Below are 140,058 nucleotides of genomic sequence, written 5' to 3' on the forward strand. Positions count from 1 at the left end.
CGAAGGGAATTAACAGCCAATCCCAATGTGACCATGTGTTCCAAGGTCTATCATCTATTGGTGGCCTTTAGCTTTTAAGAAATGCATGTTCACATATAAAGTGTAGAATAGGAAAAGCTATGCAAACTGCTTCAATCTCTGGAAATATGTTCTTTGTACTCTCCTTTTTTTTTTTTTTTTGCTTTGAAAATGATTCTCTTCTCATTCCCTTTAAAAGAAATCAGATTGCATCCTAATATCTGTCTTTGCTTTTCTTTGCCTCTTGTTGTTTTATGAACCACTCATTGAAACGCACCTCTGTCAGAAGACTTGGTAGGTCTTAGAACCGCTTATTAGTGCTGTGTGAAACGGCACCATTTTATCCACAGGCTATAATACATAATTCACCTCAGGCTGTTGACAGGCAAAACTCATGACATGGGTGGGTGACACTGTGTGTGAGTTAAGGTGTGCCCTTACTCAACTGACACCAAGGCAGAAAGCAGGTCAGTTCAAACAATGCTGCCTTTTATGCAGTTTCTCCACCCTCCCCCAGAGCACTGGGATTGGAAGGGACCTCGGGGAAGGATGACAGTCACTGGCCAGCTATACAGTCAATAATGAGAGGCCTCCTTCCCCACATCCCCCTCTCCCTCCTTGCTTTAGTTTCTGCTTCCCTGCAGGTAAGCCCAGCCTGAGCTTTGAAATTCAAAACCTTCCAGCTGCTCTATTTTTGTTTTGAGGCTGTTTTGAAGCTTTCTGTTTCATTTTGACGTTGCTGTTTCGAGCTCAAAATGAGTTGAAACAGCATCGAAATGAAACTGCCAGGGAAATTTCTCACAGCCCTACTACGTATGACCCACTGACCCATGGCAATGATGTAAGAACCAGGTCCTTGAACTGATCAATGGCATTGCAAAAAACCAGCACAAATAACCTCCCCCCTTTCATAACTTTCACCCATGGTATGCAGCAGGATTGCACTGGTAACTGATTGGACAAGAACCAGCAGTTGTTGACCAGGGGTTTGCATCAGTAGTCCAATGCTGATGTGTCAGGATCAGCGTGGTCTATACTGCTGAACAGTCCACATCTTGGCTATTGCAAACAACTAGAAAGAAGCTATCAGCCCAGACAGTCTACATCTACTATTCACTGGTATTAATACCTGGATATATAGGTGTCCAAAACAATTCCAGTTTTGGTGAAAATATCAACGTTTCAAATTTTTCCGCAGATTTTTTTTTTACATATATGTTTCCTCAATAAAAGGAAGCTCTGGGAAAAGACCTTTATATGTAGAAATTGTGTTTAGAAATTTGGGCTTTCTTTTTTTGAGCAGCTAAAGTTCCCATGGAGAAAGTAGAGGAAATCAACTTGGGTTCAGCAAAGGCAGGTCCTGTCAGAGCAATCTGATTGCCTTTTATGACCAGGTAACTAAATCCCTGGATTCACCTTGGGAGTTTCTCAACACAACCGTGCAATGCAGGAAGCTCTTAACTCTGCTGGAGGAGAGGTGATAATTGGTGTGTAGGAACTAATTCACTCTGCCAAAATCATCTGGTGAGTCAGGTTAAGGGACAAGAGTGCAGACACTCTTCATTGGCATTCCCATCTCTCATGGCAAGGATCAGAGCTTTGTTTTTGTGTGCTTTTTTAATTGCATGCGCTCAATCAGGAGATTCCATGATAATTAGGGTGTGGGAGGGCTGGGCTTGAAAGCAGTGCTCGCTGGCACCACTAGGGCTTTGAGGTAGGGGCCCCAAACAGGGCGGATTTATCCTCAGAATCTGCCCGAGTCCTGCAGGAAGGATTATGACTTCCTAGATTCAAAGGGGGAACTACGAACCAGCAGTCACTGGAAATATACCCAAGGATTTTGCAATCTGAGCTTTCTCATAAATCTGGCTTCAGCAGATATATTAAGGAAATGTTCTTGCCTCCAGCACCCTCTAATGTCCCAGTCTAGGGCCTTACCATGCCTATTGCTCACTTTCCACCAGACGGCCCTCCTTCGGTTGGCTCATTATGCTTGATGGCATCATTAGCCAGCTTTGAGTGTTATGTCTTCAATTAAGCACCTGGGAGAAAGGCAGCTATTCATGTAGATAGCATTTTACACCTCTCCCATCCTACCTATGGGTATTGCTTAAAAGAGTCTGTTGTATGCTTCAGGTGTTCTCAGATAACCTTGGATAACTACAGCATGGAGCAGGGTGTGGCAATGTACTAGTCTCCTTTAACAGCTTCAATCTCAGCACGCTGAACCATGCTCTGCAGCTTCAGAGTGTGGCACTGGTTTCTTAAGATTGTATCAGCAATGTTTGCTAATGAGTGAAAAACTAAACTTTGGCCAGTTCCTCATATAATGCCCCTTGTCACCATAACCTTTACTTCGAAGGAGCTATAGAGGTGGAGCTGGATGGAAAGCGTTCAGTTTATAACAACAAGTCTAGAGTTTCTGTCTTGGGTCCCACCCCTCTCTCATGTATTCTCTGATAGTATCCCCTAGATATCTGGGAGAAAAGTAGAAGGCCCTTGGAACATGTGCTCCTGGCAACATTGAGAGGCAGAGATGCATGTAGTCATGTAAAGGACATGCACATTTATTACATATATAATAACAAAGCAAAGCCACCTGTAGCCCCTTTGTGCCTTCAACAAATAAAGGGCCAAACAATTTGTCCTCAAATATATCTGTTGCAGGAATTCTGTCGTCGTCCTTGAATGATGTGTCTGAGCCCCCATGAACAAAATCTTAACGTGCCATGCATCCTTGATGCAAGACAGTTGCTAGAGCTGGAGACACCCTTTAGTGTAACCCATTGGCGATGCATGGGGGTGCACGTGCACCCCCTGAGAGCACCGATGTACCCCATGTCTGGCTGCATAGGCAATGGGTAGAGGGGGCAGGCGGGAGTGCCAGAGCCCCCCCTGCGAGTGCCGGCCGATCACTGCAGCTGCTCCCAGAAGCGGCCACAGTCAGTCCCGGAAGTGGCTGCAGTGATCATCCATCGCAGGACTGACTACGCGGTTCTCCCTGGGCAGCGAAATCTGCCTTGGGGGGATCCTCCCCCAGTCAGTGGGACTGTTCACAAGGGGAGCACATGCCCCCTCTCCCCCCGACTACAGCGGCACCTGTCACCAAGGGTCTAACTTCTGCTAGTCTAACATGGAGTGGAAGGCAGAGAGGAGGTAAATAGTGAATTGAAGGCCAATATGGTGGGCGTGGGGAGGCAAGCTCAGATTGCAATGGATCCATGCCGGAATTGGACCGTCAGGTGTGAAAGGTGACTGATAGGCCCTTTTATTTCAGGTATGGTGTTGCTGGAAGCATTTGTGAAATGAAATCCTGGTTGCCCCTCTAAGCACCGAAGCAAGCTGGGATTCTGAACGGACAAAATTCGGGGTTCAGCTGGCTCACAAGACGGACCTGAGGTAATAAACCCCTATTGTCTCATCTCTCATTGTAATGTGAAAATCATTAAGGGCAGTTGCCTCTTGGCAATGATTGAAAAAAAAATCTTCCACTCCCTCCTGTTGCAATGAGGGAGACTGGCACTTAGGTGAAGGTGTTCCAGTGCAACACTCACTCTGGCAGAAACTTCACTGAAACCGGCTTGAAACACATTCCAGAAACACTCTTAGTCCTAAAAGGATCAGATGTCTTGCTATTTCAGCACAATTTCTTCTGATACAGGTCTTTTCCCAGAGCTTACACTTTGTGAGGAAACATATATAAGTACATTTTGAAAATCTGGGGAAAAAAATGAAATGTTGATATTTTCCCCCAAAACAGGAAAAGATTTGACCACCCATTTATCCAGGGATTTCTACCAGGGAATAGGGGATGGCAACTGTCTGAACTGCTATCTTCTTTCCAGTGGTTTGCAATAGCCCAGATGTGGACTGTTCACCAGTACAGCCCACACTGATCATGAAACATCAGCATTGGACTATGGACGCGAACCCCTGGTCAACAACTGCTGGTTCTTGTCCAGTCAGTAACCGGTGCATTGCTGCTACATACCATGGGTGAAAGTTATGACTGGGGAAGGTTTTTTTTTACTGCTTGTTTGCAATGCCATTGATCAGATCAAAGACTTGGTTCTTACATCATTGCTATGGGTCACTGGGTCGTACGCAGTAGGGCTGCGTGCAATTTCACTGGCAGTTTCGTTTCGATGCTGTTTCAACTCATTTTGAGCTTGAAATAGCTACATCAACATGAAACAGAGAGCTTCAAAACAGCCACGAAACAAAAATAGAGCAGTTGAAAGGTTTTTCGTTTCGAAGCTCAGACCTGGCTTGCCTGCAGGGAAGCAGAAACTAAAGTAAGGAGAGAGAGGGAGAGGTGGGGATGGAGGGCTCTCATTATTGACTGTGTAGCTGGCCAATGACTGTCATCCTTCCCTGAGGTCCCTTCCAATCCCAGTGCTCTGGGGAAGGGTGGAAAAACTGCATAAAAGGCAGCATTGTTTAAATGGGCCTGCTTTCTGCCTTGGTGTCAGTTGAGTGAAGGCGCACCTTAACACACACACAGTGTCACCCACTCATGTCACGAGTTTTCTCTCTGAAGAAGCAGAGCTGCACGGACCCAGAACCCCTCTACACTGATCTCCTCGACAGCTGGCAGACTTCATGGCCCAGCAGGGACTAGCATGCCTGCAGGTCTGATCCCGCTGTGACTTAACACATACACATGATATGAGCTTTTTGCTTTCAGGATTTTGAGGTACAGTTTCCCTGAAACCCCTGCACCTATCACCCTGATGCTTGGCTAGCTTCCTGCCCTCAGAAAGGGCTACCACTCCTGCAAGTTTCATCGAAATCAGGCCACATGTTACAAAGTTATACGGTGTTTTGAGCTTCTGCATTATAGCCTATGGATGAAACATCAAAACAGCATGGAAACAGCAAAACTACCAATACTTCTCATGAAGGAGGTGCATTTCAATGAGTGGTTCATAAAACAACAAGAGACAAAGAAAACCTAACACTGATATTAGGATGCAATCTGATTTTTTTTAATGGGAATGAGACGAGAAACATACATTTTCAAAGCAAAAAAAAAAAAAAAAATTACAAAGAACATATTTCCAGAGATTGAAGCAGTTTGTGTAGCTTTTCCTTTTCTACACTTTACATGTTGACATGCATTTTCTTCAAAGCTAAAGGCCACAAACTAATGATAGACCTTGGCACACATGATGACATTGGGATTGGCTGTTAATTCCCTTCTACATGGTTTGAGTCATGCAAAGTAGATTTTGAATGATTGTGTACCTGGTCTGCTACATGAGTAGGGGCATAGCGATATCGTTCAGAAAGAGAGGGAGTATTACAGAAAAGAGAACTTCATGCACTGGAAAGATTTACAGAGCTCCTGAGCACCCTCGGCTCCCACAGCAAACACAAGCAGTGGGTTTTTTGTGCCTCTGAAAACAATGTGCCTCCACTCATTCCTGAATCTGAATCTTGTTCCCCATTTCTTGGCAATTATTTTCTGCCACAGATATTACTGCTGCTTTAGCATGGCCCACAGCCCCCATAGCGGTATCTGTTGATCTGGCGAGAATAAGAGGGGTAGGAGTACCCGGTGCCCACTGAGCCTCTGTACCCTAGGTAGCCGCCGGCAGTGTATGGGCCGCCAATGCACTGGGGTTCTGAGGTGCCCACGTAGCTCTCCTGGGGGCAGGAGGCGAGGATGGGTCCGGGGAAGGTGATGGCCACCGGGGGTGGGTAGACCACGGCTCTGGAGTCACCGCAGGATGTCACGCAGGGCTCGTTCCAGGCATCGGCATATGGCCTTGGGCAGGTCACTTCACAGGGGTTGTAGCAGCGGGAGCTGATCAGCTGTCCGTAGGAAGACATGTTCCTGCAGTGGAGGTTGGCCTGAAACACAGGAGGGAAAGAGGGGAACATAACGCACGTGACAAATCAGACTACAGCTCCTGCAGTCACGTGCTCTGCTCTAGGAGCCTGCAGCCTACAGGTATTAGGTGACTTTGTTGTTTGCTTCCATCTTGCTGTCTTCCTCATCTTCTTGTGTGAAAGACATCTTCCCTCCCTCCTAAGCAATGCCTCTCAAGCCTGTGTGCAATACCTCCCTTCTCCCCACATCAAACAGCACATCTTGCAGACACATGCAGAAGTCCAGGCTGTAGAGCCCACCTGCAAGGCCCGGGAAACACTTGGGCAGCTGGCCTGATCTGAGTGCTGCACTGCTCAGCTGTATGACCAGGAATCCCTGAGCATGAATCCCTGTGCAGCAATTTAAAACCAGCCCTGCTGTGAGTGGGCAGAGATATCTAAATGTCAGGAAGTGGAGACATAGCCTGATCCACCAACCCCTCCAGCCCAATAAACAGAAAAAGGCCCCAATAGGATTAATCCTCAGATTATTTTGGCAGAATTAATCTAAAGCAGTTGCTAAAGCTATATATTCGCAAGCAGAAGGAGATATTGAGAGATGTCCAACTTACTCGGTTCACTGGAGTGGAGAAGTGATGAGATGTGGATAGAGGAACCTTGAGTAGCGACTGCTTTTATACCATTTCCCATCCTGCCCGGAGGATGGGAGATGCCCTGGATGGGAGAGGTCTTGATTAGTAACAGGATGGAACTGATTGCACATGACACTGAAATACATGCAGATGCTTTTTTTACTCATTGCCAGTGTGTTGCCTGATAATTGCAGTTTCACTCTACACCCAAATTTTCTCCCTCAGACATTTTGGGCTCAATTCATTTTCTGTTTGACTTGACTGAACACACACAAACACTTTCTTACAACTATCATGTGTTTTCATGCTCAAAATCACATGTCTCCATTTGAGGATCTGCTTTTATGTGGAGATTTACATTTTTGTGCTTTAAAACCACGCTGGCGTTTAGTTGGGATATTGCAGATTTTTTTTCTTTTTTCACACCTCCAAGGGATGGTGTTAAAGTTTTAATCTGCTGGATTTAGACAGTCGAGCTATTCAGGATCTGTCAGGTACATGACTTACTGAAATGCATGGGCAAGCTTCCAGTGAACTTAATGAGTTCTGGTTCATTGTTAAGGAGCCAAGATCACTACAGAATGGAAGGTCATCATCACACCTATAGGTAAATAAAAATAAATCCTTTACGCTCTATTCCCATCATGACGGAGCTATCAGGCTGTTTATGTCCATCATGGCAACTTACACTTACTGCGAAGAGTTGGCACATGGTCTCAGAGGAGGTGCTTCCTTCACATTTACTGTAAAATCCTCTGCTCTTTTGCTCTCTCCATTCATGATATAGTTTATTGTAGTGGGTACCACAGTAAATACCTTACCCGTTATGTAAAGTACCTTGGTGCTCGTTACTTGGGTAGTGCTTGCTGGGCCTGCATAGATGTAAAGGAAGTATAAAGGAATTTCACCATCCTCATGTGGCACTTGAATAAAGCCCTTGACTAGAAAGTAAAAAAAGGTCCCCCAGGTTTAAGTGATGTTACTTGCATATACTTGTGGGGTCTTGCCAGTGAAGTCATGAATTCAGTACTTGGGAAGTGGGGTTTGTCTGATTTCTTTTGTTTTCTTTTCCTTGGCTTAAAAAATGACTTTTTTTCACTTAAAAATTACCAGATCTCTTGACCTCTGTCACCCTCTCACTCTGCCCCATGTCCTGAAGTAATTAAAGCATGAAACCTTGCTTCAGTCCTACCGAAAGAAAGGAAGTCCTTAGATGGGGTGATAACGATTTTAGAGTCCAGCCTCTCCTGAGGGTGTGACCAGTGTGTCATCATGTTATGAAGCGAAGAATGTAATAGTGATGAGGAACACTTGAAATCACAACACAATCTGGTTGTTAGGACTCATGCATAAATGTTGTTCCTTCTCTTCCGTCTTGCACCACAGTTCGTGGTTCCTGTTAATTTTGGTGGTGTAATTCCCAAAAACATCTGCCTAGTTGTGGTGATTGGTGGGTGTGCACTTCCCAATCATTAGTCCATGATGTTGCCACCTACAGAAGGGATTGGTGATCACATGAATTCATTAGGTGGCTTTGAGCCTAAAATTGCTTTGATGCCAAATATCACTTACTTTGCAACTTTAAGGCACATATGTATAGAGAACATAGACAAGGTCCATGTATATTTAGACCAGTTAGGGATCTTAATATAATGCTTCCTGCAATTCCAGAAATGGGCTTTTAACTGTAGTGATGGAGAGGTAGCTATAGCAGTTTTATATTTAGTTTATACATATGGCTGCAACACACAATTGGATCTGGCTTGCAGGAGGAGGGCTCCTATTTAATGCTTCTGTGCTCTAATGTGTGTTAAAAAGAAACCTCACATTAAGGTGCGTTTATGCTAAACTTCAGCATTTCTGGGATTTTATACCTGCTTCCAAAGTGCCTGGTGCTGGATCTCTTCAAATGTGTGTGCTATGGGTTCACTTGATGCTATAAGATGTTGTTCCCTTTCAGATGAGAGGAAGTATCTTGCTCCATAGTTATCTGGGGAGATAGTGAGCTCCTTTCTGAGATATCTGAGGTGAGGATAGAGTGGGATGAGGCTCTTGGGCACACCTCATGCTGAGGGAGCCCCAAAAGCCATGGGACTGGACCAGGCTGAGCCCCTCAGGCACCAGGGGAAGAGGGTGGTAGATCTTAACCCACAGTCAGTCCCGGAAGCGGTTGCAGTGATCGTCCATCACATGACTGACTATGGGGTTCTCCCTGGGAAGCAAAATCTGCCTCGGGTGGATCCTCCCCCAATTGGCGGGACTTTTCACATGGGGAGCTCGTGCCTCCCCCCCACCGACTAAGGCAGCACCAGTTACCCATGGTCTAACCTCTGCTAGTCTAACATGGAGTAGAAGGCAGAGGGGAGTTAAACAGTGAATTGAAAGCCAATGTGGTGGGTGTGGGGAGGCAAGCTCAGATTGCAATGGATCAATGGTGTGATAAAGGTTGAAGACTCCAGCCTCTCTTAAGGGTGCGACCAGTGTGTCATCATGTTATGAAGCTAAGCATATACTAGTGCTGATAAACACTTGCAAGGGCAACACAATTTCTTTGTAGGGACTCATGCATAAATGTTTTTCCTTCTCTTGCATCTTGCACCACAGTTTGTGATTCCTGTTAATGTCTGGTGGGGTAGTTTCCAAAAATGCCTTCCTACTTGTGCTGATTGGTGGGTGTGAACTTCCCAATCGTTAGTCCATGATGTTGGCACCTGCAGAAAGGATTGGTAATCAAACTCATTAATTCCTTAGGTCTCTTTCAGCCTAATATCACATCTCTATTGCAAAATCACTTACTTTGCAACTTTAAAACAGGCATGTAGACAGAACACAAGCAAGGTCCTTAGCTGGCTTTGTTGGAGCTGTGTATATTGAAACCAGTTAGTTATCTTAACACAATATTTCATGCAACTTCAGAAATGGGCTTTTAATTGTAGTGATGGAGAGGTAGTTTCATAGTTTCAAAGTAGTTAGGAGTCAGAAGGGACCTGAATAGACCATCTAGTCTAACCCCCCTGCCACTGGTTGGAGCACATGCTGGGATCACATGACCCCAGAAAGATATTCATCCAACCTCTTTTTGAATTTATCCAAGGGAAGAATGAGTACCACTTCCCTAGAAAGTTGGTTGCAGATCCTAGCTAACCTGACAGTGAAATTGTGCCTCCTAAACTCTAACCTAAACTGGTTCTCCAGCAGCTTCTGGCCATTGTGCCTCCTCAGCCCACGTGGTACTTGGGAGAATAGGGCTCTTCCCATTTCCTGCTGATATCCCCTAACGAGTTTGTAGGCAGCCACCAAATCCCCACTCAGCCTCCTCTTGCTGAGGCTGAACAGGTTCAGGTCCCTCAGCCTCTCCTCATAAGGCCTGCCCTGTTGCCCTCCAAGCAAGCGGGTGGCCCTCCTCTGAACCCTCTCCAGGCAGGCCACATCCTTCTTAAAGTGTGGTGCCCAGAACTGGATGCAGTAGTCCAGTTGAGGTCAGACCAATATCGCATAGAGGGGGAGTATCACCTCTCTAGACCGGCTTGAGATGCATCTTTGGATGCACAACAAAGTGTGGTTGAGTTTGCTGGCTGCAGTCTGGCACTGGTGGCTTATGCTCATCTTGAAGTCAATAATGACTCCAAGATCCCTTTCTGCCTCTGTGCTCACAAGGGGGGAGCTCCCCAGCTTGTAGGTATGCTGTGGATTCCTTCTCCCCAGGTTCAGCACCCTGCGTTTGTCTACATTGAAACCCACCATATTACCATCTGACCACCACTGTAGTCTGTCTAAGTCTAATTGTACCCTCTCTCTCCCTTCAAGCGTGCCTAACTCTCCCCACATCTTGGTGTCACAGGCAAGCTTGGACAAACTGTTTTCCACCCCCACGTCCTAGTGATGAAGATGTTGAACAGTGTAGGCCCCAAGACCGAGCCCTGGGGGACCCCACTCTTCACATCCCGCCAGGTTGAGCACGACCCATCCACCACCACTATCTGGGTGCGCCCCATCAGACAATTTTTGACCCATCCAACTGTGCAGGCGTCAATGACTCAGTTGCTCCGTTTATTAATGAGAATGGGGTGAAAGACAGTGCCAAAGGCCTTCTTAAAGTCCAGAAGGACTACATCCACAGCAACACCATCATCCAGGGATTTAGTTACCTGATCATAAAAGGCAATCAGGTTGCTCTGGCAGGGCCTGCCTTTGCTGAACCCATGTTGATTTCCTCTGATTTCTCCATGGGAACTTTAGAAGCTCAAAAAAAGAAAGCCCAAATTTCTAAACACAATTTCTTCATATAAAGGTCTTTTCCCAGAGCTTCCATTTTCTGAGGAAACATATATGTAAAAAAAAATCTGCGGAAAAAAATTGAAACGTTGATATTTTCCCCCAAAACAGGAATAGTTTTGGACACCTATGTATCCAGGTATTAATACCAGAGAATAGTGGATGTAGACTGTCTGAGCTGATAGCTTCTTTCTAGTGGTTTGCAATAGTCAAGATGTGGACTGTTCAACAGTACAGCCCACGCTGATCCTGACACATCAGCATTGGACTACGGACGCAAACCCCTGGTCAACAACTGCTGGTTCTTGTCCAGTCAGTAACCAGTGCAATCCTGCTGCATACCATGGGTGAAAGTTATGACGAGGGAAGGTTATTTGTGCTGATTGTTTGCAATGCCATTGATCAGTTCAAGGATTTGGTTCTTACATCATTGCCATAAGTCAGTGGGTCATACACAGCAGGGCTGTGCGAAATTTCACTGGCAGTTTCATTTCAATGCTATTTCAACTCATTTTGAGCTTGAAACAGCAACACCGAAATGAAACAGAAAGTTTCAAAACGGCATCCTTGATGCAAGACAGTTGCTAGAGCTGGAGAGACCCTTTAGTGTAATCCACTGGCAATGCATAGGGGTTGCACATGGGTGCACGTGCACTCCCTGAGAGCAGCGGTGTACCCCGTGTCCGGCCGCATAGGCGAAGGGTGGAGGGGGCAGGCGGGAGTGCCAGTACCGACCCTGCAAGTGGCGGGTGATCACAGCAGCTGCTCCCAGAAGCGGCCACAGTCAGTCCCGGAAGTGTCTGCAGTGATCATCCATCGCAGGTCTGACTGCAGGGATCCCCCTGGGCAGCAGAATCTGCCATGGGGGGATCCTCCCCCAGTCGGCAGGACTGTTCGACAGGGGAGCACATGCCCCCCCAAGTAAGGCAGCACCAGTTGCCCATGGTCTAACCTCTGCTAGTCTAACATGGAGTGGAAGGCAGAGGGGAGGTAAATAGTGAATTGAAAGCCAATCTGGTGGGTGTGGGGAGGCAAGCTCAGATTGCAATGGATCCATGGGGTGATAAGGGTTGAAGAGTCCATCCTCTCCTTAGGGTGTGACCAGTGTGTCATCATGTTAGGAAGCTAAGCATATAATAGTGATGAGGAACACTTGAAAGGGGAACACAATTTCTTTGTAGGGACTCATGCATAAATGTTTTTCCTTCTCTTGCGTCTTGCACCACAGTTTGTGATTCCTGTTAATGTCTGGTGGGGTAGTTTCCAAAAAAGCCTTCCTACTTGTGCTGATTGGTGGGTGTGAACTTCCCAATCGTTAGTCCATGATGTTGGCACCTGCAGAAAGGATTGGTATTCAAACTCATTAATTCCTTAGGTCTCTTTCATCCTAATATCACTTCTCTATTGCAAACATCACTTACTTTGCAACTTTAAAACAGACATGTAGACAGAACACAAGCAAGGTCCTTAGCTGGCTTTGTTGGAGCTGTGTATATTGAAACCAGTTAGTTATCTTAACACAATATTTCATGCAACTTCAGAAATGAGCTTTTAATTGTAGTGATGGAGAGGTAGTTTCATAGTTGCATAGTAGTTAGGGGTCAGAAGGGACCTGAATAGACCATCTAGTCTAACACCCCTGCCACTGGTTGGACCACATGCTGGGATCACATGACCCCAGAAAGATGTTCATCCAACCTCTTTTTGAATTTACCCAAGGTAAGAGTGAGTACCCAAGGAAGTTGGTTCCAAATCCTGGCTACCGTGACAGTAAAATAGCGCCTCCTAATCTCTAACCTGAACCTATTCTCCAGAAGCTTCTGGCCAATGTTCCTTGTCAGCCCAGGTGGTACTGGGGAGAATAGGGCTCTTGCTATTTGCTGCTGATCTCCCTTAACGAGTTTGTAGGCAGCCACCAAATCCCTGCTCAGCCTCCTCTTGCTGAGGCTGAACAGGTTCAGGTCCTTCAGTCTCTCCTCATAAGGCCTGCCCTGTTGCCCTCCAAGCAAGCGGGCGGCCCTGCTCTGAACCCTCTCCAGGCAAGCCACATCCTCCTTAAAGTGTGGTGCCCAGAACTGGATGCAGTACTCCAGTTCAGGCCGGACCAATATCGCGTAGAGGGGGAGTATCACCTCTCTAGATCGGCTTGAGATGAACCTTGGGATGCACAACAAAGTGTGGTTGACTTTGCTGGCTGCAGTCTGGCATTGGCGGCTCATATTCATCTTGAAGTCAATTTGAACTCCAAGATCCCCTTTGTGCCTCTCTGCTCCCAAGGGGGGAGCTCCCCAGCTTGTAAGTAGGCTGTGGATTCCTTCTCCCCAGGTGCAGCGCCCTGCATTTGTCTACATTGAACCCCGTCCTATTACCATCGGCCCAACTCTGTAGTCTGTCTAAGTCTAATTGTAGCTTCTCTCTCCCATAGAGCATTCCTACCTCTCCCCACATCTTGGTGTCTTCGGCAAACTTAGACAACGTGTTTTCCACCCCCTCGTCCGAGTCACTGATGAAGATGTTGAACAGTGTAGGCCCCAGAACCGAGCCCTGGGGGATGTCACTCTTCAAATCCCACCATGTCGAGCATAACCCGTCCACCACCACTCTCTGGGTGCGCCCCATCAGCCAATTTTGACCCATCCAACTGTGTAGGCATCAATGGCACAGTCGCTCCATTTATTAATGAGAATGAGGTGAGAGACAGTGTCAAAGGCCTTCTTAAAGTCCAGAAAGACTACATCCACGGTGACACCATCATCCAGGGATTTAGTTAACTGGTCATAAAAGACTATCAGGTTGGTCTGGCAGGACCTGCCTCTGCTGAACCCATGTTTATTTCCTAGCTTTCTCCATGGGAACTTTAGCAGCTCAAAAAAAGAAAGCCCAAATTTCTAAACACAGTTTCTTCATATAAAGGTCTTTTCCCAGAGCTTCCATTTTCTGAGGAAACATAAATACGTAAAAAAAAAAAAAAAAAAAAAAAAAAAAAACTGGAAAAATTTTGAAGCGTTGATATTTTCCTGCAAAACAGGAATAGTTTTGGACACCTATGTATCCAGGTATTAATAGCAGTGACTAGTGGATGTAGACTGTCTGAACTGCTATCTTCTTTCCAGTGGTTTGCAATAGCCAAGATGTGGACTGTTCAGCAGTATAGACCAAGCTGATCCTGACATATCAGCATTGGACTACGAACGCAAACCCCTGGTCAACAACCGCTGGTTCTTGTCCAATCAGTAACCGGTGCATTGCTGCTGCATACCATGGGTGAAAGTTATGACTGGGGAAGGCTATTTGAACTGGTTGTTTGCAATGCCATTGATCAGATCAAGGACTTGGTTCTTACATCATTGCAATGGGTCAGTGGGTCATACGCAGTAGGGCTGTGTGGAATTTCACTGGCAGTTTCATTTTGATGCTGTTTCCACTCATTTTGAGCTCAAAACAGCAACATCAAAATGAAACAGAAACCTTCAAAACAGCTTCGAAACAAAAATAGAGCAATTGAAAGGTTTTGTGTTTCAAAGCTCAGGCTGGGCTTGCCTGCAGGGAAGCAGAAACTAAAGCAAGGAGGGAGAGGGGGATGTGGGGAAGGAGGCCTTTCATTATCGACTGTGTAGCTGTCCAGTGACTGTCATCCTTCCCCGAGGTCCCTTCCAATCCCAGTGATCTGGGTAGGGTGGAGAAACTGCATAAAAGGCAGCATTGTTTGAACTGACCTGCTTTCTGCCTTTGTGTCAGTTGAGTGAGGGCACACCTTAACACAAACACAGTGTCACCCACCCATGTCACGAGTTTTGCCATGTCAGCAGCCTGAGGTGCAGGGCCCCAGAACCGCCCTGCAAGAATCTCCTTTACAGCTGGCATACTTCATAGTCCAGCAGGGGCTAGCATGCCTGCAGGTCTGATCCCGCTGTGGCTTAACACATACATGTGACATGAACTTTTTGCTTTCAGGAATTTGAGGTAAAGTTTCCCTGAAAGCCCTGCACCTATCACCCTGATGCTTGGCAGGCTTCCTGCCCTCAGAAAGGGCTACCATTCCAGCAAGTTTCATCCAAATCAGGCCAGATATTACAAAGTTATAGGCTGTTTCAAGCTTATGCATTATAGCCTATGGACGAAACGGTGCCGTTTCACACAGCCCTAATAAGGGGTGCTAAGACCTACCAAGACTTCTTATGACAGAGGTGCGTTTCAATGAGTGCTTCATAAAACAACAAGAGGCAAAGAAAACCAAAGACAGATATTAGGATGCAATCTGATTTCTTTTAAAGGGAATGAGAAGAGAAACATACATTTTCAAAGCAAAAAAAAAAAATGAAGAGTACAAAGAACATATTTCCAGAGATTGAAGCACTTTGCATAGCTTTTCCTATTCTACACTTTATATGTGAACATGCATTTCTTAAAAGCTAAAGGTCACAAATAGATGATAGACCTTGGCGCACACGGTCAAATTGGGATTGGCTGTTAATTCCCTTCTACATGGCTTTAGTCATAGAAAGTGTGTACTGAACGATTGAATACCTGGTATGCTACATGAGTAAGGGCATAGCGACATCATTCAGAAAGAGAGGGAGTATTACAGAAAAGAGAACTTCATGCACTAAAAAGATTTTCAGAGCTCCTGAGCGCACACAGCTCCCACAGCAAACACAAGCAGTGGGTGTTTTGTGCCTCTGAAAACAATGTGCTTCTCCTCATTCCTAAATCTGAATCTTGTTCCCCATTTCTTGGCTATTCCTTTCTGCCACAGATATTCCTGATGCTTTAGCATGGCCTGCAGGCTCCGTAGCGGTATCTGTTGAGCTGACGGTAATAAGAGGGGTAGGAGTACCCGGTGCTCGCTGAGCCTCTGTACCCCAGGTAGCCGCCGGCAGTGTATGCGCCGCCAATGCACTGGGGTTCTGAGGTGCCCACATAGCTCTCCTGGGGGCAGGAGGCGAGGATGGGTCCGGGGAAGGTGATGGCCACAGGGGGTGGGTAGACCACGGCCCTGGAGTCACCGCAGGATGTCACACAGGGCTCGTTCCAGGCATTGGCATATGGCCGTGGGCAGGTCACCTCACAGGGGTTGTAGCAGCGGGAGCTGATCAGCTGTCCGTAGGAAGACGTGTTCCTGCAGTGGAGGTTGGCCTGAAACACAGGATGGAAAGAGGGGAACATAAGGCACTTGAGGAATCACAGTATATCTCCTACAGTCGTGTGCTCTGCTCTAGGAGTCTGCGGTCTCCAGGGATTAGGTGACTTTGTTATTTGATTCCATCTTGCCATTCTCAACGTCTTCATCACTGCTGGGTTTTCATACCAGCTTCCAAAATGCCTGGTGCTGGATCTTTTCAAATGTGTATGATATTGGTTCACTTGATGCAATAAGATGTTTTTTCCTTTCAGATGAGAGGAAGTATCTTGCTACATAGTTATCTGGGGAGATAGTGAGCTCCTTCCTGAGATATCCGAGGTGAGGTTAGAGTGGGCTGAGGCTCTTGGGCACTCCTCATGCCGAGGGAGCCCCAAAAGCCATGGGACTGGGCCAGGCTGAGCCCCTCAGGTACCAGGGGAAGAGGGTGGTAGATTTTAACCCATGGTGTGGGCTGCAGGGTGGCAAGGGCTGCAAGCAAGAAAAATCCAAGCACCAAGTGAATTTTATGCAGTTTGTGTGAACGAGGTTATAGGAGGAAGGATGCTACAGAGTGGCTGATAACCCATGAGCAGGTAGGAAGCATATCAGGGAAGTAGTGAGGGGACGTGAGGCTCAATCCTTCACTGCATAATGCAGTACCCTTAGGTGCAGCTAGAGGAGACACAAAGCTGGGCTGCCCCATGCCCCCTCCCTGGGCAGGAAAGGAAGAGACGGCCCTGTGGTTAAGGGTCCAATTAATGCCATCCTGTAGCTATGGCCTGGACATGAATCCCAGGGGTGGGAGTGACTTTTCTGCCACCCCTTTGGTGGGATGAGCTCTCGACTGCCTAGGTAGGGCTACTCTTGTTCTGGGTTAAAGCCTTGGAGAGCGCCTTTCACCCCATACAGGAATGTAACGTGGCCAAGACTTCTCCCTCCCTCCCCGAGAAGGCAGCCAAGAATGTCCCTTATTCAATATTTTTTTTCCTGTGTAAAGTTTCACCTCTGGGAGGCCTTAGAGAAACTTTACAAATGATGCTCCAGAGCTCAGAACTGCCTAGTCTCTATGTGTCCACCTCACCTATTTACACGTCTGCTTTAGCAGCTCTAAGGCCTTCTTCAGCTCCAGGCACCATGAAAGCACCACCTTGCACTGCAGCAATGCCTTCTCTTTTTACTGCTTTCACCATGGGAGTTTCTCAACACAACCGTGCAATGCAGGAAGCTCTTAACTCTGCTGGAGGAGAGGTGATAATTGGTGTGTAGGATCTAATTCACTCTGCCAAAATCATCTGGTGAGTCAGGTTAAGGGACAAGAGTGCAGACACTCTTCATTGGCATTCCCATCTCTCATGGCAAGGATCAGAGCTTTGTTTTTGTGTGCTTTTTTAATTGCATGCGCTCAATCAGGAGATTCCATGATAATTAGGGTGTGGGAGGGCTGGGCTTGAAAGCAGTGCTCGCTGGCACCACTAGGGCTATGAGGTAGGGGCCCCCAACAGGGCGGATTTATCCTCAGAATCTGCCCGAGTCCTGCAGGAAGGATTATGACTTCCTAGATTCAAAGGGGGAACTACGAACCAGCAGTCACTGGAAATATACCCAAGGATTTTGCAATCTGAGCTTTCTCATAAATCTGGCTTCAGCAGATATATTAAGGAAATGTTCTTGCCTCCAGCACCCTCTAATGTCCCAGTCTAGGGCCTTACCATGCCTATTGCTCACTTTCCACCAGACGGCCCTCCTTCGGTTGGCTCATTATGCTTGATGGCATCATTAGCCAGCTTTGAGTGTTATGTCTTCAATTAAGCACCTGGGAGAAAGGCAGCTATTCATGTAGATAGCATTTTACACCTCTCCCATCGTACCTATGGGTATTGCTTAAAAGAGTCTGTTGTATGCTTCAGGTGTTCTCAGATAACCTTGGATAACTACATCATGGAGCAGGGTGTGGCAATGTACTAGTCTCCTTTAACAGCTTCAATCTCAGCACACTGAACCATTCTCTGCAGCTTCAGAGTGTGGCACTGGTTTCTTAAGATTGTATCAGCAATGTTTGCTAATGAGTGAAAAACTAAACTTTGGCCAGTTCCTCATATAATGCCCCTTGTCACCATAACCTTTACTTCGAAGGAGCTATAGAGGTGGAGCTGGATGGAAAGCATTCAGTTTATAACAACAAGTCTAGAGTTTCTGTCTTGGGTCCCACCCCTCTCTCATGTATTCTCTGATAGTATCCCCTAGATATCTGGGAGAAAAGTATAAGGCCCTTGGAACATGTGCTCCTGGCAACATTGAGAGGCAGAGATGCATGTAGTCATGTAAAGGACATGCACATTTATTACATATATAATAACAAAGCAAAGCCACCTGTAGCCCCTTTGTGCCTTCAACAAATAAAGGGCCAAACAATTTGTCCTCAAATATATCTGTTGCAGGAATTCTGTCGTCGTCCTTGAATGATGTGTTTGAGCCCCCATGAACAAAATCTTAATGTGCCATGCATCCTTGATGCAAGACAGTTGCTAGAGCTGGAGAGACCCTTTAGTGTAACCCATTGGCGATGCATGGGGGTGCACATGCACCCCCTGAGAGCACCGGTGTACCCCGTGTCTGGCTGCATAGGCAATGGGTAGAGGGGGCAGGCGGGAGTGCCAGTGCCCCCCCTGCGAGTGCCGGCCGATCACTGCAGCTGCTTCCAGAAGCGGCCACAGTCAGTCCCGGAAGTGGCTGCAGTGATCATCCATCGCAGGACTGACTACGCGGTTCTCCCTGGGCAGCGAAATATGCCTTGGGCGGATCCTCCCCCAGTCAGTGGGACTGTTCACAAGGGGAGCACATGCCCCCTCTGCCCCCCGACTACAGCGGCACCTGTCACCAAGGGTCTAACTTCTGCTAGTCTAACATGGAGTGGAAGGCAGAGAGGAGGTAAATAGTGAATTGAAGGCCAATATGGTGGGCGTGGGGAGGCAAGCTCAGATTGCAATGGATGCATGCTGGAATTGGACCGTCAGGTGTGAAAGGTGACTGATAGGCCCTTTTATTTCAGGTATGGTGTTGCTGGAAGCATTTGTGAAATGAAATCCTGGTTGCCCCTCTAAGCACCGAAGCAAGCTGGGATTCTGAACGGACAAAATTCGGGGTTCAGCTGGCTCACAAGACGGACCTGAGGTAATAAACCCCTATTGTCTCATCTCTCATTGTAATGTGAAAATCATTAAGGGCAGTTGCCTCTTGGCAATGATTGAAAAAAAAATCTTCCACTCCCTCCTGTTGCAATGAGGGAGACTGGCACTTAGGTGAAGGTGTTCCAGTGCAACACTCACTCTGGCAGAAACTTCACTGAAACCGGCTTGAAACACATTCCGGAAACTCTCTTAGTCCTAAAAGGATCAGATGTCTTGCTATTTCAGCACAATTTCTTCTGATACAGGTCTTTTCCCAGAGCTTACACTTTGTGAGGAAACATATATAAGTACATTTTGAAAATATGGGGAAAAAAATGAAATGTTGATATTTTCCCCCAAAACAGGAAAAGATTTGACCACCCATTTATCCAGGGATTTCTACCAGGGAATAGGGGATGGCAACTGTCTGAACTGCTATCTTCTTTCCAGTGGTTTGCAATAGCCCAGATGTGGACTGTTCACCAGTACAGCCCACACTGATCATGAAACATCAGCATTGGACTATGGACGCGAACCCCTGGTCAACAACTGCTGGTTCTTGTCCAGTCAGTAACCGGTGCATTGCTGCTACATACCATGGGTGAAAGTTATGACTGGGGAAGGTTTTTTTTTACTGCTTGTTTGCAATGCCATTGATCAGATCAAAGACTTGGTTCTTACATCATTGCTATGGGTCACTGGGTCATACGCAGTAGGGCTGCGTGCAATTTCACTGGCAGTTTCGTTTCGATGCTGTTTCAACTCATTTTGAGCTTGAAATAGCTACATCAACATGAAACAGAGAGCTTCAAAACAGCCACGAAACAAAAATAGAGCAGTTGAAAGGTTTTTCGTTTCGAAGCTCAGACCTGGCTTGCCTGCAGGGAAGCAGAAACTAAAGTAAGGAGAGAGAGGGAGAGGTGGGGATGGAGGGCTCTCATTATTGACTGTGTAGCTGGCCAATGACTGTCATCCTTCCCTGAGGTCCCTTCCAATCCCAGTGCTCTGGGGAAGGGTGGAAAAACTGCATAAAAGGCAGCATTGTTTAAATGGGCCTGCTTTCTGCCTTGGTGTCAGTTGAGTGAAGGCGCACCTTAACACACACACAGTGTCACCCACTCATGTCACGAGTTTTCTCTCTGAAGAAGCAGAGCTGCACGGACCCAGAACCCCTCTACACTGATCTCCTCGACAGCTGGCAGACTTCATGGCCCAGCAGGGACTAGCATGCCTGCAGGTCTGATCCCGCTGTGACTTAACACATACACATGATATGAGCTTTTTGCTTTCAGGATTTTGAGGTACAGTTTCCCTGAAACCCCTGCACCTATCACCCTGATGCTTGGCGAGCTTCCTGCCCTCAGAAAGGGCTACCACTCCTGCAAGTTTCATCGAAATCAGGCCACATGTTACAAAGTTATACGGTGTTTTGAGCTTCTGCATTATAGCCTATGGATGAAACGTCAAAACAGCATGGAAACAGCAAAACTACCAATACTTCTTATGAAGGAGGTGCATTTCAATGAGTGGTTCATAAAACAACAAGAGACAAAGAAAACCAAACACTGATATAAGGATGCAATCTGATTATTTTTAATGGGAATGAGACGAGAAACATACATTTTCACAGCAAAAAAAAAAAAAGAAAAGTACAAAGAACATATTTCCAGAGATTGAAGCAGTTTGCGTAGCTTTTCCTATTCTACACTTTACATGTTAAAATGCATATTCGTAAATGCTAAAGGCCACAAACTAATGATAGACCTTGGCACACATGGTCACATTGGGATTGGCTGTTAATTCCCTTCTACATGGCTTTAGTCATGCAAAGTAGATTTTGAATGATTGCGTACCTGGTCTGCTACATGAGTAAGGGCATAGCAACATCATTCAGAAAGAGAGGGAGTATTACAGAAAAGACAACTTCATGCACTGGAAAGATTTACAGAGCTCCTGAGCATCCTCGGCTCCCACAGCAAACACAAGCAGTGGGTTTTTTGTGCCTCTGAAAACAACGTGCCTCCACTCATTTCTTAATCTGAATCTTGTTCCCCATTTCTTGGCTATTATTTTCTGCCACAGATATTCCTGCTCCCTTAGCATGGCCCACAGCCCCCATAGCGGTATCTGTTGAGCTGGCGGGAATAAGAGGGGTAGCAGTACCCAGTGCTCGCTGAGCCTCTGTACCCCAGGTAGCCGCCGGCAGTGTATGGGCCGCCAATGCACTGGGGTTCTGAGGTGCCCACGTAGCTCTCCTGGGGGCAGGAGGCGAGACTGGGTCCGGGGAAGGTGATGGCCACCGGGGGTGGGTAGACCACGGCTCTGGAGTCACCGCAGGATGTCACGCAGGGCTCGTTCCAGGCATCGGCATATGGCCGTGGGCAGGTCACTTCACAGGGGTTGTAGCAGCGGGAGCTGATCAGCTGTCCATAGGAAGACATGTTCCTGCACTGGAGGTTGGCCTGAAACACAGGAGGGAAAGAGGGGAACATAACGCACATGAGGAATCAGAGTACAGCTCCTGCAGTCACACGCCCTGCTCTAAGAGCCCGCAGCCTACAGGTATTAGGTGACTTTGTTGTTTGCTTCCATCTTGCTGTCTTCCTCATCTTCTTGTGTGAAAGACATCTTCCCTCCCTCCTAAGCAATGCCTCTGAAGCCTTTGTGCACAACCTCCCTTCTCCCCACATCAAACAGCACATCTTGCAGACAGAAGCAGAAGCCCAGGCTGTAGAGCCCACCTGCAAAGGCAGGGAAACACTTGGGCAGCTGGCTTGAGCTGAGTGCTGCACTGCTCAGGTGTACGACCATGAACCCCTGAGCATGAATCCCTGTGCAGCAATTTAAAACCAGCCCCGCTGCACGTGGGCAGAGACAGCTACACCTCAGAAAGTGGAGACATAGCCTGATCCACCAAACCCTCCAGCCCAATAAACAGAAAAAAGGCCCCAATAGGATTAATCCTCAGAGTATTTTGGCAGAATTAATCTAAAGCAGTTACTAAAGCAATATATTTGCAAGCAGAAAGAGATATTGAGAGATGTCCACCTTACTCGGTTCACTGGAGTGGAGAAGTGATGAGATGTGGATAGAGGAGCCTTGAGTAGCGACTGCTTTTATACCATTTCCCATCTTGCCCGGAGGATGGGAGATGCCCTGGATGGGAGAGGTCTTGATTAGTAACAGGATGGAACTGATTGCACACGACACTGTAATACATGCAGATGCTTTTTTTACTCATTGCCAGTGTGTTGCCTGATAATTGCAGTTTCACTCTACACCCAAAGTTTCTTCCTCAGACATTTTGGGCTCAATTCATTTTCTGATTGACTTGACTGAACACACACAAAAATTTTCTTACAACTATCATGTGTTTTCATGCTCAAAATCACCTCTCCATGTGAGGATCTTCTTTTATGAGGAGTTTTCCATTTTTGTGCTTTAAAACCGTGCTGGTGTTTAGTTGGGACATTGCACCATTTTTCTTCACACCTCCAAGGGATGGTGTTAAGACTTTAATCTGCTGGATTTAGACACTCCAGCTATTCAGGATCTGTCTGGTACACGACCTACTGAAATGCACGGGCTAGCTTCCAGTGAACTTAATGAGTTCTGGATCTTTGTTAAGGGGCCAAGTTCACTATACAACGGAAGGTCATCATCACACCTATGGGTAAATCGAGCGAAATCCTTTATGCTCTATTCCCATCATGACAGAGCTATCAGGCTGTTTATGTCCATCTTGGTAACTTACAATTACGGTGAAGAGTTGGCACATGGTCTCAAAGGAGGTGTTTCCTTCACATTTACTCTAAAAACCTCTGCTATTTTGCTCTCTTCATTCATGATATAGTTTATTGTAGTGGGTACCACAGTAAATACCTTACCCGCAATGTAAAGTACCTTGGTGCACGTCACTTCGGTAGTGTTTGCTGGGCCTGCATAGAGGTACAGGAAGTATACAAGAGATAAAGGAAGTATAAAGGGGTTTCACCTTCCTTGTGTGTGACTTGCATAAAGCCCTTGACTAGAAAGTAGAAAAAAGTGCCTCAGTTTAAGTGATGTTACTTGCATATACTTGTGGGGTCTTGCCAGTGAAGTCATGAATTCAGTACTTGGGAAGTGGGATTTGCCGATTTCTTTTGTTTTCTTTTCCTTCACTTAAAAATGACAGATCTCTTGACCTCTGTTACCCTCTCCCTCTGCCCCATGTCCTGAAGTAGTTAAAGCATGAAACCTTGCTTCAGTCCTACCAAAAGAAAGGAAGTCATTAGATAGGGTGATAACGTTTTAAGAGTCCAGCCTCTTCTGAGTGTGTGACCAGTGTGTCATCATGTTATGAAGTTAAGAATGTAATAGTGATGAGGAACACTTGAACGCATATCACAATTTGGTTGTAAGGACTCATGCATAAATGTTGTTCCTTCTCTTCCGTCTTGCACCACCGTTCGTGGTTCCTGTTAATGGTTGGTGGGGTAATTTCCAAAAAGGTCTTCCTAGTTGTGGTGATTGGTGGGTGTGAACTTCCCAATCATTAGTCCATGATGTTGCCACCTACAGAAGGGATTGGTGATCATATCAATTCTTTAGGTGGCTTTGAGCCTAAAATTGCTTTGATGCCAAATATCACTTACTTTGCAAGTATAAAACAGATATGTATAGAGAACACAGACAAGGTCCATGCATATTTAGACCATTTAGAGATATTAATATAATGCTTCCTGCAACTCCAGAAATGGGCTTTTAACTGTAGTGATAAAGAGGTAGCTATAGCAGTTTTTTTTATTTAGTTTATACATATGGCTGCAACACCCTATTGGCTCTGGCTTGCAGAGGGAGGGTTTCTATTTAATGTTTCTGTGGTCTAAGGTGTGTTAAAAAGAAACCTCACATTAAGGTTTGTTTATGCTAAGCTTCATCACTTCTGGGTTTTCATACCTGCTTCCAAAATGCCTGGTGCTGGATCTCTTCAAATGTGTATGCTATGGGTTCAGTTGATGCTATAAGAAGTTGTTCCCTTTCAGATGAGAGGAAGTATCTTGCTCCATAGTTATCTGAGGAGACAGTGAGCTCATTCCTGAGCTATCTGAGGTGAGGATAGAGTGGGCTGAGTCTCTTGGGCACATCTCATGCCGAGGGAGCCCCAAAAACCATGGGACTTGGCCAGTCTGAGCCCCTCAGGCACCAGGGGAAGAGGGTGGTAGATTTTAGCCCATGGTCTGGGCTGCGGGGTGGCAAGGGCTGCAAGCGAGATAAATCCAAACACCAAGTGAGTAGTGTGCAACTTGTGTGAACGAGGCTATAGGAGGAAGGATGCTACAGAGAGGCTGATAACCCATGATCATGTAGTAAGCATATCAGGGAAGTGGTAAGAGGACGTGAGGCTCAATCCGTCACTGCATAATGCAGTACCCTTAGCTGCAGCTAGAGGAGACACAAAGCTGGGCTGCCCCATGCCCCCTCCCTGGGCAGGAAAGGAAGAGACGGCCATGCAGGTAAGGGTCCAATAAATGCCATCTTGTAGCTATGGCCTGGACATGTATCCCAGGGGTGGGAGTGACTTTCCTGTCACCCCTTTGATGGGAAAATCTCTCGACTGCCTAGGTAGTGCTACTCTTGCTCTGGGTTAAAGCCTTAGAGAGCACCTTTCACCCCATACAGGAATGTAATGTGACCAAGGCTTCCCCTCCCTCCCCGAGAAGGCACCCAGGAATGTCCCTTATTCAATATTTTATTTCCTGGGTAATATTTCACCTCTGGGAGGCCTTAGAGAAACTTTACAAATGATGCTCCAGAGCTCAGAACTGCCTAGTCTCTATGTGTCCACCTCACCTATTTACACATCTGCTTTAGCAGCTCTAAGGCCTTCATCAGCTCCAGGCACCATGAAAGCACCACCTTGCACTGAAGCAATGCCTTCTCTTTTTACTGCTTTCACCATGGGAATTTCTCAACACAACCATGCAATGCAGGAAGCTCTTAACTCTGCTGAAGGAGAGGTGATAATTGGTGTGTAGGAACTAATTCATTCTGCCAAAATCATCTGTTGAGTCAGGGGAAGGGTAGGGACAATCATGCTGACAGTCTTCTTTGGCATTCCCATGTCTCATGGCAAGGATCAGAGTTTTGTTTTCCTGGGCCTTTTTGATTACATACGCTCAATCAGGAGATACCATGATAATTAGGGTGTGGGAGGGCTGGGCTTGAGAGCAGTGCTCGCTGTCACCACTGGGGCTATGAGGTAGGGGTCCCCAAAAGAACTCTTTTTTCCTCAGAATCTGCCCGAGTCCTGCAGGAAGGATTATGACTTCCTAGATTCAGAGGGGGAACTACGAACCAGCAGTCACTGGAAATATACCCAAGGATTTTGCAATCCAAGCTGTCTCATAAATCTGACTTTAACAGGTTTATTAAGGAAATGTTCCTGCCTCCAGCACCCTCTAATGTCCCAGTCTAGGGCCTTACCCTGCCTATTGTTCACTTTCCACCAGTTGCCCCTCCTTCGGTTGGCTCATTATGCTTGATGGCATCATTAGTCGGTTTTGAGTGTTATGTCTTCAATTAAGCGCCTGGGAGAATGGCAGCTATTCATGTAGATAGCATTTTACACCTCTCCCATCCTACCTATGGCTATTGCTGAAAAAGAGTCTGTTGTATGCTTCAGGTGTTCTCAGAGGACCTTGGATAAGTACAGCATGGATCAGGGTGGGCAATGTACTTGTCTCTTTTATCAGCTTCAATCAAAGCATGCTGAGCCATTCTCTGCCGCTTCAGAGTACGGCACTGGTTTCTTAAGATTGTATCAGCAATGTGTGCTAATGAGTGAAAAACTAGCTTTTGGCCAGTTACTCATATAATTCCCCTTGTCACCATAACCTTTACTTCGAAGGAGCTACAGAGGTAGAGCTGGATGGAAAGCATTCAGTTTATAATAACAAGTCTAGAGTTTCTGTGTTTAGTCCCACCACTCTCCCATGTATTCTCTGATATTATCCCATTGATATTTGGGAGAAAAGTACAAGAACCTGGAACATGTGCTCCTGACAACATGGAGAGGCTGAGATGTCTGTAGGCATGTAAAGGGCATCCATATTGATTGCATACTAAAAACAAAACAAAGCCACCTGTAGCCTCTTTGTCCCTTCAACAAATAAAGGGGCAAACAATTTGTCCTCAAAGATAAGACAAATTGTCCTGTATACTGAAGGCACTGGCCGACTTCATTGCACAGCCACTGGCGGGAATATTTGAACGCTCGTGGCGCATGGGCCAAGTCCCGGAAGACTGGAAAAGGGCCAATGTGGTCCCCATTTTCAAGAAGGAGAGGAAGGAGGACCTGGGCAACTATAGGCCAGTCAGTCTCACCTCCATCCTTGGCAAAGTCTTTGAAAAAATTATCAAGGCTCACATTTGCAAGAGCCCGGCAGGACAAATTATGCTGAGGGGAAACCAGCACAGGTTCATAGCAGGCAGATAATGCCTGACTAATCTAGTCTCTTTTTATGACCATGTTACAAAATGCCTGGATGCAGGTGTAGGGGTTGACGTCGTATACTTAGACTTCAGGAAGACTTTCGATACAGAATCCCACCCCATACTGGTGGACAAGTTAAGAGGTTGTGACTTGGATGACTACACAGTCTGGTGGGTGGCGAATTGGCTGGAGGGTCGCACCCAGAGAGTCGTGGTGGATGGGTCAGTTTTGACCTGGAAGGGTGTGGGCAGTGGGGTCCCGCAGGGCTCGGTCCTTGGACCGATACTCTTTAATGTCTTCATCAGCGACTTGGACAAGGAAGTGAAATGCACTCTGTCCAAGTTTGCGGATGACACAAAACTGTGGGGAGAAGTGGACACACCGGAGAGCAGGGAACAACTATAAGCAGACCTGGACAGGTTGGACAAGTGTGCAGAAAACAACAGAATGCAGTTCAACAAGGAGAAATGCAAAGTGCTGCACCTATGGAGGAAAAATGTTCAGCACACCTACAGCCTAGGGAATGACCTGCTGGGTTGCACAGAAGTGGAAAGGGATCTTGAAGTCCTAGTGGATTCCAAGATGAACATGATTCGGCAGAGTGACGAAAGCCATCAGAAAAGCCAATGGCACTTCATCGTGCATCAACACATGTATGACAAATAGATCCACAGAGGTGATACTTCCCTTCTATCGGGCGCTGGTCAGACCGCAGTTGGAGTACTGCGTGCAATTCTGGGCGCCGCACTTCAAGAGGGATGTGGATAACCTGGAGAGGGTCCAGAGAAGGGCCACTCGTATGGTTAAGGGCTTGCAGACCAAGCCCTACGAGGAGAGACTAGAGAACCTAGACCTTTTCAGCCTCCCCAAGAGAAGGTTGAGAGGTGACCTTGTGGCTGCCTATAAGTTCATCATGGGGGCACAGAAATCAATTGGTGAGGTTTTATTCACCAAGGCGCCCCCGGGGGTTACAAGAAATAATGGCCACAAGCTAGCAGAGAGCAGATTTACACTGGACATTAGGAAGAACTTCTTCATAGTTAGAGTGGCCAGGGTCTGGAACATGCTCCCAAGGGAGGTGATGCTCTCCCCTACCCTGGAGGTCTTCAAGAGGAGGTTGGATATGCATCTAGCTGGGGTCATCTAGACCCAGCACTCTTTCCTGCCTATGCAGGGCGTCGGACTCGATGATCTATTGAGGTCCATTCCGACCCTAACATCTATGAATCTATGACTCTATGAATATCTGGTGCTGGAATTCTCTCCTAGTCCTTGAATGATGTTTCTGAGCCCCCGTGAACAAAATCTTAACGTGCCATGCATCCTTGATGCAAGACAGTTGCTAAAGCTGGAGAGACCCTTTAGTGTAACCCACTGACACTGCACAGGGGGTGCACATGGGTGCGTGTGCACCCCCTGAGTGTAGTGGTCTACCCCCTGTCTGGCTGCATAGGTGATAAATAGAGGGGACAGGCAGGAGCTCCACTGCCCCCCCTGCAAGTGCCGGCCGATCACTGCAGCTGCTCCCCGAAGCAGCCACAGTCAGTCTTGGAAGTGGCTGCAGCAATTGGCCACAGGGATCCTCCTTTGCAGGACTGACTGTGGGGGTTCCCCTGGGCAGTGAAATCTGACATGGAGGGATCCCCCACGGTCAGTGAGACAGTTCGCAAGGGGAGCACATGACCGCCTTGACTAAGAAAGCACCAGTCACCCATAGTCTAACCTCTGCTAGTCTAACATGGAGTGGAAGGCAGAGGTGAGGTAAATAGTGAATTGAAAGCCAATCTGGTGGGTGTGGAGAGGCAAGCTCAGATTGTAGTGGATCCATGGGCTGATAAAGGTTTAAGAGTCCAGCCTCTCCTTAGGGTGTGACCAGTGTGTCATCATCTCCTGAAGCTAAGCATTTAATAGTGATGAGGAACATTTGAAAGGGAAACACAATTTATTTCTAGGGACTCATGCATAAATGTTTTTCCTTCTCTTGCATCTTGCACCACAGTTTGTGATTCCTGTTAATGTCTGGTGGGGTAGTTTCCAAAAAAGCCTTCCTACTTGTGGTGATTGGTGGGTGTGAACTTCCCAATCATTAGTCCATGATGTTGACACCTACAGAAAGGATTGGTAATCAAATTAATTAATTCCTTAGGTCTCTTTCAGCCTAAAATCACTTCTCTATTGCAAACATTGCTTACTTTGCAACTTTAAAACAGACATGTAAAGAGAAACCAAACAAAGTCATTAGCTGGCTTTGTTGGAGCTGTGTATATTTAAACCAGGTAGGGATCTTAACGTAATACTTAATGCAGCTCCAGAAAGGGGCATTTAGTTGTAATGATGGAGAGGTAGTTTCTTAGTATCATAGTAGTTAGGGGTCAGAAGGGACCTGAATACATCATCTAGTCTAACCCCCCTGCCACTGGTTTGAGCACACACTGGGATCACATGACCCCAGACAGGTGTTTATGTAAATAATGTTCATCCAACCTCTTTTTGAATTCACCCAAGGTAGGAGCGAGGACCACTTCCCCAGGAAGTTGGTTCCAGATCCTAAGTAACCTGTCAGTGAAATAGTGCCTCCTAATCTCTAACCTGAACCTTTTCTCCAGCAGCTTCTGGCCATTGTTCCTCATCAGCCCAGGTGGTACTGGGGAGAATAGGACTCTTCCTATTTGCTGCTGATCTCCCCTAACTAGTTTATAGGTAGCCAACAAATCCCCGCTCATCCTCCTCTTGCTGAGGCTGAACAGGTTCAGGTCCCTCAGCCTCTCCTCATAAGACCTGCCCTGTTGCCCTCCAACCAAGTGTGTGGCCCTCCTCTGAACCCTTTCAAGGCAGCCCACATCCTTCTTAAAGTGCAGTGCCCAGAACTGGACGCAGTACACCAGTTGAGGCTGGACCAATGTCACGTAAGGGAGAGTATCACCTCACTGAACTGACTTGAGATGCACCTTTGGATACACAATAAGGTGTGGTTGGCTTTTCTGGCTGCAGTCTGGCATTGACGGCTCATGTTCATCTCAGAGTCAATAATGACTCCAAGATATCCTTTGTGCCTCTGTGCTCCCAAGGGGGGAGCTCCCCAGCTTGTAGGTATGCTGTGGATTCCTTCTCCCCAGGTGCAGCACCCTTCATTTTTCTACATTGAAACTCATCCTATTACCATGCGCCCAACTCTGTAGTCTGTCTAAGTCTAATTGTAGCCTCTCTCTCCCTTTGAGCGTGCCTACCTCTACCCACATCTTGGTGCCATCGGGAAAATTGGACAACGTGTTTTCCACCCCCTCGTCCGAGTCACTGATGAAGATGTTGAACAGTGTAGGCCCCAGGACCGAGCCCTGGGGTACCCCACTCTTCATATCCCACAAGGTCAAGCACAACCCATCCACCACCACTCTCTGCGTGTGCCACATCAGCCAATTTTTGACCCATCCCACTGTGTGGGCATCAATGCCACAGTCACTCAGTTTATTAATGAGCATGGAGTGAAAGACAGTGTCAAAGCCTTCTTAAAGTCCAGAAAGACTACATCCACGGTGACACCATCATCCAGACATTTAGTCACAGGTCATAAAAAGAGCAATCAGTTTGGTCTGACAGGACCTGCCTTTGATGAACCCATGATGATTTCCTCTGCTTTCTCCATGGGAACTTTAGTTGCTCAAAAAAAGAAAGGCCAAATTTCAAAACACAATTTCTTCTGATACAGGTCTTTCCCCAGAGCTTCCATTTTGTGAGGAATCTTATATATGTAAAAAAAAATGTGCAGAAAAATTTTGAAATTTTGATATTTTCCCCCAAACCAGGAATAGTTTTCTACACCTATATATCCAGGTATTAATATCAGCAAATAGTGGATGTCGACTGTCTGAGCTGATAACTTCTTTCTAGTGGTTTGCAATAGCCAAGATGTGGACTGTTCAGCAGAATGGACCACGCTGATCATGAGACATCAGCATTGGACTACGGACACAAACCTCTGGTCAAAATCTGCAAGTTCTTGTCCAGTCAATAACCAGTGCATTGCTGCTCCATACCACAGGTGAAGTTATGACGGGGGAAGGTTATTTGTGCTGGTTGTTTGCAATGCCGTTTATCATTTCAAGGACTTGGTTCTTATATCATTGGCATGGGTCAGTGGGCTATGGGCAGTGCATGGCGCTGCTAATACTTCTCCTGACCGAAGTGCATTTTAATGAGTGGTTATTCAAACAGTAAGTAAAGACGCAAATGAACCAGAAGTCTGATATTAAGATGGAATCTGATTTCTTTTAATGGGAATGAGAAGAGAAACATAGATTTTCAAAGCAAAAGAAAAATGAAGAGTACAAAGAACATATTTCCAGAGATTAAAGCAGTTTGCATAGCTTTTTCTATTCCACACTTTACATGTTGAAATGCATTTTCTTAAAAGATAAAGGCCACAAATTAATGATAGACATTGGCGCACATGGTCACATTGGGGTTGACTATCAATTCCCTTCTACGTGGCTTTAGTCATAGAAAGTGCGTACTGAAAAATTGCATACCTGGTCTGCTACATGAGTAAGGTCAAAGCAACATCATACAGAAAGAGAGGGAGGAGTACAGAAAAGAGAACTTCATGCACTGGAAAGATTTTCAGAGCTCCTGAGCACCCTTGCCTCCCACAGCAAAGAAAAGCAGTGGGCATTTTGTGCCTCTGAAAACAGTGTTCCTCCGCTCATTCCTGAATCTGAATCTTGTTCCCCATTTCTTAGCTATTCCTTTCTGCCACAGATATTCCTGCTGCTTTAGAATGGCCCGCAGCCTCCGTAGCGGTATCTGTTGAGCTGGCGGGAATAAGAGGGGTAGGAGTACCCGGTGCCCACTGAGCCTCTGTACCCCAGGTAGCCATCGGCAGTGTATGGCAAGCCAATGCACTGGGGTTCTGAGGTGCCCACGTAGCTCTCCTGGGGACACGAGGCGAGGATGGGTCCGGGGAAGGTGATGGCCGCTGGGGGTGGGTAGACCACGGCTCTGGAGTCACCGCAGGATGTCACGCAGGGCTCGTTCCAGGCATCGGCATATGGCCGTGGGCAGGTCACTTCACAGGGGTTGTAGCAGCGGGAGCTGATCAGCTGTCCGTAGGAAGACATGTTCCTGCACTGGAGGTTGGCCTGAAACACAGGAGGGAAAGAGGGGAACATAATGCACATGAGGAATCAGAGTACAGCTCCTGCAGGCATGTGCTCTGCTCTAGGAGCTTGCTGTCTCCAGGGATAAGGTAAATTTGCTGCTTGCTTCCTACTCTCTGACACCTCATCTTCTAGTCTGGAAAACCTCTTCCCTCCCTCCTAAGCAATGCCTCTGAAGCCTTTGTGCGCAACCTCCTTTCTCCGCACAGCAAACAGCACATCTTGCAGACAGATGCAGAAGCCTATGCTGTAAAGCCCAACTGCAAGGCCAGGGAAACTTTTGGACAGCTGGCCAAAAGAGGAGACATAGCATGATCCACGAACCCCTCCTACCCAAAGAGCAGAAAAAGGCCCCAGTAGGATTAATCCTCAGAGTATTTTGGCGGAATTGATCTAAGGCAGTTGCTAAAGCAATGTATTCACAACAAGAAGAAGGTACTGAGAGATGTCAAACTTACTCGGTTTGCTGGAGTGGAGAGGTGATGAGATGTGGATAGAGGATCCCTGAGTAGTGACTGCTTTTATACCATTTCCCATCTTGCCCGGAAGATGGGGGATGCCCTGGATGGGAGAGGTCTTGATTAGTAATAGAAAAGAACTGATTGCACACGACACTGTAATACATGCAGATTTTTTTTTACTCATTCCCTGTGTGTTGCCTGATAATTGCAGGTTCACTCTACACCCAAAGTTTCTTCCTCAGACATATTAGGCTCAATTCATTTTCTGTTTGACTTGACTGGAAGGCACACAAAACATTTAATGCAACTTTCATGTGTTTTCTTCCTCAAAATCGCATGTTTCAATGGGAGAATCTGCTTTTATGTGGAGTTTTCTATTTTTTGTGCTTTCAAAACATGCTGGCGTTTGCTTGGGACATTGCAGAATTTTTTTTTTATTTTTCACACCTCCAAGGGATGGCGTGAAGACTTTAATCTGCTGGATTTAGACACTCCAGCTATTCAGGATCTGTCTGCTACACGACCTACTGAAATGCACGGGCTAGCTTCCAGTGAACTTAATGAGTTCTGGTTCCTTGTTAAGGAGCCAAGTGCACTATACAATGGAAGGTCATCGTCACACCTATGGGTAAATCCAACTAAATCCTTTACTCTCTATTCCCACCATGACGGAGATTTCAGGCTGTTGATGCCCATCTTGGGAACTTACACTTATGGCAAAGAGTTGGCACGTGGTCTCTGAGGAGGTGCTTCCTTCACATTTACTGCAAAAACCTCTGCTCTTTTCCTCCTTTCATTCCTATATAATATAGTTTACTGTTGTTAGTTCCGCAGTAAATACCTGACGCATAATGCCAAGTACCTTGGTGCAGGTCACTTGGGTAGTGCTTGCTGGGGCTGCATAGAGGTGAAGGAAGTATTACGGAGTTTCACCGTCCTCGTGTGCCACTTGCATAAAGCCCTTGAGTCGAAAGTAGAAAATGGTGCCCCAGTTTTAAAGTGATGTTACTTGCATCTGATTTCTTTTGTTTTCTTTTCCTTCACATGAAAATGACTGATCTCTTTATCTCCATTACCCTCTGGTTCTCCCCCATGTCCTGAAGGAGTTAAAGCATAAACCTTGCTTCAGTCCTACTGAAAGAAAGGAAGTCCGTAGGTTGGGTGGTAAAGTTCTTAGAGTCCAGCCTCTCCTTAAGGTGTGACCAAAGTGTCATCATGTTATGCAGCTAAGAATATAATAGTGATAAGGAACCCCTGAAAGGGCAACGCATTTTGGTTGTAGGGACTCATGCATAAATGTTTCTTCCTTCTCTTCCGTCTTGCACCACACTTGGTGATTCCTGTTACTGTCTGGTGGAATAGTTTCCAAAAAGTTTTCCTAGTTGTGGTAATTGGTGGGCGTGAACTTCCTAATCATTACTCCATGATTTTGGCACCTACAGAAGGGATTGGTCATCAAACACATCCATTCCTTAGGTTGCTTTGAGGCTAAAATTGCTTCGCCATTGCAAACATGGCTTACTTTGCAACTTTCAAAGACACATGTAGAGAGAACACAGACAAGGTCCTTAGCTGTCTGTCTTTGGTGGAGTCGTGTATGTTTAAACCAGTCAGGGATCTTAACACTATATTTCCTGAAACTCCAGAAATGGGCTTTCAGCTGTATTGATGGAGAGGTATATATAGCAGTTGTTTTTTTGTTTGTTTTTTTATTTTTATTTAGTTTATACATATGGCTGAATCAGCCAATTGGCTCTGGCTTGCTGGAGGAGGTTGCTATTTAGAGCTTCTATGCTCTAAGGTGTGGTAAGAAGAAACTTCACATTAACGGTCCTTTATGCAAACCTTCAGCACTTCTGGGTTTTCATACCTGCTTCCAAAGATGTTGGATCCCTTCAAAGATGGATGCTGTAGGTTCAGTTGGTGCTATAAGATGTTGTTCCCTTTCAGATGAGAGGAAGTATTTTGCTCCAGAGTTAACTAGAGAGAGAGAAAGCTCCTTCCTGTGATATGTGAGGTGAGGATGGAGTGGGCTGAGGCTCTTGGGCACGGCTCATGCCAATGGATCCCCAAAATCCATGGGCCTGGGGCACGCTGGGGGCCCCTGGCACCAGGGGCAGAGGGTGGTAAGTCTCAGATCACGGTTTGGGCTTGGGGGTGGCAGGGGTCACAACCAAGACATTCTCAGGCACCAAGTGAAGGCTGTGTGCCTGGTGTGAAAGGGCATACTGGGCTGCAAGGTAGAGGAGCTCCAGAGTCAGGCTTCACTGTGTCCCCTTCCTGGGCAGGAAAGGAAGAGGCCCTGCAGGTAAGGGCCCAAGAAACCCCAGCCTGTAGCCAAGGCCTGGGCATGCATGCCAGGGCTGGGAGTACATTTTCTGCCACCCCTTGTGTAGGCTGAGCCCTTGACTGCCAAGGCAGGGGTACTCTTGCTCTGGTTGGAAGCCTTGGAGAGGTCCTTTCACCCCATAGAGGAATGGAAAGTGGCCAAGGCTACTCCCTTCCTCCCCAAGAAGGCAGCCAGGAATGTCCCTTATTCAATCCTTTCCTGCCTGAGTAATGTTTCTCCTCTGAGAGGCCTTAGAGAGACTTGTCAAATGATACTCCAGAGCTCTGAACTGCCTAGTCCCTATGTGTCCACCTCCCCTGTTTACACGTGTGCTCTGGCAGCTCTAAGGCCTTCACAGGCCTCCTTCAGCTCCAGACACTGTGAAAGCACTGCCTTGCACTGCAGCAATGCCTTCTCTGTTTAAATGCTTTCTCCATGGGAACTTCTCAACACAACCATGCAATGCAGGAAAGTCTTGACTCTGCAGTAGGTGAGGAGATAATTAGGGTGTAGGAACGAATTCACTGTGCCCAAATCTTCTGGTGAGTCAGGGGAAAGGCAGGGACAAGAGCCCAGGGACTCTTCATTGATATTCCCATCTCTCGTAGTCACACACAAGAGCGTAGTATGGCTTCCTGGGCTCTTTTGATTGCATGTGCACAAGCAGGAGACACCATGGCAAAAGTTCTCCTGCAGAGCCGTCTGGTGCACCCGTCAGCAGTGTCTCTGGTGGCTTTGTGACTGGGGGCAGGAAGGAGCCCGGAGCAGTTCACTGCCATGTTTCTAGGCCATGTGGGAAGGCTGGGCTTGAGAGCAGTGCTCCCTAGCAGCTCTGGGGCTAGGAGGTAGGTATCCCTGAAAGGGCAGTCTTATCCTCTGAAGCTGCCCAAGTGCTGAGGGGAGGATTGTGTCTTCCGAGATTCAGATGGGGAGCTACGGACCCGCGGTGACTGGGAACATAGCCGAGCATTTAGCAAGCTGAGCTGTCTTGTAAATCTGACTTCCACAGGTATATAAAGGAAATATTCCTGCCTCCAGCACCCTCTGTGTCCCACTGGAGGGCCTTGCCTAGCGTATTGTTCGCTTTCTACCAGATGCCCCTCGTTCAGTTGGCTCATTATGCTTGATGGCATCGTTAGTCGTGTTTGAGTGTTATGTCTTCAATTAAGCCCCTAGGAGAATGGCAGCTTTTTTTGTAGACACTGTTTTACATCTGTCCCATGCAACCTAAGGGTATTGCCCAAGAGTCTGTGATCTGCTTCAGGTGTTCTCAGAGGACCTTGGATAAGTACAGCATGGAGCAGGGTGGGCAAATGGACTAGTTTCCTTTTACAGCTTCACTCTCAGCATGCTGAGCCATTCTCTGAGGCTTCGGCGTGCGGCACTGGTTTCTTAAGCTTGTATCAGCAATGTGTGCTAATGAGTGAAAAACTAGCCTTTGGCCAGTTCCTCATATAATGCCCTTTGTCACCGTTCCCTTTACTTCGAAGGAGCTACAGAGCTCATGTCAGAGGTAGAGCTGCATGGAAAGCATTCAGTTTAGAACAAGAAGTCGAGGGTTGCTGTGTTGGGTCCCAAAACTCTCCCACGTCTTCTCTGACAGCATCCTATAGATATTTGGGAGAAGCGTATAACAACTTTGGAACATGTGCTCCTGTCAACATGGAGAGGCTGAGATGCATGTAGGCATGGGAAGGACATATACATTTGTTCCACTTATAAAAACAAAACAAAGCCACCTGTAGCCCCTTTGTCCCTTCAACAGATAAAGGCCCACTCAATTCGTCCTCTAATCTATCTGGTGCAGGATTTCTCTCCTAGTCCTTGAATGATGTGTCTGAGCCCCCATGAACCACATATTAATGTGCCATGCATCCTTGATGTCAGACATTTGCTAGAGCTGGAGAGATCCTTCAACACTTAGGTCCACATCGTTCAGCTGCTCTAAAAAAGAAAGGCCAAATTTCTAAACCCAATTTCTTTTGATAGAGGTCTTTTCCCAGAGCTTACATTTTCTGAGGAAACATATATATGGAAAAAAAAAAAATCTGCAGAAAAATTTTGAAATGTTGATACCTTCCCCCAAACAGGAATCGTTTCCAACACCTATATATCCAGGTATTAATACCAGTGAATAGTGGGTGTAGACGGTCTGAGCTGATAGCTTCTTTTAGTGGTTTGCAATAGCCCAGATGTGGACTGTTCAGCAGTACAGCCCACACTGATCATGAAACATCTGCATTGGACTATGCACACGAACCTCTGGTCAACATCTGCAAGTTCTTGTCCACTCAATAACCAGTGCATTGCTGCTCCATACCACAGGTGAAGTTATGACGGGGGAAGGTTATTTGTGCTGGTTGTTTGCAATGCCATTGATCATTTCAAGGACTTGGTTCTTATATCATTGGCATGGGACAGTGGGTTATAGGCAGTGCGCAGCACTACCAATACTTCTCCTGAGAGAGATGTACTACAATGAGTGGTTTATAAAACAAAAGGTAAAGAGGCAAGTTAACCAAAGTCTGATAATTTAGTCTGATTTGTTTTAATTAGAATGAAAAGAGAAACATACATTTTCAACGCAAAAAAGTGAGACATTGAAAGAACATAGTTCCAGAGATTGAAACAGTTCTACAACCAATCCCCCACTCCCAGGAGCTGCATGTGCACAAGGCGGTCTTCTTTTTTTTCTGGCAGTGATAGGCTTCAACAATCCCACTCTGAGGAAGAATAAGTGCTTTCAGTGAGGAGAGAGAGAGAGCTTTACAAGGAAAGCACCATTTTCCTATTCTGCACTTTACATGTTGACATGCATTTTCTTAAAAGGTAAAGGCCACAGACAGATGATACACCTTGGCACACATGGTCGCATTGGATTGGCTGTTAATTCCTTGCTACATCACTCTGATCATGGGGAGTGGATCTTGGATGATTGCATACCTGGTCTGCTACGTGAATAAGGCCATATCAACATCATTTGGAAAGAGATGGAGTACTACAGAAAAGAGAACTTCATGCACTGGATAGAGTTTCAAAGCTCCTGAGCACCCTTGGCTCCCACAATAAATAGAAGCAGCGGGTGTTTTGTGCCTCTGAAAACAATGTCCCTCTGCTCATTCCAGAATCTGAATCTTATTACCCATTTCTTGGCATTTTTTTTCCCCCAAAATATTCCTGCTGCTTTAGCATGGCCCACAGCCTCCATAGCGGTATCTGTTGAGCTGACGGGAATAGGAGGGGTAGGAGTACCCGGTGCCCACTGAGCCTCTGTACCCCAGGTAGCCGCCGGCAGTGTATGGGCCGCCAATGCACTGGGGTTCTGAGGTGCCCACGTAGCTCTCCTGGGGGCACGAGGCGAGGATGGGTCCGGGGAAGGTGATGGCCACTGGGGGTGGGTAGACCACGGCTCTGGAGTCACCGCAGGATGTCACGCAGGGCTCGTTCCAGGCATCGGCATATGGCCGCGGGCAGGTCACCTCACAGGGGTTGTAGCAGCGGGAGCTGATCAGCTGTCCGTAGGAAGACATGTTCCTGCAGTGGAGGTTGGCCTGAAACACAGGAGGGAAAGAGGGGAACATAACGCACGTGAGGAATCAGAGTTCAGCTCCTGCAGTCGTGTGCTCTGCTCTAGGAGCCTGCGGTCTCCAGGGATTGGGTGACTTTGTTGTTTGCTTCCATCTTGCTGTCTTCCTCAACTTCTAGTGTGAAAAACCTCCTAAGCAATGCCTCTGAAGCCTTTGTGCGCAACCTCCCTTCTGCCCACATCAAACAGCACATCTTGCAGACACATGCAGAAGCCCAGGCTGTAGAGCCCACCTGCAAGGCCCGGGAAACACTTGGGCAGCTGGCCTGAGCTGAGTGCTGCACTGCTCAGGTGTACGAGCATGAATCGCTGAGCAGCAATTTAAAACCAGCACCACTGTGTGTGCAGGCAGAGACAGCTACACTTCAACAAGAGGAGACATAGCGTGATCCACGAACCCCTCCGACCCAAAGAGCAGAAAAAGGCCCCAGTAGGATGAATCCTCACAGTGTTTTGGCAGAATTCATCTAAAGCAGTTGCTAAAGCAATGTATTCACAACCAGAAGAAGGTATTGAGAGATGTCCAACTTACTCGGTTTGCTGGAGTGGAGAGGTGATGAGATGTGGATAGAGGATCCCTGAGTAGTGACTGCTTTTATACTATTTCCCATCTTGCCCGGAGGATGGGAGATGCCCTGGATGGGAAAGGTGTTGATTAGTAACAGAAAAGAATTGATTGCACACGACACTGTAATACATGCAGATGCTTTTTTTACTCATTGCCTGTGTGTTGCCTGATAATTGCAGTTTCACTCTACACCCAAAGTTTCTTCCTCAGACATTTTAGGCTCAATTCATTTCCTCTTTGACTTGACTGGAAGGCACACAAAAGAGTTAATGCAACTTTCATGTGTTTTCTTCCTCAAAATCGCATGTTTCCATGGGAGGATCTGCTTTTATGTGGAGTTTTCTATTTTTGGTGCTTTAAAACCATGCTAGCGTTTGGTTGGGACATTACAGAATTTTTTTTTTTCACACCTCCAAGGGATGGTGTTAAAACTTTAATCTGCTGGATTTAGACACTCCAGCTATTCAGGATCTGTCTGCTACACGACCTACTGAAATGCACGGGCTAGCTTCCAGTGAACTTAATGAGTTCTGGTTCCTTGTTAAGGAGCCAAGTGCACTATACAATGGAAGGTCATCGTCACACCTATGGGTAAATCCAACTAAATCCTTTACTCTCTATTCCCACCATGACGGAGATTTCAGGCTGTTGATGCCCATCTTGGGAACTTACACTTATGGCAAAGAGTTGGCACGTGGTCTCTGAGGAGGTGCTTCCTTCACATTTACTGCAAAAACCTCTGCTCTTTTCCTCCTTTCATTCCTATATAATATAGTTTACTGTTGTTAGTTCCGCAGTAAATACCTGACGCATAATGCCAAGTACCTTGGTGCAGGTCACTTGGGTAGTGCTTGCTGGGGCTGCATAGAGGTGAAGGAAGTATTACGGAGTTTCACCGTCCTCGTGTGCCACTTGCATAAAGCCCTTGAGTCGAAAGTAGAAAATGGTGCCCCAGTTTTAAAGTGATGTTACTTGCATCTGATTTCTTTTGTTTTCTTTTCCTTCACATGAAAATGACTGATCTCTTTATCTCCATTACCCTCTGGTTCTCCCCCATGTCCTGAAGGAGTTAAAGCATAAACCTTGCTTCAGTCCTACTGAAAGAAAGGAAGTCCGTAGGTTGGGTGGTAAAGTTCTTAGAGTCCAGCCTCTCCTTAAGGTGTGACCAATGTGTCATCATGTTATGAAGCTAAGAATATAATAGTGATAAGGAACCCCTGAAAGGGCAACGCATTTTGGTTGTAGGGACTCATGCATAAATGTTTTTTCCTTCTCTTCCGTCTTGCACCACACTTGGTGATTCCTGTTACTGTCTGGTGGAATAGTTTCCAAAAAGTTTTCCTAGTTGTGGTAATTGGTGGGCGTGAACTTCCTAATCATTACTCCATGATTTTGGCACCTACAGAAGGGATTGGTCATCAAACACATCCATTCCTTAGGTTGCTTTGAGGCTAAAATTCCTTCGCCATTGCAAACATCGCTTACTTTGCAACTTTCAAAGAGACATGTAGAGAGAACACAGACAAGGTCCTTAGCTGTCTGTCTTTGGTGGAGTCGTGTATGTTTAAACCAGTCAGGGATCTTAACACTATATTTCCTGAAACTCCAGAAATGGGCTTTCAGCTGTATTGATGGAGAGGTATATATAGCAGTTGTTTTTTTGTTTGTTTTTTATTTTTATTTAGTTTATACATATGGCTGAATCAGCCAATTGGCTCTGGCTTGCTGGAGGAGGTTGCTATTTAGAGCTTCTATGCTCTAAGGTGTGGTAAGAAGAAACTTCACATTAACGGTCCTTTATGCAAACCTTCAGCACTTCTGGGTTTTCATACCTGCTTCCAAAGATGTTGGATCCCTTCAAAGATGGATGCTGTAGGTTCAGTTGGTGCTATAAGATGTTGTTCCCTTTCAGATGAGAGGAAGTATTTTGCTCCAGAGTTAACTAGAGAGAGAGAAAGCTCCTTCCTGTGATATGTGAGGTGAGGATGGAGTGGGCTGAGGCTCTTGGGCACAGCTCATGCCAATGGATCCCCAAAATCCATGGGCCTGGGGCACGCTGGGGGCCCCTGGCACCAGGGGCAGAGGGTGGTAAGTCTCAGATCACGGTTTGGGCTTGGGGGTGGCAGGGTCACAACCAAGACATTCTCAGGCACCAAGTGAAGGCTGTGTGCCTGGTGTGAAAGGGCATACTGGGCTGCAAGGTAGAGGAGCTCCAGAGTCAGGCTTCACTGTGTCCCCTTCCTGGGCAGGAAAGGAAGAGGCCCTGCAGGTAAGGGCCCAAGAAACCCCAGCCTGTAGCCAAGGCCTGGGCATGCATGCCAGGGCTGGGAGTACATTTTCTGCCACCCCTTGTGTAGGCTGAGCCCTTGACTGCCAAGGCAGGGGTACTCTTGCTCTGGTTGGAAGCCTTGGAGAGGTCCTTTCACCCCATAGAGGAATGGAAAGTGGCCAAGGCTACTCCCTTCCTCCCCAAGAAGGCAGCCAGGAATGTCCCTTATTCAATCCTTTCCTGCCTGAGTAATGTTTCTCCTCTGAGAGGCCTTAGAGAGACTTGTCAAATGATACTCCAGAGCTCTGAACTGCCTAGTCCCTATGTGTCCACCTCCCCTGTTTACACGTGTGCTCTGGCAGCTCTAAGGCCTTCACAGGCCTCCTTCAGCTCCAGACACTGTGAAAGCACTGCCTTGCACTGCAGCAATGCCTTCTCTGTTTAAATGCTTTCTCCATGGGAACTTCTCAACACAACCATGCAATGCAGGAAAGTCTTGACTCTGCAGTAGGTGAGGAGATAATTAGGGTGTAGGAACGAATTCACTGTGCCCAAATCTTCTGGTGAGTCAGGGGAAAGGCAGGGACAAGAGCCCAGGGACTCTTCATTGATATTCCCATCTCTCGTAGTCACACACAAGAGCGTAGTATGGCTTCCTGGGCTCTTTTGATTGCATGTGCACAAGCAGGAGACACCATGGCAAAAGTTCTCCTGCAGAGCCGTCTGGTGCACCCGTCAGCAGTGTCTCTGGTGGCTTTGTGACTGGGGGCAGGAAGGAGCCCGGAGCAGTTCACTGCCATGTTTCTAGGCCATGTGGGAAGGCTGGGCTTGAGAGCAGTGCTCCCTAGCAGCTCTGGGGCTAGGAGGTAGGTATCCCTGAAAGGGCAGTCTTATCCTCTGAAGCTGCCCAAGTGCTGAGGGGAGGATTGTGTCTTCCGAGATTCAGATGGGGAGCTACGGACCCGCGGTGACTGGGAACATAGCCGAGCATTTAGCAAGCTGAGCTGTCTTGTAAATCTGACTTCCACAGGTATATAAAGGAAATATTCCTGCCTCCAGCACCCTCTGTGTCCCACTGGAGGGCCTTGCCTAGCGTATTGTTCGCTTTCTACCAGATGCCCCTCGTTCAGTTGGCTCATTATGCTTGATGGCATCGTTAGTCGTGTTTGAGTGTTATGTCTTCAATTAAGCCCCTAGGAGAATGGCAGCTTTTTTTGTAGACACTGTTTTACATCTGTCCCATGCAACCTAAGGGTATTGCCCAGAAGAGTCTGTGATCTGCTTCAGGTGTTCTCAGAGGACCTTGGATAAGTACAGCATGGAGCAGGGTGGGCAAATGGACTAGTTTCCTTTTACAGCTTCACTCTCAGCATGCTGAGCCATTCTCTGAGGCTTCGGCGTGCGGCACTGGTTTCTTAAGCTTGTATCAGCAATGTGTGCTAATGAGTGAAAAACTAGCCTTTGGCCAGTTCCTCATATAATGCCCTTTGTCACCGTTCCCTTTACTTCGAAGGAGCTACAGAGCTCATGTCAGAGGTAGAGCTGCATGGAAAGCATTCAGTTTAGAACAAGAAGTCGAGGGTTGCTGTGTTGGGTCCCAAAACTCTCCCACGTCTTCTCTGACAGCATCCTATAGATATTTGGGAGAAGCGTATAACAACTTTGGAACATGTGCTCCTGTCAACATGGAGAGGCTGAGATGCATGTAGGCATGGGAAGGACATATACATTTGTTCCACTTATAAAAACAAAACAAAGCCACCTGTAGCCCCTTTGTCCCTTCAACAGATAAAGGCCCACTCAATTCGTCCTCTAATCTATCTGGTGCAGGATTTCTCTCCTAGTCCTTGAATGATGTGTCTGAGCCCCCATGAACCACATATTAATGTGCCATGCATCCTTGATGTCAGACATTTGCTAGAGCTGGAGAGATCCTTCAACACTTAGGTCCACATCGTTCAGCTGCTCTAAAAAAGAAAGGCCAAATTTCTAAACCCAATTTCTTTTGATAGAGGTCTTTTCCCAGAGCTTACATTTTCTGAGGAAACATATATATGGAAAAAAAAAAAATCTGCAGAAAAATTTTGAAATGTTGATACCTTCCCCCAAACAGGAATCGTTTCCAACACCTATATATCCAGGTATTAATACCAGTGAATAGTGGGTGTAGACGGTCTGAGCTGATAGCTTCTTTTAGTGGTTTGCAATAGCCCAGATGTGGACTGTTCAGCAGTACAGCCCACACTGATCATGAAACATCTGCATTGGACTATGCACACGAACCTCTGGTCAACATCTGCAAGTTCTTGTCCACTCAATAACCAGTGCATTGCTGCTCCATACCACAGGTGAAGTTATGACGGGGGAAGGTTATTTGTGCTGGTTGTTTGCAATGCCATTGATCATTTCAAGGACTTGGTTCTTATATCATTGGCATGGGACAGTGGGTTATAGGCAGTGCGCAGCACTACCAATACTTCTCCTGAGAGAGATGTACTACAATGAGTGGTTTATAAAACAAAAGGTAAAGAGGCAAGTTAACCAAAGTCTGATAATTTAGTCTGATTTGTTTTAATTAGAATGAAAAGAGAAACATACATTTTCAACGCAAAAAAGTGAGACATTGAAAGAACATAGTTCCAGAGATTGAAACAGTTCTACAACCAATCCCCCACTCCCAGGAGCTGCATGTGCACAAGGCGGTCTTCTTTTTTTTCTGGCAGTGATAGGCTTCAACAATCCCACTCTGAGGAAGAATAAGTGCTTTCAGTGAGGAGAGAGAGAGAGCTTTACAAGGAAAGCACCATTTTCCTATTCTGCACTTTACATGTTGACATGCATTTTCTTAAAAGGTAAAGGCCACAGACAGATGATACACCTTGGCACACATGGTCGCATTGGATTGGCTGTTAATTCCTTGCTACATCACTCTGATCATGGGGAGTGGATCTTGGATGATTGCATACCTGGTCTGCTACGTGAATAAGGCCATATCAACATCATTTGGAAAGAGATGGAGTACTACAGAAAAGAGAACTTCATGCACTGGATAGAGTTTCAAAGCTCCTGAGCACCCTTGGCTCCCACAATAAATAGAAGCAGCGGGTGTTTTGTGCCTCTGAAAACAATGTCCCTCTGCTCATTCCAGAATCTGAATCTTATTACCCATTTCTTGGCATTTTTTTTCCCCCAAAATATTCCTGCTGCTTTAGCATGGCCCACAGCCTCCATAGCGGTATCTGTTGAGCTGACGGGAATAGGAGGGGTAGGAGTACCCGGTGCCCACTGAGCCTCTGTACCCCAGGTAGCCGCCGGCAGTGTATGGGCCGCCAATGCACTGGGGTTCTGAGGTGCCCACGTAGCTCTCCTGGGGGCACGAGGCGAGGATGGGTCCGGGGAAGGTGATGGCCACTGGGGGTGGGTAGACCACGGCTCTGGAGTCACCGCAGGATGTCACGCAGGGCTCGTTCCAGGCATCGGCATATGGCCGCGGGCAGGTCACCTCACAGGGGTTGTAGCAGCGGGAGCTGATCAGCTGTCCGTAGGAAGACATGTTCCTGCAGTGGAGGTTGGCCTGAAACACAGGAGGGAAAGAGGGGAACATAACGCACGTGAGGAATCAGAGTTCAGCTCCTGCAGTCGTGTGCTCTGCTCTAGGAGCCTGCGGTCTCCAGGGATTAGGTGACTTTGTTGTTTGCTTCCATCTTGCTGTCTTCCTCAACTTCTAGTGTGAAAAACCTCCTAAGCAATGCCTCTGAAGCCTTTGTGCGCAACCTCCCTTCTGCCCACATCAAACAGCACATCTTGCAGACACATGCAGAAGCCCAGGCTGTAGAGCCCACCTGCAAGGCCCGGGAAACACTTGGGCAGCTGGCCTGAGCTGAGTGCTGCACTGCTCAGGTGTACGAGCATGAATCGCTGAGCAGCAATTTAAAACCAGCACCACTGTGTGTGCAGGCAGAGACAGCTACACTTCAACAAGAGGAGACATAGCGTGATCCACGAACCCCTCCGACCCAAAGAGCAGAAAAAGGCCCCAATAGGATGAATCCTCACAGTGTTTTGGCAGAATTCATCTAAAGCAGTTGCTAAAGCAATGTATTCACAACCAGAAGAAGGTATTGAGAGATGTCCAACTTACTCGGTTTGCTGGAGTGGAGAGGTGATGAGATGTGGATAGAGGATCCCTGAGTAGTGACTGCTTTTATACTATTTCCCATCTTGCCCGGAGGATGGGAGATGCCCTGGATGGGAAAGGTGTTGATTAGTAACAGAAAAGAATTGATTGCACACGACACTGTAATACATGCAGATGCTTTTTTTACTCATTGCCTGTGTGTTGCCTGATAATTGCAGTTTCACTCTACACCCAAAGTTTCTTCCTCAGACATTTTAGGCTCAATTCATTTCCTCTTTGACTTGACTGGAAGGCACACAAAAGAGTTAATGCAACTTTCATGTGTTTTCTTCCTCAAAATCGCATGTTTCCATGGGAGGATCTGCTTTTATGTGGAGTTTTCTATTTTTGGTGCTTTAAAACCATGCTAGCGTTTGGTTGGGACATTACAGAATTTTTTTTTTTCACACCTCCAAGGGATGGTGTTAAAACTTTAATCTGCTGGATTTAGACACTCCAGCTATTCAGGATCTGTCTGCTACACGACCTACTGAAATGCACGGGCTAGCTTCCAGTGAACTTAATGAGTTCTGGTTCCTTGTTAAGGAGCCAAGTGCACTATACAATGGAAGGTCATCGTCACACCTATGGGTAAATCCAACTAAATCCTTTACTCTCTATTCCCACCATGACGGAGATTTCAGGCTGTTGATGCCCATCTTGGGAACTTACACTTATGGCAAAGAGTTGGCACGTGGTCTCTGAGGAGGTGCTTCCTTCACATTTACTGCAAAAACCTCTGCTCTTTTCCTCCTTTCATTCCTATATAATATAGTTTACTGTTGTTAGTTCCGCAGTAAATACCTGACGCATAATGCCAAGTACCTTGGTGCAGGTCACTTGGGTAGTGCTTGCTGGGGCTGCATAGAGGTGAAGGAAGTATTACGGAGTTTCACCGTCCTCGTGTGCCACTTGCATAAAGCCCTTGAGTCGAAAGTAGAAAATGGTGCCCCAGTTTTAAAGTGATGTTACTTGCATCTGATTTCTTTTGTTTTCTTTTCCTTCACATGAAAATGACTGATCTCTTTATCTCCATTACCCTCTGGTTCTCCCCCATGTCCTGAAGGAGTTAAAGCATAAACCTTGCTTCAGTCCTACTGAAAGAAAGGAAGTCCGTAGGTTGGGTGGTAAAGTTCTTAGAGTCCAGCCTCTCCTTAAGGTGTGACCAATGTGTCATCATGTTATGAAGCTAAGAATATAATAGTGATAAGGAACCCCTGAAAGGGCAACGCATTTTGGTTGTAGGGACTCATGCATAAATGTTTTTTCCTTCTCTTCCGTCTTGCACCACACTTGGTGATTCCTGTTACTGTCTGGTGGAATAGTTTCCAAAAAGTTTTCCTAGTTGTGGTAATTGGTGGGCGTGAACTTCCTAATCATTACTCCATGATTTTGGCACCTACAGAAGGGATTGGTCATCAAACACATCCATTCCTTAGGTTGCTTTGAGGCTAAAATTCCTTCGCCATTGCAAACATGGCTTACTTTGCAACTTTCAAAGACACATGTAGAGAGAACACAGACAAGGTCCTTAGCTGTCTGTCTTTGGTGGAGTCGTGTATGTTTAAACCAGTCAGGGATCTTAACACTATATTTCCTGAAACTCCAGAAATGGGCTTTCAGCTGTATTGATGGAGAGGTATATATAGCAGTTGTTTTTTTGTTTGTTTTTTATTTTTATTTAGTTTATACATATGGCTGAATCAGCCAATTGGCTCTGGCTTGCTGGAGGAGGTTGCTATTTAGAGCTTCTATGCTCTAAGGTGTGGTAAGAAGAAACTTCACATTAACGGTCCTTTATGCAAACCTTCAGCACTTCTGGGTTTTCATACCTGCTTCCAAAGATGTTGGATCCCTTCAAAGATGGATGCTGTAGGTTCAGTTGGTGCTATAAGATGTTGTTCCCTTTCAGATGAGAGGAAGTATTTTGCTCCAGAGTTAACTAGAGAGAGAGAAAGCTCCTTCCTGTGATATGTGAGGTGAGGATGGAGTGGGCTGAGGCTCTTGGGCACGGCTCATGCCAATGGATCCCCAAAATCCATGGGCCTGGGGCACGCTGGGGGCCCCTGGCACCAGGGGCAGAGGGTGGTAAGTCTCAGATCACGGTTTGGGCTTGGGGGTGGCAGGGGTCACAACCAAGACATTCTCAGGCACCAAGTGAAGGCTGTGTGCCTGGTGTGAAAGGGCATACTGGGCTGCAAGGTAGAGGAGCTCCAGAGTCAGGCTTCACTGTGTCCCCTTCCTGGGCAGGAAAGGAAGAGGCCCTGCAGGTAAGGGCCCAAGAAACCCCAGCCTGTAGCCAAGGCCTGGGCATGCATGCCAGGGCTGGGAGTACATTTTCTGCCACCCCTTGTGTAGGCTGAGCCCTTGACTGCCAAGGCAGGGGTACTCTTGCTCTGGTTGGAAGCCTTGGAGAGGTCCTTTCACCCCATAGAGGAATGGAAAGTGGCCAAGGCTACTCCCTTCCTCCCCAAGAAGGCAGCCAGGAATGTCCCTTATTCAATCCTTTCCTGCCTGAGTAATGTTTCTCCTCTGAGAGGCCTTAGAGAGACTTGTCAAATGATACTCCAGAGCTCTGAACTGCCTAGTCCCTATGTGTCCACCTCCCCTGTTTACACGTGTGCTCTGGCAGCTCTAAGGCCTTCACAGGCCTCCTTCAGCTCCAGACACTGTGAAAGCACTGCCTTGCACTGCAGCAATGCCTTCTCTGTTTAAATGCTTTCTCCATGGGAACTTCTCAACACAACCATGCAATGCAGGAAAGTCTTGACTCTGCAGTAGGTGAGGAGATAATTAGGGTGTAGGAACGAATTCACTGTGCCCAAATCTTCTGGTGAGTCAGGGGAAAGGCAGGGACAAGAGCCCAGGGACTCTTCATTGATATTCCCATCTCTCGTAGTCACACACAAGAGCGTAGTATGGCTTCCTGGGCTCTTTTGATTGCATGTGCACAAGCAGGAGACACCATGGCAAAAGTTCTCCTGCAGAGCCGTCTGGTGCACCCGTCAGCAGTGTCTCTGGTGGCTTTGTGACTGGGGGCAGGAAGGAGCCCGGAGCAGTTCACTGCCATGTTTCTAGGCCATGTGGGAAGGCTGGGCTTGAGAGCAGTGCTCCCTAGCAGCTCTGGGGCTAGGAGGTAGGTATCCCTGAAAGGGCAGTCTTATCCTCTGAAGCTGCCCAAGTGCTGAGGGGAGGATTGTGTCTTCCGAGATTCAGATGGGGAGCTACGGACCCGCGGTGACTGGGAACATAGCCGAGCATTTAGCAAGCTGAGCTGTCTTGTAAATCTGACTTCCACAGGTATATAAAGGAAATATTCCTGCCTCCAGCACCCTCTGTGTCCCACTGGAGGGCCTTGCCTAGCGTATTGTTCGCTTTCTACCAGATGCCCCTCGTTCAGTTGGCTCATTATGCTTGATGGCATCGTTAGTCGTGTTTGAGTGTTATGTCTTCAATTAAGCCCCTAGGAGAATGGCAGCTTTTTTTGTAGACACTGTTTTACATCTGTCCCATGCAACCTAAGGGTATTGCCCAGAAGAGTCTGTGATCTGCTTCAGGTGTTCTCAGAGGACCTTGGATAAGTACAGCATGGAGCAGGGTGGGCAAATGGACTAGTTTCCTTTTACAGCTTCACTCTCAGCATGCTGAGCCATTCTCTGAGGCTTCGGCGTGCGGCACTGGTTTCTTAAGCTTGTATCAGCAATGTGTGCTAATGAGTGAAAAACTAGCCTTTGGCCAGTTCCTCATATAATGCCCTTTGTCACCGTTCCCTTTACTTCGAAGGAGCTACAGAGCTCATGTCAGAGGTAGAGCTGCATGGAAAGCATTCAGTTTAGAACAAGAAGTCGAGGGTTGCTGTGTTGGGTCCCAAAACTCTCCCACGTCTTCTCTGACAGCATCCTATAGATATTTGGGAGAAGCGTATAACAACTTTGGAACATGTGCTCCTGTCAACATGGAGAGGCTGAGATGCATGTAGGCATGGGAAGGACATATACATTTGTTCCACTTATAAAAACAAAACAAAGCCACCTGTAGCCCCTTTGTCCCTTCAACAGATAAAGGCCCACTCAATTCGTCCTCTAATCTATCTGGTGCAGGATTTCTCTCCTAGTCCTTGAATGATGTGTCTGAGCCCCCATGAACCACATATTAATGTGCCATGCATCCTTGATGTCAGACATTTGCTAGAGCTGGAGAGATCCTTCAACACTTAGGTCCACATCGTTCAGCTGCTCTAAAAAAGAAAGGCCAAATTTCTAAACCCAATTTCTTTTGATAGAGGTCTTTTCCCAGAGCTTACATTTTCTGAGGAAACATATATATGGAAAAAAAAAAAATCTGCAGAAAAATTTTGAAATGTTGATACCTTCCCCCAAACAGGAATCGTTTCCAACACCTATATATCCAGGTATTAATACCAGTGAATAGTGGGTGTAGACGGTCTGAGCTGATAGCTTCTTTTAGTGGTTTGCAATAGCCCAGATGTGGACTGTTCAGCAGTACAGCCCACACTGATCATGAAACATCTGCATTGGACTATGCACACGAACCTCTGGTCAACATCTGCAAGTTCTTGTCCACTCAATAACCAGTGCATTGCTGCTCCATACCACAGGTGAAGTTATGACGGGGGAAGGTTATTTGTGCTGGTTGTTTGCAATGCCATTGATCATTTCAAGGACTTGGTTCTTATATCATTGGCATGGGACAGTGGGTTATAGGCAGTGCGCAGCACTACCAATACTTCTCCTGAGAGAGATGTACTACAATGAGTGGTTTATAAAACAAAAGGTAAAGAGGCAAGTTAACCAAAGTCTGATAATTTAGTCTGATTTGTTTTAATTAGAATGAAAAGAGAAACATACATTTTCAACGCAAAAAAGTGAGACATTGAAAGAACATAGTTCCAGAGATTGAAACAGTTCTACAACCAATCCCCCACTCCCAGGAGCTGCATGTGCACAAGGCGGTCTTCTTTTTTTTCTGGCAGTGATAGGCTTCAACAATCCCACTCTGAGGAAGAATAAGTGCTTTCAGTGAGGAGAGAGAGAGAGCTTTACAAGGAAAGCACCATTTTCCTATTCTGCACTTTACATGTTGACATGCATTTTCTTAAAAGGTAAAGGCCACAGACAGATGATACACCTTGGCACACATGGTCGCATTGGATTGGCTGTTAATTCCTTGCTACATCACTCTGATCATGGGGAGTGGATCTTGGATGATTGCATACCTGGTCTGCTACGTGAATAAGGCCATATCAACATCATTTGGAAAGAGATGGAGTACTACAGAAAAGAGAACTTCATGCACTGGATAGAGTTTCAAAGCTCCTGAGCACCCTTGGCTCCCACAATAAATAGAAGCAGCGGGTGTTTTGTGCCTCTGAAAACAATGTCCCTCTGCTCATTCCAGAATCTGAATCTTATTACCCATTTCTTGGCATTTTTTTTCCCCCAAAATATTCCTGCTGCTTTAGCATGGCCCACAGCCTCCATAGCGGTATCTGTTGAGCTGACGGGAATAGGAGGGGTAGGAGTACCCGGTGCCCACTGAGCCTCTGTACCCCAGGTAGCCGCCGGCAGTGTATGGGCCGCCAATGCACTGGGGTTCTGAGGTGCCCACGTAGCTCTCCTGGGGGCACGAGGCGAGGATGGGTCCGGGGAAGGTGATGGCCACTGGGGGTGGGTAGACCACGGCTCTGGAGTCACCGCAGGATGTCACGCAGGGCTCGTTCCAGGCATCGGCATATGGCCGCGGGCAGGTCACCTCACAGGGGTTGTAGCAGCGGGAGCTGATCAGCTGTCCGTAGGAAGACATGTTCCTGCAGTGGAGGTTGGCCTGAAACACAGGAGGGAAAGAGGGGAACATAACGCACGTGAGGAATCAGAGTTCAGCTCCTGCAGTCGTGTGCTCTGCTCTAGGAGCCTGCGGTCTCCAGGGATTAGGTGACTTTGTTGTTTGCTTCCATCTTGCTGTCTTCCTCAACTTCTAGTGTGAAAAACCTCCTAAGCAATGCCTCTGAAGCCTTTGTGCGCAACCTCCCTTCTGCCCACATCAAACAGCACATCTTGCAGACACATGCAGAAGCCCAGGCTGTAGAGCCCACCTGCAAGGCCCGGGAAACACTTGGGCAGCTGGCCTGAGCTGAGTGCTGCACTGCTCAGGTGTACGAGCATGAATCGCTGAGCAGCAATTTAAAACCAGCACCACTGTGTGTGCAGGCAGAGACAGCTACACTTCAACAAGAGGAGACATAGCGTGATCCACGAACCCCTCCGACCCAAAGAGCAGAAAAAGGCCCCAATAGGATGAATCCTCACAGTGTTTTGGCAGAATTCATCTAAAGCAGTTGCTAAAGCAATGTATTCACAACCAGAAGAAGGTATTGAGAGATGTCCAACTTACTCGGTTTGCTGGAGTGGAGAGGTGATGAGATGTGGATAGAGGATCCCTGAGTAGTGACTGCTTTTATACTATTTCCCATCTTGCCCGGAGGATGGGAGATGCCCTGGATGGGAAAGGTGTTGATTAGTAACAGAAAAGAATTGATTGCACACGACACTGTAATACATGCAGATGCTTTTTTTACTCATTGCCTGTGTGTTGCCTGATAATTGCAGTTTCACTCTACACCCAAAGTTTCTTCCTCAGACATTTTAGGCTCAATTCATTTCCTCTTTGACTTGACTGGAAGGCACACAAAAGAGTTAATGCAACTTTCATGTGTTTTCTTCCTCAAAATCGCATGTTTCCATGGGAGGATCTGCTTTTATGTGGAGTTTTCTATTTTTGGTGCTTTAAAACCATGCTAGCGTTTGGTTGGGACATTACAGAATTTTTTTTTTTCACACCTCCAAGGGATGGTGTTAAAACTTTAATCTGCTGGATTTAGACACTCCAGCTATTCAGGATCTGTCTGCTACACGACCTACTGAAATGCACGGGCTAGCTTCCAGTGAACTTAATGAGTTCTGGTTCCTTGTTAAGGAGCCAAGTGCACTATACAATGGAAGGTCATCGTCACACCTATGGGTAAATCCAACTAAATCCTTTACTCTCTATTCCCACCATGACGGAGATTTCAGGCTGTTGATGCCCATCTTGGGAACTTACACTTATGGCAAAGAGTTGGCACGTGGTCTCTGAGGAGGTGCTTCCTTCACATTTACTGCAAAAACCTCTGCTCTTTTCCTCCTTTCATTCCTATATAATATAGTTTACTGTTGTTAGTTCCGCAGTAAATACCTGACGCATAATGCCAAGTACCTTGGTGCAGGTCACTTGGGTAGTGCTTGCTGGGGCTGCATAGAGGTGAAGGAAGTATTACGGAGTTTCACCGTCCTCGTGTGCCACTTGCATAAAGCCCTTGAGTCGAAAGTAGAAAATGGTGCCCCAGTTTTAAAGTGATGTTACTTGCATCTGATTTCTTTTGTTTTCTTTTCCTTCACATGAAAATGACTGATCTCTTTATCTCCATTACCCTCTGGTTCTCCCCCATGTCCTGAAGGAGTTAAAGCATAAACCTTGCTTCAGTCCTACTGAAAGAAAGGAAGTCCGTAGGTTGGGTGGTAAAGTTCTTAGAGTCCAGCCTCTCCTTAAGGTGTGACCAAAGTGTCATCATGTTATGCAGCTAAGAATATAATAGTGATAAGGAACCCCTGAAAGGGCAACGCATTTTGGTTGTAGGGACTCATGCATAAATGTTTCTTCCTTCTCTTCCGTCTTGCACCACACTTGGTGATTCCTGTTACTGTCTGGTGGAATAGTTTCCAAAAAGTTTTCCTAGTTGTGGTAATTGGTGGGCGTGAACTTCCTAATCATTACTCCATGATTTTGGCACCTACAGAAGGGATTGGTCATCAAACACATCCATTCCTTAGGTTGCTTTGAGGCTAAAATTGCTTCGCCATTGCAAACATGGCTTACTTTGCAACTTTCAAAGACACATGTAGAGAGAACACAGACAAGGTCCTTAGCTGTCTGTCTTTGGTGGAGTCGTGTATGTTTAAACCAGTCAGGGATCTTAACACTATATTTCCTGAAACTCCAGAAATGGGCTTTCAGCTGTATTGATGGAGAGGTATATATAGCAGTTGTTTTTTTGTTTGTTTTTTTATTTTTATTTAGTTTATACATATGGCTGAATCAGCCAATTGGCTCTGGCTTGCTGGAGGAGGTTGCTATTTAGAGCTTCTATGCTCTAAGGTGTGGTAAGAAGAAACTTCACATTAACGGTCCTTTATGCAAACCTTCAGCACTTCTGGGTTTTCATACCTGCTTCCAAAGATGTTGGATCCCTTCAAAGATGGATGCTGTAGGTTCAGTTGGTGCTATAAGATGTTGTTCCCTTTCAGATGAGAGGAAGTATTTTGCTCCAGAGTTAACTAGAGAGAGAGAAAGCTCCTTCCTGTGATATGTGAGGTGAGGATGGAGTGGGCTGAGGCTCTTGGGCACGGCTCATGCCAATGGATCCCCAAAATCCATGGGCCTGGGGCACGCTGGGGGCCCCTGGCACCAGGGGCAGAGGGTGGTAAGTCTCAGATCACGGTTTGGGCTTGGGGGTGGCAGGGGTCACAACCAAGACATTCTCAGGCACCAAGTGAAGGCTGTGTGCCTGGTGTGAAAGGGCATACTGGGCTGCAAGGTAGAGGAGCTCCAGAGTCAGGCTTCACTGTGTCCCCTTCCTGGGCAGGAAAGGAAGAGGCCCTGCAGGTAAGGGCCCAAGAAACCCCAGCCTGTAGCCAAGGCCTGGGCATGCATGCCAGGGCTGGGAGTACATTTTCTGCCACCCCTTGTGTAGGCTGAGCCCTTGACTGCCAAGGCAGGGGTACTCTTGCTCTGGTTGGAAGCCTTGGAGAGGTCCTTTCACCCCATAGAGGAATGGAAAGTGGCCAAGGCTACTCCCTTCCTCCCCAAGAAGGCAGCCAGGAATGTCCCTTATTCAATCCTTTCCTGCCTGAGTAATGTTTCTCCTCTGAGAGGCCTTAGAGAGACTTGTCAAATGATACTCCAGAGCTCTGAACTGCCTAGTCCCTATGTGTCCACCTCCCCTGTTTACACGTGTGCTCTGGCAGCTCTAAGGCCTTCACAGGCCTCCTTCAGCTCCAGACACTGTGAAAGCACTGCCTTGCACTGCAGCAATGCCTTCTCTGTTTAAATGCTTTCTCCATGGGAACTTCTCAACACAACCATGCAATGCAGGAAAGTCTTGACTCTGCAGTAGGTGAGGAGATAATTAGGGTGTAGGAACGAATTCACTGTGCCCAAATCTTCTGGTGAGTCAGGGGAAAGGCAGGGACAAGAGCCCAGGGACTCTTCATTGATATTCCCATCTCTCGTAGTCACACACAAGAGCGTAGTATGGCTTCCTGGGCTCTTTTGATTGCATGTGCACAAGCAGGAGACACCATGGCAAAAGTTCTCCTGCAGAGCCGTCTGGTGCACCCGTCAGCAGTGTCTCTGGTGGCTTTGTGACTGGGGGCAGGAAGGAGCCCGGAGCAGTTCACTGCCATGTTTCTAGGCCATGTGGGAAGGCTGGGCTTGAGAGCAGTGCTCCCTAGCAGCTCTGGGGCTAGGAGGTAGGTATCCCTGAAAGGGCAGTCTTATCCTCTGAAGCTGCCCAAGTGCTGAGGGGAGGATTGTGTCTTCCGAGATTCAGATGGGGAGCTACGGACCCGCGGTGACTGGGAACATAGCCGAGCATTTAGCAAGCTGAGCTGTCTTGTAAATCTGACTTCCACAGGTATATAAAGGAAATATTCCTGCCTCCAGCACCCTCTGTGTCCCACTGGAGGGCCTTGCCTAGCGTATTGTTCGCTTTCTACCAGATGCCCCTCGTTCAGTTGGCTCATTATGCTTGATGGCATCGTTAGTCGTGTTTGAGTGTTATGTCTTCAATTAAGCCCCTAGGAGAATGGCAGCTTTTTTTGTAGACACTGTTTTACATCTGTCCCATGCAACCTAAGGGTATTGCCCAAGAGTCTGTGATCTGCTTCAGGTGTTCTCAGAGGACCTTGGATAAGTACAGCATGGAGCAGGGTGGGCAAATGGACTAGTTTCCTTTTACAGCTTCACTCTCAGCATGCTGAGCCATTCTCTGAGGCTTCGGCGTGCGGCACTGGTTTCTTAAGCTTGTATCAGCAATGTGTGCTAATGAGTGAAAAACTAGCCTTTGGCCAGTTCCTCATATAATGCCCTTTGTCACCGTTCCCTTTACTTCGAAGGAGCTACAGAGCTCATGTCAGAGGTAGAGCTGCATGGAAAGCATTCAGTTTAGAACAAGAAGTCGAGGGTTGCTGTGTTGGGTCCCAAAACTCTCCCACGTCTTCTCTGACAGCATCCTATAGATATTTGGGAGAAGCGTATAACAACTTTGGAACATGTGCTCCTGTCAACATGGAGAGGCTGAGATGCATGTAGGCATGGGAAGGACATATACATTTGTTCCACTTATAAAAACAAAACAAAGCCACCTGTAGCCCCTTTGTCCCTTCAACAGATAAAGGCCCACTCAATTCGTCCTCTAATCTATCTGGTGCAGGATTTCTCTCCTAGTCCTTGAATGATGTGTCTGAGCCCCCATGAACCACATATTAATGTGCCATGCATCCTTGATGTCAGACATTTGCTAGAGCTGGAGAGATCCTTCAACACTTAGGTCCACATCGTTCAGCTGCTCTAAAAAAGAAAGGCCAAATTTCTAAACCCAATTTCTTTTGATAGAGGTCTTTTCCCAGAGCTTACATTTTCTGAGGAAACATATATATGGAAAAAAAAAAAATCTGCAGAAAAATTTTGAAATGTTGATACCTTCCCCCAAACAGGAATCGTTTCCAACACCTATATATCCAGGTATTAATACCAGTGAATAGTGGGTGTAGACGGTCTGAGCTGATAGCTTCTTTTAGTGGTTTGCAATAGCCCAGATGTGGACTGTTCAGCAGTACAGCCCACACTGATCATGAAACATCTGCATTGGACTATGCACACGAACCTCTGGTCAACATCTGCAAGTTCTTGTCCACTCAATAACCAGTGCATTGCTGCTCCATACCACAGGTGAAGTTATGACGGGGGAAGGTTATTTGTGCTGGTTGTTTGCAATGCCATTGATCATTTCAAGGACTTGGTTCTTATATCATTGGCATGGGACAGTGGGTTATAGGCAGTGCGCAGCACTACCAATACTTCTCCTGAGAGAGATGTACTACAATGAGTGGTTTATAAAACAAAAGGTAAAGAGGCAAGTTAACCAAAGTCTGATAATTTAGTCTGATTTGTTTTAATTAGAATGAAAAGAGAAACATACATTTTCAACGCAAAAAAGTGAGACATTGAAAGAACATAGTTCCAGAGATTGAAACAGTTCTACAACCAATCCCCCACTCCCAGGAGCTGCATGTGCACAAGGCGGTCTTCTTTTTTTTCTGGCAGTGATAGGCTTCAACAATCCCACTCTGAGGAAGAATAAGTGCTTTCAGTGAGGAGAGAGAGAGAGCTTTACAAGGAAAGCACCATTTTCCTATTCTGCACTTTACATGTTGACATGCATTTTCTTAAAAGGTAAAGGCCACAGACAGATGATACACCTTGGCACACATGGTCGCATTGGATTGGCTGTTAATTCCTTGCTACATCACTCTGATCATGGGGAGTGGATCTTGGATGATTGCATACCTGGTCTGCTACGTGAATAAGGCCATATCAACATCATTTGGAAAGAGATGGAGTACTACAGAAAAGAGAACTTCATGCACTGGATAGAGTTTCAAAGCTCCTGAGCACCCTTGGCTCCCACAATAAATAGAAGCAGCGGGTGTTTTGTGCCTCTGAAAACAATGTCCCTCTGCTCATTCCAGAATCTGAATCTTATTACCCATTTCTTGGCATTTTTTTTCCCCCAAAATATTCCTGCTGCTTTAGCATGGCCCACAGCCTCCATAGCGGTATCTGTTGAGCTGACGGGAATAGGAGGGGTAGGAGTACCCGGTGCCCACTGAGCCTCTGTACCCCAGGTAGCCGCCGGCAGTGTATGGGCCGCCAATGCACTGGGGTTCTGAGGTGCCCACGTAGCTCTCCTGGGGGCACGAGGCGAGGATGGGTCCGGGGAAGGTGATGGCCACTGGGGGTGGGTAGACCACGGCTCTGGAGTCACCGCAGGATGTCACGCAGGGCTCGTTCCAGGCATCGGCATATGGCCGCGGGCAGGTCACCTCACAGGGGTTGTAGCAGCGGGAGCTGATCAGCTGTCCGTAGGAAGACATGTTCCTGCAGTGGAGGTTGGCCTGAAACACAGGAGGGAAAGAGGGGAACATAACGCACGTGAGGAATCAGAGTTCAGCTCCTGCAGTCGTGTGCTCTGCTCTAGGAGCCTGCGGTCTCCAGGGATTAGGTGACTTTGTTGTTTGCTTCCATCTTGCTGTCTTCCTCAACTTCTAGTGTGAAAAACCTCCTAAGCAATGCCTCTGAAGCCTTTGTGCGCAACCTCCCTTCTGCCCACATCAAACAGCACATCTTGCAGACACATGCAGAAGCCCAGGCTGTAGAGCCCACCTGCAAGGCCCGGGAAACACTTGGGCAGCTGGCCTGAGCTGAGTGCTGCACTGCTCAGGTGTACGAGCATGAATCGCTGAGCAGCAATTTAAAACCAGCACCACTGTGTGTGCAGGCAGAGACAGCTACACTTCAACAAGAGGAGACATAGCGTGATCCACGAACCCCTCCGACCCAAAGAGCAGAAAAAGGCCCCAATAGGATGAATCCTCACAGTGTTTTGGCAGAATTCATCTAAAGCAGTTGCTAAAGCAATGTATTCACAACCAGAAGAAGGTATTGAGAGATGTCCAACTTACTCGGTTTGCTGGAGTGGAGAGGTGATGAGATGTGGATAGAGGATCCCTGAGTAGTGACTGCTTTTATACTATTTCCCATCTTGCCCGGAGGATGGGAGATGCCCTGGATGGGAAAGGTGTTGATTAGTAACAGAAAAGAATTGATTGCACACGACACTGTAATACATGCAGATGCTTTTTTTACTCATTGCCTGTGTGTTGCCTGATAATTGCAGTTTCACTCTACACCCAAAGTTTCTTCCTCAGACATTTTAGGCTCAATTCATTTCCTCTTTGACTTGACTGGAAGGCACACAAAAGAGTTAATGCAACTTTCATGTGTTTTCTTCCTCAAAATCGCATGTTTCCATGGGAGGATCTGCTTTTATGTGGAGTTTTCTATTTTTGGTGCTTTAAAACCATGCTAGCGTTTGGTTGGGACATTACAGAATTTTTTTTTTTCACACCTCCAAGGGATGGTGTTAAAACTTTAATCTGCTGGATTTAGACACTCCAGCTATTCAGGATCTGTCTGCTACACGACCTACTGAAATGCACGGGCTAGCTTCCAGTGAACTTAATGAGTTCTGGTTCCTTGTTAAGGAGCCAAGTGCACTATACAATGGAAGGTCATCGTCACACCTATGGGTAAATCCAACTAAATCCTTTACTCTCTATTCCCACCATGACGGAGATTTCAGGCTGTTGATGCCCATCTTGGGAACTTACACTTATGGCAAAGAGTTGGCACGTGGTCTCTGAGGAGGTGCTTCCTTCACATTTACTGCAAAAACCTCTGCTCTTTTCCTCCTTTCATTCCTATATAATATAGTTTACTGTTGTTAGTTCCGCAGTAAATACCTGACGCATAATGCCAAGTACCTTGGTGCAGGTCACTTGGGTAGTGCTTGCTGGGGCTGCATAGAGGTGAAGGAAGTATTACGGAGTTTCACCGTCCTCGTGTGCCACTTGCATAAAGCCCTTGAGTCGAAAGTAGAAAATGGTGCCCCAGTTTTAAAGTGATGTTACTTGCATCTGATTTCTTTTGTTTTCTTTTCCTTCACATGAAAATGACTGATCTCTTTATCTCCATTACCCTCTGGTTCTCCCCCATGTCCTGAAGGAGTTAAAGCATAAACCTTGCTTCAGTCCTACTGAAAGAAAGGAAGTCCGTAGGTTGGGTGGTAAAGTTCTTAGAGTCCAGCCTCTCCTTAAGGTGTGACCAAAGTGTCATCATGTTATGCAGCTAAGAATATAATAGTGATAAGGAACCCCTGAAAGGGCAACGCATTTTGGTTGTAGGGACTCATGCATAAATGTTTCTTCCTTCTCTTCCGTCTTGCACCACACTTGGTGATTCCTGTTACTGTCTGGTGGAATAGTTTCCAAAAAGTTTTCCTAGTTGTGGTAATTGGTGGGCGTGAACTTCCTAATCATTACTCCATGATTTTGGCACCTACAGAAGGGATTGGTCATCAAACACATCCATTCCTTAGGTTGCTTTGAGGCTAAAATTGCTTCGCCATTGCAAACATGGCTTACTTTGCAACTTTCAAAGACACATGTAGAGAGAACACAGACAAGGTCCTTAGCTGTCTGTCTTTGGTGGAGTCGTGTATGTTTAAACCAGTCAGGGATCTTAACACTATATTTCCTGAAACTCCAGAAATGGGCTTTCAGCTGTATTGATGGAGAGGTATATATAGCAGTTGTTTTTTTGTTTGTTTTTTTATTTTTATTTAGTTTATACATATGGCTGAATCAGCCAATTGGCTCTGGCTTGCTGGAGGAGGTTGCTATTTAGAGCTTCTATGCTCTAAGGTGTGGTAAGAAGAAACTTCACATTAACGGTCCTTTATGCAAACCTTCAGCACTTCTGGGTTTTCATACCTGCTTCCAAAGATGTTGGATCCCTTCAAAGATGGATGCTGTAGGTTCAGTTGGTGCTATAAGATGTTGTTCCCTTTCAGATGAGAGGAAGTATTTTGCTCCAGAGTTAACTAGAGAGAGAGAAAGCTCCTTCCTGTGATATGTGAGGTGAGGATGGAGTGGGCTGAGGCTCTTGGGCACGGCTCATGCCAATGGATCCCCAAAATCCATGGGCCTGGGGCACGCTGGGGGCCCCTGGCACCAGGGGCAGAGGGTGGTAAGTCTCAGATCACGGTTTGGGCTTGGGGGTGGCAGGGGTCACAACCAAGACATTCTCAGGCACCAAGTGAAGGCTGTGTGCCTGGTGTGAAAGGGCATACTGGGCTGCAAGGTAGAGGAGCTCCAGAGTCAGGCTTCACTGTGTCCCCTTCCTGGGCAGGAAAGGAAGAGGCCCTGCAGGTAAGGGCCCAAGAAACCCCAGCCTGTAGCCAAGGCCTGGGCATGCATGCCAGGGCTGGGAGTACATTTTCTGCCACCCCTTGTGTAGGCTGAGCCCTTGACTGCCAAGGCAGGGGTACTCTTGCTCTGGTTGGAAGCCTTGGAGAGGTCCTTTCACCCCATAGAGGAATGGAAAGTGGCCAAGGCTACTCCCTTCCTCCCCAAGAAGGCAGCCAGGAATGTCCCTTATTCAATCCTTTCCTGCCTGAGTAATGTTTCTCCTCTGAGAGGCCTTAGAGAGACTTGTCAAATGATACTCCAGAGCTCTGAACTGCCTAGTCCCTATGTGTCCACCTCCCCTGTTTACACGTGTGCTCTGGCAGCTCTAAGGCCTTCACAGGCCTCCTTCAGCTCCAGACACTGTGAAAGCACTGCCTTGCACTGCAGCAATGCCTTCTCTGTTTAAATGCTTTCTCCATGGGAACTTCTCAACACAACCATGCAATGCAGGAAAGTCTTGACTCTGCAGTAGGTGAGGAGATAATTAGGGTGTAGGAACGAATTCACTGTGCCCAAATCTTCTGGTGAGTCAGGGGAAAGGCAGGGACAAGAGCCCAGGGACTCTTCATTGATATTCCCATCTCTCGTAGTCACACACAAGAGCGTAGTATGGCTTCCTGGGCTCTTTTGATTGCATGTGCACAAGCAGGAGACACCATGGCAAAAGTTCTCCTGCAGAGCCGTCTGGTGCACCCGTCAGCAGTGTCTCTGGTGGCTTTGTGACTGGGGGCAGGAAGGAGCCCGGAGCAGTTCACTGCCATGTTTCTAGGCCATGTGGGAAGGCTGGGCTTGAGAGCAGTGCTCCCTAGCAGCTCTGGGGCTAGGAGGTAGGTATCCCTGAAAGGGCAGTCTTATCCTCTGAAGCTGCCCAAGTGCTGAGGGGAGGATTGTGTCTTCCGAGATTCAGATGGGGAGCTACGGACCCGCGGTGACTGGGAACATAGCCGAGCATTTAGCAAGCTGAGCTGTCTTGTAAATCTGACTTCCACAGGTATATAAAGGAAATATTCCTGCCTCCAGCACCCTCTGTGTCCCACTGGAGGGCCTTGCCTAGCGTATTGTTCGCTTTCTACCAGATGCCCCTCGTTCAGTTGGCTCATTATGCTTGATGGCATCGTTAGTCGTGTTTGAGTGTTATGTCTTCAATTAAGCCCCTAGGAGAATGGCAGCTTTTTTTGTAGACACTGTTTTACATCTGTCCCATGCAACCTAAGGGTATTGCCCAAGAGTCTGTGATCTGCTTCAGGTGTTCTCAGAGGACCTTGGATAAGTACAGCATGGAGCAGGGTGGGCAAATGGACTAGTTTCCTTTTACAGCTTCACTCTCAGCATGCTGAGCCATTCTCTGAGGCTTCGGCGTGCGGCACTGGTTTCTTAAGCTTGTATCAGCAATGTGTGCTAATGAGTGAAAAACTAGCCTTTGGCCAGTTCCTCATATAATGCCCTTTGTCACCGTTCCCTTTACTTCGAAGGAGCTACAGAGCTCATGTCAGAGGTAGAGCTGCATGGAAAGCATTCAGTTTAGAACAAGAAGTCGAGGGTTGCTGTGTTGGGTCCCAAAACTCTCCCACGTCTTCTCTGACAGCATCCTATAGATATTTGGGAGAAGCGTATAACAACTTTGGAACATGTGCTCCTGTCAACATGGAGAGGCTGAGATGCATGTAGGCATGGGAAGGACATATACATTTGTTCCACTTATAAAAACAAAACAAAGCCACCTGTAGCCCCTTTGTCCCTTCAACAGATAAAGGCCCACTCAATTCGTCCTCTAATCTATCTGGTGCAGGATTTCTCTCCTAGTCCTTGAATGATGTGTCTGAGCCCCCATGAACCACATATTAATGTGCCATGCATCCTTGATGTCAGACATTTGCTAGAGCTGGAGAGATCCTTCAACACTTAGGTCCACATCGTTCAGCTGCTCTAAAAAAGAAAGGCCAAATTTCTAAACCCAATTTCTTTTGATAGAGGTCTTTTCCCAGAGCTTACATTTTCTGAGGAAACATATATATGGAAAAAAAAAAAATCTGCAGAAAAATTTTGAAATGTTGATACCTTCCCCCAAACAGGAATCGTTTCCAACACCTATATATCCAGGTATTAATACCAGTGAATAGTGGGTGTAGACGGTCTGAGCTGATAGCTTCTTTTAGTGGTTTGCAATAGCCCAGATGTGGACTGTTCAGCAGTACAGCCCACACTGATCATGAAACATCTGCATTGGACTATGCACACGAACCTCTGGTCAACATCTGCAAGTTCTTGTCCACTCAATAACCAGTGCATTGCTGCTCCATACCACAGGTGAAGTTATGACGGGGGAAGGTTATTTGTGCTGGTTGTTTGCAATGCCATTGATCATTTCAAGGACTTGGTTCTTATATCATTGGCATGGGACAGTGGGTTATAGGCAGTGCGCAGCACTACCAATACTTCTCCTGAGAGAGATGTACTACAATGAGTGGTTTATAAAACAAAAGGTAAAGAGGCAAGTTAACCAAAGTCTGATAATTTAGTCTGATTTGTTTTAATTAGAATGAAAAGAGAAACATACATTTTCAACGCAAAAAAGTGAGACATTGAAAGAACATAGTTCCAGAGATTGAAACAGTTCTACAACCAATCCCCCACTCCCAGGAGCTGCATGTGCACAAGGCGGTCTTCTTTTTTTTCTGGCAGTGATAGGCTTCAACAATCCCACTCTGAGGAAGAATAAGTGCTTTCAGTGAGGAGAGAGAGAGAGCTTTACAAGGAAAGCACCATTTTCCTATTCTGCACTTTACATGTTGACATGCATTTTCTTAAAAGGTAAAGGCCACAGACAGACGATACACCTTGGCACACATGGTCGCATTGGATTGGCTGTTAATTCCTTGCTACATCACTCTGATCATGGGGAGTGGATCTTGGATGATTGCATACCTGGTCTGCTACGTGAATAAGGCCATATCAACATCATTTGGAAAGAGATGGAGTACTACAGAAAAGAGAACTTCATGCACTGGATAGAGTTTCAAAGCTCCTGAGCACCCTTGGCTCCCACAATAAATAGAAGCAGCGGGTGTTTTGTGCCTCTGAAAACAATGTCCCTCTGCTCATTCCAGAATCTGAATCTTATTACCCATTTCTTGGCATTTTTTTTCCCCCAAAATATTCCTGCTGCTTTAGCATGGCCCACAGCCTCCATAGCGGTATCTGTTGAGCTGACGGGAATAGGAGGGGTAGGAGTACCCGGTGCCCACTGAGCCTCTGTACCCCAGGTAGCCGCCGGCAGTGTATGGGCCGCCAATGCACTGGGGTTCTGAGGTGCCCACGTAGCTCTCCTGGGGGCACGAGGCGAGGATGGGTCCGGGGAAGGTGATGGCCACTGGGGGTGGGTAGACCACGGCTCTGGAGTCACCGCAGGATGTCACGCAGGGCTCGTTCCAGGCATCGGCATATGGCCGCGGGCAGGTCACCTCACAGGGGTTGTAGCAGCGGGAGCTGATCAGCTGTCCGTAGGAAGACATGTTCCTGCAGTGGAGGTTGGCCTGAAACACAGGAGGGAAAGAGGGGAACATAACGCACGTGAGGAATCAGAGTTCAGCTCCTGCAGTCGTGTGCTCTGCTCTAGGAGCCTGCGGTCTCCAGGGATTAGGTGACTTTGTTGTTTGCTTCCATCTTGCTGTCTTCCTCAACTTCTAGTGTGAAAAACCTCCTAAGCAATGCCTCTGAAGCCTTTGTGCGCAACCTCCCTTCTGCCCACATCAAACAGCACATCTTGCAGACACATGCAGAAGCCCAGGCTGTAGAGCCCACCTGCAAGGCCCGGGAAACACTTGGGCAGCTGGCCTGAGCTGAGTGCTGCACTGCTCAGGTGTACGAGCATGAATCGCTGAGCAGCAATTTAAAACCAGCACCACTGTGTGTGCAGGCAGAGACAGCTACACTTCAACAAGAGGAGACATAGCGTGATCCACGAACCCCTCCGACCCAAAGAGCAGAAAAAGGCCCCAATAGGATGAATCCTCACAGTGTTTTGGCAGAATTCATCTAAAGCAGTTGCTAAAGCAATGTATTCACAACCAGAAGAAGGTATTGAGAGATGTCCAACTTACTCGGTTTGCTGGAGTGGAGAGGTGATGAGATGTGGATAGAGGATCCCTGAGTAGTGACTGCTTTTATACTATTTCCCATCTTGCCCGGAGGATGGGAGATGCCCTGGATGGGAAAGGTGTTGATTAGTAACAGAAAAGAATTGATTGCACACGACACTGTAATACATGCAGATGCTTTTTTTACTCATTGCCTGTGTGTTGCCTGATAATTGCAGTTTCACTCTACACCCAAAGTTTCTTCCTCAGACATTTTAGGCTCAATTCATTTCCTCTTTGACTTGACTGGAAGGCACACAAAAGAGTTAATGCAACTTTCATGTGTTTTCTTCCTCAAAATCGCATGTTTCCATGGGAGGATCTGCTTTTATGTGGAGTTTTCTATTTTTGGTGCTTTAAAACCATGCTAGCGTTTGGTTGGGACATTACAGAATTTTTTTTTTTCACACCTCCAAGGGATGGTGTTAAAACTTTAATCTGCTGGATTTAGACACTCCAGCTATTCAGGATCTGTCTGCTACACGACCTACTGAAATGCACGGGCTAGCTTCCAGTGAACTTAATGAGTTCTGGTTCCTTGTTAAGGAGCCAAGTGCACTATACAATGGAAGGTCATCGTCACACCTATGGGTAAATCCAACTAAATCCTTTACTCTCTATTCCCACCATGACGGAGATTTCAGGCTGTTGATGCCCATCTTGGGAACTTACACTTATGGCAAAGAGTTGGCACGTGGTCTCTGAGGAGGTGCTTCCTTCACATTTACTGCAAAAACCTCTGCTCTTTTCCTCCTTTCATTCCTATATAATATAGTTTACTGTTGTTAGTTCCGCAGTAAATACCTGACGCATAATGCCAAGTACCTTGGTGCAGGTCACTTGGGTAGTGCTTGCTGGGGCTGCATAGAGGTGAAGGAAGTATTACGGAGTTTCACCGTCCTCGTGTGCCACTTGCATAAAGCCCTTGAGTCGAAAGTAGAAAATGGTGCCCCAGTTTTAAAGTGATGTTACTTGCATCTGATTTCTTTTGTTTTCTTTTCCTTCACATGAAAATGACTGATCTCTTTATCTCCATTACCCTCTGGTTCTCCCCCATGTCCTGAAGGAGTTAAAGCATAAACCTTGCTTCAGTCCTACTGAAAGAAAGGAAGTCCGTAGGTTGGGTGGTAAAGTTCTTAGAGTCCAGCCTCTCCTTAAGGTGTGACCAAAGTGTCATCATGTTATGCAGCTAAGAATATAATAGTGATAAGGAACCCCTGAAAGGGCAACGCATTTTGGTTGTAGGGACTCATGCATAAATGTTTCTTCCTTCTCTTCCGTCTTGCACCACACTTGGTGATTCCTGTTACTGTCTGGTGGAATAGTTTCCAAAAAGTTTTCCTAGTTGTGGTAATTGGTGGGCGTGAACTTCCTAATCATTACTCCATGATTTTGGCACCTACAGAAGGGATTGGTCATCAAACACATCCATTCCTTAGGTTGCTTTGAGGCTAAAATTGCTTCGCCATTGCAAACATGGCTTACTTTGCAACTTTCAAAGACACATGTAGAGAGAACACAGACAAGGTCCTTAGCTGTCTGTCTTTGGTGGAGTCGTGTATGTTTAAACCAGTCAGGGATCTTAACACTATATTTCCTGAAACTCCAGAAATGGGCTTTCAGCTGTATTGATGGAGAGGTATATATAGCAGTTGTTTTTTTGTTTGTTTTTTTATTTTTATTTAGTTTATACATATGGCTGAATCAGCCAATTGGCTCTGGCTTGCTGGAGGAGGTTGCTATTTAGAGCTTCTATGCTCTAAGGTGTGGTAAGAAGAAACTTCACATTAACGGTCCTTTATGCAAACCTTCAGCACTTCTGGGTTTTCATACCTGCTTCCAAAGATGTTGGATCCCTTCAAAGATGGATGCTGTAGGTTCAGTTGGTGCTATAAGATGTTGTTCCCTTTCAGATGAGAGGAAGTATTTTGCTCCAGAGTTAACTAGAGAGAGAGAAAGCTCCTTCCTGTGATATGTGAGGTGAGGATGGAGTGGGCTGAGGCTCTTGGGCACGGCTCATGCCAATGGATCCCCAAAATCCATGGGCCTGGGGCACGCTGGGGGCCCCTGGCACCAGGGGCAGAGGGTGGTAAGTCTCAGATCACGGTTTGGGCTTGGGGGTGGCAGGGGTCACAACCAAGACATTCTCAGGCACCAAGTGAAGGCTGTGTGCCTGGTGTGAAAGGGCATACTGGGCTGCAAGGTAGAGGAGCTCCAGAGTCAGGCTTCACTGTGTCCCCTTCCTGGGCAGGAAAGGAAGAGGCCCTGCAGGTAAGGGCCCAAGAAACCCCAGCCTGTAGCCAAGGCCTGGGCATGCATGCCAGGGCTGGGAGTACATTTTCTGCCACCCCTTGTGTAGGCTGAGCCCTTGACTGCCAAGGCAGGGGTACTCTTGCTCTGGTTGGAAGCCTTGGAGAGGTCCTTTCACCCCATAGAGGAATGGAAAGTGGCCAAGGCTACTCCCTTCCTCCCCAAGAAGGCAGCCAGGAATGTCCCTTATTCAATCCTTTCCTGCCTGAGTAATGTTTCTCCTCTGAGAGGCCTTAGAGAGACTTGTCAAATGATACTCCAGAGCTCTGAACTGCCTAGTCCCTATGTGTCCACCTCCCCTGTTTACACGTGTGCTCTGGCAGCTCTAAGGCCTTCACAGGCCTCCTTCAGCTCCAGACACTGTGAAAGCACTGCCTTGCACTGCAGCAATGCCTTCTCTGTTTAAATGCTTTCTCCATGGGAACTTCTCAACACAACCATGCAATGCAGGAAAGTCTTGACTCTGCAGTAGGTGAGGAGATAATTAGGGTGTAGGAACGAATTCACTGTGCCCAAATCTTCTGGTGAGTCAGGGGAAAGGCAGGGACAAGAGCCCAGGGACTCTTCATTGATATTCCCATCTCTCGTAGTCACACACAAGAGCGTAGTATGGCTTCCTGGGCTCTTTTGATTGCATGTGCACAAGCAGGAGACACCATGGCAAAAGTTCTCCTGCAGAGCCGTCTGGTGCACCCGTCAGCAGTGTCTCTGGTGGCTTTGTGACTGGGGGCAGGAAGGAGCCCGGAGCAGTTCACTGCCATGTTTCTAGGCCATGTGGGAAGGCTGGGCTTGAGAGCAGTGCTCCCTAGCAGCTCTGGGGCTAGGAGGTAGGTATCCCTGAAAGGGCAGTCTTATCCTCTGAAGCTGCCCAAGTGCTGAGGGGAGGATTGTGTCTTCCGAGATTCAGATGGGGAGCTACGGACCCGCGGTGACTGGGAACATAGCCGAGCATTTAGCAAGCTGAGCTGTCTTGTAAATCTGACTTCCACAGGTATATAAAGGAAATATTCCTGCCTCCAGCACCCTCTGTGTCCCACTGGAGGGCCTTGCCTAGCGTATTGTTCGCTTTCTACCAGATGCCCCTCGTTCAGTTGGCTCATTATGCTTGATGGCATCGTTAGTCGTGTTTGAGTGTTATGTCTTCAATTAAGCCCCTAGGAGAATGGCAGCTTTTTTTGTAGACACTGTTTTACATCTGTCCCATGCAACCTAAGGGTATTGCCCAAGAGTCTGTGATCTGCTTCAGGTGTTCTCAGAGGACCTTGGATAAGTACAGCATGGAGCAGGGTGGGCAAATGGACTAGTTTCCTTTTACAGCTTCACTCTCAGCATGCTGAGCCATTCTCTGAGGCTTCGGCGTGCGGCACTGGTTTCTTAAGCTTGTATCAGCAATGTGTGCTAATGAGTGAAAAACTAGCCTTTGGCCAGTTCCTCATATAATGCCCTTTGTCACCGTTCCCTTTACTTCGAAGGAGCTACAGAGCTCATGTCAGAGGTAGAGCTGCATGGAAAGCATTCAGTTTAGAACAAGAAGTCGAGGGTTGCTGTGTTGGGTCCCAAAACTCTCCCACGTCTTCTCTGACAGCATCCTATAGATATTTGGGAGAAGCGTATAACAACTTTGGAACATGTGCTCCTGTCAACATGGAGAGGCTGAGATGCATGTAGGCATGGGAAGGACATATACATTTGTTCCACTTATAAAAACAAAACAAAGCCACCTGTAGCCCCTTTGTCCCTTCAACAGATAAAGGCCCACTCAATTCGTCCTCTAATCTATCTGGTGCAGGATTTCTCTCCTAGTCCTTGAATGATGTGTCTGAGCCCCCATGAACCACATATTAATGTGCCATGCATCCTTGATGTCAGACATTTGCTAGAGCTGGAGAGATCCTTCAACACTTAGGTCCACATCGTTCAGCTGCTCTAAAAAAGAAAGGCCAAATTTCTAAACCCAATTTCTTTTGATAGAGGTCTTTTCCCAGAGCTTACATTTTCTGAGGAAACATATATATGGAAAAAAAAAAAATCTGCAGAAAAATTTTGAAATGTTGATACCTTCCCCCAAACAGGAATCGTTTCCAACACCTATATATCCAGGTATTAATACCAGTGAATAGTGGGTGTAGACGGTCTGAGCTGATAGCTTCTTTTAGTGGTTTGCAATAGCCCAGATGTGGACTGTTCAGCAGTACAGCCCACACTGATCATGAAACATCTGCATTGGACTATGCACACGAACCTCTGGTCAACATCTGCAAGTTCTTGTCCACTCAATAACCAGTGCATTGCTGCTCCATACCACAGGTGAAGTTATGACGGGGGAAGGTTATTTGTGCTGGTTGTTTGCAATGCCATTGATCATTTCAAGGACTTGGTTCTTATATCATTGGCATGGGACAGTGGGTTATAGGCAGTGCGCAGCACTACCAATACTTCTCCTGAGAGAGATGTACTACAATGAGTGGTTTATAAAACAAAAGGTAAAGAGGCAAGTTAACCAAAGTCTGATAATTTAGTCTGATTTGTTTTAATTAGAATGAAAAGAGAAACATACATTTTCAACGCAAAAAAGTGAGACATTGAAAGAACATAGTTCCAGAGATTGAAACAGTTCTACAACCAATCCCCCACTCCCAGGAGCTGCATGTGCACAAGGCGGTCTTCTTTTTTTTCTGGCAGTGATAGGCTTCAACAATCCCACTCTGAGGAAGAATAAGTGCTTTCAGTGAGGAGAGAGAGAGAGCTTTACAAGGAAAGCACCATTTTCCTATTCTGCACTTTACATGTTGACATGCATTTTCTTAAAAGGTAAAGGCCACAGACAGATGATACACCTTGGCACACATGGTCGCATTGGATTGGCTGTTAATTCCTTGCTACATCACTCTGATCATGGGGAGTGGATCTTGGATGATTGCATACCTGGTCTGCTACGTGAATAAGGCCATATCAACATCATTTGGAAAGAGATGGAGTACTACAGAAAAGAGAACTTCATGCACTGGATAGAGTTTCAAAGCTCCTGAGCACCCTTGGCTCCCACAATAAATAGAAGCAGCGGGTGTTTTGTGCCTCTGAAAACAATGTCCCTCTGCTCATTCCAGAATCTGAATCTTATTACCCATTTCTTGGCATTTTTTTTCCCCCAAAATATTCCTGCTGCTTTAGCATGGCCCACAGCCTCCATAGCGGTATCTGTTGAGCTGACGGGAATAGGAGGGGTAGGAGTACCCGGTGCCCACTGAGCCTCTGTACCCCAGGTAGCCGCCGGCAGTGTATGGGCCGCCAATGCACTGGGGTTCTGAGGTGCCCACGTAGCTCTCCTGGGGGCACGAGGCGAGGATGGGTCCGGGGAAGGTGATGGCCACTGGGGGTGGGTAGACCACGGCTCTGGAGTCACCGCAGGATGTCACGCAGGGCTCGTTCCAGGCATCGGCATATGGCCGCGGGCAGGTCACCTCACAGGGGTTGTAGCAGCGGGAGCTGATCAGCTGTCCGTAGGAAGACATGTTCCTGCAGTGGAGGTTGGCCTGAAACACAGGAGGGAAAGAGGGGAACATAACGCACGTGAGGAATCAGAGTTCAGCTCCTGCAGTCGTGTGCTCTGCTCTAGGAGCCTGCGGTCTCCAGGGATTGGGTGACTTTGTTGTTTGCTTCCATCTTGCTGTCTTCCTCAACTTCTAGTGTGAAAAACCTCCTAAGCAATGCCTCTGAAGCCTTTGTGCGCAACCTCCCTTCTGCCCACATCAAACAGCACATCTTGCAGACACATGCAGAAGCCCAGGCTGTAGAGCCCACCTGCAAGGCCCGGGAAACACTTGGGCAGCTGGCCTGAGCTGAGTGCTGCACTGCTCAGGTGTACGAGCATGAATCGCTGAGCAGCAATTTAAAACCAGCACCACTGTGTGTGCAGGCAGAGACAGCTACACTTCAACAAGAGGAGACATAGCGTGATCCACGAACCCCTCCGACCCAAAGAGCAGAAAAAGGCCCCAGTAGGATGAATCCTCACAGTGTTTTGGCAGAATTCATCTAAAGCAGTTGCTAAAGCAATGTATTCACAACCAGAAGAAGGTATTGAGAGATGTCCAACTTACTCGGTTTGCTGGAGTGGAGAGGTGATGAGATGTGGATAGAGGATCCCTGAGTAGTGACTGCTTTTATACTATTTCCCATCTTGCCCGGAGGATGGGAGATGCCCTGGATGGGAAAGGTGTTGATTAGTAACAGAAAAGAATTGATTGCACACGACACTGTAATACATGCAGATGCTTTTTTTACTCATTGCCTGTGTGTTGCCTGATAATTGCAGTTTCACTCTACACCCAAAGTTTCTTCCTCAGACATTTTAGGCTCAATTCATTTCCTCTTTGACTTGACTGGAAGGCACACAAAAGAGTTAATGCAACTTTCATGTGTTTTCTTCCTCAAAATCGCATGTTTCCATGGGAGGATCTGCTTTTATGTGGAGTTTTCTATTTTTGGTGCTTTAAAACCATGCTAGCGTTTGGTTGGGACATTACAGAATTTTTTTTTTTCACACCTCCAAGGGATGGTGTTAAAACTTTAATCTGCTGGATTTAGACACTCCAGCTATTCAGGATCTGTCTGCTACACGACCTACTGAAATGCACGGGCTAGCTTCCAGTGAACTTAATGAGTTCTGGTTCCTTGTTAAGGAGCCAAGTGCACTATACAATGGAAGGTCATCGTCACACCTATGGGTAAATCCAACTAAATCCTTTACTCTCTATTCCCACCATGACGGAGATTTCAGGCTGTTGATGCCCATCTTGGGAACTTACACTTATGGCAAAGAGTTGGCACGTGGTCTCTGAGGAGGTGCTTCCTTCACATTTACTGCAAAAACCTCTGCTCTTTTCCTCCTTTCATTCCTATATAATATAGTTTACTGTTGTTAGTTCCGCAGTAAATACCTGACGCATAATGCCAAGTACCTTGGTGCAGGTCACTTGGGTAGTGCTTGCTGGGGCTGCATAGAGGTGAAGGAAGTATTACGGAGTTTCACCGTCCTCGTGTGCCACTTGCATAAAGCCCTTGAGTCGAAAGTAGAAAATGGTGCCCCAGTTTTAAAGTGATGTTACTTGCATCTGATTTCTTTTGTTTTCTTTTCCTTCACATGAAAATGACTGATCTCTTTATCTCCATTACCCTCTGGTTCTCCCCCATGTCCTGAAGGAGTTAAAGCATAAACCTTGCTTCAGTCCTACTGAAAGAAAGGAAGTCCGTAGGTTGGGTGGTAAAGTTCTTAGAGTCCAGCCTCTCCTTAAGGTGTGACCAATGTGTCATCATGTTATGAAGCTAAGAATATAATAGTGATAAGGAACCCCTGAAAGGGCAACGCATTTTGGTTGTAGGGACTCATGCATAAATGTTTTTTCCTTCTCTTCCGTCTTGCACCACACTTGGTGATTCCTGTTACTGTCTGGTGGAATAGTTTCCAAAAAGTTTTCCTAGTTGTGGTAATTGGTGGGCGTGAACTTCCTAATCATTACTCCATGATTTTGGCACCTACAGAAGGGATTGGTCATCAAACACATCCATTCCTTAGGTTGCTTTGAGGCTAAAATTCCTTCGCCATTGCAAACATCGCTTACTTTGCAACTTTCAAAGAGACATGTAGAGAGAACACAGACAAGGTCCTTAGCTGTCTGTCTTTGGTGGAGTCGTGTATGTTTAAACCAGTCAGGGATCTTAACACTATATTTCCTGAAACTCCAGAAATGGGCTTTCAGCTGTATTGATGGAGAGGTATATATAGCAGTTGTTTTTTTGTTTGTTTTTTATTTTTATTTAGTTTATACATATGGCTGAATCAGCCAATTGGCTCTGGCTTGCTGGAGGAGGTTGCTATTTAGAGCTTCTATGCTCTAAGGTGTGGTAAGAAGAAACTTCACATTAACGGTCCTTTATGCAAACCTTCAGCACTTCTGGGTTTTCATACCTGCTTCCAAAGATGTTGGATCCCTTCAAAGATGGATGCTGTAGGTTCAGTTGGTGCTATAAGATGTTGTTCCCTTTCAGATGAGAGGAAGTATTTTGCTCCAGAGTTAACTAGAGAGAGAGAAAGCTCCTTCCTGTGATATGTGAGGTGAGGATGGAGTGGGCTGAGGCTCTTGGGCACGGCTCATGCCAATGGATCCCCAAAATCCATGGGCCTGGGGCACGCTGGGGGCCCCTGGCACCAGGGGCAGAGGGTGGTAAGTCTCAGATCACGGTTTGGGCTTGGGGGTGGCAGGGGTCACAACCAAGACATTCTCAGGCACCAAGTGAAGGCTGTGTGCCTGGTGTGAAAGGGCATACTGGGCTGCAAGGTAGAGGAGCTCCAGAGTCAGGCTTCACTGTGTCCCCTTCCTGGGCAGGAAAGGAAGAGGCCCTGCAGGTAAGGGCCCAAGAAACCCCAGCCTGTAGCCAAGGCCTGGGCATGCATGCCAGGGCTGGGAGTACATTTTCTGCCACCCCTTGTGTAGGCTGAGCCCTTGACTGCCAAGGCAGGGGTACTCTTGCTCTGGTTGGAAGCCTTGGAGAGGTCCTTTCACCCCATAGAGGAATGGAAAGTGGCCAAGGCTACTCCCTTCCTCCCCAAGAAGGCAGCCAGGAATGTCCCTTATTCAATCCTTTCCTGCCTGAGTAATGTTTCTCCTCTGAGAGGCCTTAGAGAGACTTGTCAAATGATACTCCAGAGCTCTGAACTGCCTAGTCCCTATGTGTCCACCTCCCCTGTTTACACGTGTGCTCTGGCAGCTCTAAGGCCTTCACAGGCCTCCTTCAGCTCCAGACACTGTGAAAGCACTGCCTTGCACTGCAGCAATGCCTTCTCTGTTTAAATGCTTTCTCCATGGGAACTTCTCAACACAACCATGCAATGCAGGAAAGTCTTGACTCTGCAGTAGGTGAGGAGATAATTAGGGTGTAGGAACGAATTCACTGTGCCCAAATCTTCTGGTGAGTCAGGGGAAAGGCAGGGACAAGAGCCCAGGGACTCTTCATTGATATTCCCATCTCTCGTAGTCACACACAAGAGCGTAGTATGGCTTCCTGGGCTCTTTTGATTGCATGTGCACAAGCAGGAGACACCATGGCAAAAGTTCTCCTGCAGAGCCGTCTGGTGCACCCGTCAGCAGTGTCTCTGGTGGCTTTGTGACTGGGGGCAGGAAGGAGCCCGGAGCAGTTCACTGCCATGTTTCTAGGCCATGTGGGAAGGCTGGGCTTGAGAGCAGTGCTCCCTAGCAGCTCTGGGGCTAGGAGGTAGGTATCCCTGAAAGGGCAGTCTTATCCTCTGAAGCTGCCCAAGTGCTGAGGGGAGGATTGTGTCTTCCGAGATTCAGATGGGGAGCTACGGACCCGCGGTGACTGGGAACATAGCCGAGCATTTAGCAAGCTGAGCTGTCTTGTAAATCTGACTTCCACAGGTATATAAAGGAAATATTCCTGCCTCCAGCACCCTCTGTGTCCCACTGGAGGGCCTTGCCTAGCGTATTGTTCGCTTTCTACCAGATGCCCCTCGTTCAGTTGGCTCATTATGCTTGATGGCATCGTTAGTCGTGTTTGAGTGTTATGTCTTCAATTAAGCCCCTAGGAGAATGGCAGCTTTTTTTGTAGACACTGTTTTACATCTGTCCCATGCAACCTAAGGGTATTGCCCAGAAGAGTCTGTGATCTGCTTCAGGTGTTCTCAGAGGACCTTGGATAAGTACAGCATGGAGCAGGGTGGGCAAATGGACTAGTTTCCTTTTACAGCTTCACTCTCAGCATGCTGAGTCATTCTCTGAGGCTTCGGCGTGCGGCACTGGTTTCTTAAGCTTGTATCAGCAATGTGTGCTAATGAGTGAAAAACTAGCCTTTGGCCAGTTCCTCATGTAATGCCCCTTGTCGCCGGTCCCTTTACTTCGAAGGAGCTGCAGAGCTCATGTCAGAGGTAGAGCTGCATGGAAAGCATTCAGTTTAGAACAAGAAGTCGAGGGTTGCTGTGTTGGGTCCCAAAACTCTCCCACGTCTTCTCTGACAGCATCCTATAGATATTTGGGAGAAGTGTATAACAACTTTGGAACATGTGCTCCTGTCAACATGGAGAGGCTGAGATGCATGTAGGCATGGGAAGGACATATACATTTGTTCCACTTATAAAAACAAAACAAAGCCACCTGTAGCCCCTTTGTCCCTTCAACAGATAAAGGCCCACTCAATTCGTCCTCTAATCTATCTGGTGCAGGATTTCTCTCCTAGTCCTTGAATGATGTGTCTGAGCCCCCATGAACCAAATATTAATGTGCCATGCATCCTTGATGTCAGACATTTGCTAGAGCTGGAGAGATCCTTCAACACTTAGGTCCACATCGTTCAGCTGCTCTAAAAAAGAAAGGCCAAATTTCTAAACCCAATTTCTTTTGATAGAGGTCTTTTCCCAGAGCTTACATTTTCTGAGGAAACATATATATGGAAAAAAAAAAAATCTGCAGAAAAATTTTGAAATGTTGATACCTTCCCCCAAACAGGAATCGTTTCCAACACCTATATATCCAGGTATTAATACCAGTGAATAGTGGGTGTAGACGGTCTGAGCTGATAGCTTCTTTTAGTGGTTTGCAATAGCCCAGATGTGGACTGTTCAGCAGTACAGCCCACACTGATCATGAAACATCTGCATTGGACTATGCACACGAACCTCTGGTCAACATCTGCAAGTTCTTGTCCACTCAATAACCAGTGCATTGCTGCTCCATACCACAGGTGAAGTTATGACGGGGGAAGGTTATTTGTGCTGGTTGTTTGCAATGCCATTGATCATTTCAAGGACTTGGTTCTTATATCATTGGCATGGGACAGTGGGTTATAGGCAGTGCGCAGCACTACCAATACTTCTCCTGAGAGAGATGTACTACAATGAGTGGTTTATAAAACAAAAGGTAAAGAGGCAAGTTAACCAAAGTCTGATAATTTAGTCTGATTTGTTTTAATTAGAATGAAAAGAGAAACATACATTTTCAACGCAAAAAAGTGAGACATTGAAAGAACATAGTTCCAGAGATTGAAACAGTTCTACAACCAATCCCCCACTCCCAGGAGCTGCATGTGCACAAGGCGGTCTTCTTTTTTTTCTGGCAGTGATAGGCTTCAACAATCCCACTCTGAGGAAGAATAAGTGCTTTCAGTGAGGAGAGAGAGAGAGCTTTACAAGGAAAGCACCATTTTCCTATTCTGCACTTTACATGTTGACATGCATTTTCTTAAAAGGTAAAGGCCACAGACAGATGATACACCTTGGCACACATGGTCGCATTGGATTGGCTGTTAATTCCTTGCTACATCACTCTGATCATGGGGAGTGGATCTTGGATGATTGCATACCTGGTCTGCTACGTGAATAAGGCCATATCAACATCATTTGGAAAGAGATGGAGTACTACAGAAAAGAGAACTTCATGCACTGGATAGAGTTTCAAAGCTCCTGAGCACCCTTGGCTCCCACAATAAATAGAAGCAGCGGGTGTTTTGTGCCTCTGAAAACAATGTCCCTCTGCTCATTCCAGAATCTGAATCTTATTACCCATTTCTTGGCATTTTTTTTCCCCCAAAATATTCCTGCTGCTTTAGCATGGCCCACAGCCTCCATAGCGGTATCTGTTGAGCTGACGGGAATAGGAGGGGTAGGAGTACCTGGTGCCCACTGAGCCTCTGTACCCCAGGTAGCCGCCGGCAGTGTATGGGCCGCCAATGCACTGGGGTTCTGAGGTGCCCACGTAGCTCTCCTGGGGGCACGAGGCGAGGATGGGTCCGGGGAAGGTGATGGCCACTGGGGGTGGGTAGACCACGGCTCTGGAGTCACCGCAGGATGTCACGCAGGGCTCGTTCCAGGCATCGGCATATGGCCGCGGGCAGGTCACCTCACAGGGGTTGTAGCAGCGGGAGCTGATCAGCTGTCCGTAGGAAGACATGTTCCTGCAGTGGAGGTTGGCCTGAAACACAGGAGGGAAAGAGGGGAACATAACGCACGTGAGGAATCAGAGTTCAGCTCCTGCAGTCGTGTGCTCTGCTCTAGGAGCCTGCGGTCTCCAGGGATTAGGTGACTTTGTTGTTTGCTTCCATCTTGCTGTCTTCCTCAACTTCTAGTGTGAAAAACCTCCTAAGCAATGCCTCTGAAGCCTTTGTGCGCAACCTCCCTTCTGCCCACATCAAACAGCACATCTTGCAGACACATGCAGAAGCCCAGGCTGTAGAGCCCACCTGCAAGGCCCGGGAAACACTTGGGCAGCTGGCCTGAGCTGAGTGCTGCACTGCTCAGGTGTACGAGCATGAATCGCTGAGCAGCAATTTAAAACCAGCACCACTGTGTGTGCAGGCAGAGACAGCTACACTTCAACAAGAGGAGACATAGCGTGATCCACGAACCCCTCCGACCCAAAGAGCAGAAAAAGGCCCCAATAGGATGAATCCTCACAGTGTTTTGGCAGAATTCATCTAAAGCAGTTGCTAAAGCAATGTATTCACAACCAGAAGAAGGTATTGAGAGATGTCCAACTTACTCGGTTTGCTGGAGTGGAGAGGTGATGAGATGTGGATAGAGGATCCCTGAGTAGTGACTGCTTTTATACTATTTCCCATCTTGCCCGGAGGATGGGAGATGCCCTGGATGGGAAAGGTGTTGATTAGTAACAGAAAAGAATTGATTGCACACGACACTGTAATACATGCAGATGCTTTTTTTACTCATTGCCTGTGTGTTGCCTGATAATTGCAGTTTCACTCTACACCCAAAGTTTCTTCCTCAGACATTTTAGGCTCAATTCATTTCCTCTTTGACTTGACTGGAAGGCACACAAAAGAGTTAATGCAACTTTCATGTGTTTTCTTCCTCAAAATCGCATGTTTCCATGGGAGGATCTGCTTTTATGTGGAGTTTTCTATTTTTGGTGCTTTAAAACCATGCTAGCGTTTGGTTGGGACATTACAGAATTTTTTTTTTTCACACCTCCAAGGGATGGTGTTAAAACTTTAATCTGCTGGATTTAGACACTCCAGCTATTCAGGATCTGTCTGCTACACGACCTACTGAAATGCACGGGCTAGCTTCCAGTGAACTTAATGAGTTCTGGTTCCTTGTTAAGGAGCCAAGTGCACTATACAATGGAAGGTCATCGTCACACCTATGGGTAAATCCAACTAAATCCTTTACTCTCTATTCCCACCATGACGGAGATTTCAGGCTGTTGATGCCCATCTTGGGAACTTACACTTATGGCAAAGAGTTGGCACGTGGTCTCTGAGGAGGTGCTTCCTTCACATTTACTGCAAAAACCTCTGCTCTTTTCCTCCTTTCATTCCTATATAATATAGTTTACTGTTGTTAGTTCCGCAGTAAATACCTGACGCATAATGCCAAGTACCTTGGTGCAGGTCACTTGGGTAGTGCTTGCTGGGGCTGCATAGAGGTGAAGGAAGTATTACGGAGTTTCACCGTCCTCGTGTGCCACTTGCATAAAGCCCTTGAGTCGAAAGTAGAAAATGGTGCCCCAGTTTTAAAGTGATGTTACTTGCATCTGATTTCTTTTGTTTTCTTTTCCTTCACATGAAAATGACTGATCTCTTTATCTCCATTACCCTCTGGTTCTCCCCCATGTCCTGAAGGAGTTAAAGCATAAACCTTGCTTCAGTCCTACTGAAAGAAAGGAAGTCCGTAGGTTGGGTGGTAAAGTTCTTAGAGTCCAGCCTCTCCTTAAGGTGTGACCAAAGTGTCATCATGTTATGCAGCTAAGAATATAATAGTGATAAGGAACCCCTGAAAGGGCAACGCATTTTGGTTGTAGGGACTCATGCATAAATGTTTCTTCCTTCTCTTCCGTCTTGCACCACACTTGGTGATTCCTGTTACTGTCTGGTGGAATAGTTTCCAAAAAGTTTTCCTAGTTGTGGTAATTGGTGGGCGTGAACTTCCTAATCATTACTCCATGATTTTGGCACCTACAGAAGGGATTGGTCATCAAACACATCCATTCCTTAGGTTGCTTTGAGGCTAAAATTGCTTCGCCATTGCAAACATGGCTTACTTTGCAACTTTCAAAGACACATGTAGAGAGAACACAGACAAGGTCCTTAGCTGTCTGTCTTTGGTGGAGTCGTGTATGTTTAAACCAGTCAGGGATCTTAACACTATATTTCCTGAAACTCCAGAAATGGGCTTTCAGCTGTATTGATGGAGAGGTATATATAGCAGTTGTTTTTTTGTTTGTTTTTTTATTTTTATTTAGTTTATACATATGGCTGAATCAGCCAATTGGCTCTGGCTTGCTGGAGGAGGTTGCTATTTAGAGCTTCTATGCTCTAAGGTGTGGTAAGAAGAAACTTCACATTAACGGTCCTTTATGCAAACCTTCAGCACTTCTGGGTTTTCATACCTGCTTCCAAAGATGTTGGATCCCTTCAAAGATGGATGCTGTAGGTTCAGTTGGTGCTATAAGATGTTGTTCCCTTTCAGATGAGAGGAAGTATTTTGCTCCAGAGTTAACTAGAGAGAGAGAAAGCTCCTTCCTGTGATATGTGAGGTGAGGATGGAGTGGGCTGAGGCTCTTGGGCACGGCTCATGCCAATGGATCCCCAAAATCCATGGGCCTGGGGCACGCTGGGGGCCCCTGGCACCAGGGGCAGAGGGTGGTAAGTCTCAGATCACGGTTTGGGCTTGGGGGTGGCAGGGGTCACAACCAAGACATTCTCAGGCACCAAGTGAAGGCTGTGTGCCTGGTGTGAAAGGGCATACTGGGCTGCAAGGTAGAGGAGCTCCAGAGTCAGGCTTCACTGTGTCCCCTTCCTGGGCAGGAAAGGAAGAGGCCCTGCAGGTAAGGGCCCAAGAAACCCCAGCCTGTAGCCAAGGCCTGGGCATGCATGCCAGGGCTGGGAGTACATTTTCTGCCACCCCTTGTGTAGGCTGAGCCCTTGACTGCCAAGGCAGGGGTACTCTTGCTCTGGTTGGAAGCCTTGGAGAGGTCCTTTCACCCCATAGAGGAATGGAAAGTGGCCAAGGCTACTCCCTTCCTCCCCAAGAAGGCAGCCAGGAATGTCCCTTATTCAATCCTTTCCTGCCTGAGTAATGTTTCTCCTCTGAGAGGCCTTAGAGAGACTTGTCAAATGATACTCCAGAGCTCTGAACTGCCTAGTCCCTATGTGTCCACCTCCCCTGTTTACACGTGTGCTCTGGCAGCTCTAAGGCCTTCACAGGCCTCCTTCAGCTCCAGACACTGTGAAAGCACTGCCTTGCACTGCAGCAATGCCTTCTCTGTTTAAATGCTTTCTCCATGGGAACTTCTCAACACAACCATGCAATGCAGGAAAGTCTTGACTCTGCAGTAGGTGAGGAGATAATTAGGGTGTAGGAACGAATTCACTGTGCCCAAATCTTCTGGTGAGTCAGGGGAAAGGCAGGGACAAGAGCCCAGGGACTCTTCATTGATATTCCCATCTCTCGTAGTCACACACAAGAGCGTAGTATGGCTTCCTGGGCTCTTTTGATTGCATGTGCACAAGCAGGAGACACCATGGCAAAAGTTCTCCTGCAGAGCCGTCTGGTGCACCCGTCAGCAGTGTCTCTGGTGGCTTTGTGACTGGGGGCAGGAAGGAGCCCGGAGCAGTTCACTGCCATGTTTCTAGGCCATGTGGGAAGGCTGGGCTTGAGAGCAGTGCTCCCTAGCAGCTCTGGGGCTAGGAGGTAGGTATCCCTGAAAGGGCAGTCTTATCCTCTGAAGCTGCCCAAGTGCTGAGGGGAGGATTGTGTCTTCCGAGATTCAGATGGGGAGCTACGGACCCGCGGTGACTGGGAACATAGCCGAGCATTTAGCAAGCTGAGCTGTCTTGTAAATCTGACTTCCACAGGTATATAAAGGAAATATTCCTGCCTCCAGCACCCTCTGTGTCCCACTGGAGGGCCTTGCCTAGCGTATTGTTCGCTTTCTACCAGATGCCCCTCGTTCAGTTGGCTCATTATGCTTGATGGCATCGTTAGTCGTGTTTGAGTGTTATGTCTTCAATTAAGCCCCTAGGAGAATGGCAGCTTTTTTTGTAGACACTGTTTTACATCTGTCCCATGCAACCTAAGGGTATTGCCCAAGAGTCTGTGATCTGCTTCAGGTGTTCTCAGAGGACCTTGGATAAGTACAGCATGGAGCAGGGTGGGCAAATGGACTAGTTTCCTTTTACAGCTTCACTCTCAGCATGCTGAGCCATTCTCTGAGGCTTCGGCGTGCGGCACTGGTTTCTTAAGCTTGTATCAGCAATGTGTGCTAATGAGTGAAAAACTAGCCTTTGGCCAGTTCCTCATATAATGCCCTTTGTCACCGTTCCCTTTACTTCGAAGGAGCTACAGAGCTCATGTCAGAGGTAGAGCTGCATGGAAAGCATTCAGTTTAGAACAAGAAGTCGAGGGTTGCTGTGTTGGGTCCCAAAACTCTCCCACGTCTTCTCTGACAGCATCCTATAGATATTTGGGAGAAGCGTATAACAACTTTGGAACATGTGCTCCTGTCAACATGGAGAGGCTGAGATGCATGTAGGCATGGGAAGGACATATACATTTGTTCCACTTATAAAAACAAAACAAAGCCACCTGTAGCCCCTTTGTCCCTTCAACAGATAAAGGCCCACTCAATTCGTCCTCTAATCTATCTGGTGCAGGATTTCTCTCCTAGTCCTTGAATGATGTGTCTGAGCCCCCATGAACCACATATTAATGTGCCATGCATCCTTGATGTCAGACATTTGCTAGAGCTGGAGAGATCCTTCAACACTTAGGTCCACATCGTTCAGCTGCTCTAAAAAAGAAAGGCCAAATTTCTAAACCCAATTTCTTTTGATAGAGGTCTTTTCCCAGAGCTTACATTTTCTGAGGAAACATATATATGGAAAAAAAAAAAATCTGCAGAAAAATTTTGAAATGTTGATACCTTCCCCCAAACAGGAATCGTTTCCAACACCTATATATCCAGGTATTAATACCAGTGAATAGTGGGTGTAGACGGTCTGAGCTGATAGCTTCTTTTAGTGGTTTGCAATAGCCCAGATGTGGACTGTTCAGCAGTACAGCCCACACTGATCATGAAACATCTGCATTGGACTATGCACACGAACCTCTGGTCAACATCTGCAAGTTCTTGTCCACTCAATAACCAGTGCATTGCTGCTCCATACCACAGGTGAAGTTATGACGGGGGAAGGTTATTTGTGCTGGTTGTTTGCAATGCCATTGATCATTTCAAGGACTTGGTTCTTATATCATTGGCATGGGACAGTGGGTTATAGGCAGTGCGCAGCACTACCAATACTTCTCCTGAGAGAGATGTACTACAATGAGTGGTTTATAAAACAAAAGGTAAAGAGGCAAGTTAACCAAAGTCTGATAATTTAGTCTGATTTGTTTTAATTAGAATGAAAAGAGAAACATACATTTTCAACGCAAAAAAGTGAGACATTGAAAGAACATAGTTCCAGAGATTGAAACAGTTCTACAACCAATCCCCCACTCCCAGGAGCTGCATGTGCACAAGGCGGTCTTCTTTTTTTTCTGGCAGTGATAGGCTTCAACAATCCCACTCTGAGGAAGAATAAGTGCTTTCAGTGAGGAGAGAGAGAGAGCTTTACAAGGAAAGCACCATTTTCCTATTCTGCACTTTACATGTTGACATGCATTTTCTTAAAAGGTAAAGGCCACAGACAGATGATACACCTTGGCACACATGGTCGCATTGGATTGGCTGTTAATTCCTTGCTACATCACTCTGATCATGGGGAGTGGATCTTGGATGATTGCATACCTGGTCTGCTACGTGAATAAGGCCATATCAACATCATTTGGAAAGAGATGGAGTACTACAGAAAAGAGAACTTCATGCACTGGATAGAGTTTCAAAGCTCCTGAGCACCCTTGGCTCCCACAATAAATAGAAGCAGCGGGTGTTTTGTGCCTCTGAAAACAATGTCCCTCTGCTCATTCCAGAATCTGAATCTTATTACCCATTTCTTGGCATTTTTTTTCCCCCAAAATATTCCTGCTGCTTTAGCATGGCCCACAGCCTCCATAGCGGTATCTGTTGAGCTGACGGGAATAGGAGGGGTAGGAGTACCCGGTGCCCACTGAGCCTCTGTACCCCAGGTAGCCGCCGGCAGTGTATGGGCCGCCAATGCACTGGGGTTCTGAGGTGCCCACGTAGCTCTCCTGGGGGCACGAGGCGAGGATGGGTCCGGGGAAGGTGATGGCCACTGGGGGTGGGTAGACCACGGCTCTGGAGTCACCGCAGGATGTCACGCAGGGCTCGTTCCAGGCATCGGCATATGGCCGCGGGCAGGTCACCTCACAGGGGTTGTAGCAGCGGGAGCTGATCAGCTGTCCGTAGGAAGACATGTTCCTGCAGTGGAGGTTGGCCTGAAACACAGGAGGGAAAGAGGGGAACATAACGCACGTGAGGAATCAGAGTTCAGCTCCTGCAGTCGTGTGCTCTGCTCTAGGAGCCTGCGGTCTCCAGGGATTAGGTGACTTTGTTGTTTGCTTCCATCTTGCTGTCTTCCTCAACTTCTAGTGTGAAAAACCTCCTAAGCAATGCCTCTGAAGCCTTTGTGCGCAACCTCCCTTCTGCCCACATCAAACAGCACATCTTGCAGACACATGCAGAAGCCCAGGCTGTAGAGCCCACCTGCAAGGCCCGGGAAACACTTGGGCAGCTGGCCTGAGCTGAGTGCTGCACTGCTCAGGTGTACGAGCATGAATCGCTGAGCAGCAATTTAAAACCAGCACCACTGTGTGTGCAGGCAGAGACAGCTACACTTCAACAAGAGGAGACATAGCGTGATCCACGAACCCCTCCGACCCAAAGAGCAGAAAAAGGCCCCAATAGGATGAATCCTCACAGTGTTTTGGCAGAATTCATCTAAAGCAGTTGCTAAAGCAATGTATTCACAACCAGAAGAAGGTATTGAGAGATGTCCAACTTACTCGGTTTGCTGGAGTGGAGAGGTGATGAGATGTGGATAGAGGATCCCTGAGTAGTGACTGCTTTTATACTATTTCCCATCTTGCCCGGAGGATGGGAGATGCCCTGGATGGGAAAGGTGTTGATTAGTAACAGAAAAGAATTGATTGCACACGACACTGTAATACATGCAGATGCTTTTTTTACTCATTGCCTGTGTGTTGCCTGATAATTGCAGTTTCACTCTACACCCAAAGTTTCTTCCTCAGACATTTTAGGCTCAATTCATTTCCTCTTTGACTTGACTGGAAGGCACACAAAAGAGTTAATGCAACTTTCATGTGTTTTCTTCCTCAAAATCGCATGTTTCCATGGGAGGATCTGCTTTTATGTGGAGTTTTCTATTTTTGGTGCTTTAAAACCATGCTAGCGTTTGGTTGGGACATTACAGAATTTTTTTTTTTCACACCTCCAAGGGATGGTGTTAAAACTTTAATCTGCTGGATTTAGACACTCCAGCTATTCAGGATCTGTCTGCTACACGACCTACTGAAATGCACGGGCTAGCTTCCAGTGAACTTAATGAGTTCTGGTTCCTTGTTAAGGAGCCAAGTGCACTATACAATGGAAGGTCATCGTCACACCTATGGGTAAATCCAACTAAATCCTTTACTCTCTATTCCCACCATGACGGAGATTTCAGGCTGTTGATGCCCATCTTGGGAACTTACACTTATGGCAAAGAGTTGGCACGTGGTCTCTGAGGAGGTGCTTCCTTCACATTTACTGCAAAAACCTCTGCTCTTTTCCTCCTTTCATTCCTATATAATATAGTTTACTGTTGTTAGTTCCGCAGTAAATACCTGACGCATAATGCCAAGTACCTTGGTGCAGGTCACTTGGGTAGTGCTTGCTGGGGCTGCATAGAGGTGAAGGAAGTATTACGGAGTTTCACCGTCCTCGTGTGCCACTTGCATAAAGCCCTTGAGTCGAAAGTAGAAAATGGTGCCCCAGTTTTAAAGTGATGTTACTTGCATCTGATTTCTTTTGTTTTCTTTTCCTTCACATGAAAATGACTGATCTCTTTATCTCCATTACCCTCTGGTTCTCCCCCATGTCCTGAAGGAGTTAAAGCATAAACCTTGCTTCAGTCCTACTGAAAGAAAGGAAGTCCGTAGGTTGGGTGGTAAAGTTCTTAGAGTCCAGCCTCTCCTTAAGGTGTGACCAAAGTGTCATCATGTTATGCAGCTAAGAATATAATAGTGATAAGGAACCCCTGAAAGGGCAACGCATTTTGGTTGTAGGGACTCATGCATAAATGTTTCTTCCTTCTCTTCCGTCTTGCACCACACTTGGTGATTCCTGTTACTGTCTGGTGGAATAGTTTCCAAAAAGTTTTCCTAGTTGTGGTAATTGGTGGGCGTGAACTTCCTAATCATTACTCCATGATTTTGGCACCTACAGAAGGGATTGGTCATCAAACACATCCATTCCTTAGGTTGCTTTGAGGCTAAAATTGCTTCGCCATTGCAAACATGGCTTACTTTGCAACTTTCAAAGACACATGTAGAGAGAACACAGACAAGGTCCTTAGCTGTCTGTCTTTGGTGGAGTCGTGTATGTTTAAACCAGTCAGGGATCTTAACACTATATTTCCTGAAACTCCAGAAATGGGCTTTCAGCTGTATTGATGGAGAGGTATATATAGCAGTTGTTTTTTTGTTTGTTTTTTTATTTTTATTTAGTTTATACATATGGCTGAATCAGCCAATTGGCTCTGGCTTGCTGGAGGAGGTTGCTATTTAGAGCTTCTATGCTCTAAGGTGTGGTAAGAAGAAACTTCACATTAACGGTCCTTTATGCAAACCTTCAGCACTTCTGGGTTTTCATACCTGCTTCCAAAGATGTTGGATCCCTTCAAAGATGGATGCTGTAGGTTCAGTTGGTGCTATAAGATGTTGTTCCCTTTCAGATGAGAGGAAGTATTTTGCTCCAGAGTTAACTAGAGAGAGAGAAAGCTCCTTCCTGTGATATGTGAGGTGAGGATGGAGTGGGCTGAGGCTCTTGGGCACGGCTCATGCCAATGGATCCCCAAAATCCATGGGCCTGGGGCACGCTGGGGGCCCCTGGCACCAGGGGCAGAGGGTGGTAAGTCTCAGATCACGGTTTGGGCTTGGGGGTGGCAGGGGTCACAACCAAGACATTCTCAGGCACCAAGTGAAGGCTGTGTGCCTGGTGTGAAAGGGCATACTGGGCTGCAAGGTAGAGGAGCTCCAGAGTCAGGCTTCACTGTGTCCCCTTCCTGGGCAGGAAAGGAAGAGGCCCTGCAGGTAAGGGCCCAAGAAACCCCAGCCTGTAGCCAAGGCCTGGGCATGCATGCCAGGGCTGGGAGTACATTTTCTGCCACCCCTTGTGTAGGCTGAGCCCTTGACTGCCAAGGCAGGGGTACTCTTGCTCTGGTTGGAAGCCTTGGAGAGGTCCTTTCACCCCATAGAGGAATGGAAAGTGGCCAAGGCTACTCCCTTCCTCCCCAAGAAGGCAGCCAGGAATGTCCCTTATTCAATCCTTTCCTGCCTGAGTAATGTTTCTCCTCTGAGAGGCCTTAGAGAGACTTGTCAAATGATACTCCAGAGCTCTGAACTGCCTAGTCCCTATGTGTCCACCTCCCCTGTTTACACGTGTGCTCTGGCAGCTCTAAGGCCTTCACAGGCCTCCTTCAGCTCCAGACACTGTGAAAGCACTGCCTTGCACTGCAGCAATGCCTTCTCTGTTTAAATGCTTTCTCCATGGGAACTTCTCAACACAACCATGCAATGCAGGAAAGTCTTGACTCTGCAGTAGGTGAGGAGATAATTAGGGTGTAGGAACGAATTCACTGTGCCCAAATCTTCTGGTGAGTCAGGGGAAAGGCAGGGACAAGAGCCCAGGGACTCTTCATTGATATTCCCATCTCTCGTAGTCACACACAAGAGCGTAGTATGGCTTCCTGGGCTCTTTTGATTGCATGTGCACAAGCAGGAGACACCATGGCAAAAGTTCTCCTGCAGAGCCGTCTGGTGCACCCGTCAGCAGTGTCTCTGGTGGCTTTGTGACTGGGGGCAGGAAGGAGCCCGGAGCAGTTCACTGCCATGTTTCTAGGCCATGTGGGAAGGCTGGGCTTGAGAGCAGTGCTCCCTAGCAGCTCTGGGGCTAGGAGGTAGGTATCCCTGAAAGGGCAGTCTTATCCTCTGAAGCTGCCCAAGTGCTGAGGGGAGGATTGTGTCTTCCGAGATTCAGATGGGGAGCTACGGACCCGCGGTGACTGGGAACATAGCCGAGCATTTAGCAAGCTGAGCTGTCTTGTAAATCTGACTTCCACAGGTATATAAAGGAAATATTCCTGCCTCCAGCACCCTCTGTGTCCCACTGGAGGGCCTTGCCTAGCGTATTGTTCGCTTTCTACCAGATGCCCCTCGTTCAGTTGGCTCATTATGCTTGATGGCATCGTTAGTCGTGTTTGAGTGTTATGTCTTCAATTAAGCCCCTAGGAGAATGGCAGCTTTTTTTGTAGACACTGTTTTACATCTGTCCCATGCAACCTAAGGGTATTGCCCAGAAGAGTCTGTGATCTGCTTCAGGTGTTCTCAGAGGACCTTGGATAAGTACAGCATGGAGCAGGGTGGGCAAATGGACTAGTTTCCTTTTACAGCTTCACTCTCAGCATGCTGAGCCATTCTCTGAGGCTTCGGCGTGCGGCACTGGTTTCTTAAGCTTGTATCAGCAATGTGTGCTAATGAGTGAAAAACTAGCCTTTGGCCAGTTCCTCATATAATGCCCTTTGTCACCGTTCCCTTTACTTCGAAGGAGCTACAGAGCTCATGTCAGAGGTAGAGCTGCATGGAAAGCATTCAGTTTAGAACAAGAAGTCGAGGGTTGCTGTGTTGGGTCCCAAAACTCTCCCACGTCTTCTCTGACAGCATCCTATAGATATTTGGGAGAAGCGTATAACAACTTTGGAACATGTGCTCCTGTCAACATGGAGAGGCTGAGATGCATGTAGGCATGGGAAGGACATATACATTTGTTCCACTTATAAAAACAAAACAAAGCCACCTGTAGCCCCTTTGTCCCTTCAACAGATAAAGGCCCACTCAATTCGTCCTCTAATCTATCTGGTGCAGGATTTCTCTCCTAGTCCTTGAATGATGTGTCTGAGCCCCCATGAACCACATATTAATGTGCCATGCATCCTTGATGTCAGACATTTGCTAGAGCTGGAGAGATCCTTCAACACTTAGGTCCACATCGTTCAGCTGCTCTAAAAAAGAAAGGCCAAATTTCTAAACCCAATTTCTTTTGATAGAGGTCTTTTCCCAGAGCTTACATTTTCTGAGGAAACATATATATGGAAAAAAAAAAAATCTGCAGAAAAATTTTGAAATGTTGATACCTTCCCCCAAACAGGAATCGTTTCCAACACCTATATATCCAGGTATTAATACCAGTGAATAGTGGGTGTAGACGGTCTGAGCTGATAGCTTCTTTTAGTGGTTTGCAATAGCCCAGATGTGGACTGTTCAGCAGTACAGCCCACACTGATCATGAAACATCTGCATTGGACTATGCACACGAACCTCTGGTCAACATCTGCAAGTTCTTGTCCACTCAATAACCAGTGCATTGCTGCTCCATACCACAGGTGAAGTTATGACGGGGGAAGGTTATTTGTGCTGGTTGTTTGCAATGCCATTGATCATTTCAAGGACTTGGTTCTTATATCATTGGCATGGGACAGTGGGTTATAGGCAGTGCGCAGCACTACCAATACTTCTCCTGAGAGAGATGTACTACAATGAGTGGTTTATAAAACAAAAGGTAAAGAGGCAAGTTAACCAAAGTCTGATAATTTAGTCTGATTTGTTTTAATTAGAATGAAAAGAGAAACATACATTTTCAACGCAAAAAAGTGAGACATTGAAAGAACATAGTTCCAGAGATTGAAACAGTTCTACAACCAATCCCCCACTCCCAGGAGCTGCATGTGCACAAGGCGGTCTTCTTTTTTTTCTGGCAGTGATAGGCTTCAACAATCCCACTCTGAGGAAGAATAAGTGCTTTCAGTGAGGAGAGAGAGAGAGCTTTACAAGGAAAGCACCATTTTCCTATTCTGCACTTTACATGTTGACATGCATTTTCTTAAAAGGTAAAGGCCACAGACAGATGATACACCTTGGCACACATGGTCGCATTGGATTGGCTGTTAATTCCTTGCTACATCACTCTGATCATGGGGAGTGGATCTTGGATGATTGCATACCTGGTCTGCTACGTGAATAAGGCCATATCAACATCATTTGGAAAGAGATGGAGTACTACAGAAAAGAGAACTTCATGCACTGGATAGAGTTTCAAAGCTCCTGAGCACCCTTGGCTCCCACAATAAATAGAAGCAGCGGGTGTTTTGTGCCTCTGAAAACAATGTCCCTCTGCTCATTCCAGAATCTGAATCTTATTACCCATTTCTTGGCATTTTTTTTCCCCCAAAATATTCCTGCTGCTTTAGCATGGCCCACAGCCTCCATAGCGGTATCTGTTGAGCTGACGGGAATAGGAGGGGTAGGAGTACCCGGTGCCCACTGAGCCTCTGTACCCCAGGTAGCCGCCGGCAGTGTATGGGCCGCCAATGCACTGGGGTTCTGAGGTGCCCACGTAGCTCTCCTGGGGGCACGAGGCGAGGATGGGTCCGGGGAAGGTGATGGCCACTGGGGGTGGGTAGACCACGGCTCTGGAGTCACCGCAGGATGTCACGCAGGGCTCGTTCCAGGCATCGGCATATGGCCGCGGGCAGGTCACCTCACAGGGGTTGTAGCAGCGGGAGCTGATCAGCTGTCCGTAGGAAGACATGTTCCTGCAGTGGAGGTTGGCCTGAAACACAGGAGGGAAAGAGGGGAACATAACGCACGTGAGGAATCAGAGTTCAGCTCCTGCAGTCGTGTGCTCTGCTCTAGGAGCCTGCGGTCTCCAGGGATTAGGTGACTTTGTTGTTTGCTTCCATCTTGCTGTCTTCCTCAACTTCTAGTGTGAAAAACCTCCTAAGCAATGCCTCTGAAGCCTTTGTGCGCAACCTCCCTTCTGCCCACATCAAACAGCACATCTTGCAGACACATGCAGAAGCCCAGGCTGTAGAGCCCACCTGCAAGGCCCGGGAAACACTTGGGCAGCTGGCCTGAGCTGAGTGCTGCACTGCTCAGGTGTACGAGCATGAATCGCTGAGCAGCAATTTAAAACCAGCACCACTGTGTGTGCAGGCAGAGACAGCTACACTTCAACAAGAGGAGACATAGCGTGATCCACGAACCCCTCCGACCCAAAGAGCAGAAAAAGGCCCCAATAGGATGAATCCTCACAGTGTTTTGGCAGAATTCATCTAAAGCAGTTGCTAAAGCAATGTATTCACAACCAGAAGAAGGTATTGAGAGATGTCCAACTTACTCGGTTTGCTGGAGTGGAGAGGTGATGAGATGTGGATAGAGGATCCCTGAGTAGTGACTGCTTTTATACTATTTCCCATCTTGCCCGGAGGATGGGAGATGCCCTGGATGGGAAAGGTGTTGATTAGTAACAGAAAAGAATTGATTGCACACGACACTGTAATACATGCAGATGCTTTTTTTACTCATTGCCTGTGTGTTGCCTGATAATTGCAGTTTCACTCTACACCCAAAGTTTCTTCCTCAGACATTTTAGGCTCAATTCATTTCCTCTTTGACTTGACTGGAAGGCACACAAAAGAGTTAATGCAACTTTCATGTGTTTTCTTCCTCAAAATCGCATGTTTCCATGGGAGGATCTGCTTTTATGTGGAGTTTTCTATTTTTGGTGCTTTAAAACCATGCTAGCGTTTGGTTGGGACATTACAGAATTTTTTTTTTTCACACCTCCAAGGGATGGTGTTAAAACTTTAATCTGCTGGATTTAGACACTCCAGCTATTCAGGATCTGTCTGCTACACGACCTACTGAAATGCACGGGCTAGCTTCCAGTGAACTTAATGAGTTCTGGTTCCTTGTTAAGGAGCCAAGTGCACTATACAATGGAAGGTCATCGTCACACCTATGGGTAAATCCAACTAAATCCTTTACTCTCTATTCCCACCATGACGGAGATTTCAGGCTGTTGATGCCCATCTTGGGAACTTACACTTATGGCAAAGAGTTGGCACGTGGTCTCTGAGGAGGTGCTTCCTTCACATTTACTGCAAAAACCTCTGCTCTTTTCCTCCTTTCATTCCTATATAATATAGTTTACTGTTGTTAGTTCCGCAGTAAATACCTGACGCATAATGCCAAGTACCTTGGTGCAGGTCACTTGGGTAGTGCTTGCTGGGGCTGCATAGAGGTGAAGGAAGTATTACGGAGTTTCACCGTCCTCGTGTGCCACTTGCATAAAGCCCTTGAGTCGAAAGTAGAAAATGGTGCCCCAGTTTTAAAGTGATGTTACTTGCATCTGATTTCTTTTGTTTTCTTTTCCTTCACATGAAAATGACTGATCTCTTTATCTCCATTACCCTCTGGTTCTCCCCCATGTCCTGAAGGAGTTAAAGCATAAACCTTGCTTCAGTCCTACTGAAAGAAAGGAAGTCCGTAGGTTGGGTGGTAAAGTTCTTAGAGTCCAGCCTCTCCTTAAGGTGTGACCAAAGTGTCATCATGTTATGCAGCTAAGAATATAATAGTGATAAGGAACCCCTGAAAGGGCAACGCATTTTGGTTGTAGGGACTCATGCATAAATGTTTCTTCCTTCTCTTCCGTCTTGCACCACACTTGGTGATTCCTGTTACTGTCTGGTGGAATAGTTTCCAAAAAGTTTTCCTAGTTGTGGTAATTGGTGGGCGTGAACTTCCTAATCATTACTCCATGATTTTGGCACCTACAGAAGGGATTGGTCATCAAACACATCCATTCCTTAGGTTGCTTTGAGGCTAAAATTGCTTCGCCATTGCAAACATGGCTTACTTTGCAACTTTCAAAGACACATGTAGAGAGAACACAGACAAGGTCCTTAGCTGTCTGTCTTTGGTGGAGTCGTGTATGTTTAAACCAGTCAGGGATCTTAACACTATATTTCCTGAAACTCCAGAAATGGGCTTTCAGCTGTATTGATGGAGAGGTATATATAGCAGTTGTTTTTTTGTTTGTTTTTTTATTTTTATTTAGTTTATACATATGGCTGAATCAGCCAATTGGCTCTGGCTTGCTGGAGGAGGTTGCTATTTAGAGCTTCTATGCTCTAAGGTGTGGTAAGAAGAAACTTCACATTAACGGTCCTTTATGCAAACCTTCAGCACTTCTGGGTTTTCATACCTGCTTCCAAAGATGTTGGATCCCTTCAAAGATGGATGCTGTAGGTTCAGTTGGTGCTATAAGATGTTGTTCCCTTTCAGATGAGAGGAAGTATTTTGCTCCAGAGTTAACTAGAGAGAGAGAAAGCTCCTTCCTGTGATATGTGAGGTGAGGATGGAGTGGGCTGAGGCTCTTGGGCACGGCTCATGCCAATGGATCCCCAAAATCCATGGGCCTGGGGCACGCTGGGGGCCCCTGGCACCAGGGGCAGAGGGTGGTAAGTCTCAGATCACGGTTTGGGCTTGGGGGTGGCAGGGGTCACAACCAAGACATTCTCAGGCACCAAGTGAAGGCTGTGTGCCTGGTGTGAAAGGGCATACTGGGCTGCAAGGTAGAGGAGCTCCAGAGTCAGGCTTCACTGTGTCCCCTTCCTGGGCAGGAAAGGAAGAGGCCCTGCAGGTAAGGGCCCAAGAAACCCCAGCCTGTAGCCAAGGCCTGGGCATGCATGCCAGGGCTGGGAGTACATTTTCTGCCACCCCTTGTGTAGGCTGAGCCCTTGACTGCCAAGGCAGGGGTACTCTTGCTCTGGTTGGAAGCCTTGGAGAGGTCCTTTCACCCCATAGAGGAATGGAAAGTGGCCAAGGCTACTCCCTTCCTCCCCAAGAAGGCAGCCAGGAATGTCCCTTATTCAATCCTTTCCTGCCTGAGTAATGTTTCTCCTCTGAGAGGCCTTAGAGAGACTTGTCAAATGATACTCCAGAGCTCTGAACTGCCTAGTCCCTATGTGTCCACCTCCCCTGTTTACACGTGTGCTCTGGCAGCTCTAAGGCCTTCACAGGCCTCCTTCAGCTCCAGACACTGTGAAAGCACTGCCTTGCACTGCAGCAATGCCTTCTCTGTTTAAATGCTTTCTCCATGGGAACTTCTCAACACAACCATGCAATGCAGGAAAGTCTTGACTCTGCAGTAGGTGAGGAGATAATTAGGGTGTAGGAACGAATTCACTGTGCCCAAATCTTCTGGTGAGTCAGGGGAAAGGCAGGGACAAGAGCCCAGGGACTCTTCATTGATATTCCCATCTCTCGTAGTCACACACAAGAGCGTAGTATGGCTTCCTGGGCTCTTTTGATTGCATGTGCACAAGCAGGAGACACCATGGCAAAAGTTCTCCTGCAGAGCCGTCTGGTGCACCCGTCAGCAGTGTCTCTGGTGGCTTTGTGACTGGGGGCAGGAAGGAGCCCGGAGCAGTTCACTGCCATGTTTCTAGGCCATGTGGGAAGGCTGGGCTTGAGAGCAGTGCTCCCTAGCAGCTCTGGGGCTAGGAGGTAGGTATCCCTGAAAGGGCAGTCTTATCCTCTGAAGCTGCCCAAGTGCTGAGGGGAGGATTGTGTCTTCCGAGATTCAGATGGGGAGCTACGGACCCGCGGTGACTGGGAACATAGCCGAGCATTTAGCAAGCTGAGCTGTCTTGTAAATCTGACTTCCACAGGTATATAAAGGAAATATTCCTGCCTCCAGCACCCTCTGTGTCCCACTGGAGGGCCTTGCCTAGCGTATTGTTCGCTTTCTACCAGATGCCCCTCGTTCAGTTGGCTCATTATGCTTGATGGCATCGTTAGTCGTGTTTGAGTGTTATGTCTTCAATTAAGCCCCTAGGAGAATGGCAGCTTTTTTTGTAGACACTGTTTTACATCTGTCCCATGCAACCTAAGGGTATTGCCCAGAAGAGTCTGTGATCTGCTTCAGGTGTTCTCAGAGGACCTTGGATAAGTACAGCATGGAGCAGGGTGGGCAAATGGACTAGTTTCCTTTTACAGCTTCACTCTCAGCATGCTGAGCCATTCTCTGAGGCTTCGGCGTGCGGCACTGGTTTCTTAAGCTTGTATCAGCAATGTGTGCTAATGAGTGAAAAACTAGCCTTTGGCCAGTTCCTCATATAATGCCCTTTGTCACCGTTCCCTTTACTTCGAAGGAGCTACAGAGCTCATGTCAGAGGTAGAGCTGCATGGAAAGCATTCAGTTTAGAACAAGAAGTCGAGGGTTGCTGTGTTGGGTCCCAAAACTCTCCCACGTCTTCTCTGACAGCATCCTATAGATATTTGGGAGAAGCGTATAACAACTTTGGAACATGTGCTCCTGTCAACATGGAGAGGCTGAGATGCATGTAGGCATGGGAAGGACATATACATTTGTTCCACTTATAAAAACAAAACAAAGCCACCTGTAGCCCCTTTGTCCCTTCAACAGATAAAGGCCCACTCAATTCGTCCTCTAATCTATCTGGTGCAGGATTTCTCTCCTAGTCCTTGAATGATGTGTCTGAGCCCCCATGAACCACATATTAATGTGCCATGCATCCTTGATGTCAGACATTTGCTAGAGCTGGAGAGATCCTTCAACACTTAGGTCCACATCGTTCAGCTGCTCTAAAAAAGAAAGGCCAAATTTCTAAACCCAATTTCTTTTGATAGAGGTCTTTTCCCAGAGCTTACATTTTCTGAGGAAACATATATATGGAAAAAAAAAAAATCTGCAGAAAAATTTTGAAATGTTGATACCTTCCCCCAAACAGGAATCGTTTCCAACACCTATATATCCAGGTATTAATACCAGTGAATAGTGGGTGTAGACGGTCTGAGCTGATAGCTTCTTTTAGTGGTTTGCAATAGCCCAGATGTGGACTGTTCAGCAGTACAGCCCACACTGATCATGAAACATCTGCATTGGACTATGCACACGAACCTCTGGTCAACATCTGCAAGTTCTTGTCCACTCAATAACCAGTGCATTGCTGCTCCATACCACAGGTGAAGTTATGACGGGGGAAGGTTATTTGTGCTGGTTGTTTGCAATGCCATTGATCATTTCAAGGACTTGGTTCTTATATCATTGGCATGGGACAGTGGGTTATAGGCAGTGCGCAGCACTACCAATACTTCTCCTGAGAGAGATGTACTACAATGAGTGGTTTATAAAACAAAAGGTAAAGAGGCAAGTTAACCAAAGTCTGATAATTTAGTCTGATTTGTTTTAATTAGAATGAAAAGAGAAACATACATTTTCAACGCAAAAAAGTGAGACATTGAAAGAACATAGTTCCAGAGATTGAAACAGTTCTACAACCAATCCCCCACTCCCAGGAGCTGCATGTGCACAAGGCGGTCTTCTTTTTTTTCTGGCAGTGATAGGCTTCAACAATCCCACTCTGAGGAAGAATAAGTGCTTTCAGTGAGGAGAGAGAGAGAGCTTTACAAGGAAAGCACCATTTTCCTATTCTGCACTTTACATGTTGACATGCATTTTCTTAAAAGGTAAAGGCCACAGACAGATGATACACCTTGGCACACATGGTCGCATTGGATTGGCTGTTAATTCCTTGCTACATCACTCTGATCATGGGGAGTGGATCTTGGATGATTGCATACCTGGTCTGCTACGTGAATAAGGCCATATCAACATCATTTGGAAAGAGATGGAGTACTACAGAAAAGAGAACTTCATGCACTGGATAGAGTTTCAAAGCTCCTGAGCACCCTTGGCTCCCACAATAAATAGAAGCAGCGGGTGTTTTGTGCCTCTGAAAACAATGTCCCTCTGCTCATTCCAGAATCTGAATCTTATTACCCATTTCTTGGCATTTTTTTTCCCCCAAAATATTCCTGCTGCTTTAGCATGGCCCACAGCCTCCATAGCGGTATCTGTTGAGCTGACGGGAATAGGAGGGGTAGGAGTACCCGGTGCCCACTGAGCCTCTGTACCCCAGGTAGCCGCCGGCAGTGTATGGGCCGCCAATGCACTGGGGTTCTGAGGTGCCCACGTAGCTCTCCTGGGGGCACGAGGCGAGGATGGGTCCGGGGAAGGTGATGGCCACTGGGGGTGGGTAGACCACGGCTCTGGAGTCACCGCAGGATGTCACGCAGGGCTCGTTCCAGGCATCGGCATATGGCCGCGGGCAGGTCACCTCACAGGGGTTGTAGCAGCGGGAGCTGATCAGCTGTCCGTAGGAAGACATGTTCCTGCAGTGGAGGTTGGCCTGAAACACAGGAGGGAAAGAGGGGAACATAACGCACGTGAGGAATCAGAGTTCAGCTCCTGCAGTCGTGTGCTCTGCTCTAGGAGCCTGCGGTCTCCAGGGATTAGGTGACTTTGTTGTTTGCTTCCATCTTGCTGTCTTCCTCAACTTCTAGTGTGAAAAACCTCCTAAGCAATGCCTCTGAAGCCTTTGTGCGCAACCTCCCTTCTGCCCACATCAAACAGCACATCTTGCAGACACATGCAGAAGCCCAGGCTGTAGAGCCCACCTGCAAGGCCCGGGAAACACTTGGGCAGCTGGCCTGAGCTGAGTGCTGCACTGCTCAGGTGTACGAGCATGAATCGCTGAGCAGCAATTTAAAACCAGCACCACTGTGTGTGCAGGCAGAGACAGCTACACTTCAACAAGAGGAGACATAGCGTGATCCACGAACCCCTCCGACCCAAAGAGCAGAAAAAGGCCCCAATAGGATGAATCCTCACAGTGTTTTGGCAGAATTCATCTAAAGCAGTTGCTAAAGCAATGTATTCACAACCAGAAGAAGGTATTGAGAGATGTCCAACTTACTCGGTTTGCTGGAGTGGAGAGGTGATGAGATGTGGATAGAGGATCCCTGAGTAGTGACTGCTTTTATACTATTTCCCATCTTGCCCGGAGGATGGGAGATGCCCTGGATGGGAAAGGTGTTGATTAGTAACAGAAAAGAATTGATTGCACACGACACTGTAATACATGCAGATGCTTTTTTTACTCATTGCCTGTGTGTTGCCTGATAATTGCAGTTTCACTCTACACCCAAAGTTTCTTCCTCAGACATTTTAGGCTCAATTCATTTCCTCTTTGACTTGACTGGAAGGCACACAAAAGAGTTAATGCAACTTTCATGTGTTTTCTTCCTCAAAATCGCATGTTTCCATGGGAGGATCTGCTTTTATGTGGAGTTTTCTATTTTTGGTGCTTTAAAACCATGCTAGCGTTTGGTTGGGACATTACAGAATTTTTTTTTTTCACACCTCCAAGGGATGGTGTTAAAACTTTAATCTGCTGGATTTAGACACTCCAGCTATTCAGGATCTGTCTGCTACACGACCTACTGAAATGCACGGGCTAGCTTCCAGTGAACTTAATGAGTTCTGGTTCCTTGTTAAGGAGCCAAGTGCACTATACAATGGAAGGTCATCGTCACACCTATGGGTAAATCCAACTAAATCCTTTACTCTCTATTCCCACCATGACGGAGATTTCAGGCTGTTGATGCCCATCTTGGGAACTTACACTTATGGCAAAGAGTTGGCACGTGGTCTCTGAGGAGGTGCTTCCTTCACATTTACTGCAAAAACCTCTGCTCTTTTCCTCCTTTCATTCCTATATAATATAGTTTACTGTTGTTAGTTCCGCAGTAAATACCTGACGCATAATGCCAAGTACCTTGGTGCAGGTCACTTGGGTAGTGCTTGCTGGGGCTGCATAGAGGTGAAGGAAGTATTACGGAGTTTCACCGTCCTCGTGTGCCACTTGCATAAAGCCCTTGAGTCGAAAGTAGAAAATGGTGCCCCAGTTTTAAAGTGATGTTACTTGCATCTGATTTCTTTTGTTTTCTTTTCCTTCACATGAAAATGACTGATCTCTTTATCTCCATTACCCTCTGGTTCTCCCCCATGTCCTGAAGGAGTTAAAGCATAAACCTTGCTTCAGTCCTACTGAAAGAAAGGAAGTCCGTAGGTTGGGTGGTAAAGTTCTTAGAGTCCAGCCTCTCCTTAAGGTGTGACCAAAGTGTCATCATGTTATGCAGCTAAGAATATAATAGTGATAAGGAACCCCTGAAAGGGCAACGCATTTTGGTTGTAGGGACTCATGCATAAATGTTTCTTCCTTCTCTTCCGTCTTGCACCACACTTGGTGATTCCTGTTACTGTCTGGTGGAATAGTTTCCAAAAAGTTTTCCTAGTTGTGGTAATTGGTGGGCGTGAACTTCCTAATCATTACTCCATGATTTTGGCACCTACAGAAGGGATTGGTCATCAAACACATCCATTCCTTAGGTTGCTTTGAGGCTAAAATTGCTTCGCCATTGCAAACATGGCTTACTTTGCAACTTTCAAAGACACATGTAGAGAGAACACAGACAAGGTCCTTAGCTGTCTGTCTTTGGTGGAGTCGTGTATGTTTAAACCAGTCAGGGATCTTAACACTATATTTCCTGAAACTCCAGAAATGGGCTTTCAGCTGTATTGATGGAGAGGTATATATAGCAGTTGTTTTTTTGTTTGTTTTTTTATTTTTATTTAGTTTATACATATGGCTGAATCAGCCAATTGGCTCTGGCTTGCTGGAGGAGGTTGCTATTTAGAGCTTCTATGCTCTAAGGTGTGGTAAGAAGAAACTTCACATTAACGGTCCTTTATGCAAACCTTCAGCACTTCTGGGTTTTCATACCTGCTTCCAAAGATGTTGGATCCCTTCAAAGATGGATGCTGTAGGTTCAGTTGGTGCTATAAGATGTTGTTCCCTTTCAGATGAGAGGAAGTATTTTGCTCCAGAGTTAACTAGAGAGAGAGAAAGCTCCTTCCTGTGATATGTGAGGTGAGGATGGAGTGGGCTGAGGCTCTTGGGCACGGCTCATGCCAATGGATCCCCAAAATCCATGGGCCTGGGGCACGCTGGGGGCCCCTGGCACCAGGGGCAGAGGGTGGTAAGTCTCAGATCACGGTTTGGGCTTGGGGGTGGCAGGGGTCACAACCAAGACATTCTCAGGCACCAAGTGAAGGCTGTGTGCCTGGTGTGAAAGGGCATACTGGGCTGCAAGGTAGAGGAGCTCCAGAGTCAGGCTTCACTGTGTCCCCTTCCTGGGCAGGAAAGGAAGAGGCCCTGCAGGTAAGGGCCCAAGAAACCCCAGCCTGTAGCCAAGGCCTGGGCATGCATGCCAGGGCTGGGAGTACATTTTCTGCCACCCCTTGTGTAGGCTGAGCCCTTGACTGCCAAGGCAGGGGTACTCTTGCTCTGGTTGGAAGCCTTGGAGAGGTCCTTTCACCCCATAGAGGAATGGAAAGTGGCCAAGGCTACTCCCTTCCTCCCCAAGAAGGCAGCCAGGAATGTCCCTTATTCAATCCTTTCCTGCCTGAGTAATGTTTCTCCTCTGAGAGGCCTTAGAGAGACTTGTCAAATGATACTCCAGAGCTCTGAACTGCCTAGTCCCTATGTGTCCACCTCCCCTGTTTACACGTGTGCTCTGGCAGCTCTAAGGCCTTCACAGGCCTCCTTCAGCTCCAGACACTGTGAAAGCACTGCCTTGCACTGCAGCAATGCCTTCTCTGTTTAAATGCTTTCTCCATGGGAACTTCTCAACACAACCATGCAATGCAGGAAAGTCTTGACTCTGCAGTAGGTGAGGAGATAATTAGGGTGTAGGAACGAATTCACTGTGCCCAAATCTTCTGGTGAGTCAGGGGAAAGGCAGGGACAAGAGCCCAGGGACTCTTCATTGATATTCCCATCTCTCGTAGTCACACACAAGAGCGTAGTATGGCTTCCTGGGCTCTTTTGATTGCATGTGCACAAGCAGGAGACACCATGGCAAAAGTTCTCCTGCAGAGCCGTCTGGTGCACCCGTCAGCAGTGTCTCTGGTGGCTTTGTGACTGGGGGCAGGAAGGAGCCCGGAGCAGTTCACTGCCATGTTTCTAGGCCATGTGGGAAGGCTGGGCTTGAGAGCAGTGCTCCCTAGCAGCTCTGGGGCTAGGAGGTAGGTATCCCTGAAAGGGCAGTCTTATCCTCTGAAGCTGCCCAAGTGCTGAGGGGAGGATTGTGTCTTCCGAGATTCAGATGGGGAGCTACGGACCCGCGGTGACTGGGAACATAGCCGAGCATTTAGCAAGCTGAGCTGTCTTGTAAATCTGACTTCCACAGGTATATAAAGGAAATATTCCTGCCTCCAGCACCCTCTGTGTCCCACTGGAGGGCCTTGCCTAGCGTATTGTTCGCTTTCTACCAGATGCCCCTCGTTCAGTTGGCTCATTATGCTTGATGGCATCGTTAGTCGTGTTTGAGTGTTATGTCTTCAATTAAGCCCCTAGGAGAATGGCAGCTTTTTTTGTAGACACTGTTTTACATCTGTCCCATGCAACCTAAGGGTATTGCCCAAGAGTCTGTGATCTGCTTCAGGTGTTCTCAGAGGACCTTGGATAAGTACAGCATGGAGCAGGGTGGGCAAATGGACTAGTTTCCTTTTACAGCTTCACTCTCAGCATGCTGAGCCATTCTCTGAGGCTTCGGCGTGCGGCACTGGTTTCTTAAGCTTGTATCAGCAATGTGTGCTAATGAGTGAAAAACTAGCCTTTGGCCAGTTCCTCATATAATGCCCTTTGTCACCGTTCCCTTTACTTCGAAGGAGCTACAGAGCTCATGTCAGAGGTAGAGCTGCATGGAAAGCATTCAGTTTAGAACAAGAAGTCGAGGGTTGCTGTGTTGGGTCCCAAAACTCTCCCACGTCTTCTCTGACAGCATCCTATAGATATTTGGGAGAAGCGTATAACAACTTTGGAACATGTGCTCCTGTCAACATGGAGAGGCTGAGATGCATGTAGGCATGGGAAGGACATATACATTTGTTCCACTTATAAAAACAAAACAAAGCCACCTGTAGCCCCTTTGTCCCTTCAACAGATAAAGGCCCACTCAATTCGTCCTCTAATCTATCTGGTGCAGGATTTCTCTCCTAGTCCTTGAATGATGTGTCTGAGCCCCCATGAACCACATATTAATGTGCCATGCATCCTTGATGTCAGACATTTGCTAGAGCTGGAGAGATCCTTCAACACTTAGGTCCACATCGTTCAGCTGCTCTAAAAAAGAAAGGCCAAATTTCTAAACCCAATTTCTTTTGATAGAGGTCTTTTCCCAGAGCTTACATTTTCTGAGGAAACATATATATGGAAAAAAAAAAAATCTGCAGAAAAATTTTGAAATGTTGATACCTTCCCCCAAACAGGAATCGTTTCCAACACCTATATATCCAGGTATTAATACCAGTGAATAGTGGGTGTAGACGGTCTGAGCTGATAGCTTCTTTTAGTGGTTTGCAATAGCCCAGATGTGGACTGTTCAGCAGTACAGCCCACACTGATCATGAAACATCTGCATTGGACTATGCACACGAACCTCTGGTCAACATCTGCAAGTTCTTGTCCACTCAATAACCAGTGCATTGCTGCTCCATACCACAGGTGAAGTTATGACGGGGGAAGGTTATTTGTGCTGGTTGTTTGCAATGCCATTGATCATTTCAAGGACTTGGTTCTTATATCATTGGCATGGGACAGTGGGTTATAGGCAGTGCGCAGCACTACCAATACTTCTCCTGAGAGAGATGTACTACAATGAGTGGTTTATAAAACAAAAGGTAAAGAGGCAAGTTAACCAAAGTCTGATAATTTAGTCTGATTTGTTTTAATTAGAATGAAAAGAGAAACATACATTTTCAACGCAAAAAAGTGAGACATTGAAAGAACATAGTTCCAGAGATTGAAACAGTTCTACAACCAATCCCCCACTCCCAGGAGCTGCATGTGCACAAGGCGGTCTTCTTTTTTTTCTGGCAGTGATAGGCTTCAACAATCCCACTCTGAGGAAGAATAAGTGCTTTCAGTGAGGAGAGAGAGAGAGCTTTACAAGGAAAGCACCATGTAGCTTTTCCTATTCTACACTTTACATGTTGACATGCATTTTCTTAAAAGGTAAAGGCCACAGACAGATGATACACCTTGGCACACATGGTCACATTGGATTGGCTGTTAATTCCTTGCTACATCACTCTGATCATGGGGAGTGGATCTTGGATGATTGCATACCTGGTCTGCTACGTGAATAAGGCCATATCAACATCATTTGGAAAGAGATGGAGTACTACAGAAAAGAGAACTTCATGCACTGGATAGAGTTTCAAAGCTCCTGAGCACCCTTGGCTCCCACAATAAATAGAAGCAGCGGGTGTTTTGTGCCTCTGAAAACAATGTCCCTCTGCTCATTCCAGAATCTGAATCTTATTACCCATTTCTTGGCATTTTTTTTCCCCCAAAATATTCCTGCTGCTTTAGCATGGCCCACAGCCTCCATAGCGGTATCTGTTGAGCTGACGGGAATAGGAGGGGTAGGAGTACCCGGTGCCCACTGAGCCTCTGTACCCCAGGTAGCCGCCGGCAGTGTATGGGCCGCCAATGCACTGGGGTTCTGAGGTGCCCACGTAGCTCTCCTGGGGGCACGAGGCGAGGATGGGTCCGGGGAAGGTGATGGCCACTGGGGGTGGGTAGACCACGGCTCTGGAGTCACCGCAGGATGTCACGCAGGGCTCGTTCCAGGCATCGGCATATGGCCGCGGGCAGGTCACCTCACAGGGGTTGTAGCAGCGGGAGCTGATCAGCTGTCCGTAGGAAGACATGTTCCTGCAGTGGAGGTTGGCCTGAAACACAGGAGGGAAAGAGGGGAACATAACGCACGTGAGGAATCAGAGTTCAGCTCCTGCAGTCGTGTGCTCTGCTCTAGGAGCCTGCGGTCTCCAGGGATTAGGTGACTTTGTTGTTTGCTTCCATCTTGCTGTCTTCCTCAACTTCTAGTGTGAAAAACCTCCTAAGCAATGCCTCTGAAGCCTTTGTGCGCAACCTCCCTTCTGCCCACATCAAACAGCACATCTTGCAGACACATGCAGAAGCCCAGGCTGTAGAGCCCACCTGCAAGGCCCGGGAAACACTTGGGCAGCTGGCCTGAGCTGAGTGCTGCACTGCTCAGGTGTACGAGCATGAATCGCTGAGCAGCAATTTAAAACCAGCACCACTGTGTGTGCAGGCAGAGACAGCTACACTTCAACAAGAGGAGACATAGCGTGATCCACGAACCCCTCCGACCCAAAGAGCAGAAAAAGGCCCCAATAGGATGAATCCTCACAGTGTTTTGGCAGAATTCATCTAAAGCAGTTGCTAAAGCAATGTATTCACAACCAGAAGAAGGTATTGAGAGATGTCCAACTTACTCGGTTTGCTGGAGTGGAGAGGTGATGAGATGTGGATAGAGGATCCCTGAGTAGTGACTGCTTTTATACTATTTCCCATCTTGCCCGGAGGATGGGAGATGCCCTGGATGGGAAAGGTGTTGATTAGTAACAGAAAAGAATTGATTGCACACGACACTGTAATACATGCAGATGCTTTTTTTACTCATTGCCTGTGTGTTGCCTGATAATTGCAGTTTCACTCTACACCCAAAGTTTCTTCCTCAGACATTTTAGGCTCAATTCATTTCCTCTTTGACTTGACTGGAAGGCACACAAAAGAGTTAATGCAACTTTCATGTGTTTTCTTCCTCAAAATCGCATGTTTCCATGGGAGGATCTGCTTTTATGTGGAGTTTTCTATTTTTGGTGCTTTAAAACCATGCTAGCGTTTGGTTGGGACATTACAGAATTTTTTTTTTTCACACCTCCAAGGGATGGTGTTAAAACTTTAATCTGCTGGATTTAGACACTCCAGCTATTCAGGATCTGTCTGCTACACGACCTACTGAAATGCACGGGCTAGCTTCCAGTGAACTTAATGAGTTCTGGTTCCTTGTTAAGGAGCCAAGTGCACTATACAATGGAAGGTCATCGTCACACCTATGGGTAAATCCAACTAAATCCTTTACTCTCTATTCCCACCATGACGGAGATTTCAGGCTGTTGATGCCCATCTTGGGAACTTACACTTATGGCAAAGAGTTGGCACGTGGTCTCTGAGGAGGTGCTTCCTTCACATTTACTGCAAAAACCTCTGCTCTTTTCCTCCTTTCATTCCTATATAATATAGTTTACTGTTGTTAGTTCCGCAGTAAATACCTGACGCATAATGCCAAGTACCTTGGTGCAGGTCACTTGGGTAGTGCTTGCTGGGGCTGCATAGAGGTGAAGGAAGTATTACGGAGTTTCACCGTCCTCGTGTGCCACTTGCATAAAGCCCTTGAGTCGAAAGTAGAAAATGGTGCCCCAGTTTTAAAGTGATGTTACTTGCATCTGATTTCTTTTGTTTTCTTTTCCTTCACATGAAAATGACTGATCTCTTTATCTCCATTACCCTCTGGTTCTCCCCCATGTCCTGAAGGAGTTAAAGCATAAACCTTGCTTCAGTCCTACTGAAAGAAAGGAAGTCCGTAGGTTGGGTGGTAAAGTTCTTAGAGTCCAGCCTCTCCTTAAGGTGTGACCAAAGTGTCATCATGTTATGCAGCTAAGAATATAATAGTGATAAGGAACCCCTGAAAGGGCAACGCATTTTGGTTGTAGGGACTCATGCATAAATGTTTCTTCCTTCTCTTCCGTCTTGCACCACACTTGGTGATTCCTGTTACTGTCTGGTGGAATAGTTTCCAAAAAGTTTTCCTAGTTGTGGTAATTGGTGGGCGTGAACTTCCTAATCATTACTCCATGATTTTGGCACCTACAGAAGGGATTGGTCATCAAACACATCCATTCCTTAGGTTGCTTTGAGGCTAAAATTGCTTCGCCATTGCAAACATGGCTTACTTTGCAACTTTCAAAGACACATGTAGAGAGAACACAGACAAGGTCCTTAGCTGTCTGTCTTTGGTGGAGTCGTGTATGTTTAAACCAGTCAGGGATCTTAACACTATATTTCCTGAAACTCCAGAAATGGGCTTTCAGCTGTATTGATGGAGAGGTATATATAGCAGTTGTTTTTTTGTTTGTTTTTTTATTTTTATTTAGTTTATACATATGGCTGAATCAGCCAATTGGCTCTGGCTTGCTGGAGGAGGTTGCTATTTAGAGCTTCTATGCTCTAAGGTGTGGTAAGAAGAAACTTCACATTAACGGTCCTTTATGCAAACCTTCAGCACTTCTGGGTTTTCATACCTGCTTCCAAAGATGTTGGATCCCTTCAAAGATGGATGCTGTAGGTTCAGTTGGTGCTATAAGATGTTGTTCCCTTTCAGATGAGAGGAAGTATTTTGCTCCAGAGTTAACTAGAGAGAGAGAAAGCTCCTTCCTGTGATATGTGAGGTGAGGATGGAGTGGGCTGAGGCTCTTGGGCACGGCTCATGCCAATGGATCCCCAAAATCCATGGGCCTGGGGCACGCTGGGGGCCCCTGGCACCAGGGGCAGAGGGTGGTAAGTCTCAGATCACGGTTTGGGCTTGGGGGTGGCAGGGGTCACAACCAAGACATTCTCAGGCACCAAGTGAAGGCTGTGTGCCTGGTGTGAAAGGGCATACTGGGCTGCAAGGTAGAGGAGCTCCAGAGTCAGGCTTCACTGTGTCCCCTTCCTGGGCAGGAAAGGAAGAGGCCCTGCAGGTAAGGGCCCAAGAAACCCCAGCCTGTAGCCAAGGCCTGGGCATGCATGCCAGGGCTGGGAGTACATTTTCTGCCACCCCTTGTGTAGGCTGAGCCCTTGACTGCCAAGGCAGGGGTACTCTTGCTCTGGTTGGAAGCCTTGGAGAGGTCCTTTCACCCCATAGAGGAATGGAAAGTGGCCAAGGCTACTCCCTTCCTCCCCAAGAAGGCAGCCAGGAATGTCCCTTATTCAATCCTTTCCTGCCTGAGTAATGTTTCTCCTCTGAGAGGCCTTAGAGAGACTTGTCAAATGATACTCCAGAGCTCTGAACTGCCTAGTCCCTATGTGTCCACCTCCCCTGTTTACACGTGTGCTCTGGCAGCTCTAAGGCCTTCACAGGCCTCCTTCAGCTCCAGACACTGTGAAAGCACTGCCTTGCACTGCAGCAATGCCTTCTCTGTTTAAATGCTTTCTCCATGGGAACTTCTCAACACAACCATGCAATGCAGGAAAGTCTTGACTCTGCAGTAGGTGAGGAGATAATTAGGGTGTAGGAACGAATTCACTGTGCCCAAATCTTCTGGTGAGTCAGGGGAAAGGCAGGGACAAGAGCCCAGGGACTCTTCATTGATATTCCCATCTCTCGTAGTCACACACAAGAGCGTAGTATGGCTTCCTGGGCTCTTTTGATTGCATGTGCACAAGCAGGAGACACCATGGCAAAAGTTCTCCTGCAGAGCCGTCTGGTGCACCCGTCAGCAGTGTCTCTGGTGGCTTTGTGACTGGGGGCAGGAAGGAGCCCGGAGCAGTTCACTGCCATGTTTCTAGGCCATGTGGGAAGGCTGGGCTTGAGAGCAGTGCTCCCTAGCAGCTCTGGGGCTAGGAGGTAGGTATCCCTGAAAGGGCAGTCTTATCCTCTGAAGCTGCCCAAGTGCTGAGGGGAGGATTGTGTCTTCCGAGATTCAGATGGGGAGCTACGGACCCGCGGTGACTGGGAACATAGCCGAGCATTTAGCAAGCTGAGCTGTCTTGTAAATCTGACTTCCACAGGTATATAAAGGAAATATTCCTGCCTCCAGCACCCTCTGTGTCCCACTGGAGGGCCTTGCCTAGCGTATTGTTCGCTTTCTACCAGATGCCCCTCGTTCAGTTGGCTCATTATGCTTGATGGCATCGTTAGTCGTGTTTGAGTGTTATGTCTTCAATTAAGCCCCTAGGAGAATGGCAGCTTTTTTTGTAGACACTGTTTTACATCTGTCCCATGCAACCTAAGGGTATTGCCCAAGAGTCTGTGATCTGCTTCAGGTGTTCTCAGAGGACCTTGGATAAGTACAGCATGGAGCAGGGTGGGCAAATGGACTAGTTTCCTTTTACAGCTTCACTCTCAGCATGCTGAGCCATTCTCTGAGGCTTCGGCGTGCGGCACTGGTTTCTTAAGCTTGTATCAGCAATGTGTGCTAATGAGTGAAAAACTAGCCTTTGGCCAGTTCCTCATATAATGCCCTTTGTCACCGTTCCCTTTACTTCGAAGGAGCTACAGAGCTCATGTCAGAGGTAGAGCTGCATGGAAAGCATTCAGTTTAGAACAAGAAGTCGAGGGTTGCTGTGTTGGGTCCCAAAACTCTCCCACGTCTTCTCTGACAGCATCCTATAGATATTTGGGAGAAGCGTATAACAACTTTGGAACATGTGCTCCTGTCAACATGGAGAGGCTGAGATGCATGTAGGCATGGGAAGGACATATACATTTGTTCCACTTATAAAAACAAAACAAAGCCACCTGTAGCCCCTTTGTCCCTTCAACAGATAAAGGCCCACTCAATTCGTCCTCTAATCTATCTGGTGCAGGATTTCTCTCCTAGTCCTTGAATGATGTGTCTGAGCCCCCATGAACCACATATTAATGTGCCATGCATCCTTGATGTCAGACATTTGCTAGAGCTGGAGAGATCCTTCAACACTTAGGTCCACATCGTTCAGCTGCTCTAAAAAAGAAAGGCCAAATTTCTAAACCCAATTTCTTTTGATAGAGGTCTTTTCCCAGAGCTTACATTTTCTGAGGAAACATATATATGGAAAAAAAAAAAAATCTGCAGAAAAATTTTGAAATGTTGATACCTTCCCCCAAACAGGAATCGTTTCCAACACCTATATATCCAGGTATTAATACCAGTGAATAGTGGGTGTAGACGGTCTGAGCTGATAGCTTCTTTTAGTGGTTTGCAATAGCCCAGATGTGGACTGTTCAGCAGTACAGCCCACACTGATCATGAAACATCTGCATTGGACTATGCACACGAACCTCTGGTCAACATCTGCAAGTTCTTGTCCACTCAATAACCAGTGCATTGCTGCTCCATACCACAGGTGAAGTTATGACGGGGGAAGGTTATTTGTGCTGGTTGTTTGCAATGCCATTGATCATTTCAAGGACTTGGTTCTTATATCATTGGCATGGGACAGTGGGTTATAGGCAGTGCGCAGCACTACCAATACTTCTCCTGAGAGAGATGTACTACAATGAGTGGTTTATAAAACAAAAGGTAAAGAGGCAAGTTAACCAAAGTCTGATAATTTAGTCTGATTTGTTTTAATTAGAATGAAAAGAGAAACATACATTTTCAACGCAAAAAAGTGAGACATTGAAAGAACATAGTTCCAGAGATTGAAACAGTTCTACAACCAATCCCCCACTCCCAGGAGCTGCATGTGCACAAGGCGGTCTTCTTTTTTTTCTGGCAGTGATAGGCTTCAACAATCCCACTCTGAGGAAGAATAAGTGCTTTCAGTGAGGAGAGAGAGAGAGCTTTACAAGGAAAGCACCATTTTCCTATTCTGCACTTTACATGTTGACATGCATTTTCTTAAAAGGTAAAGGCCACAGACAGATGATACACCTTGGCACACATGGTCGCATTGGATTGGCTGTTAATTCCTTGCTACATCACTCTGATCATGAGGAGTGGATCTTGGATGATTGCATACCTGGTCTGCTACGTGAATAAGGCCATATCAACATCATTTGGAAAGAGATGGAGTACTACAGAAAAGAGAACTTCATGCACTGGATAGAGTTTCAAAGCTCCTGAGCACCCTTGGCTCCCACAATAAATAGAAGCAGCGGGTGTTTTGTGCCTCTGAAAACAATGTCCCTCTGCTCATTCCAGAATCTGAATCTTATTACCCATTTCTTGGCATTTTTTTTCCCCCAAAATATTCCTGCTGCTTTAGCATGGCCCACAGCCTCCATAGCGGTATCTGTTGAGCTGACGGGAATAGGAGGGGTAGGAGTACCCGGTGCCCACTGAGCCTCTGTACCCCAGGTAGCCGCCGGCAGTGTATGGGCCGCCAATGCACTGGGGTTCTGAGGTGCCCACGTAGCTCTCCTGGGGGCACGAGGCGAGGATGGGTCCGGGGAAGGTGATGGCCACTGGGGGTGGGTAGACCACGGCTCTGGAGTCACCGCAGGATGTCACGCAGGGCTCGTTCCAGGCATCGGCATATGGCCGCGGGCAGGTCACCTCACAGGGGTTGTAGCAGCGGGAGCTGATCAGCTGTCCGTAGGAAGACATGTTCCTGCAGTGGAGGTTGGCCTGAAACACAGGAGGGAAAGAGGGGAACATAACGCACGTGAGGAATCAGAGTTCAGCTCCTGCAGTCGTGTGCTCTGCTCTAGGAGCCTGCGGTCTCCAGGGATTAGGTGACTTTGTTGTTTGCTTCCATCTTGCTGTCTTCCTCAACTTCTAGTGTGAAAAACCTCCTAAGCAATGCCTCTGAAGCCTTTGTGCGCAACCTCCCTTCTGCCCACATCAAACAGCACATCTTGCAGACACATGCAGAAGCCCAGGCTGTAGAGCCCACCTGCAAGGCCCGGGAAACACTTGGGCAGCTGGCCTGAGCTGAGTGCTGCACTGCTCAGGTGTACGAGCATGAATCGCTGAGCAGCAATTTAAAACCAGCACCACTGTGTGTGCAGGCAGAGACAGCTACACTTCAACAAGAGGAGACATAGCGTGATCCACGAACCCCTCCGACCCAAAGAGCAGAAAAAGGCCCCAATAGGATGAATCCTCACAGTGTTTTGGCAGAATTCATCTAAAGCAGTTGCTAAAGCAATGTATTCACAACCAGAAGAAGGTATTGAGAGATGTCCAACTTACTCGGTTTGCTGGAGTGGAGAGGTGATGAGATGTGGATAGAGGATCCCTGAGTAGTGACTGCTTTTATACTATTTCCCATCTTGCCCGGAGGATGGGAGATGCCCTGGATGGGAAAGGTGTTGATTAGTAACAGAAAAGAATTGATTGCACACGACACTGTAATACATGCAGATGCTTTTTTTACTCATTGCCTGTGTGTTGCCTGATAATTGCAGTTTCACTCTACACCCAAAGTTTCTTCCTCAGACATTTTAGGCTCAATTCATTTCCTCTTTGACTTGACTGGAAGGCACACAAAAGAGTTAATGCAACTTTCATGTGTTTTCTTCCTCAAAATCGCATGTTTCCATGGGAGGATCTGCTTTTATGTGGAGTTTTCTATTTTTGGTGCTTTAAAACCATGCTAGCGTTTGGTTGGGACATTACAGAATTTTTTTTTTTCACACCTCCAAGGGATGGTGTTAAAACTTTAATCTGCTGGATTTAGACACTCCAGCTATTCAGGATCTGTCTGCTACACGACCTACTGAAATGCACGGGCTAGCTTCCAGTGAACTTAATGAGTTCTGGTTCCTTGTTAAGGAGCCAAGTGCACTATACAATGGAAGGTCATCGTCACACCTATGGGTAAATCCAACTAAATCCTTTACTCTCTATTCCCACCATGACGGAGATTTCAGGCTGTTGATGCCCATCTTGGGAACTTACACTTATGGCAAAGAGTTGGCACGTGGTCTCTGAGGAGGTGCTTCCTTCACATTTACTGCAAAAACCTCTGCTCTTTTCCTCCTTTCATTCCTATATAATATAGTTTACTGTTGTTAGTTCCGCAGTAAATACCTGACGCATAATGCCAAGTACCTTGGTGCAGGTCACTTGGGTAGTGCTTGCTGGGGCTGCATAGAGGTGAAGGAAGTATTACGGAGTTTCACCGTCCTCGTGTGCCACTTGCATAAAGCCCTTGAGTCGAAAGTAGAAAATGGTGCCCCAGTTTTAAAGTGATGTTACTTGCATCTGATTTCTTTTGTTTTCTTTTCCTTCACATGAAAATGACTGATCTCTTTATCTCCATTACCCTCTGGTTCTCCCCCATGTCCTGAAGGAGTTAAAGCATAAACCTTGCTTCAGTCCTACTGAAAGAAAGGAAGTCCGTAGGTTGGGTGGTAAAGTTCTTAGAGTCCAGCCTCTCCTTAAGGTGTGACCAAAGTGTCATCATGTTATGCAGCTAAGAATATAATAGTGATAAGGAACCCCTGAAAGGGCAACGCATTTTGGTTGTAGGGACTCATGCATAAATGTTTCTTCCTTCTCTTCCGTCTTGCACCACACTTGGTGATTCCTGTTACTGTCTGGTGGAATAGTTTCCAAAAAGTTTTCCTAGTTGTGGTAATTGGTGGGCGTGAACTTCCTAATCATTACTCCATGATTTTGGCACCTACAGAAGGGATTGGTCATCAAACACATCCATTCCTTAGGTTGCTTTGAGGCTAAAATTGCTTCGCCATTGCAAACATGGCTTACTTTGCAACTTTCAAAGACACATGTAGAGAGAACACAGACAAGGTCCTTAGCTGTCTGTCTTTGGTGGAGTCGTGTATGTTTAAACCAGTCAGGGATCTTAACACTATATTTCCTGAAACTCCAGAAATGGGCTTTCAGCTGTATTGATGGAGAGGTATATATAGCAGTTGTTTTTTTGTTTGTTTTTTTATTTTTATTTAGTTTATACATATGGCTGAATCAGCCAATTGGCTCTGGCTTGCTGGAGGAGGTTGCTATTTAGAGCTTCTATGCTCTAAGGTGTGGTAAGAAGAAACTTCACATTAACGGTCCTTTATGCAAACCTTCAGCACTTCTGGGTTTTCATACCTGCTTCCAAAGATGTTGGATCCCTTCAAAGATGGATGCTGTAGGTTCAGTTGGTGCTATAAGATGTTGTTCCCTTTCAGATGAGAGGAAGTATTTTGCTCCAGAGTTAACTAGAGAGAGAGAAAGCTCCTTCCTGTGATATGTGAGGTGAGGATGGAGTGGGCTGAGGCTCTTGGGCACGGCTCATGCCAATGGATCCCCAAAATCCATGGGCCTGGGGCACGCTGGGGGCCCCTGGCACCAGGGGCAGAGGGTGGTAAGTCTCAGATCACGGTTTGGGCTTGGGGGTGGCAGGGGTCACAACCAAGACATTCTCAGGCACCAAGTGAAGGCTGTGTGCCTGGTGTGAAAGGGCATACTGGGCTGCAAGGTAGAGGAGCTCCAGAGTCAGGCTTCACTGTGTCCCCTTCCTGGGCAGGAAAGGAAGAGGCCCTGCAGGTAAGGGCCCAAGAAACCCCAGCCTGTAGCCAAGGCCTGGGCATGCATGCCAGGGCTGGGAGTACATTTTCTGCCACCCCTTGTGTAGGCTGAGCCCTTGACTGCCAAGGCAGGGGTACTCTTGCTCTGGTTGGAAGCCTTGGAGAGGTCCTTTCACCCCATAGAGGAATGGAAAGTGGCCAAGGCTACTCCCTTCCTCCCCAAGAAGGCAGCCAGGAATGTCCCTTATTCAATCCTTTCCTGCCTGAGTAATGTTTCTCCTCTGAGAGGCCTTAGAGAGACTTGTCAAATGATACTCCAGAGCTCTGAACTGCCTAGTCCCTATGTGTCCACCTCCCCTGTTTACACGTGTGCTCTGGCAGCTCTAAGGCCTTCACAGGCCTCCTTCAGCTCCAGACACTGTGAAAGCACTGCCTTGCACTGCAGCAATGCCTTCTCTGTTTAAATGCTTTCTCCATGGGAACTTCTCAACACAACCATGCAATGCAGGAAAGTCTTGACTCTGCAGTAGGTGAGGAGATAATTAGGGTGTAGGAACGAATTCACTGTGCCCAAATCTTCTGGTGAGTCAGGGGAAAGGCAGGGACAAGAGCCCAGGGACTCTTCATTGATATTCCCATCTCTCGTAGTCACACACAAGAGCGTAGTATGGCTTCCTGGGCTCTTTTGATTGCATGTGCACAAGCAGGAGACACCATGGCAAAAGTTCTCCTGCAGAGCCGTCTGGTGCACCCGTCAGCAGTGTCTCTGGTGGCTTTGTGACTGGGGGCAGGAAGGAGCCCGGAGCAGTTCACTGCCATGTTTCTAGGCCATGTGGGAAGGCTGGGCTTGAGAGCAGTGCTCCCTAGCAGCTCTGGGGCTAGGAGGTAGGTATCCCTGAAAGGGCAGTCTTATCCTCTGAAGCTGCCCAAGTGCTGAGGGGAGGATTGTGTCTTCCGAGATTCAGATGGGGAGCTACGGACCCGCGGTGACTGGGAACATAGCCGAGCATTTAGCAAGCTGAGCTGTCTTGTAAATCTGACTTCCACAGGTATATAAAGGAAATATTCCTGCCTCCAGCACCCTCTGTGTCCCACTGGAGGGCCTTGCCTAGCGTATTGTTCGCTTTCTACCAGATGCCCCTCGTTCAGTTGGCTCATTATGCTTGATGGCATCGTTAGTCGTGTTTGAGTGTTATGTCTTCAATTAAGCCCCTAGGAGAATGGCAGCTTTTTTTGTAGACACTGTTTTACATCTGTCCCATGCAACCTAAGGGTATTGCCCAAGAGTCTGTGATCTGCTTCAGGTGTTCTCAGAGGACCTTGGATAAGTACAGCATGGAGCAGGGTGGGCAAATGGACTAGTTTCCTTTTACAGCTTCACTCTCAGCATGCTGAGCCATTCTCTGAGGCTTCGGCGTGCGGCACTGGTTTCTTAAGCTTGTATCAGCAATGTGTGCTAATGAGTGAAAAACTAGCCTTTGGCCAGTTCCTCATATAATGCCCTTTGTCACCGTTCCCTTTACTTCGAAGGAGCTACAGAGCTCATGTCAGAGGTAGAGCTGCATGGAAAGCATTCAGTTTAGAACAAGAAGTCGAGGGTTGCTGTGTTGGGTCCCAAAACTCTCCCACGTCTTCTCTGACAGCATCCTATAGATATTTGGGAGAAGCGTATAACAACTTTGGAACATGTGCTCCTGTCAACATGGAGAGGCTGAGATGCATGTAGGCATGGGAAGGACATATACATTTGTTCCACTTATAAAAACAAAACAAAGCCACCTGTAGCCCCTTTGTCCCTTCAACAGATAAAGGCCCACTCAATTCGTCCTCTAATCTATCTGGTGCAGGATTTCTCTCCTAGTCCTTGAATGATGTGTCTGAGCCCCCATGAACCACATATTAATGTGCCATGCATCCTTGATGTCAGACATTTGCTAGAGCTGGAGAGATCCTTCAACACTTAGGTCCACATCGTTCAGCTGCTCTAAAAAAGAAAGGCCAAATTTCTAAACCCAATTTCTTTTGATAGAGGTCTTTTCCCAGAGCTTACATTTTCTGAGGAAACATATATATGGAAAAAAAAAAAAATCTGCAGAAAAATTTTGAAATGTTGATACCTTCCCCCAAACAGGAATCGTTTCCAACACCTATATATCCAGGTATTAATACCAGTGAATAGTGGGTGTAGACGGTCTGAGCTGATAGCTTCTTTTAGTGGTTTGCAATAGCCCAGATGTGGACTGTTCAGCAGTACAGCCCACACTGATCATGAAACATCTGCATTGGACTATGCACACGAACCTCTGGTCAACATCTGCAAGTTCTTGTCCACTCAATAACCAGTGCATTGCTGCTCCATACCACAGGTGAAGTTATGACGGGGGAAGGTTATTTGTGCTGGTTGTTTGCAATGCCATTGATCATTTCAAGGACTTGGTTCTTATATCATTGGCATGGGACAGTGGGTTATAGGCAGTGCGCAGCACTACCAATACTTCTCCTGAGAGAGATGTACTACAATGAGTGGTTTATAAAACAAAAGGTAAAGAGGCAAGTTAACCAAAGTCTGATAATTTAGTCTGATTTGTTTTAATTAGAATGAAAAGAGAAACATACATTTTCAACGCAAAAAAGTGAGACATTGAAAGAACATAGTTCCAGAGATTGAAACAGTTCTACAACCAATCCCCCACTCCCAGGAGCTGCATGTGCACAAGGCGGTCTTCTTTTTTTTCTGGCAGTGATAGGCTTCAACAATCCCACTCTGAGGAAGAATAAGTGCTTTCAGTGAGGAGAGAGAGAGAGCTTTACAAGGAAAGCACCATTTTCCTATTCTGCACTTTACATGTTGACATGCATTTTCTTAAAAGGTAAAGGCCACAGACAGATGATACACCTTGGCACACATGGTCGCATTGGATTGGCTGTTAATTCCTTGCTACATCACTCTGATCATGGGGAGTGGATCTTGGATGATTGCATACCTGGTCTGCTACGTGAATAAGGCCATATCAACATCATTTGGAAAGAGATGGAGTACTACAGAAAAGAGAACTTCATGCACTGGATAGAGTTTCAAAGCTCCTGAGCACCCTTGGCTCCCACAATAAATAGAAGCAGCGGGTGTTTTGTGCCTCTGAAAACAATGTCCCTCTGCTCATTCCAGAATCTGAATCTTATTACCCATTTCTTGGCATTTTTTTTCCCCCAAAATATTCCTGCTGCTTTAGCATGGCCCACAGCCTCCATAGCGGTATCTGTTGAGCTGACGGGAATAGGAGGGGTAGGAGTACCCGGTGCCCACTGAGCCTCTGTACCCCAGGTAGCCGCCGGCAGTGTATGGGCCGCCAATGCACTGGGGTTCTGAGGTGCCCACGTAGCTCTCCTGGGGGCACGAGGCGAGGATGGGTCCGGGGAAGGTGATGGCCACTGGGGGTGGGTAGACCACGGCTCTGGAGTCACCGCAGGATGTCACGCAGGGCTCGTTCCAGGCATCGGCATATGGCCGCGGGCAGGTCACCTCACAGGGGTTGTAGCAGCGGGAGCTGATCAGCTGTCCGTAGGAAGACATGTTCCTGCAGTGGAGGTTGGCCTGAAACACAGGAGGGAAAGAGGGGAACATAACGCACGTGAGGAATCAGAGTTCAGCTCCTGCAGTCGTGTGCTCTGCTCTAGGAGCCTGCGGTCTCCAGGGATTAGGTGACTTTGTTGTTTGCTTCCATCTTGCTGTCTTCCTCAACTTCTAGTGTGAAAAACCTCCTAAGCAATGCCTCTGAAGCCTTTGTGCGCAACCTCCCTTCTGCCCACATCAAACAGCACATCTTGCAGACACATGCAGAAGCCCAGGCTGTAGAGCCCACCTGCAAGGCCCGGGAAACACTTGGGCAGCTGGCCTGAGCTGAGTGCTGCACTGCTCAGGTGTACGAGCATGAATCGCTGAGCAGCAATTTAAAACCAGCACCACTGTGTGTGCAGGCAGAGACAGCTACACTTCAACAAGAGGAGACATAGCGTGATCCACGAACCCCTCCGACCCAAAGAGCAGAAAAAGGCCCCAATAGGATGAATCCTCACAGTGTTTTGGCAGAATTCATCTAAAGCAGTTGCTAAAGCAATGTATTCACAACCAGAAGAAGGTATTGAGAGATGTCCAACTTACTCGGTTTGCTGGAGTGGAGAGGTGATGAGATGTGGATAGAGGATCCCTGAGTAGTGACTGCTTTTATACTATTTCCCATCTTGCCCGGAGGATGGGAGATGCCCTGGATGGGAAAGGTGTTGATTAGTAACAGAAAAGAATTGATTGCACACGACACTGTAATACATGCAGATGCTTTTTTTACTCATTGCCTGTGTGTTGCCTGATAATTGCAGTTTCACTCTACACCCAAAGTTTCTTCCTCAGACATTTTAGGCTCAATTCATTTCCTCTTTGACTTGACTGGAAGGCACACAAAAGAGTTAATGCAACTTTCATGTGTTTTCTTCCTCAAAATCGCATGTTTCCATGGGAGGATCTGCTTTTATGTGGAGTTTTCTATTTTTGGTGCTTTAAAACCATGCTAGCGTTTGGTTGGGACATTACAGAATTTTTTTTTTTTCACACCTCCAAGGGATGGTGTTAAAACTTTAATCTGCTGGATTTAGACACTCCAGCTATTCAGGATCTGTCTGCTACACGACCTACTGAAATGCACGGGCTAGCTTCCAGTGAACTTAATGAGTTCTGGTTCCTTGTTAAGGAGCCAAGTGCACTATACAATGGAAGGTCATCGTCACACCTATGGGTAAATCCAACTAAATCCTTTACTCTCTATTCCCACCATGACGGAGATTTCAGGCTGTTGATGCCCATCTTGGGAACTTACACTTATGGCAAAGAGTTGGCACGTGGTCTCTGAGGAGGTGCTTCCTTCACATTTACTGCAAAAACCTCTGCTCTTTTCCTCCTTTCATTCCTATATAATATAGTTTACTGTTGTTAGTTCCGCAGTAAATACCTGACGCATAATGCCAAGTACCTTGGTGCAGGTCACTTGGGTAGTGCTTGCTGGGGCTGCATAGAGGTGAAGGAAGTATTACGGAGTTTCACCGTCCTCGTGTGCCACTTGCATAAAGCCCTTGAGTCGAAAGTAGAAAATGGTGCCCCAGTTTTAAAGTGATGTTACTTGCATCTGATTTCTTTTGTTTTCTTTTCCTTCACATGAAAATGACTGATCTCTTTATCTCCATTACCCTCTGGTTCTCCCCCATGTCCTGAAGGAGTTAAAGCATAAACCTTGCTTCAGTCCTACTGAAAGAAAGGAAGTCCGTAGGTTGGGTGGTAAAGTTCTTAGAGTCCAGCCTCTCCTTAAGGTGTGACCAATGTGTCATCATGTTATGAAGCTAAGAATATAATAGTGATAAGGAACCCCTGAAAGGGCAACGCGTTTTGGTTGTAGGGACTCATGCATAAATATTTCTTCCTTCTCTTCCGTCTTGCACCACACTTGGTGATTCCTGTTACTGTCTGGTGGAATAGTTTCCAAAAAGTTTTCCTAGTTGTGGTAATTGGTGGGCGTGAACTTCCTAATCATTACTCCATGATTTTGGCACCTACAGAAGGGATTGGTCATCAAACACATCCATTCCTTAGGTTGCTTTGAGGCTAAAATTCCTTCGCCATTGCAAACATCGCTTACTTTGCAACTTTCAAAGACACATGTAGAGAGAACACAGACAAGGTCCTTAGCTGTCTGTCTTTGGTGGAGTCGTGTATGTTTAAACCAGCCAGGGATCTTAACACAATATTTCCTGAAACTCCAGAAATGGGCTTTCAGCTGTATTGATGGAGAGGTATATATAGCAGTTGTTTTTTTGTTTTTTGTTTTTTTATTTAGTTTATACATATGGCTGAATCAGCCAATTGGCTCTGGCTTGCTGGAGGAGGTTGCTATTTAGAGCTTCTATGCTCTAAGGTGTGGTAAGAAGAAACTTCACATTAACGGTCCTTTATGCAAACCTTCAGCACTTCTGGGTTTTCATACCTGCTTCCAAAGATGTTGGATCCCTTCAAAGATGGATGCTGTAGGTTCAGTTGATGCTATAAGATGTTGTTCCCTTTCAGATGAGAGGAAGTATTTTGCTCCAGAGTTAACTAGAGAGAGAGAAAGCTCCTTCCTGTGATATGTGAGGTGAGGATGGAGTGGGCTGAGGCTCTTGGGCACAGCTCATGCCAATGGATCCCCAAAATCCATGGGCCTGGGGCACGCTGGGGGCCCCTGGCACCAGGGGCAGAGGGTGGTAAGTCTCAGATCACGGTTTGGGCTTGGGGGTGGCAGGGGTCACAACCAAGACATTCTCAGGCACCAAGTGAAGGCTGTGTGCCTGGTGTGAAAGGGCATACTGGGCTGCAAGGTAGAGGAGCTCCAGAGTCAGGCTTCACTGTGTCCCCTTCCTGGGCAGGAAAGGAAGAGGCCCTGCAGGTAAGGGCCCAAGAAACCCCAGCCTGTAGCCAAGGCCTGGGCATGCATGCCAGGGCTGGGAGTACATTTTCTGCCACCCCTTGTGTAGGCTGAGCCCTTGACTGCCAAGGCAGGGGTACTCTTGCTCTGGTTGGAAGCCTTGGAGAGGTCCTTTCACCCCATAGAGGAATGGAAAGTGGCCAAGGCTACTCCCTTCCTCCCCAGAAAGGCAGCCAGGAATGTCCCTTATTCAATCCTTTCCTGCCTGAGTAATGTTTCTCCTCTGAGAGGCCTTAGAGAGACTTGTCAAATGATACTCCAGAGCTCTGAACTGCCTAGTCCCTATGTGTCCACCTCCCCTGTTTACACGTGTGCTCTGGCAGCTCTAAGGCCTTCACAGGCCTCCTTCAGCTCCAGACACTGTGAAAGCACTGCCTTGCACTGCAGCAATGCCTTCTCTGTTTAAATGCTTTCTCCATGGGAACTTCTCAACACAACCATGCAATGCAGGAAAGTCTTGACTCTGCAGTAGGTGAGGAGATAATTAGGGTGTAGGAACGAATTCACTGTGCCCAAATCTTCTGGTGAGTCAGGGGAAAGGCAGGGACAAGAGCCCAGGGACTCTTCATTGATATTCCCATCTCTCGTAGTCACACACAAGAGCGTAGTATGGCTTCCTGGGCTCTTTTGATTGCATGTGCACAAGCAGGAGACACCATGGCAAAAGTTCTCCTGCAGAGCCGTCTGGTGCACCCGTCAGCAGTGTCTCTGGTGGCTTTGTGACTGGGGGCAGGAAGGAGCCCGGAGCAGTTCACTGCCATGTTTCTAGGCCATGTGGGAAGGCTGGGCTTGAGAGCAGTGCTCCCTAGCAGCTCTGGGGCTAGGAGGTAGGTATCCCTGAAAGGGCAGTCTTATCCTCTGAAGCTGCCCAAGTGCTGAGGGGAGGATTGTGTCTTCCGAGATTCAGATGGGGAGCTACGGACCCGCGGTGACTGGGAACATAGCCGAGCATTTAGCAAGCTGAGCTGTCTTGTAAATCTGACTTCCACAGGTATATAAAGGAAATATTCCTGCCTCCAGCACCCTCTGTGTCCCACTTGAGGGCCTTGCCTAGCGTATTGTTCGCTTTCTACCAGATGCCCCTCGTTCAGTTGGCTCATTATGCTTGATGGCATCGTTAGTCGTGTTTGAGTGTTATGTCTTCAATTAAGCCCCTAGGAGAATGGCAGCTTTTTTTGTAGACACTGTTTTACATCTGTCCCATGCAACCTAAGGGTATTGCCCAGAAGAGTCTGTGATCTGCTTCAGGTGTTCTCAGAGGACCTTGGATAAGTACAGCATGGAGCAGGGTGGGGAAATGGACTAATTTCCTTTTACAGCTTCACTCTCAGCATGCTGAGCCATTCTCTGAGGCTTCGGCGTGCGGCACTGGTTTCTTAAGCTTGTATCAGCAATGTGTGCTAATGAGTGAAAAACTAGCCTTTGGCCAGTTCCTCATATAATGCCCTTTGTCACCGTTCCCTTTACTTCGAAGGAGCTGCAGAGCTCATGTCAGAGGTAGAGCTGCATGGAAAGCATTCAGTTTAGAACAAGAAGTCGAGGGTTGCTGTGTTGGGTCCCAAAACTCTCCCACGTCTTCTCTGACAGCATCCTATAGATATTTGGGAGAAGTGTATAACAACTTTGGAACATGTGCTCCTGTCAACATGGAGAGGCTGAGATGCATGTAGGCATGGGAAGGACATATACATTTGTTCCACTTATAAAAACAAAACAAAGCCACCTGTAGCCCCTTTGTCCCTTCAACAGATAAAGGCCCACTCAATTCGTCCTCTAATCTATCTGGTGCAGGATTTCTCTCCTAGTCCTTGAATGATGTGTCTGAGCCCCCATGAACCAAATATTAATGTGCCATGCGTCCTTGATGTCAGACATTTGCTAGAGCTGGAGAGATCCTTCAACACTTAGGTCCACATCGTTCAGCTGCTCTAAAAAAGAAAGGCCAAATTTCTAAACCCAATTTCTTTTGATAGAGGTCTTTTCCCAGAGCTTACATTTTCTGAGGAAACATATATATGGAAAAAAAAAAAATCTGCAGAAAAATTTTGAAATGTTGATACCTTCCCCCAAACAGGAATCGTTTGCAACACCTATATATCCAGGTATTAATACCAGTGAATAGTGGGTGTAGACGGTCTGAGCTGATAGCTTCTTTTAGTGGTTTGCAATAGCCCAGATGTGGACTGTTCAGCAGTACAGCCCACACTGATCATGAAACATCTGCATTGGACTATGCACACGAACCTCTGGTCAACATCTGCAAGTTCTTGTCCACTCAATAACCAGTGCATTGCTGCTCCATACCACAGGTGAAGTTATGACGGGGGAAGGTTATTTGTGCTGGTTGTTTGCAATGCCATTGATCATTTCAAGGACTTGGTTCTTATATCATTGGCATGGGACAGTGGGTTATAGGCAGTGCGCAGCACTACCAATACTTCTCCTGAGAGAGATGTACTACAATGAGTGGTTTATAAAACAAAAGGTAAAGAGGCAAGTTAACCAAAGTCTGATAATTTAGTCTGATTTGTTTTAATTAGAATGAAAAGAGAAACATACATTTTCAACGCAAAAAAGTGAGACATTGAAAGAACATAGTTCCAGAGATTGAAACAGTTCTACAACCAATCCCCCACTCCCAGGAGCTGCATGTGCACAAGGCGGTCTTCTTTTTTTTCTGGCAGTGATAGGCTTCAACAATCCCACTCTGAGGAAGAATAAGTGCTTTCAGTGAGGAGAGAGAGAGAGCTTTACAAGGAAAGCACCATGTAGCTTTTCCTATTCTACACTTTACATGTTGACATGCATTTTCTTAAAAGGTAAAGGCCACAGACAGATGATACACCTTGGCACACATGGTCACATTGGATTGGCTGTTAATTCCTTGCTACATCACTCTGATCATGGGGAGTGGATCTTGGATGATTGCATACCTGGTCTGCTACGTGAATAAGGCCATATCAACATCATTTGGAAAGAGATGGAGTACTACAGAAAAGAGAACTTCATGCACTGGATAGAGTTTCAAAGCTCCTGAGCACCCTTGGCTCCCACAATAAATAGAAGCAGCGGGTGTTTTGTGCCTCTGAAAACAATGTCCCTCTGCTCATTCCAGAATCTGAATCTTATTACCCATTTCTTGGCATTTTTTTTCCCCCAAAATATTCCTGCTGCTTTAGCATGGCCCACAGCCTCCATAGCGGTATCTGTTGAGCTGACGGGAATAGGAGGGGTAGGAGTACCCGGTGCCCACTGAGCCTCTGTACCCCAGGTAGCCGCCGGCAGTGTATGGGCCGCCAATGCACTGGGGTTCTGAGGTGCCCACGTAGCTCTCCTGGGGGCACGAGGCGAGGATGGGTCCGGGGAAGGTGATGGCCACTGGGGGTGGGTAGACCACGGCTCTGGAGTCACCGCAGGATGTCACGCAGGGCTCGTTCCAGGCATCGGCATATGGCCGCGGGCAGGTCACCTCACAGGGGTTGTAGCAGCGGGAGCTGATCAGCTGTCCGTAGGAAGACATGTTCCTGCAGTGGAGGTTGGCCTGAAACACAGGAGGGAAAGAGGGGAACATAACGCACGTGAGGAATCAGAGTTCAGCTCCTGCAGTCGTGTGCTCTGCTCTAGGAGCCTGCGGTCTCCAGGGATTAGGTGACTTTGTTGTTTGCTTCCATCTTGCTGTCTTCCTCAACTTCTAGTGTGAAAAACCTCCTAAGCAATGCCTCTGAAGCCTTTGTGCGCAACCTCCCTTCTGCCCACATCAAACAGCACATCTTGCAGACACATGCAGAAGCCCAGGCTGTAGAGCCCACCTGCAAGGCCCGGGAAACACTTGGGCAGCTGGCCTGAGCTGAGTGCTGCACTGCTCAGGTGTACGAGCATGAATCGCTGAGCAGCAATTTAAAACCAGCACCACTGTGTGTGCAGGCAGAGACAGCTACACTTCAACAAGAGGAGACATAGCATGATCCACGAACCCCTCCGACCCAAAGAGCAGAAAAAGGCCCCAATAGGATGAATCCTCACAGTGTTTTGGCAGAATTCATCTAAAGCAGTTGCTAAAGCAATGTATTCACAACCAGAAGAAGGTATTGAGAGATGTCCAACTTACTCGGTTTGCTGGAGTGGAGAGGTGATGAGATGTGGATAGAGGATCCCTGAGTAGTGACTGCTTTTATACTATTTCCCATCTTGCCCGGAGGATGGGAGATGCCCTGGATGGGAAAGGTGTTGATTAGTAACAGAAAAGAATTGATTGCACACGACACTGTAATACATGCAGATGCTTTTTTTACTCATTGCCTGTGTGTTGCCTGATAATTGCAGTTTCACTCTACACCCAAAGTTTCTTCCTCAGACATTTTAGGCTCAATTCATTTCCTCTTTGACTTGACTGGAAGGCACACAAAAGAGTTAATGCAACTTTCATGTGTTTTCTTCCTCAAAATCGCATGTTTCCATGGGAGGATCTGCTTTTATGTGGAGTTTTCTATTTTTGGTGCTTTAAAACCATGCTAGCGTTTGGTTGGGACATTACAGAATTTTTTTTTTTCACACCTCCAAGGGATGGCGTTAAAACTTTAATCTGCTGGATTTAGACACTCCAGCTATTCAGGATCTGTCTGCTACACGACCTACTGAAATGCACGGGCTAGCTTCCAGTGAACTTAATGAGTTCTGGTTCCTTGTTAAGGAGCCAAGTGCACTATACAATGGAAGGTCATCGTCACACCTATGGGTAAATCCAACTAAATCCTTTACTCTCTATTCCCACCATGACGGAGATTTCAGGCTGTTGATGCCCATCTTGGGAACTTACACTTATGGCAAAGAGTTGGCACGTGGTCTCTGAGGAGGTGCTTCCTTCACATTTACTGCAAAAACCTCTGCTCTTTTCCTCCTTTCATTCCTATATAATATAGTTTACTGTTGTTAGTTCCGCAGTAAATACCTGACGCATAATGCCAAGTACCTTGGTGCAGGTCACTTGGGTAGTGCTTGCTGGGGCTGCATAGAGGTGAAGGAAGTATTACGGAGTTTCACCGTCCTCGTGTGCCACTTGCATAAAGCCCTTGAGTCGAAAGTAGAAAATGGTGCCCCAGTTTTAAAGTGATGTTACTTGCATCTGATTTCTTTTGTTTTCTTTTCCTTCACATGAAAATGACTGATCTCTTTATCTCCATTACCCTCTGGTTCTCCCCCATGTCCTGAAGGAGTTAAAGCATAAACCTTGCTTCAGTCCTACTGAAAGAAAGGAAGTCCGTAGGTTGGGTGGTAAAGTTCTTAGAGTCCAGCCTCTCCTTAAGGTGTGACCAAAGTGTCATCATGTTATGCAGCTAAGAATATAATAGTGATAAGGAACCCCTGAAAGGGCAACGCATTTTGGTTGTAGGGACTCATGCATAAATGTTTCTTCCTTCTCTTCCGTCTTGCACCACACTTGGTGATTCCTGTTACTGTCTGGTGGAATAGTTTCCAAAAAGTTTTCCTAGTTGTGGTAATTGGTGGGCGTGAACTTCCTAATCATTACTCCATGATTTTGGCACCTACAGAAGGGATTGGTCATCAAACACATCCATTCCTTAGGTTGCTTTGAGGCTAAAATTGCTTCGCCATTGCAAACATGGCTTACTTTGCAACTTTCAAAGACACATGTAGAGAGAACACAGACAAGGTCCTTAGCTGTCTGTCTTTGGTGGAGTCGTGTATGTTTAAACCAGCCAGGGATCTTAACACAATATTTCCTGAAACTCCAGAAATGGGCTTTCAGCTGTATTGATGGAGAGGTATATATAGCAGTTGTTTTTTTGTTTTTTGTTTTTTTATTTAGTTTATACATATGGCTGAATCAGCCAATTGGCTCTGGCTTGCTGGAGGAGGTTGCTATTTAGAGCTTCTATGCTCTAAGGTGTGGTAAGAAGAAACTTCACATTAACGGTCCTTTATGCAAACCTTCAGCACTTCTGGGTTTTCATACCTGCTTCCAAAGATGTTGGATCCCTTCAAAGATGGATGCTGTAGGTTCAGTTGATGCTATAAGATGTTGTTCCCTTTCAGATGAGAGGAAGTATTTTGCTCCAGAGTTAACTAGAGAGAGAGAAAGCTCCTTCCTGTGATATGTGAGGTGAGGATGGAGTGGGCTGAGGCTCTTGGGCACAGCTCATGCCAATGGATCCCCAAAATCCATGGGCCTGGGGCACGCTGGGGGCCCCTGGCACCAGGGGCAGAGGGTGGTAAGTCTCAGATCACGGTTTGGGCTTGGGGGTGGCAGGGGTCACGACCAAGACATTCTCAGGCACCAAGTGAAGGCTGTGTGCCTGGTGTGAAAGGGCATACTGGGCTGCAAGGTAGAGGAGCTCCAGAGTCAGGCTTCACTGTGTCCCCTTCCTGGGCAGGAAAGGAAGAGGCCCTGCAGGTAAGGGCCCAAGAAACCCCAGCCTGTAGCCAAGGCCTGGGCATGCATGCCAGGGCTGGGAGTACATTTTCTGCCACCCCTTGTGTAGGCTGAGCCCTTGACTGCCAAGGCAGGGGTACTCTTGCTCTGGTTGGAAGCCTTGGAGAGGTCCTTTCACCCCATAGAGGAATGGAAAGTGGCCAAGGCTACTCCCTTCCTCCCCAGAAAGGCAGCCAGGAATGTCCCTTATTCAATCCTTTCCTGCCTGAGTAATGTTTCTCCTCTGAGAGGCCTTAGAGAGACTTGTCAAATGATACTCCAGAGCTCTGAACTGCCTAGTCCCTATGTGTCCACCTCCCCTGTTTACACGTGTGCTCTGGCAGCTCTAAGGCCTTCACAGGCCTCCTTCAGCTCCAGACACTGTGAAAGCACTGCCTTGCACTGCAGCAATGCCTTCTCTGTTTAAATGCTTTCTCCATGGGAACTTCTCAACACAACCATGCAATGCAGGAAAGTCTTGACTCTGCAGTAGGTGAGGAGATAATTAGGGTGTAGGAACGAATTCACTGTGCCCAAATCTTCTGGTGAGTCAGGGGAAAGGCAGGGACAAGAGCCCAGGGACTCTTCATTGATATTCCCATCTCTCGTAGTCACACACAAGAGCGTAGTATGGCTTCCTGGGCTCTTTTGATTGCATGTGCACAAGCAGGAGACACCATGGCAAAAGTTCTCCTGCAGAGCCGTCTGGTGCACCCGTCAGCAGTGTCTCTGGTGGCTTTGTGACTGGGGGCAGGAAGGAGCCCGGAGCAGTTCACTGCCATGTTTCTAGGCCATGTGGGAAGGCTGGGCTTGAGAGCAGTGCTCCCTAGCAGCTCTGGGGCTAGGAGGTAGGTATCCCTGAAAGGGCAGTCTTTTCCTCTGAAGCTGCCCAAGTGCTGAGGGGAGGATTGTGTCTTCCGAGATTCAGATGGGGAGCTACGGACCCGCGGTGACTGGGAACATAGCCGAGCATTTAGCAAGCTGAGCTGTCTTGTAAATCTGACTTCCACAGGTATATAAAGGAAATATTCCTGCCTCCAGCACCCTCTGTGTCCCACTTGAGGGCCTTGCCTAGCGTATTGTTCGCTTTCTACCAGATGCCCCTCGTTCAGTTGGCTCATTATGCTTGATGGCATCGTTAGTCGTGTTTGAGTGTTATGTCTTCAATTAAGCCCCTAGGAGAATGGCAGCTTTTTTTGTAGACACTGTTTTACATCTGTCCCATGCAACCTAAGGGTATTGCCCAGAAGAGTCTGTGATCTGCTTCAGGTGTTCTCAGAGGACCTTGGATAAGTACAGCATGGAGCAGGGTGGGCAAATGGACTAGTTTCCTTTTACAGCTTCACTCTCAGCATGCTGAGCCATTCTCTGAGGCTTCGGCGTGCGGCACTGGTTTCTTAAGCTTGTATCAGCAATGTGTGCTAATGAGTGAAAAACTAGCCTTTGGCCAGTTCCTCATGTAATGCCCCTTGTCGCCGGTCCCTTTACTTCGAAGGAGCTGCAGAGCTCATGTCAGAGGTAGAGCTGCATGGAAAGCATTCAGTTTAGAACAAGAAGTCGAGGGTTGCTGTGTTGGGTCCCAAAACTCTCCCACGTCTTCTCTGACAGCATCCTATAGATATTTGGGAGAAGTGTATAACAACCTTGGAACATGTGCTCCTGTCAACATGGAGAGGCTGAGATGCATGTAGGCATGGGAAGGACATATACATTTGTTCCACTTATAAAAACAAAACAAAGCCACCTGTAGCCCCTTTGTCCCTTCAACAGATAAAGGCCCACTCAATTCGTCCTCTAATCTATCTGGTGCAGGATTTCTCTCCTAGTCCTTGAATGATGTGTCTGAGCCCCCATGAACCAAATATTAATGTGCCATGCGTCCTTGATGTCAGACATTTGCTAGAGCTGGAGAGATCCTTCAACACTTAGGTCCACATCGTTCAGCTGCTCTAAAAAAGAAAGGCCAAATTTCTAAACCCAATTTCTTTTGCTAGAGGTCTTTTCCCAGAGCTTACATTTTCTGAGGAAACATATATATGGAAAAAAAAAATCTGCAGAAAAATTTTGAAATGTTGATACCTTCCCCCCAAACAGGAATCGTTTTCAACACCTATATGTATGCAGGTATTAATACCAGTGAATAGTGGGTGTAGACGGTCTGAGCTGATAGCTTCTTTTAGTGGTTTGCAATAGCCCAGATGTGGACTGTTCAGCAGTACAGCCCACACTGATCATGAAACATCTGCATTGGACTATGCACGCGAACCTCTGGTCAACATCTGCAAGTTCTTGTCCACTCAATAACCAGTGCATTGCTGCTCCATACCACAGGTGAAGTTATGACGGGGGAAGGTTATTTGTGCTGGTTGTTTGCAATGCCATTGATCATTTCAAGGACTTGGTTCTTATATCATTGGCATGGGACAGTGGGTTATAGGCAGTGCGCAGCACTACCAATACTTCTCCTGAGAGAGATGTACTACAATGAGTGGTTTATAAAACAAAAGGTAAAGAGGCAAGTTAACCAAAGTCTGATAATTTAGTCTGATTTGTTTTAATTAGAATGAAAAGAGAAACATACATTTTCAACGCAAAAAAGTGAGACATTGAAAGAACATAGTTCCAGAGATTGAAACAGTTCTACAACCAATCCCCCACTCCCAGGAGCTGCATGTGCACAAGGCGGTCTTCTTTTTTTTCTGGCAGTGATAGGCTTCAACAATCCCACTCTGAGGAAGAATAAGTGCTTTCAGTGAGGAGAGAGAGAGAGCTTTACAAGGAAAGCACCATTTTCCTATTCTGCACTTTACATGTTGACATGCATTTTCTTAAAAGGTAAAGGCCACAGACAGATGATACACCTTGGCACACATGGTCGCATTGGATTGGCTGTTAATTCCTTGCTACATCACTCTGATCATGGGGAGTGGATCTTGGATGATTGCATACCTGGTCTGCTACGTGAATAAGGCCATATCAACATCATTTGGAAAGAGATGGAGTACTACAGAAAAGAGAACTTCATGCACTGGATAGAGTTTCAAAGCTCCTGAGCACCCTTGGCTCCCACAATAAATAGAAGCAGCGGGTGTTTTGTGCCTCTGAAAACAATGTCCCTCTGCTCATTCCAGAATCTGAATCTTATTACCCATTTCTTGGCATTTTTTTTCCCCCAAAATATTCCTGCTGCTTTAGCATGGCCCACAGCCTCCATAGCGGTATCTGTTGAGCTGACGGGAATAGGAGGGGTAGGAGTACCCGGTGCCCACTGAGCCTCTGTACCCCAGGTAGCCGCCGGCAGTGTATGGGCCGCCAATGCACTGGGGTTCTGAGGTGCCCACGTAGCTCTCCTGGGGGCACGAGGCGAGGATGGGTCCGGGGAAGGTGATGGCCACTGGGGGTGGGTAGACCACGGCTCTGGAGTCACCGCAGGATGTCACGCAGGGCTCGTTCCAGGCATCGGCATATGGCCGCGGGCAGGTCACCTCACAGGGGTTGTAGCAGCGGGAGCTGATCAGCTGTCCGTAGGAAGACATGTTCCTGCAGTGGAGGTTGGCCTGAAACACAGGAGGGAAAGAGGGGAACATAACGCACGTGAGGAATCAGAGTTCAGCTCCTGCAGTCGTGTGCTCTGCTCTAGGAGCCTGCGGTCTCCAGGGATTAGGTGACTTTGTTGTTTGCTTCCATCTTGCTGTCTTCCTCAACTTCTAGTGTGAAAAACCTCCTAAGCAATGCCTCTGAAGCCTTTGTGCGCAACCTCCCTTCTGCCCACATCAAACAGCACATCTTGCAGACACATGCAGAAGCCCAGGCTGTAGAGCCCACCTGCAAGGCCCGGGAAACACTTGGGCAGCTGGCCTGAGCTGAGTGCTGCACTGCTCAGGTGTACGAGCATGAATCGCTGAGCAGCAATTTAAAACCAGCACCACTGTGTGTGCAGGCAGAGACAGCTACACTTCAACAAGAGGAGACATAGCATGATCCACGAACCCCTCCGACCCAAAGAGCAGAAAAAGGCCCCAATAGGATGAATCCTCACAGTGTTTTGGCAGAATTCATCTAAAGCAGTTGCTAAAGCAATGTATTCACAACCAGAAGAAGGTATTGAGAGATGTCCAACTTACTCGGTTTGCTGGAGTGGAGAGGTGATGAGATGTGGATAGAGGATCCCTGAGTAGTGACTGCTTTTATACTATTTCCCATCTTGCCCGGAGGATGGGAGATGCCCTGGATGGGAAAGGTGTTGATTAGTAACAGAAAAGAATTGATTGCACACGACACTGTAATACATGCAGATGCTTTTTTTACTCATTGCCTGTGTGTTGCCTGATAATTGCAGTTTCACTCTACACCCAAAGTTTCTTCCTCAGACATTTTAGGCTCAATTCATTTCCTCTTTGACTTGACTGGAAGGCACACAAAAGAGTTAATGCAACTTTCATGTGTTTTCTTCCTCAAAATCGCATGTTTCCATGGGAGGATCTGCTTTTATGTGGAGTTTTCTATTTTTGGTGCTTTAAAACCATGCTAGCGTTTGGTTGGGACATTACAGAATTTTTTTTTTTCACACCTCCAAGGGATGGCGTTAAAACTTTAATCTGCTGGATTTAGACACTCCAGCTATTCAGGATCTGTCTGCTACACGACCTACTGAAATGCACGGGCTAGCTTCCAGTGAACTTAATGAGTTCTGGTTCCTTGTTAAGGAGCCAAGTGCACTATACAATGGAAGGTCATCGTCACACCTATGGGTAAATCCAACTAAATCCTTTACTCTCTATTCCCACCATGACGGAGATTTCAGGCTGTTGATGCCCATCTTGGGAACTTACACTTATGGCAAAGAGTTGGCACGTGGTCTCTGAGGAGGTGCTTCCTTCACATTTACTGCAAAAACCTCTGCTCTTTTCCTCCTTTCATTCCTATATAATATAGTTTACTGTTGTTAGTTCCGCAGTAAATACCTGACGCATAATGCCAAGTACCTTGGTGCAGGTCACTTGGGTAGTGCTTGCTGGGGCTGCATAGAGGTGAAGGAAGTATTACGGAGTTTCACCGTCCTCGTGTGCCACTTGCATAAAGCCCTTGAGTCGAAAGTAGAAAATGGTGCCCCAGTTTTAAAGTGATGTTACTTGCATCTGATTTCTTTTGTTTTCTTTTCCTTCACATGAAAATGACTGATCTCTTTATCTCCATTACCCTCTGGTTCTCCCCCATGTCCTGAAGGAGTTAAAGCATAAACCTTGCTTCAGTCCTACTGAAAGAAAGGAAGTCCGTAGGTTGGGTGGTAAAGTTCTTAGAGTCCAGCCTCTCCTTAAGGTGTGACCAAAGTGTCATCATGTTATGCAGCTAAGAATATAATAGTGATAAGGAACCCCTGAAAGGGCAACGCATTTTGGTTGTAGGGACTCATGCATAAATGTTTCTTCCTTCTCTTCCGTCTTGCACCACACTTGGTGATTCCTGTTACTGTCTGGTGGAATAGTTTCCAAAAAGTTTTCCTAGTTGTGGTAATTGGTGGGCGTGAACTTCCTAATCATTACTCCATGATTTTGGCACCTACAGAAGGGATTGGTCATCAAACACATCCATTCCTTAGGTTGCTTTGAGGCTAAAATTGCTTCGCCATTGCAAACATGGCTTACTTTGCAACTTTCAAAGACACATGTAGAGAGAACACAGACAAGGTCCTTAGCTGTCTGTCTTTGGTGGAGTCGTGTATGTTTAAACCAGCCAGGGATCTTAACACAATATTTCCTGAAACTCCAGAAATGGGCTTTCAGCTGTATTGATGGAGAGGTATATATAGCAGTTGTTTTTTTGTTTTTTGTTTTTTTATTTAGTTTATACATATGGCTGAATCAGCCAATTGGCTCTGGCTTGCTGGAGGAGGTTGCTATTTAGAGCTTCTATGCTCTAAGGTGTGGTAAGAAGAAACTTCACATTAACGGTCCTTTATGCAAACCTTCAGCACTTCTGGGTTTTCATACCTGCTTCCAAAGATGTTGGATCCCTTCAAAGATGGATGCTGTAGGTTCAGTTGATGCTATAAGATGTTGTTCCCTTTCAGATGAGAGGAAGTATTTTGCTCCAGAGTTAACTAGAGAGAGAGAAAGCTCCTTCCTGTGATATGTGAGGTGAGGATGGAGTGGGCTGAGGCTCTTGGGCACAGCTCATGCCAATGGATCCCCAAAATCCATGGGCCTGGGGCACGCTGGGGGCCCCTGGCACCAGGGGCAGAGGGTGGTAAGTCTCAGATCACGGTTTGGGCTTGGGGGTGGCAGGGGTCACGACCAAGACATTCTCAGGCACCAAGTGAAGGCTGTGTGCCTGGTGTGAAAGGGCATACTGGGCTGCAAGGTAGAGGAGCTCCAGAGTCAGGCTTCACTGTGTCCCCTTCCTGGGCAGGAAAGGAAGAGGCCCTGCAGGTAAGGGCCCAAGAAACCCCAGCCTGTAGCCAAGGCCTGGGCATGCATGCCAGGGCTGGGAGTACATTTTCTGCCACCCCTTGTGTAGGCTGAGCCCTTGACTGCCAAGGCAGGGGTACTCTTGCTCTGGTTGGAAGCCTTGGAGAGGTCCTTTCACCCCATAGAGGAATGGAAAGTGGCCAAGGCTACTCCCTTCCTCCCCAGAAAGGCAGCCAGGAATGTCCCTTATTCAATCCTTTCCTGCCTGAGTAATGTTTCTCCTCTGAGAGGCCTTAGAGAGACTTGTCAAATGATACTCCAGAGCTCTGAACTGCCTAGTCCCTATGTGTCCACCTCCCCTGTTTACACGTGTGCTCTGGCAGCTCTAAGGCCTTCACAGGCCTCCTTCAGCTCCAGACACTGTGAAAGCACTGCCTTGCACTGCAGCAATGCCTTCTCTGTTTAAATGCTTTCTCCATGGGAACTTCTCAACACAACCATGCAATGCAGGAAAGTCTTGACTCTGCAGTAGGTGAGGAGATAATTAGGGTGTAGGAACGAATTCACTGTGCCCAAATCTTCTGGTGAGTCAGGGGAAAGGCAGGGACAAGAGCCCAGGGACTCTTCATTGATATTCCCATCTCTCGTAGTCACACACAAGAGCGTAGTATGGCTTCCTGGGCTCTTTTGATTGCATGTGCACAAGCAGGAGACACCATGGCAAAAGTTCTCCTGCAGAGCCGTCTGGTGCACCCGTCAGCAGTGTCTCTGGTGGCTTTGTGACTGGGGGCAGGAAGGAGCCCGGAGCAGTTCACTGCCATGTTTCTAGGCCATGTGGGAAGGCTGGGCTTGAGAGCAGTGCTCCCTAGCAGCTCTGGGGCTAGGAGGTAGGTATCCCTGAAAGGGCAGTCTTTTCCTCTGAAGCTGCCCAAGTGCTGAGGGGAGGATTGTGTCTTCCGAGATTCAGATGGGGAGCTACGGACCCGCGGTGACTGGGAACATAGCCGAGCATTTAGCAAGCTGAGCTGTCTTGTAAATCTGACTTCCACAGGTATATAAAGGAAATATTCCTGCCTCCAGCACCCTCTGTGTCCCACTTGAGGGCCTTGCCTAGCGTATTGTTCGCTTTCTACCAGATGCCCCTCGTTCAGTTGGCTCATTATGCTTGATGGCATCGTTAGTCGTGTTTGAGTGTTATGTCTTCAATTAAGCCCCTAGGAGAATGGCAGCTTTTTTTGTAGACACTGTTTTACATCTGTCCCATGCAACCTAAGGGTATTGCCCAGAAGAGTCTGTGATCTGCTTCAGGTGTTCTCAGAGGACCTTGGATAAGTACAGCATGGAGCAGGGTGGGCAAATGGACTAGTTTCCTTTTACAGCTTCACTCTCAGCATGCTGAGCCATTCTCTGAGGCTTCGGCGTGCGGCACTGGTTTCTTAAGCTTGTATCAGCAATGTGTGCTAATGAGTGAAAAACTAGCCTTTGGCCAGTTCCTCATGTAATGCCCCTTGTCGCCGGTCCCTTTACTTCGAAGGAGCTGCAGAGCTCATGTCAGAGGTAGAGCTGCATGGAAAGCATTCAGTTTAGAACAAGAAGTCGAGGGTTGCTGTGTTGGGTCCCAAAACTCTCCCACGTCTTCTCTGACAGCATCCTATAGATATTTGGGAGAAGTGTATAACAACCTTGGAACATGTGCTCCTGTCAACATGGAGAGGCTGAGATGCATGTAGGCATGGGAAGGACATATACATTTGTTCCACTTATAAAAACAAAACAAAGCCACCTGTAGCCCCTTTGTCCCTTCAACAGATAAAGGCCCACTCAATTCGTCCTCTAATCTATCTGGTGCAGGATTTCTCTCCTAGTCCTTGAATGATGTGTCTGAGCCCCCATGAACCAAATATTAATGTGCCATGCGTCCTTGATGTCAGACATTTGCTAGAGCTGGAGAGATCCTTCAACACTTAGGTCCACATCGTTCAGCTGCTCTAAAAAAGAAAGGCCAAATTTCTAAACCCAATTTCTTTTGCTAGAGGTCTTTTCCCAGAGCTTACATTTTCTGAGGAAACATATATATGGAAAAAAAAAATCTGCAGAAAAATTTTGAAATGTTGATACCTTCCCCCCAAACAGGAATCGTTTTCAACACCTATATGTATGCAGGTATTAATACCAGTGAATAGTGGGTGTAGACGGTCTGAGCTGATAGCTTCTTTTAGTGGTTTGCAATAGCCCAGATGTGGACTGTTCAGCAGTACAGCCCACACTGATCATGAAACATCTGCATTGGACTATGCACGCGAACCTCTGGTCAACATCTGCAAGTTCTTGTCCACTCAATAACCAGTGCATTGCTGCTCCATACCACAGGTGAAGTTATGACGGGGGAAGGTTATTTGTGCTGGTTGTTTGCAATGCCATTGATCATTTCAAGGACTTGGTTCTTATATCATTGGCATGGGACAGTGGGTTATAGGCAGTGCGCAGCACTACCAATACTTCTCCTGAGAGAGATGTACTACAATGAGTGGTTTATAAAACAAAAGGTAAAGAGGCAAGTTAACCAAAGTCTGATAATTTAGTCTGATTTGTTTTAATTAGAATGAAAAGAGAAACATACATTTTCAACGCAAAAAAGTGAGACATTGAAAGAACATAGTTCCAGAGATTGAAACAGTTCTACAACCAATCCCCCACTCCCAGGAGCTGCATGTGCACAAGGCGGTCTTCTTTTTTTTCTGGCAGTGATAGGCTTCAACAATCCCACTCTGAGGAAGAATAAGTGCTTTCAGTGAGGAGAGAGAGAGAGCTTTACAAGGAAAGCACCATTTTCCTATTCTGCACTTTACATGTTGACATGCATTTTCTTAAAAGGTAAAGGCCACAGACAGATGATACACCTTGGCACACATGGTCGCATTGGATTGGCTGTTAATTCCTTGCTACATCACTCTGATCATGGGGAGTGGATCTTGGATGATTGCATACCTGGTCTGCTACGTGAATAAGGCCATATCAACATCATTTGGAAAGAGATGGAGTACTACAGAAAAGAGAACTTCATGCACTGGATAGAGTTTCAAAGCTCCTGAGCACCCTTGGCTCCCACAATAAATAGAAGCAGCGGGTGTTTTGTGCCTCTGAAAACAATGTCCCTCTGCTCATTCCAGAATCTGAATCTTATTACCCATTTCTTGGCATTTTTTTTCCCCCAAAATATTCCTGCTGCTTTAGCATGGCCCACAGCCTCCATAGCGGTATCTGTTGAGCTGACGGGAATAGGAGGGGTAGGAGTACCCGGTGCGTACTGAGCCTCTGTACCCCAGGTAGCCGCCGGCAGTGTATGGGCCGCCAATGCACTGGGGTTCTGAGGTGCCCACGTAGCTCTCCTGGGGGCACGAGGCGAGGATGGGTCCGGGGAAGGTGATGGCCACTGGGGGTGGGTAGACCACGGCTCTGGAGTCACCGCAGGATGTCACGCAGGGCTCGTTCCAGGCATCGGCATATGGCCGCGGGCAGGTCACCTCACAGGGGTTGTAGCAGCGGGAGCTGATCAGCTGTCCGTAGGAAGACATGTTCCTGCAGTGGAGGTTGGCCTGAAACACAGGAGGGAAAGAGGGGAACATAACGCACGTGAGGAATCAGAGTTCAGCTCCTGCAGTCGTGTGCTCTGCTCTAGGAGCCTGCGGTCTCCAGGGATTGGGTGACTTTGTTGTTTGCTTCCATCTTGCTGTCTTCCTCAACTTCTAGTGTGAAAAACCTCCTAAGCAATGCCTCTGAAGCCTTTGTGCGCAACCTCCCTTCTGCCCACATCAAACAGCACATCTTGCAGACACATGCAGAAGCCCAGGCTGTAGAGCCCACCTGCAAGGCCCGGGAAACACTTGGGCAGCTGGCCTGAGCTGAGTGCTGCACTGCTCAGGTGTACGAGCATGAATCGCTGAGCAGCAATTTAAAACCAGCACCACTGTGTGTGCAGGCAGAGACAGCTACACTTCAACAAGAGGAGACATAGCGTGATCCACGAACCCCTCCGACCCAAAGAGCAGAAAAAGGCCCCAATAGGATGAATCCTCACAGTGTTTTGGCAGAATTCATCTAAAGCAGTTGCTAAAGCAATGTATTCACAACCAGAAGAAGGTACTGAGAGATGTCCAACTTACTCGGTTTGCTGGAGTGGAGAGGTGATGAGATGTGGATAGAGGATCCCTGAGTAGTGACTGCTTTTATACTATTTCCCATCTTGCCCGGAGGATGGGAGATGCCCTGGATGGGAAAGGTGTTGATTAGTAACAGAAAAGAATTGATTGCAGACGACACTGTAATACATGCAGATGCTTTTTTTACTCATTGCCTGTGTGTTGCCTGATAATTGCAGTTTCACTCTACACCCAAAGTTTCTTCCTCAGACATTTTAGGCTCAATTCATTTCCTCTTTGACTTGACTGGAAGGCACACAAAAGAGTTAATGCAACTTTCATGTGTTTTCTTCCTCAAAATCGCATGTTTCCATGGGAGGATCTGCTTTTATGTGGAGTTTTCTATTTTTGGTGCTTTAAAACCATGCTAGCGTTTGGTTGGGACATTACAGAATTTTTTTTTTTCACACCTCCAAGGGATGGTGTTAAAACTTTAATCTGCTGGATTTAGACACTCCAGCTATTCAGGATCTGTCTGCTACACGACCTACTGAAATGCACGGGCTAGCTTCCAGTGAACTTAATGAGTTCTGGTTCCTTGTTAAGGAGCCAAGTGCACTATACAATGGAAGGTCATCGTCACACCTATGGGTAAATCCAACTAAATCCTTTACTCTCTATTCCCACCATGACGGAGATTTCAGGCTGTTGATGCCCATCTTGGGAACTTACACTTATGGCAAAGAGTTGGCACGTGGTCTCTGAGGAGGTGCTTCCTTCACATTTACTGCAAAAACCTCTGCTCTTTTCCTCCTTTCATTCCTATATAATATAGTTTACTGTTGTTAGTTCCGCAGTAAATACCTGACGCATAATGCCAAGTACCTTGGTGCAGGTCACTTGGGTAGTGCTTGCTGGGGCTGCATAGAGGTGAAGGAAGTATTACGGAGTTTCACCGTCCTCGTGTGCCACTTGCATAAAGCCCTTGAGTCGAAAGTAGAAAATGGTGCCCCAGTTTTAAAGTGATGTTACTTGCATCTGATTTCTTTTGTTTTCTTTTCCTTCACATGAAAATGACTGATCTCTTTATCTCCATTACCCTCTGGTTCTCCCCCATGTCCTGAAGGAGTTAAAGCATAAACCTTGCTTCAGTCCTACTGAAAGAAAGGAAGTCCGTAGGTTGGGTGGTAAAGTTCTTAGAGTCCAGCCTCTCCTTAAGGTGTGACCAATGTGTCATCATGTTATGAAGCTAAGAATATAATAGTGATAAGGAACCCCTGAAAGGGCAACGCATTTTGGTTGTAGGGACTCATGCATAAATGTTTTTTCCTTCTCTTCCGTCTTGCACCACACTTGGTGATTCCTGTTACTGTCTGGTGGAATAGTTTCCAAAAAGTTTTCCTAGTTGTGGTAATTGGTGGGTGTGAACTTCCTAATCATTACTCCATGATTTTGGCACCTACAGAAGGGATTGGTCATCAAACACATCCATTCCTTAGGTTGCTTTGAGGCTAAAATTCCTTCGCCATTGCAAACATCGCTTACTTTGCAACTTTCAAAGAGACATGTAGAGAGAACACAGACAAGGTCCTTAGCTGTCTGTCTTTGGTGGAGTCGTGTATGTTTAAACCAGCCAGGGATCTTAACACAATATTTCCTGAAACTCCAGAAATGGGCTTTCAGCTGTATTGATGGAGAGGTATATATAGCAGTTGTTTTTTTGTTTTTTGTTTTTTTATTTAGTTTATACATATGGCTGAATCAGCCAATTGGCTCTGGCTTGCTGGAGGAGGTTGCTATTTAGAGCTTCTATGCTCTAAGGTGTGGTAAGAAGAAACTTCACATTAACGGTCCTTTATGCAAACCTTCAGCACTTCTGGGTTTTCATACCTGCTTCCAAAGATGTTGGATCCCTTCAAAGATGGATGCTGTAGGTTCAGTTGATGCTATAAGATGTTGTTCCCTTTCAGATGAGAGGAAGTATTTTGCTCCAGAGTTAACTAGAGAGAGAGAAAGCTCCTTCCTGTGATATGTGAGGTGAGGATGGAGTGGGCTGAGGCTCTTGGGCACGGCTCATGCCAATGGATCCCCAAAATCCATGGGCCTGGGGCACGCTGGGGGCCCCTGGCACCAGGGGCAGAGGGTGGTAAGTCTCAGATCACGGTTTGGGCTTGGGGGTGGCAGGGGTCACGACCAAGACATTCTCAGGCACCAAGTGAAGGCTGTGTGCCTGGTGTGAAAGGGCATACTGGGCTGCAAGGTAGAGGAGCTCCAGAGTCAGGCTTCACTGTGTCCCCTTCCTGGGCAGGAAAGGAAGAGGCCCTGCAGGTAAGGGCCCAAGAAACCCCAGCCTGTAGCCAAGGCCTGGGCATGCATGCCAGGGCTGGGAGTACATTTTCTGCCACCCCTTGTGTAGGCTGAGCCCTTGACTGCCAAGGCAGGGGTACTCTTGCTCTGGTTGGAAGCCTTGGAGAGGTCCTTTCACCCCATAGAGGAATGGAAAGTGGCCAAGGCTACTCCCTTCCTCCCCAGAAAGGCAGCCAGGAATGTCCCTTATTCAATCCTTTCCTGCCTGAGTAATGTTTCTCCTCTGAGAGGCCTTAGAGAGACTTGTCAAATGATACTCCAGAGCTCTGAACTGCCTAGTCCCTATGTGTCCACCTCCCCTGTTTACACGTGTGCTCTGGCAGCTCTAAGGCCTTCACAGGCCTCCTTCAGCTCCAGACACTGTGAAAGCACTGCCTTGCACTGCAGCAATGCCTTCTCTGTTTAAATGCTTTCTCCATGGGAACTTCTCAACACAACCATGCAATGCAGGAAAGTCTTGACTCTGCAGTAGGTGAGGAGATAATTAGGGTGTAGGAACGAATTCACTGTGCCCAAATCTTCTGGTGAGTCAGGGGAAAGGCAGGGACAAGAGCCCAGGGACTCTTCATTGATATTCCCATCTCTCGTAGTCACACACAAGAGCGTAGTATGGCTTCCTGGGCTCTTTTGATTGCATGTGCACAAGCAGGAGACACCATGGCAAAAGTTCTCCTGCAGAGCCGTCTGGTGCACCCGTCAGCAGTGTCTCTGGTGGCTTTGTGACTGGGGGCAGGAAGGAGCCCGGAGCAGTTCACTGCCATGTTTCTAGGCCATGTGGGAAGGCTGGGCTTGAGAGCAGTGCTCCCTAGCAGCTCTGGGGCTAGGAGGTAGGTATCCCTGAAAGGGCAGTCTTATCCTCTGAAGCTGCCCAAGTGCTGAGGGGAGGATTGTGTCTTCCGAGATTCAGATGGGGAGCTACGGACCCGCGGTGACTGGGAACATAGCCGAGCATTTAGCAAGCTGAGCTGTCTTGTAAATCTGACTTCCACAGGTATATAAAGGAAATATTCCTGCCTCCAGCACCCTCTGTGTCCCACTGGAGGGCCTTGCCTAGCGTATTGTTCGCTTTCTACCAGATGCCCCTCGTTCAGTTGGCTCATTATGCTTGATGGCATCGTTAGTCGTGTTTGAGTGTTATGTCTTCAATTAAGCCCCTAGGAGAATGGCAGCTTTTTTTGTAGACACTGTTTTACATCTGTCCCATGCAACCTAAGGGTATTGCCCAGAAGAGTCTGTGATCTGCTTCAGGTGTTCTCAGAGGACCTTGGATAAGTACAGCATGGAGCAGGGTGGGCAAATGGACTAGTTTCCTTTTACAGCTTCACTCTCAGCATGCTGAGTCATTCTCTGAGGCTTCGGCGTGCGGCACTGGTTTCTTAAGCTTGTATCAGCAATGTGTGCTAATGAGTGAAAAACTAGCCTTTGGCCAGTTCCTCATGTAATGCCCCTTGTCGCCGGTCCCTTTACTTCGAAGGAGCTGCAGAGCTCATGTCAGAGGTAGAGCTGCATGGAAAGCATTCAGTTTAGAACAAGAAGTCGAGGGTTGCTGTGTTGGGTCCCAAAACTCTCCCACGTCTTCTCTGACAGCATCCTATAGATATTTGGGAGAAGTGTATAACAACTTTGGAACATGTGCTCCTGTCAACATGGAGAGGCTGAGATGCATGTAGGCATGGGAAGGACATATACATTTGTTCCACTTATAAAAACAAAACAAAGCCACCTGTAGCCCCTTTGTCCCTTCAACAGATAAAGGCCCACTCAATTCGTCCTCTAATCTATCTGGTGCAGGATTTCTCTCCTAGTCCTTGAATGATGTGTCTGAGCCCCCATGAACCAAATATTAATGTGCCATGCATCCTTGATGTCAGACATTTGCTAGAGCTGGAGAGATCCTTCAACACTTAGGTCCACATCGTTCAGCTGCTCTAAAAAAGAAAGGCCAAATTTCTAAACCCAATTTCTTTTGATAGAGGTCTTTTCCCAGAGCTTACATTTTCTGAGGAAACATATATATGGAAAAAAAAAAAATCTGCAGAAAAATTTTGAAATGTTGATACCTTCCCCCAAACAGGAATCGTTTTCAACACCTATATATCCAGGTATTAATACCAGTGAATAGTGGGTGTAGACGGTCTGAGCTGATAGCTTCTTTTAGTGGTTTGCAATAGCCCAGATGTGGACTGTTCAGCAGTACAGCCCACACTGATCATGAAACATCTGCATTGGACTATGCACACGAACCTCTGGTCAACATCTGCAAGTTCTTGTCCACTCAATAACCAGTGCATTGCTGCTCCATACCACAGGTGAAGTTATGACGGGGGAAGGTTATTTGTGCTGGTTGTTTGCAATGCCATTGATCATTTCAAGGACTTGGTTCTTATATCATTGGCATGGGACAGTGGGTTATAGGCAGTG

The 140,058-nt window shown here is 47.0% G+C and overlaps 14 protein-coding genes across 14 annotated transcripts; all 14 read right to left on the bottom strand.

The window, feature by feature from the left end:
- Positions 1–4,984: 4,984 nt before the first annotated feature.
- Positions 4,985–6,482, bottom strand: LOC132245810 (beta-keratin-related protein-like). The gene is made up of 2 exons (XM_059718852.1): positions 6,465–6,482; positions 4,985–5,874 (listed from the first exon to the last, which is right to left on the bottom strand). Exon 2 carries the CDS (start codon positions 5,851–5,853, stop codon positions 5,509–5,511), a length of 345 nt encoding a protein of 114 aa, XP_059574835.1. The 5' UTR covers positions 5,854–5,874; positions 6,465–6,482; the 3' UTR covers positions 4,985–5,508.
- A 14,138-nt stretch (positions 6,483–20,620) lies between these two features.
- On the bottom strand, positions 20,621–22,135 carry LOC132245815 (scale keratin-like). Its single transcript, XM_059718862.1, has 2 exons — positions 22,103–22,135; positions 20,621–21,511 (listed from the first exon to the last, which is right to left on the bottom strand). The coding sequence occupies exon 2, from the start codon at positions 21,488–21,490 to the stop codon at positions 21,146–21,148; it is 345 nt and encodes a 114-aa protein (XP_059574845.1). The 5' UTR covers positions 21,491–21,511; positions 22,103–22,135; the 3' UTR covers positions 20,621–21,145.
- Positions 22,136–36,998: 14,863 nt separating this feature from the next.
- LOC132245734 (beta-keratin-related protein-like) lies at positions 36,999–38,066 on the bottom strand. Its single transcript, XM_059718584.1, has one exon. The coding sequence runs from the start codon at positions 38,045–38,047 to the stop codon at positions 37,652–37,654; it is 396 nt and encodes a 131-aa protein (XP_059574567.1). The 5' UTR covers positions 38,048–38,066; the 3' UTR covers positions 36,999–37,651.
- Positions 38,067–43,444: 5,378 nt separating this feature from the next.
- Positions 43,445–44,541, bottom strand: LOC132245724 (beta-keratin-related protein-like). Its single transcript, XM_059718581.1, has one exon. It carries the CDS (start codon positions 44,491–44,493, stop codon positions 44,098–44,100), a length of 396 nt encoding a protein of 131 aa, XP_059574564.1. The 5' UTR covers positions 44,494–44,541; the 3' UTR covers positions 43,445–44,097.
- Positions 44,542–49,891: 5,350 nt separating this feature from the next.
- LOC132245722 (beta-keratin-related protein-like) lies at positions 49,892–50,988 on the bottom strand. Its single transcript, XM_059718579.1, has one exon. It carries the CDS (start codon positions 50,938–50,940, stop codon positions 50,545–50,547), a length of 396 nt encoding a protein of 131 aa, XP_059574562.1. The 5' UTR covers positions 50,941–50,988; the 3' UTR covers positions 49,892–50,544.
- A 5,349-nt stretch (positions 50,989–56,337) lies between these two features.
- Positions 56,338–57,434, bottom strand: LOC132245719 (beta-keratin-related protein-like). The gene has a single exon (XM_059718575.1). It carries the CDS (start codon positions 57,384–57,386, stop codon positions 56,991–56,993), a length of 396 nt encoding a protein of 131 aa, XP_059574558.1. The 5' UTR covers positions 57,387–57,434; the 3' UTR covers positions 56,338–56,990.
- Positions 57,435–63,086: 5,652 nt separating this feature from the next.
- LOC132245757 (beta-keratin-related protein-like) lies at positions 63,087–63,880 on the bottom strand. The gene has a single exon (XM_059718606.1). It carries the CDS (start codon positions 63,830–63,832, stop codon positions 63,437–63,439), a length of 396 nt encoding a protein of 131 aa, XP_059574589.1. The 5' UTR covers positions 63,833–63,880; the 3' UTR covers positions 63,087–63,436.
- A 5,349-nt stretch (positions 63,881–69,229) lies between these two features.
- On the bottom strand, positions 69,230–70,297 carry LOC132245737 (beta-keratin-related protein-like). Its single transcript, XM_059718591.1, has one exon. The coding sequence runs from the start codon at positions 70,276–70,278 to the stop codon at positions 69,883–69,885; it is 396 nt and encodes a 131-aa protein (XP_059574574.1). The 5' UTR covers positions 70,279–70,297; the 3' UTR covers positions 69,230–69,882.
- Positions 70,298–82,122: 11,825 nt separating this feature from the next.
- Positions 82,123–83,219, bottom strand: LOC132245720 (beta-keratin-related protein-like). Its single transcript, XM_059718576.1, has one exon. The coding sequence runs from the start codon at positions 83,169–83,171 to the stop codon at positions 82,776–82,778; it is 396 nt and encodes a 131-aa protein (XP_059574559.1). The 5' UTR covers positions 83,172–83,219; the 3' UTR covers positions 82,123–82,775.
- Positions 83,220–88,570: 5,351 nt separating this feature from the next.
- On the bottom strand, positions 88,571–89,667 carry LOC132245721 (beta-keratin-related protein-like). The gene has a single exon (XM_059718578.1). The coding sequence runs from the start codon at positions 89,617–89,619 to the stop codon at positions 89,224–89,226; it is 396 nt and encodes a 131-aa protein (XP_059574561.1). The 5' UTR covers positions 89,620–89,667; the 3' UTR covers positions 88,571–89,223.
- Positions 89,668–95,018: 5,351 nt separating this feature from the next.
- Positions 95,019–96,115, bottom strand: LOC132245723 (beta-keratin-related protein-like). Its single transcript, XM_059718580.1, has one exon. It carries the CDS (start codon positions 96,065–96,067, stop codon positions 95,672–95,674), a length of 396 nt encoding a protein of 131 aa, XP_059574563.1. The 5' UTR covers positions 96,068–96,115; the 3' UTR covers positions 95,019–95,671.
- Positions 96,116–101,464: 5,349 nt separating this feature from the next.
- LOC132245759 (beta-keratin-related protein-like) lies at positions 101,465–102,567 on the bottom strand. Its single transcript, XM_059718607.1, has one exon. It carries the CDS (start codon positions 102,517–102,519, stop codon positions 102,124–102,126), a length of 396 nt encoding a protein of 131 aa, XP_059574590.1. The 5' UTR covers positions 102,520–102,567; the 3' UTR covers positions 101,465–102,123.
- Positions 102,568–107,917: 5,350 nt separating this feature from the next.
- On the bottom strand, positions 107,918–109,014 carry LOC132245754 (beta-keratin-related protein-like). Its single transcript, XM_059718602.1, has one exon. The coding sequence runs from the start codon at positions 108,964–108,966 to the stop codon at positions 108,571–108,573; it is 396 nt and encodes a 131-aa protein (XP_059574585.1). The 5' UTR covers positions 108,967–109,014; the 3' UTR covers positions 107,918–108,570.
- Positions 109,015–114,364: 5,350 nt separating this feature from the next.
- LOC132245725 (beta-keratin-related protein-like) lies at positions 114,365–115,461 on the bottom strand. The gene has a single exon (XM_059718582.1). The coding sequence runs from the start codon at positions 115,411–115,413 to the stop codon at positions 115,018–115,020; it is 396 nt and encodes a 131-aa protein (XP_059574565.1). The 5' UTR covers positions 115,414–115,461; the 3' UTR covers positions 114,365–115,017.
- Positions 115,462–140,058: the final 24,597 nt, after the last annotated feature.

Source organism: Alligator mississippiensis, chromosome 15, assembly GCF_030867095.1.
Source record: "Alligator mississippiensis isolate rAllMis1 chromosome 15, rAllMis1, whole genome shotgun sequence".
Lineage (NCBI taxonomy): Eukaryota > Metazoa > Chordata > Crocodylia > Alligatoridae > Alligator > Alligator mississippiensis.

What these genes read in the sequence shown, in the direction of transcription:
- LOC132245719 (XM_059718575.1), bottom strand. Translation starts at nt 57,386, where the DNA reads ATGTTCCCCTCTTTCCCTCCTGTGTTTCAGGCCAACCTCCACTGCAGG.
- LOC132245724 (XM_059718581.1), bottom strand. Translation starts at nt 44,493, where the DNA reads ATGTTCCCCTCTTTCCCTCCTGTGTTTCAGGCCAACCTCCACTGCAGG.
- LOC132245734 (XM_059718584.1), bottom strand. Translation starts at nt 38,047, where the DNA reads ATGTTCCCCTCTTTCCCTCCTGTGTTTCAGGCCAACCTCCACTGCAGG.
- LOC132245721 (XM_059718578.1), bottom strand. Translation starts at nt 89,619, where the DNA reads ATGTTCCCCTCTTTCCCTCCTGTGTTTCAGGCCAACCTCCACTGCAGG.
- LOC132245720 (XM_059718576.1), bottom strand. Translation starts at nt 83,171, where the DNA reads ATGTTCCCCTCTTTCCCTCCTGTGTTTCAGGCCAACCTCCACTGCAGG.
- LOC132245737 (XM_059718591.1), bottom strand. Translation starts at nt 70,278, where the DNA reads ATGTTCCCCTCTTTCCCTCCTGTGTTTCAGGCCAACCTCCACTGCAGG.
- LOC132245754 (XM_059718602.1), bottom strand. Translation starts at nt 108,966, where the DNA reads ATGTTCCCCTCTTTCCCTCCTGTGTTTCAGGCCAACCTCCACTGCAGG.
- LOC132245722 (XM_059718579.1), bottom strand. Translation starts at nt 50,940, where the DNA reads ATGTTCCCCTCTTTCCCTCCTGTGTTTCAGGCCAACCTCCACTGCAGG.
- LOC132245723 (XM_059718580.1), bottom strand. Translation starts at nt 96,067, where the DNA reads ATGTTCCCCTCTTTCCCTCCTGTGTTTCAGGCCAACCTCCACTGCAGG.
- LOC132245725 (XM_059718582.1), bottom strand. Translation starts at nt 115,413, where the DNA reads ATGTTCCCCTCTTTCCCTCCTGTGTTTCAGGCCAACCTCCACTGCAGG.
- LOC132245757 (XM_059718606.1), bottom strand. Translation starts at nt 63,832, where the DNA reads ATGTTCCCCTCTTTCCCTCCTGTGTTTCAGGCCAACCTCCACTGCAGG.
- LOC132245759 (XM_059718607.1), bottom strand. Translation starts at nt 102,519, where the DNA reads ATGTTCCCCTCTTTCCCTCCTGTGTTTCAGGCCAACCTCCACTGCAGG.
- LOC132245815 (XM_059718862.1), bottom strand. Translation starts at nt 21,490, where the DNA reads ATGTCTTCCTATGGACAGCTGATCAGCTCCCGCTGCTACAACCCCTGT.
- LOC132245810 (XM_059718852.1), bottom strand. Translation starts at nt 5,853, where the DNA reads ATGTCTTCCTACGGACAGCTGATCAGCTCCCGCTGCTACAACCCCTGT.